Source organism: Hibiscus syriacus, unplaced genomic scaffold (genome assembly GCF_006381635.1).
Source record: "Hibiscus syriacus cultivar Baekdansim isolate YM2019G1 unplaced genomic scaffold, ASM638163v2 tig00110187_pilon, whole genome shotgun sequence".
Lineage (NCBI taxonomy): Eukaryota > Viridiplantae > Streptophyta > Magnoliopsida > Malvales > Malvaceae > Hibiscus > Hibiscus syriacus.
In genome coordinates this window covers 1,408,196-1,552,374 of record NW_024062618.1, presented here as the reverse complement: position 1 = coordinate 1,552,374, position 144,179 = coordinate 1,408,196, and the positions used below count along the sequence as shown (strand labels likewise).

At 35.6% G+C, this 144,179-nt stretch overlaps 11 protein-coding genes, 2 non-coding genes and 14 pseudogenes across 15 annotated transcripts in view; 14 read left to right on the top strand and 13 right to left on the bottom strand.

Annotated features, from left to right (window-relative positions):
• The window catches only part of LOC120217626, a 1,299-nt gene extending 365 nt beyond the window's left edge, over positions 1–934 (top strand). Inside the window, exon 2 of the mRNA XM_039214704.1 lies at positions 1–934. This exon is cut by the window's left edge and continues 74 nt beyond it. Coding sequence (XP_039070635.1) covers positions 1–826 — 826 coding nt within the window. The 3' untranslated portion in view covers positions 827–934.
• A 337-nt stretch (positions 935–1,271) lies between these two features.
• LOC120217623 lies at positions 1,272–2,475 on the top strand (annotated as a pseudogene).
• A 585-nt stretch (positions 2,476–3,060) lies between these two features.
• Positions 3,061–4,005, bottom strand: LOC120217635 (annotated as a pseudogene).
• Positions 4,006–6,555: 2,550 nt separating this feature from the next.
• Positions 6,556–7,464, top strand: LOC120217633 (annotated as a pseudogene).
• Positions 7,465–8,203: 739 nt separating this feature from the next.
• LOC120217630 (transcription factor ILR3-like) lies at positions 8,204–10,060 on the top strand. The gene is made up of 5 exons (XM_039214708.1): positions 8,204–8,517; positions 8,893–8,955; positions 9,159–9,236; positions 9,314–9,476; positions 9,622–10,060. Exons 1-5 carry the CDS (start codon positions 8,336–8,338, stop codon positions 9,886–9,888), a joined length of 753 nt encoding a protein of 250 aa, XP_039070639.1. The 5' UTR covers positions 8,204–8,335; the 3' UTR covers positions 9,889–10,060.
• A 1,889-nt stretch (positions 10,061–11,949) lies between these two features.
• LOC120217629 lies at positions 11,950–12,962 on the top strand (annotated as a pseudogene).
• A 1,306-nt stretch (positions 12,963–14,268) lies between these two features.
• LOC120217371 lies at positions 14,269–16,637 on the bottom strand (annotated as a pseudogene).
• Positions 16,638–18,081: 1,444 nt separating this feature from the next.
• On the bottom strand, positions 18,082–19,340 carry LOC120217370 (cysteine-rich receptor-like protein kinase 10). Its single transcript, XM_039214499.1, has 4 exons — positions 19,154–19,340; positions 18,832–19,069; positions 18,589–18,739; positions 18,082–18,510 (listed from the first exon to the last, which is right to left on the bottom strand). Exons 1-4 carry the CDS (start codon positions 19,338–19,340, stop codon positions 18,424–18,426), a joined length of 663 nt encoding a protein of 220 aa, XP_039070430.1. The 3' UTR covers positions 18,082–18,423.
• A 5,605-nt stretch (positions 19,341–24,945) lies between these two features.
• Positions 24,946–29,883, bottom strand: LOC120217368 (cysteine-rich receptor-like protein kinase 29). The gene is made up of 4 exons (XM_039214498.1): positions 29,837–29,883; positions 29,370–29,657; positions 28,911–29,220; positions 24,946–25,005 (listed from the first exon to the last, which is right to left on the bottom strand). The coding sequence occupies exons 1-4, from the start codon at positions 29,881–29,883 to the stop codon at positions 24,946–24,948; spliced, it is 705 nt and encodes a 234-aa protein (XP_039070429.1).
• A 2,211-nt stretch (positions 29,884–32,094) lies between these two features.
• On the top strand, positions 32,095–34,534 carry LOC120217367 (annotated as a pseudogene).
• An 821-nt stretch (positions 34,535–35,355) lies between these two features.
• Positions 35,356–38,582, bottom strand: LOC120217621 (annotated as a pseudogene).
• A 918-nt stretch (positions 38,583–39,500) lies between these two features.
• Positions 39,501–42,139, top strand: LOC120217634 (annotated as a pseudogene).
• Positions 42,140–48,948: 6,809 nt separating this feature from the next.
• LOC120217622 (cysteine-rich receptor-like protein kinase 10) lies at positions 48,949–56,858 on the bottom strand. Its single transcript, XM_039214703.1, has 9 exons — positions 56,844–56,858; positions 53,148–53,154; positions 50,613–51,438; positions 50,400–50,537; positions 50,205–50,326; positions 49,897–50,107; positions 49,591–49,828; positions 49,357–49,507; positions 48,949–49,274 (listed from the first exon to the last, which is right to left on the bottom strand). The coding sequence occupies exons 3-9, from the start codon at positions 51,418–51,420 to the stop codon at positions 48,966–48,968; spliced, it is 1,977 nt and encodes a 658-aa protein (XP_039070634.1). The 5' UTR covers positions 51,421–51,438; positions 53,148–53,154; positions 56,844–56,858; the 3' UTR covers positions 48,949–48,965.
• Positions 56,859–68,520: 11,662 nt separating this feature from the next.
• On the bottom strand, positions 68,521–75,004 carry LOC120217366 (annotated as a pseudogene).
• A 1,225-nt stretch (positions 75,005–76,229) lies between these two features.
• Positions 76,230–77,432, bottom strand: LOC120217624 (annotated as a pseudogene).
• A 374-nt stretch (positions 77,433–77,806) lies between these two features.
• On the bottom strand, positions 77,807–79,936 carry LOC120217365 (annotated as a pseudogene).
• Positions 79,937–81,359: 1,423 nt separating this feature from the next.
• LOC120217628 (probable UDP-3-O-acylglucosamine N-acyltransferase 2, mitochondrial) lies at positions 81,360–84,632 on the top strand. Of its 2 annotated transcripts, XM_039214705.1 has the most exons (11): positions 81,360–81,588; positions 81,704–81,914; positions 82,026–82,102; positions 82,286–82,335; positions 82,790–82,854; positions 82,960–83,011; positions 83,087–83,157; positions 83,316–83,382; positions 83,597–83,668; positions 83,804–83,908; positions 84,516–84,632. In XM_039214705.1, exons 1-10 carry the CDS (start codon positions 81,453–81,455, stop codon positions 83,870–83,872), a joined length of 870 nt encoding a protein of 289 aa, XP_039070636.1. In that variant the 5' UTR covers positions 81,360–81,452; the 3' UTR covers positions 83,873–83,908; positions 84,516–84,632. The 2 variants fall into 2 exon arrangements, with proteins under 2 accessions (XP_039070636.1, XP_039070637.1); XM_039214706.1 differs by lacking the exon at positions 84,516–84,632 and having other exon boundaries at positions 81,361–81,588; positions 81,713–81,914; positions 83,804–84,212.
• LOC120217631 lies at positions 84,551–85,316 on the bottom strand (annotated as a pseudogene).
• Positions 85,317–86,347: 1,031 nt separating this feature from the next.
• Positions 86,348–87,048, bottom strand: LOC120217632 (NDR1/HIN1-like protein 26). Its single transcript, XM_039214709.1, has one exon. It carries the CDS (start codon positions 87,027–87,029, stop codon positions 86,355–86,357), a length of 675 nt encoding a protein of 224 aa, XP_039070640.1. The 5' UTR covers positions 87,030–87,048; the 3' UTR covers positions 86,348–86,354.
• Positions 87,049–105,028: 17,980 nt separating this feature from the next.
• LOC120217619 lies at positions 105,029–107,015 on the top strand. Its single transcript, XM_039214698.1, has 5 exons — positions 105,029–105,354; positions 105,551–105,739; positions 105,893–105,965; positions 106,188–106,398; positions 106,504–107,015. The coding sequence occupies exons 1-5, from the start codon at positions 105,325–105,327 to the stop codon at positions 106,586–106,588; spliced, it is 588 nt and encodes a 195-aa protein (XP_039070629.1). The 5' UTR covers positions 105,029–105,324; the 3' UTR covers positions 106,589–107,015.
• A 1,556-nt stretch (positions 107,016–108,571) lies between these two features.
• Positions 108,572–110,379, bottom strand: LOC120217618 (probable pyruvate, phosphate dikinase regulatory protein, chloroplastic). The gene is made up of 3 exons (XM_039214697.1): positions 109,918–110,379; positions 109,136–109,775; positions 108,572–108,934 (listed from the first exon to the last, which is right to left on the bottom strand). Exons 1-3 carry the CDS (start codon positions 110,341–110,343, stop codon positions 108,831–108,833), a joined length of 1,170 nt encoding a protein of 389 aa, XP_039070628.1. The 5' UTR covers positions 110,344–110,379; the 3' UTR covers positions 108,572–108,830.
• Positions 110,380–110,454: 75 nt separating this feature from the next.
• Positions 110,455–110,528, bottom strand: TRNAV-CAC. The gene has a single exon. It is a non-coding gene; the product is annotated as a tRNA-Val (tRNA).
• Positions 110,529–115,076: 4,548 nt separating this feature from the next.
• Positions 115,077–116,162, top strand: LOC120217616 (polyubiquitin 11). 2 transcript variants are annotated; one of them, XM_039214696.1, is made up of 2 exons: positions 115,080–115,190; positions 115,419–116,162. In XM_039214696.1, the coding sequence occupies exons 1-2, from the start codon at positions 115,143–115,145 to the stop codon at positions 116,058–116,060; spliced, it is 690 nt and encodes a 229-aa protein (XP_039070627.1). In that variant the 5' UTR covers positions 115,080–115,142; the 3' UTR covers positions 116,061–116,162. The 2 variants fall into 2 exon arrangements, with proteins under 2 accessions (XP_039070626.1, XP_039070627.1); XM_039214695.1 differs by having other exon boundaries at positions 115,077–116,162.
• Positions 116,163–121,798: 5,636 nt separating this feature from the next.
• Positions 121,799–121,878, top strand: TRNAL-UAG. The gene has a single exon. It is a non-coding gene; the product is annotated as a tRNA-Leu (tRNA).
• A 137-nt stretch (positions 121,879–122,015) lies between these two features.
• On the top strand, positions 122,016–123,158 carry LOC120217615 (annotated as a pseudogene).
• Positions 123,159–124,370: 1,212 nt separating this feature from the next.
• On the top strand, positions 124,371–128,786 carry LOC120217364 (CRIB domain-containing protein RIC10-like). The gene is made up of 3 exons (XM_039214497.1): positions 124,371–124,428; positions 128,317–128,414; positions 128,514–128,786. The coding sequence occupies exons 1-3, from the start codon at positions 124,371–124,373 to the stop codon at positions 128,784–128,786; spliced, it is 429 nt and encodes a 142-aa protein (XP_039070428.1).
• Positions 128,787–133,391: 4,605 nt separating this feature from the next.
• LOC120217792 lies at positions 133,392–141,520 on the top strand (annotated as a pseudogene).
• Positions 141,521–144,179: the final 2,659 nt, after the last annotated feature.

The window sequence follows — 144,179 nt, the reverse complement described above, 5'->3', positions numbered from 1 at the left end:
TTTCAGTGAGCCTAACTATGTTGAGTATGCTCTAAACCCTTACGGTGACGATTATGGTACGATAAAGACTCGGTTTATCGTATCATATTCCGTCTCTGAGTTCAACGAGCCTGCATTTGATGAGTACGATCCGACGCCTTACGGCGGTGGATATGATCCTGTTGCAACATATGGCAAACCTCTGCCCCCTTCCGAGAAAATATGTTATCCGCGTTCATCATCACAGGATCCGAATGATCAAGCCTTGAACAATTTTTCCCATCCGTCGATCGAGTCACCGAATGCGAAAGGAGTCTATAAACCTGTAGAAAAACCTAGCAACGGAAGCAAAGCAGCAGCAACAACGGTCGAAGATCAAGAGCAGCAAACACAGGGCGGTATGGAAGATGTTAATCTGGATTCTAGCGGCAAGCCTATCGAGTCGAACCGAGTTGAAGAAAGTAAGGAAGATTATCCCGACGTTCACTCTAATGGTAGTGAATATGAGAAGAGGGTGTCTCAAATTCCTCCAGGGTATGGCTTAGAAGCAATGGACCTTTGTGAAACTTTGTTTGGTCACTGGCCCTGCTTGGATCGAGCAAAGAGAGAGAACGATTATTATCGAAACCGTTACGGTCCTCATGGTGTTTGCGGTAAATGGAGCGATGAAAACTGTCTGTGGGAGGAGACCGCCGATTATCTTTTCGGTAATTCGTATCCTTACGGAGAACAATGGAGCTACGGAGGTGTTTACGAGAATCCGATCTTCAATTACGAAAGGCATTACGAGGGACAACTTGTGTCAAGGCAGATGGAGTATCAAGAGGAATATTCATGGTTGAATTAGTTCTTTCTTTTAGCACAAAGATGGTACAAGTAAATAAAGCTGTAAGGGAAGTTATAGCTGTATGAACAATTTTATCTGCAAATAAGTTGTTTTCCTTTGTGGTTCTCATTAGATCCATTATCTACAATAGGATGCTAATTTTAGTTGTTTGTAGTTGTTCCTGAAGATTAAAATTGTTGTTATATATCACATTATAATTTTCATTAAATCAGTTTTTAAATCTAATGGAAAGTATTAAAATAAAAATAAAATTAATGTTAGATGTGAATTTAAAAAATAATTAGATGATCAAAATAAAAACATAAAAATAAATGGATGACCGAATTAATAATTTATCCTATAAAATATATTAATTTCATGTAAAATGCCAGCAATAAGAACCAAAAAGCGCTTAAACCTCCCTCTAAGGCCGTACTAAGTACTAACAACTGCTGGCGACCTTAAACCTCTAAAAATGTCATCTTTAACTCGCGTCCTCCGCCGCACCTTCTCCACAACACCAACGCCACGGCCAGACAACGTTCGAAAAGCCGCTGCTGAACTCCAAAAAGAACGCGACCTCAAGCGTCTCGTTGAAAAATTCAAAAAATCCTCCGAGTACAGTCGCTTCCGCTCACGAAGCGGCATCTATGAAAATATTGTTCGCCGCCTTGCTTCAGCTGGACGCATCGAATGGATCGAAGAAATCCTCTAAGATCAAAAGAAATACGAAGACATTTCGAAAGAAGGCTTTGCTACTAGATTAATCCGATAGTATGTGAGATCAGGCATGTTTGAGCAAGTTTACAAGGTGTTTGATGAAATGCCGAATAGAGGGTTGTTGTCTTTCAATGCTCTTATGGGAGCTTGCGTGAATGCCAGAAAGCTTGATAAGGTTGATGTGTTTTTAAAGGAGTTGCCGGAGAAGTTGTCAATTAAGCCAGATTTGATTTCTTATAATACGGTTATTAAGGCTTTATGTGAGATGGGTTCTTTGGATTCTGCTAGATTGATGCTCTATGAGATGGAGAAGAAGGGTGTGCAGCCGGATGTGATTACTTTTAACATGCTTATATATGATTTTTTTTCAAGAATGGAAGGTTTGATGATGGGGAGAAATATGGGGTAAAATGTTGGAGAAAAAATGTAGAGCCTGATATTAGGAGTTATAATGCGAAGTTACTCGGATTTGCAGCCGAAAAGAGAATGAAAGAGACGGCTAACTTGGTTGAAGAAATGAGGAGTAATGGAGTTAAACTGGATGTGTTTACTCTCAATTATATGATTAGAAGGTTTCTTAATGATTGAAAGTTGGAAGAAGCTAAAGAGTGGTTTAGTCAAATCGGGAAAAATGACTGTGTACCGGACAAACTGACATTTTCGATATTGATCCCATTCGTTTGTGAGAAGAGCGATTTTACTTTTGCCATTGAGCTGTGCAAGGAGATTCTTGATAGGAAAAAATTGGTTGGTGCTGCATTGTTGCAGCGAGTGGTGGATGACTTGGTTGAAGCCTCCAAGATTGAAGATGCAAAGGAACTCCTGAAGCTTGCCAACACAAATAGTTACTGTCGCTATAAGCTGAATATGCCCGCAGAGTAGTGGCAGGTTTTACCAATGCTATTTTGTTTTATCATTTTCGTTAATTGAATCTGGACGAGTATCTTAAAGCAAGTAATTTTTTACCAATTGCAGTCAGAACTATTTTCATGGTAGTGGTGGAGATGATATTTATCTGTTTTTCTTATCAGTGATTAAGATTTCTATGATATACTTTATGTTTTCTTATTTATCATCCGCTATAACCTTCAGCTTTTGGTATGAATTAAATCTTGAAATTGAAACTTTGATAATCATCTCTGTTATGCAGTTGGTATTTCATATTAGCTCTGTTCTGTGATCATTCTGCTTTTTATCTGTGCAATCTCAATATGAAATCGGAGAAACTGGAAAATAGCATTAACCCTTTACATATTTTGCGTTACTTGAACTTGAGTGATACTTGGTAGTTCTTCTCCCGTGCCTATTAACTGATGAGTTTATGAATGATGGCTGGTTTACTAATAAAGCTAGGTGTGTCTTGCTTACTATTAAAGCTTAAATTGATTGACTATTCCTCTTCCATCTTTTAACTTGAAGCTAATATCTTTTAATAGAGTTGACAGTGACCTGAATGTGCTTCAACAATCAGACAACAGAGTTTTTAATTTCGTTAATAGATAGAGGTTCCCTTCAGATAGCATGGAAATGAAAGTGTCTCTAGAAACGATGAACAAGGTTATCTTACATCAAAATACAATTCAACATTCTCTTAGCCAAGCTTTGCAAGAACTTCGTTCAAACTAGATACAGTCTCAGCATAATACTTCTCTGCTTCAGGGGTGCTCTTGATCTTGGCTGCATGGTCAAGCTGCAAGGAAAAAAATAAAATTCCACGTCAGAAGTACATGATAGTTTAGCATATTAAATGATGCAAGCAATTATGCAGCAAAACCAGAAGGAAAAACTTCGAAACTTACATTGTCAATGGTATTGAAGAGTTTCTTAGTAAGTTCCTTGAGAGTTTTCTTCTCATATTTGGGCTTGGAATCAATGACGGTGTTGAGGCCATAGCGGAGATACTCCGCCTTGAGACGGAGATCGTTCATGACACAAGGCCAGGCTTTTTTGTCGATCAAGCTCTTGACACCCACAATGTCCTTGGCTGACTTCTTTGCTCTCTGTGCTGCCTGAGCTGGAGCAAGTGGTTGGAGGAAGAACCTGCTTTTGTATGGCAGATTAAGGTCTCTTGGCTCATCCGAGTTCAGAGTTCCAGCTGCCAAAATTCTGATTTGGTCATCAAATTACTGAATTTGAACATGCTTAAAATCTGTACAAATTGAAAAGGATCAATGACTTACGTAAGCCACCAGAAGGTGGGGGAGGTGGTCCAACCTTGATGCTTCTTGCATCGGCAAGCACAGCTTTTGAACAAAGGAGCCAGTGACCAAACCAGCAGCAACAAGACCTAGCATGGCTCTGCGTCCGGTCTCTGGTTCAGCCGGTGCCCGATGGGCTCTGACAGTGAAACCAGGTCTACCCACAGCCACTCGGTTGTTGCTAGCAATGTTCAAGCGGGTTTGCCCACTGAATTGAAGGCTGCCTTCCAGGACAGCCTGTGAAGAGCCACTGAAACCAATCATCGCCATTGCCTGTCCCATCACCACAACCCGAGTTTTTTTCCCCAATCTGAATGAGCCAAGTGTAGATTTGATGGTGTCGTTGAGTCTTTTTTCCTCAATTTTTTCTTTTATTTACTTTGATGTAGATTGGTCCGGTTTGAGACACCTTATCTGCAATTTTCCACTTTGGATAATTGGATGTGGTCTTCACCATTTGTTCTCAGACATATGGGCATTAGACGTGTTGGATTGCGCTCAATGGTGACCTGGTCCTGTTCTGACACGTGGACTCTGCAAAACAGAATTGTCTTTTTCATAAGTTTTTTTTATTTTTATTACACGTGGCAGTTTAGGATTCAACCACGCCTTTTTTAACAGTAATGATAATGAAATAAACTGAGAGACAAAATAATGGTATAGAGGATATACGGGTCAAACTGAAAATCTGTATATAGTGCAGGGAGAACAGATATATTAAGCCTAAAATTAGTCCAGACAAAATGAGCCAAATCATCCGCAGATAGAATGAGTTGAGGCGTAATGTTTTTTTAAAGTATCCATATTCGAGTAGTTATTTTTTAAGATATAAGAGTATGTGTTATTATTAAGCTAAGAAAAATGTTAAATAATTATTACTTTATAATAATCTTAATGTTTTCATTTAAAAAAATCATTATTATTTAATCAATTAAGTGATTTTAATGATTAAAAGGAGTATTATTTTTTTTAAGATTTTGAATTCGAGTCGTTGTAGTTATACTGTTAAAAAGTTTCTTTAGGAATTTAAACTATAATGTTTATTGTTTAAAATAAATGTTTTTGTAACGATTATCTAAATTTGATTTAATTTATTTATAATATTAAAAATTAATTTCTTAATTTTATTTAAAAAACCTTAATATCCAATCTCGTTAAATAAGCTAATTATGGATAAAATAAGGCTTAGCTTGTTTTCAATGTGCAACATCTTCAAACCTTTTATGTCTGCGCCGTGCAGACCACGCCAGACATTAGGCTTCGCAGACCGTTTGTTTTTTAGAAGACAGAAGCTCTTCAAACGTCTGCGCGAGCTCTTCTTGGTGCAGACATGGTTTTATGTCTTCAAAGGTCTACGAGAAAATTAAAATCATTTAAATCTATTTTAAAATTTATTTTAAAATATAGATTTATTTATTTTAAAATATGAAAAATTTTATTTTAAAATATGAAAAATTTTATTTTAAAATATAAAAAATTTTATTTTAAAATATAGATTGATTTATTTTAAAATATGGATTGATTTATTTTTAAATATGGATTGATTTATTTTAAAATATGGATTGATTTATTTTAAAATATGAATTTATTTATTTTAAAATATATATTGATTTATTTTAAAATATAGATTGATTTATTTTAAAATATTTATTATTGTACTTGTATGGATTATTTAAATTTCAGTATTATAAAACTAAAATTATTTAAATTTCAATATTGCAAAACTCTTTTAAGTTTAAAAAATCAGTGTATTTATATTTCAGTTTATTTTAGCAGTCTGCAACCGTTAAAAACAAACAGTATTCTTCTTGCATACTGCAGACTTTTGTCCACCTCTTCTGCTGTAAATGTCTGCAGATGTAGTCCGCAGACTGCAGACCTTTTACCTCTTCAAAAACAAATACCACCTAAATTTTTCCTTTGAGCGTTGTATGATAGAAAGAGAAGAACGTTATCCATGGGCGCACACAGTTTCGAAGTCTTTGGAATGTTCTGCTGTTGAGTTGTTGTAAAATCAAGTCTTTCTTGTTCCTTTGCCCATCTCCCATTGTTCTTCAATAGCAGGAATTCCTATGAGATTGTGAACACAAAACGAAACCAAATTGTATACCAATTAAATCAGTTCACAAGGAACACAGATCAGACAATAATTTTTTAAAGAGAATAAATAGAATTATTTGAGGGATAATTATTTGATAAATAATAAATTTAAAGACCAGTTATTTTTTATCTCAAAATTATCAAGATGATGAAAAGTTCTATAAAAACTAAATCAATAAAAAAATAGGATAAACTACATATTTAATACTCCAATTGTCACTTTTGTTCCGTTTTGATTATCCAATTATTTTTTGTCTAATACTCATACTTAATGTTACATTTTCAATTTCATTTTGGTCATCAATTAGTAAAAAATCAACGATGATGCTAACATGTCACAGTAAGATAATATCAAATCATAATTAAAAAAATTAAAAAAAATATCGTGTCAATAATTCTATTATTTTTTTAACGATTGATGACAAAAATAAAACTAAAATATAACGTTAATTTAAAAAATAATATTAAATGACCAAAATGTAGTAAAAATGATGGTTAAAATACTAAACAAAACATAACGTTGATTTAAAAAAAAATAATTAAATGATCAAAATGTAGCAAAAATGATAATTAAAATATTATTGTTTATCCTAAGAAAAGCAGTATATAGCGTAATTCCAAAGTCTTGTTCTGTAATTTCGTTCGAGATTCTTCTATCAATTTTGATCAAGATAAGGTTCAAAGATGTGGGCCTTTCGAACATTAAAATAAATAAAAACAGGTGTGCATTTCAGTCTAAATTCCAAAGCAACATTCCTGTTGTTGCAAGCAAAAGAAAAGCAATACATTAAACAAGATTATTGTCCGAGGAAGAAAGAGATGGAGGAGGCACAACATGATCAGCAAAACAAGTCTCGAGTTGTGAACATCGACTCCGTTCAATCCTGGGATTTCTATTTCAACCAAGCTACAAATCAAGGCTGCCCTGTAAGGTCTTCAAATTTTCATTCTAAAAACCTTTTACCAGTGTTGTTTGATCCTTGTTCATTCCTGTTTTGGTTGCTTTAGATTGTTGTACACTTCACTGCTTCATGGTGTATGCCTTCGGTGGCCATGAACCCTTTCTTTGAAGAACTGGCCTCAACGTTCCAACATGTTCTGTTCCTCACTGTCGATGTTGATGATGTTAAGGTAAGAATCTCGTTGTTTCTTGTTCCTTCTTGACATTCTGATGCATATTGCAGGTTTCATCTTCTCTGTCTGCTGTATAACTTTCTTGATGGTTAATTGTTTGTTATTTACTATGAACATGACTTGGATACTGTTTGTGAATGGAAACTTTAGGAGGTAGCAAAGAAGATGGAGATAAAGGCCATGCCGACGTTTTTGTTGATGAGGGAAGGTACCGTAGTCGACAAGTTCGTCGGTGCGAATCCGGAAGAGATGAAGAAAGGATTGATGGGTTTGTGCAATCCATTCGTGTAGATGCTGCATAGTATCAGTGCTTGTGATCTTATACATCATTGAACATGTAAACCTTATGTTGTTGTTCTGGTGATTGTCTATTGTCTTGTAAAAAAGGGTGTCTTTGAAGCACATATGTTGTTTTGGTGACTGCGTTCACAGTTGAAATTGTTGCACTGTTCCGTCATGTTGATTTGTTGTATTTGTTCCTCAATCTTCATCTTGTTGACAATTCTAATCATGTGTTATACTTCCACAGTAAATTATTCTCCAATATATTTTTGCTGTCACTCTTTCACATGAAAATTTGAGATAATTGTATCGTTTTTTACTTGGTTATCATTTCTCATTAAGTCGAGTTTATAAATAATTTTTCTAATCATTATTCGCTTCGCTCTTCGCTCTTTTATTTTTTATCATAAGATTAGCTTTTTTTTTCCGAAATCTTTTGTTCTTATTTGACGTGTTAGTATTCTGATTTTTTCTGATAAACATTTGATAAGATTAATTTTTCAGATATGTTATTCGTCTTCAGAAATGATACCTTTTTACTGTTTAAATATTTGAACAAACATTCTAAATTTCTTAAAACTAAAACCTTCTCAAAAAAATCCTTAATTTTTTAAATTTAATTCTATTAATTTTAACTGAATTTTTTAAAAATCAATCTTAGACAAAGAAATAAAAATGAAATAAAAATGTTTTGAAATCGAAGTTATAGCATAAGAAAAGAATCGAAGTTAGATTTGTAGAAAAAAGAATCCAATTCCCGAAACAGTGTTCATATGTCACTCTTGCGAAGCGGAATGGCCTTGGCCTGGTCTTTTTTTTTTGCGTGTGGTGAAGGAAGTGGAATGGAAAAAGAATTACCTTAAGATGGAGAACAAAAACAAAGAAGGGTGGACTTTCTCTCTCAATTCCCCACCCCAAATCCAATGAATATATTATTCTCCACTTTTCCCCCCACCATCACAAGCTTCCCATCCAAAACCAACCAAATTCACTCGTTTCATATCTCCCTCTTCTATTCGATTCTCTCTTTCTTTCTCCATTTCTGCTCCAACCCATTCTTCCACTACCTTGACTTAACCCAGTCCTTGCTGGGGATATGATATCCCGGCAGCAACCGAACGGGGCGGACCTGGTTTCCTCGGAAAACCTCAACGCATGGATGTTTGATGATTATGGTTTGTTAGACGGCATTACAGTGCCTGGTGGTGATCTTCCTTCACTTCATCCTTCTGCCCCTATCTGGTCATCTAATTCCCTCACTTGCTCTAATCCTCTCAGGTTCCTCTCTTCTCATTTTCTTTCTTTTTAATTGATTCCTTCTGAAATTTCGAGTGACATTATCATATTAGTTGTACATTTCACGCAATTTCCAATAGGTTTCAGACTTTGGGTTCTCTAAAAAAATGAAAGTTTTATGCTTCATTTTAGTGCATTAGGTTTAGAGAGTAATTGCTTTCGTTTTTTAGTTATATTTACAAGTTGGTTTAGCGTTATTTAGTTTGAAATTATGTTTTGCGATGGATTTGGGCGATAAGCTTAGTGGCTGGCAAGCTGCCATGGCCCAGTTAGTTGCTCCCTCAAGCTCGGATGTTGTTGATTTCTTATTCTACTATGAACACGCTCATTAATCTTTTTTTCTTCTTGATACTGCAGTGCAGAATTTAATGAATCATTTGGGAATTCCAATAATCTTATCGAACCAGGCTCCCGAAAACGGTATATAGCTACTTGAGGGTTTATCATTTTATTGTATTTGCTTGCTTTGTTTGCCTATTGCAGATTCTACTTTAGCTTCTTCGGTTGTCACCATCTTATTGTATCTTTAAGTTTGGGTCGGTTTCAGTCTGGTTGTGCTTCGATTTGTTGCTCGGTTTCATACGGGGTTTCGCTTAGTAATCTATTCGGCATTCTTATCACAGGGTGAGGTCTGGAACATGTAGTGCAACTGCCTCCAAAGCTTGCAGGGAAAAGATGAGAAGGGATAGGTTAAATGACAGGCATGTTTTGATATACTGATTTCCTTCCCTCCAATCGATGTTTCCTTCTCTGATAGTTGCATTTTCACTATCTCTAGGTTCCTGGAATTGGGTTCTATCCTAGATCCAGGAAGGCCTCCCAAAGTAGACAAGGCTCTTATATTGGTTGATGCTGTTCAAATGGTTACGCACTTACGGGATGAAGCCCTGAAATTGAAGGAGTCAAATGAGAGTCTGCAGGAGAAGATTAATGAGCTAAAAGTGAGCTCAGATTCACTGTTTATTTGTTACACGTTTCATTCGTTAGTACACATGGACAAGTAATGCAAGTGAAAATTTTCATTTGATCCATTACTATCGCTTAAGTTTCAATGATGTGCATGCTGAGACGAGATTTGTTTTGTAGGCTCAAAAAAATGAACTCCGGGATGAGAAACAGAGGCTGAAGGCCGAGAAAGAGAATCTTGAGCGGCAAGTCAAGGCCATGAGTTCTCATCCAGGATTCCTATCCCATCCTGCTGCCATTCCAACTCAATTTACTACCCAAGGCCAAGTTGTTGGTGGGAAGCCGGTTCCCTATGTTGGTTATCCCGGAGTTTCCATGTGGCAGTTCTTGCCTCCTGCCGCTTTCGATACATCACAGGATCATGTTCTCCGCCCTCCGGTTGCATAAGTTGGAAGGCTGAGCTGTTGTTGACGTATTTCGTCAGCATAAAGAAGCAATTATGTTTATCATTTATCTGTTATTGACAGATGTTGGAATCTGGGTGTGCTGCTAACAGTTGGAAAAAACCATTGATTCATAGCATCCTGGAGTTAAGGTGCTTGTGTTATTTTTACCAGGAATTATAAGTAAAAGCAGACTATTTATTGAAATTTCTATTGCCTTCCCTTGAACATATGGTCCTCACATGGAGTAAAGAAGCATCGGAAACTTGGCACTTTATTATATAGTGCACATGTTACTATCTAATTAAAGATTAAATTTATTTAATTGAATTAAAATAAAGATTAAATTGATAGAAGGTGTAGATATTGAGGATCAAATGCATATTTATTTTAATTTTTTTGAAGTCGCATCATCTCATCCGTTAAATGTTAATGATAAGTAGTTTGATTGTTAACATTAAATAGTTAGGGGATAAATATCAATAATCAAAATAAAAAGTGACCAGAGTTGATTGTTAACGATTAAATAGTTAGCTGGTCTAATTGACAAAATTAAAATATCAATAATCAAAATAAAAAGAGACAATAGTTAAGTGATCATAGGTATAATTTACCCTAATATTTATATAATCAAATGTAGCATTAAATATATTAATCTGAAAAATGATTAGACTAAATTCCTAAACATATTTAGAGCATATTTTAACCCTCTTGGTTACAAATAAGTTGACAAAATTGGTTTCAAAAAGGTTGTTTGAAATCCCATATAGCTCCGAGGTGAGTGGTCCTCGTAAACATCAAGAGCCCCAAAGCTTGTCATCGAATGTTTTTCCTCGTGAATTCATCCAACAATTTTAGTAATAAAATAGAGGATTATTATTTTTAGAAATTTTGAATTCGAGCAATTATATTTGTAGGTTTATAAATAAAAAAAAACTAAACATATATTATTTTATAACTATTACACTATTAAAAATATTGTTTTTCACATGTGTTTCCCGAACCACCTCTTGATCTTTAAGTCAAAAAGTCAACAAAAATGAGGTAGTTTTGATGTGCGACAGTCTAATTTAAGGTTAAAATACAGAGATTTTGAGGAACAATTGAAAATGTGATAAAAATTATAACATTTATTAGGTTGAGTGAAACTTAAAATGTTACATTTTTACTAACATTTTTTGTTGAACCTAAAATGTTACGAAAAATATAACATTTTCAGTTCAACAGTAAATGTTAGAAAAAAAGATAATATTTTAAGTTACACCCAACCTAAAATATTATAATTTTTATCACACTTTCAGTTATATCTTAAGTTGTCGTTTTTAATTTTAAATTAAATTACGCTCCCTTAAACTCCCCTAAAAAAAATGGGACCAAAGCTGATGGCATTTTTATACCTAAACAAGAGGGACCCTCTCGACTTAAAATGCCAAATCCCACCATGAGTGGTCCATGAACTGCTTATCTCAGACCATTAATCAAGGACAATAAAAAATTGTTAAAGATCACAATCAGGGACAAAGTGGAAAAACAACAATGTCACTTTCAGTTCAGGCTAATCAGTGTAGAGAATGCTTAGAATCAAAGGACTAAAATCAATTTCTTTTATGTCCAACTTGATCTTTATGCCTCAAATGCACCTACATCAACACCATGTATTGATTGCCTTGTTTGACTTCAAATGTGCATTGGATTCTCCCAAAATAAAAAAGTACTCATTTAGTTCAATCAACTTGGAATCATTTGTTCTTATCCAAACTTTTGCTTCTTTAATGCCTTTTAGAGATTTAACTTGTAAATGTAATTTTTTTAATAGTATGTGGTGATTATAAGATAATATCTGTTCAAAATCTTATTTCTTGATAATGCAGACACATCTTATAAACACAACTGTTCGAACCAGAGAGCTCTGGAGAAAAAAACATTCTTTTTTACCACAGGTCATACTCAATTAAATGGTACTGGTTGCAGTTGACTGGCTGAGAAATGATTGTTGCAAGCTCAAGAGTTGACCTTTATAACAAAACAAAGAACAAATAAGTTTTTTCCATCATTGTTTCAGACTAATTCAAGATTATTTGAAAAGAAATGGCTCATTTGATCCATCTCTTAGCCATTTCCATCGGGCAACAGAGATGTAAGTGAGTTGTTGAATTCAGAAATGGTGCAAACTTCCGTTGTATTTTTAGTTTTCATGTTGTCACTTGCCATATGCCATGCTGATAGGAATCTGAATTCTGCTTTGCAGTGTTCGGGTGCTGATAATTATACATCGGAAAGTTCATTCAGGGTCAATCTCGACAACCTTCTCGGTTTGCTTACCGAAAAAGGGGCTTCGAGTAATGGATTCTTGAAAACCGCCGTAGGAAGGAAATCAGGGAAGATTTACGGTCTTATGCAATGCAGAGGGGACGTTTCTGCAGAAAACTGTGCTAATTGTACGAGAGAATCCGTTGCGGTAGCTTGCGTGATTGCTCCAAGAGCAAAACGGTTCTGGTTTGGTTAACATGGTGCTTCCTCCGCTATTCGGACGAGCATTTCTTCGGTGTCTGGGATCAATCTTCCACATCAATAGTCAATGAAACCAATTTTGATAACACATCCGTCATCTCAAGAGGGCTGGCCTTCATGAGTGAAGTCGCAGTAACGACGCCGGAGCAGCCTTTGATGTTTTACACTGCGGTGTTGGATGCAGGCCGATTCGGGAAGCGGTACGGCATGGCTCAGTGCACCAGAGACATTAGTAGAACCGACTGCAACAGGTGCTTGGATACTCAGCTAATGACATTCAGAACCACAATTGGGAATAAGAGAGGATGGGAGGTTTACGGGTCCAGTTGTAGTATGTGGTACCATGATTACCAGTTCTATTCGAACTTTTCCATCACTGCAAACGACGGTAAGTCCCGATCGCATTCAATCATTATTCGTTGCAGATCTCCACTGCATAATACAAATGAAATTGAACCATTTATGTAATGCTCAAACAGGTGCAAGGAGATTGTCCTTGCATGGAGTTGGAACTGGCATAACGATGGCAGTCCTATTGTTTGTATTTGTTCCATAATCATTCATTGAGTCCAAAACCAAAACCAAGTTCTGAAGCAGAAGGGTTCAGTAATAGTGATTTTCTGGTGCTTTTTTGTTCTATGCCCTTGCAGATCAGATAGTTGCAACTCCTGAGTGGTGAGTCGCTACAAAGTTGTTGATCATTGATAGTTTTCTCAGTCACTTCCAGTTCGTTAATGTTTAATGTTGCTTGGTAAAGTTACCAAATCTATACTTTATCTGTCATCTTTGTCAGCACCCGGATATTTTCATGTTGTTATCAGCATACACATTGTCCATGTTGAGTTTAACCTTAAAAAAAAAAGCATTTCTTGACAAAAACAGATTCTGAAAACTGGGGAAAGTACTTTTACCATTATAGCAATTATGCACTTACATCATAAAAATGGGTAAACTACTGGTTTAGTACCTAAACTATTACTTTTGTTCCATTTTGATACAAAAACTTATTAATCATACCTAACTTATAATTTAAGTTTCATTTTAGTATCCTTTCATTAAAAATTTAACGGTAATGTTGATGTGTCACCATAAGGATGTCATGTCATCATTGAAAAAAATAAAAAATACTATGTCAGCAGTTCTATTAATTTTTTGAAGGCGGGATACGAAATTGAAATCTAAACTAAACGTTAAGAATATTTTAAAAAATAAAGTTTAAATACCAAAACAAAATAAAAATAATCGTTTATGTATTAAACATGTAGTTTACCCTATAAAAATAAATGTAAAATACACCCATGACTATTTAATTATGAGATTATAATTTGATTGTACTTCTTTTAATTTTATCAATTAAATCATTTAGTTATTTGAATAATATTAATCAAGTCATTTGTTATTAAAATTTGATAGAGTAGTTGATGTGACAGTTAACAAATTTGATGTAATTATACAGTTGGTCCTTAATACTTACACATTCTATCAATTTAATTCTAATTTTAATTTAATAAATTTAATATTTCAATCAAATGATAACATATGTAATTAGTGATATGTATCACCATCTGACTAAATTAAATATTTTCAATAACTAAACCAACTAAAATTGAAATTATTGAAATATTCTCCTTTAAATGATAAAGTAAGTCCTTTCTACTTGTCATTTCTCATAATTTTTATTAAAATTATTATAACAAATAGTTTTAATTTTAAATTATCAAACCCATTTAAAATATCAATTCACTAGAATCACTAATTATCAATTCACTAGAATGACTAATTATCAATTAGTTGGTTTAGTCTAAACGAGTCGTTCAATTGGTGTAGTTTTAGGTAGAAAATTTGGGCTTAGAATAACTCAAATTAAAAGTACTCAAAAGTTTTCTTGAACACAGAGTAATCCAATGTGTACGCATCTCGTCATTTCCGATCTTGAGGAAATCCTCAAAGCCGAATCTATCTGATTCACCGTTGTCCCTTCCCTCCAGTTTTTCCAAGACTGCAGCAAATTTTCAATTTTATAAATCTGATCACCAAGTTTAAAAATTATTTCAATATATATACTTACATAGCTCAGAAGATCTTCCATGTTATCTCTATCGTTGAAACAATTGTTTCTACGCCCGGCGACGATTTCCAAAATCAATACTCCGAAGCTAAAGACGTCGGACTTGACGGAAAATTGTCCGTACATTGCGTATTCCGGCGCCATGTAACCACTGCAGATAAACAATAAGAACAATTGGTTAGAATCATATATATCGTTTATCATGTAGAAAATGTTAGTACTTTAGGAACTTACTAGGTTCCCACAATTCTACTTGTGTTGCCCTGGGTTTCATCCATGGTAAACAATCTTGCCATGCCGAAATCTGCAATTTTTGGATTCATATCTGCTTCTAGAAGAACATTACTAGCTTTGAGGTCACGATGAATGATTCGAAGTCGAGAATCTTCATGAAGATAAAGTAGTCCCCGAGCGATTCCTCCTATGATTTTGTATCGTGTTTCCCAATCCAATTGTTCCCTCATTTTGGGATCTGGATATATAAAATTAAGATATATCAGACATGCTCACTTATATGGTAAATGAATTCAAGTTTAAATGCATACATACTGAATATGAATCGATCGAGGCTTGCATTATGTACAAATTCATAGACAAGAAGTCTTTCGGTTCTTTGGAGGCTAAAACCAAGCAGCCGGACTAAGTTCCGGTGCTGAAGTTTGGCTACCAGGATGACTTCATTCTTGAATTCCAGGTCTCCTTGTCCGGATTCCCTGGATAATCTTTTCACAGCTATGTCTTGTCCAGAGGAAAGCCTACCCTGAAAATATCGAATCGACAAGATAATATCTTTTCAGAATTTTTTTTAATCTATTGATAACGCACACACAATCTGCGGAATGTCAGTGCTTTATTTCATATGTATGACATTTGGTTTACCACCTTGACCAAGCTTATTCTCATCAGAAAAGTTATTTGTTGCAATCTTAATGGTGTCAAAATCAAATTGCAAAGACTCTGGGTTGATAATTTCTTCGTCCACAGCTGCCGTAGGAGCAAGTAATTATTAATGAATAAATGTAGAACTAGTCAAAACATAGCTAAATGCTTTCCCAGACTTGCATGAAGTTAGAAATTTCAACTCTTAATCTTACTTTCAACAATATCCTTCTTCTTCCTAGCTCTTAGAAAGAAGTAGAGGAAGACCATAATTATCGCGACGCCGGTAATCGGAACTACGACGGCTATTATAATTCGAGACTTGTTATTATCTGCAAAAAAAAGCAGGATTAATTTCCTACGAGGAAAGGTTGAATATTTGAATCCAAGCTTAGATGTCTTACTGTTGGAATTTGATGTGGTTTCATTGGTTGGTTCATTGTAGAAACGTTGCATCTCGAACCTCACGAAACAGCTCGGCAAAATCACCCGGCCTCCCCATCTTTTACCGCAACAATCTGGGATTATCGGCAAAGCTGTCTCCAAGCAGGTGGTGCACTCTTCCTGGGACAAATCAGGGGTGCACTGCTCAAGTGCATATATTGGCTGCAAAACCGGATCTATTACATTCCCTGTTGCAAACTTGCTAAGAGAGCCACCCGATGAGGCCCTATTCATAAGATCAACCAGCAAATTGTTCAAGGCTTGATTAAAACTGTCCGGATCCGTAACATTCAAAGAATTAGACACCTGATGACGACGCTACGGTCCAGAACACCGACGATGGAACGATTCGAATAACGCAACATACAAAAATCATACCAAATGATTGCTTCCTTCCTGTTGGGACAAGCACTTGTGATCTCAGTCATGGCATTATTGATACAACTAAGGCAAACATCAGGCCGAACATCGCCTAGACAGAGTGCGATCACGTTAACGGTATCGAGATCTCGGCCGACGGACAGATTGTAGAAACCGTAATCATTCGCAGTGATTGAGGAGAAAGAAGAGAGGAGGGTGTTGAGGTTTGCCTCGTTGGTACTACCGGCGGTGAAGTTTCCTCTATCTGAACAACTTGAAGCCGTCGGATTAGTGTTCTGGGCAGTACCGAAGGTGAAAACAAAGATGAGAACTAACAGGAAAAGCAGTGCTGATGAACCAATCTCCATGGTTTCAATCTAATAGCTATGGAAATCCTGTGAAAAAGGATTCTGGGTCATCGAAGTATTTATAAATGACTACGTAGACGTGTTGGTCCAAAATTTATAATTTATCTGAGCTGAATACGTCAAATAGTCAACGTTTCGGGCTTATAATAAATTAATTTGTACGTAGGTTTAGTTGATGTGTGTCATTAATATGATACCATTTGTTAACAAATATAATTATTTTATTTATAATTTTAAATTTATTTATTCATTAATGATGTATTTGTATATGATAACAAAATTAGTATACGATACCAAATGCATTTTTTTAACCTCTTTAAAAAGTTTAGATTATTAGCGGTGAGGAGGGGATACTATTATAAATTTTTAACAAAAGTTAATTCTATTATAAATATTTAAATTTTTGATTGATTTCATTTCATTTCAAATTATAATTTTTATTTTAAATTAATTTTAAACTTTTAAATCTTTTAATTTCATCCCTAAGTTCTTCCAAATATATATTTAATTTCAATCATAGTTTAACTAATTTTTTAAATATAAAATAATATAGCTTGACCTAACAATTTTATTAATACAGAATGTGATTTGCATATACCCATAGATTAGGATGAAATTAAAATATTGAGAATTTGGGGACTGATTTAAAATAAGAGTTATAGTTTGAAGATAAAATTAGAATATTCAAAAGTTTGAAGACTAAGCTAGGATGTAAGTCATAGTGTTGGGGATAAAATTAAAATATCCAACAATTTAAAGTCTAATTTAAAATGAGTGTCATTGTTTGGGGGTAGGGATGAGCAAAAATCGACTCGACTCGAAAAATTGATCTTTCCGACTCGACTCAAAAAACTGATTTTTTCAACTCAACTCGAAAAAACTTTAAGTTCAAATTGAGTTGTAAAAATCTTCAAGTTCAAATCGAGTTGTAAAAAACTTCAAGTTCAAATCGAGTTGTAAAATACAACTTGAATAACTCGAATTTTTAATAACTAGTGAAATAATTTTCAAGTTTGAGTTAAGTCCCTCGACTCTGTATGATATATGTATATCACATATGAAAAAAATATGAAGAAATATATATGTATTGTATATGGTTATAAAAAATATTTAAATTAAAATAAAATAATATCATAATATTATAAATATTTGTAATTAAATTTAAATAAAAATTCAAAAATTTGATTCAACTCGACTTGACTTGAAAAAAATTTTAATTCAACTTTGAGTTATAAAATACGGTCGTCAACTTGAATAACTTGAAAAATTTTTACTCAACTCGACTTAACTCCAAAGAGCGTTGATTCGTAGTTTGGGGGCATATAAAATATATAATTAACTCTAAAAACTAATAACGGTAGAATTGAAATCTCATTGTGCTTTTCCTAATATACAATACTTCTGAATTTGGTTTATATTAAATATATTATTGTGTCGTTGAATATAGTCAAATACTTCCAAATTTGAAGAAATCAAATTGAGACCAACTCTCCAAATTATTTTATTTTTTACTATTTCTAAAGCAGTATGCGTACAGGAATTTCTAAACAAAAAAAAGTCAACTGCATGCGTAGAAAGTTGAAAAAGGTGGATAAAAGAAAACATTATTCTAAATTTCTCACAATTAAGGTTTGACCACGAAGATGGAAGTTAATTCTGCAAACACTATCGAGGATACAGATCAGTAATGGAAGCTTCATTCTTGGACAATGGCAGCTCTTCACTTTTAGATTGGTACGATTCGGACACCATCGAAGATGACATGTCCGATCCGATGTCGGAGTGCATGAAAAAGCTGGTTGGGAAGGCATTGGGAGGTGACTGGAAAACTATTAAGCATCAGAATGACTGTAGCCATGGTTGGTCTATCGGCTACGTTTTCTTGAACACATAGCAATCCGATGTGAATTCACCTCATCATTTCATTCCTCGAACCGTCTCTCAGTGTCGGATCGAGTAGATCCATTGCCGTCCCTTGTCTCCAATGTTTCCATGCCTGCAACAAGTATGAATTTCGATGAGCTCCGGATTCGAGTTTTTGACACCTGCTATAGCTTTAGATGATCATACTTACAGAGCTTATTAGGTCCTCCACGGTTTCACCATTTCGGAAACAATTGTTTTTCTGACCACTTACGATTTCCAGAACTATCACACCAAAACTGAAAACGTCTGATTTTACCGAGAATTGGCCGCGCATGGCGTATTCGGGTGCCATGTATCCACTACATGTGAACATTCCGAATGTCATTCTCGAATTCGATGAACATTTCGATTGTATAGAGATTCAATATACGAAGGAAGTTTTTATTCTTACTAGGTTCCCACAACTCTGCTGGTGTTGCCTTGCGTTTCGTCCCGTACAAACAGCCTTGCCATTCCGAAATCTGCAATCTTCGGAATCATCTCTGCATCTAACAGAACATTGCTCGCTTTAAGATCCCGGTGAATTATCCTCAGTCGAGAATCTTCGTGAAGGTAAAGGAGGCCACGAGCGACGCCTCCGATGATTTTGTATCGACGCTCCCAATCCAACTGCGCTCGCTTGACTCGATCTATATATGTTAGACGGTAACACACAAGTCTCAGAACAATCTACACATATGTATATATTCGACGTAGTAGGACGAAATCGGTACCGAATAAGAAATGATCAAGGCTTGTGTTGGGCACAAACTCATAAACGAGAAGCCTTTCATGTCCTTCCAAGCAGAATCCAAGGAGCCTAACCAAATTTCGGTGTTGAAGCTTGGCCACTAACAGGACTTCATTCTTAAATTCCAACTCTCCTTCGTTTGATAGTCTTTTGACAGCAACCCAAATCATTAAAAACCCAATTAATAATTGTATATAATTAATTTAATTAACGAATTAACCGAAATTAAATTTTAAATTTTAAATATTATATATAACATATGGGCTCAACCCAAATCATTAAAAACCCAATTAATAATTTAAGATCCAATAACTTTTAAACTTAAATCAATATTAATTAATTAAAAAATTATATAAATTTTTTATTTTATAATTATATATTATTTAAATTAATTGTAAACTGTTTTTTAATTAAAAAATATTAAATATATTATATATAACATATGGGCTAAGCCCAAACCATTTAAAACCTAATTAATAATTTAAGATCCAATAACTTTTAAAATTAAATCAATATTAATTAATTAAAAAATTTATCTAAAATTTTTATTTTATAATTATTTATTATTTAAATTAATTATAAACTTTTTTTGAATTAAAAAATATTAATTTTATATAAATTAGAAAATTAAAAAAAAAATCGGTTAATTCGAAATTAACCGAATTAACCGAAATTTATTCGGTTCGGTTAATATGTTCGAAAAAAAATTCGGTTCGGTTAACGGTTAAAGAAAAAAAAAGTTTGGTTAATTCGGTTATGGTTAATTCGGTTCGGTCGGCCACCGTTTTAACCGAATGAACACCCCTAACGCGTGATATAGGCGATTTGACCAAACTGACACCCTTTAATCGAATATCTCCCTTTTTAGCACCGTTTGTTCTATATTTCTCGAAGTGACATCCTTTCGACTGAGGTGGCGAAAGATGCATCCCCGGGGACGCGCTTTACCTGGTTTACGCTGAGTTGGATGTCACGTGTGAAAAGCGCATCCCCGGTATTTTTTTAATAATACATTTATTTTGCTGATTCAGTTGCCATGCGGTATTTTTTTAATAATAAAAATTTTATTTTTATTGTTATTATAAATTAATAATATATTATGTAAATTGTTTCAGTTATAATTTAATAATTATCGAATGTATTTTTTTAATGTGTGTTAAAGGTGGAGTGTATTATCTACATTAATCGGATAAAACAACAGATGAAAACTAGTTTTTATTTTATTTTAGTTATATGAAAAATGTATAAATTATTATATTACACGTATGGTTATATTATTATTTTTTATTTTGATTATCGATCTATTAATTTGATCACTTAATTATTTAAATATTATCAATATAGTCATCTGTTATTATTATTTAACCAAAATATTGATGCATAAGTTAATAAAATTAGTATAATTACACATTTAATCTGTTATTATTATTATACATTGAGAAATTATATAAAATGCAATTACATTTAAATATTAGAAACAAAAACATTCATTTAAATAGAATATTATGTTACATAAGGGTTAACGATTATGTGATGATAATAGAGTTTGACATTTTTTTCTATTGTATCCGATGTTTCTACAATGCCCACATCGTTTTTTTTCTGTTGACTTCTCCCGAATATCCATATCACAATGTATTCTAGTAGATTTTGGACGACCTGAGTCTCTCAATAGCAATGGATCTGGTACAATTGTAAGCCAAGTTTGAATCTGATATGGGTCTCTTTCGTTCCTATGGCGAAAACTCAAATTCATATACCTTGAATACTTGTGAAAGTTGGTATACGGGATCAACATAATTTTTGTAGTCCAAATACGAATGTGAGCAAGCTGCAATGACATGAGAGCATGGATATTTGAGTGCTGGAAAGAAACCACAATCGCACCACCTCTCATGCAGATTAACTCTGAAAGAGTTAGCTTCAATCCCTTGCAACGGACGTGGCATTTCGGTTACACGAAACAATTCACGGGTGCGAGAAAATTTTTTAACCAACATCCCATTTGATGCAGCCACTTTTTTCTGTAAATCAGCTACTAGTCTTGGGTGGTAAATATGACCGTTTTGCATCCAAGTAAGAGCTTGTCCACTGAGCTTTGCAAAGAGTTGACCCAAACGAAAATAAGTCGTTTTGACCAATGTCGTGGCTGGTAAATGACACGCCCCATTTAAGGTTGAATTTATTGCTTCAGTCAAGTTTGTTGTCATATGACCATAGCGATACCCCCGTCATACGCATTTGTCCACATTTCTTTGTTGATGTTCACAATGTACTCGCACCCCTTCTTATTTTTGCCAAACAACTCTTGTAGCATCGACTCAAACCTTTGAAGTAAGAGTTCGTAACCTAAGCCATTAGGAATATGTAATAGTTAATATGAAGTATAAATAAGTAATACGAAAAAAATAGAAAAATTGGGGAAAAGTAACATACCCATCCGCATGACTAATTGACGTTCATCGTTCTTCTTGTATTTTCTGTAATAGTTTGCAGCAATATGACGGACACAATAACGATGTTGAACATGTGAAGGTCTATACATTATACCCAAAGAGTCCATTGCTGCTTTTATCCCGGCTCCTCGGTCTGAAATAATGCATACTCGTTCCCTGGTGACAACATGTAAACGTAAATTTTTAAGGAAAAAAGCCCAAGACTCAGTGTCTTCTCCTTGAACGAGGGCAAACGCAACAGGAAGAATATTGCGGTTTCCATCTTGGACCACAGCCAATAATAAAACTTACTTGTATTTCCTATACAAAAAAGTACCATCAATTTGGACAATTGGTTTATAGTACTTGATTGCATTAATACACTGAGGGTAAGTCCAAAAAACACGATAGAATTGGCAGCGATCACGAACCACTCGATCATTCACGTAATGATGTTGAGTTTCGAACTCAACAATTGTCCCGGGATTGAGTCTTTGCACAACATGAAACCAACTGGGCAGCTCGTTGTAAGATGAATCCCATTCGCCATGAAGTTTGCAAATGGCATTCTGTTTTGCCAACCAAGCTTTTTTATATGAGACGGTGTACCCATATTGTGACTGTATAGCAGAAATCAACACTGCAACAGCTATATGAGAGCTTTGCTTCATAATAGGCATGATTGCTTGGCAAATAATGTTGGAGTCCAAGTTGGGATGATCCTGGTTTATACCTCTTGCAAACACGTATGAGGACCGTTGTATCTGGTTAGTTCCCATAAGTTATTCTTTCTCTTCCTCTTTGATACACTAACCATCCATTGACATCCGTTGTCACGTTGGACGTAGTAGCAGACATATTTCTCTGTGTTAGATCGATCAACTCGGGACTGAACTGAGTTACAAATATTGTAACTCTTTATTGCCATCATTGCTTCCTCCTTCGATGCGAACTCCATTCCAATATGTAAATCACCGTCATTAACTGTTGATTGAAGTCCATAGTTGCCAACATCAGGAAGATCTGGAAATTCGGGCTCATACATTGCATCATAATCAGCCCCATACATATGTGCAGGAAGTTTGGCTGGTGTTGTATTTATCGGAACGTCATCCTCGTTATCATCAGAATGTACGTTAAACTGTGGTGAGTCAGTTCAACGAATAATCCCATTTCAGCACCATCTGCACCTGGCTCCCGAAGAGGTTCTTCTGGTGGAGATGATGGTTCCTCCGATAATCTAATGTTGAGGTCAAATAAGTTCCCGCTTGTGTGTCCTCCTCTTGAACTTGAGGTCATTGTATCATGTGAGATGTGAATAGACTGTCGTCTCGTTGACATTTCCATATGTAAATCGAAAACATTGGTAGATGAATGTCTACCCCTTGAAGTAGAAGAGATGTTGCCATATGGATTATTGGTGAAACCACGTGGGTTGAGATCATAAGCAGTTGCAGATGAATGCCTTCCTACTGAACTTGATGGCATGTCATCTGGTGTTGGATCCACCATTAATGATGTGAAATCATTACAGATCAGTTGTGTCGGGCTATCAACTTGATCAGCTTGATATACAATGCCAAAGTGAGAGGAATATGGAAGACTACGAGAAGCACAAACCTCAATAAAAGACGATACATTTCAATAAGAGATTGTGAACTTCTCATATGAGTATCAACCATCATAGAAACATCATCATCGTTTGAAAGCTGAAATGATGTATACGTGAGCGGAAAAAGTTCAGTAGGAAATCTGTACTGAAGTGAAGATAGTCTTCTCCGGCCTGCTACAAATCTTTAACGAAATTTTTGTGATTAACTCCTCAAGAGTGATGTTTCTCTTCAAGGTTAAGGGGATATAATGATCTGACTCAAAAACAACCCTCTCTTCAGCTTGTTTAATTTCTCCATCATACAAAATAATAACATAAAAATGACTCATTTTCAGAGAATAGAGGATTGAGATTTTTGAGAAATTTAGAGTTTGAGAATTTTAAAGCTTGTGAACTGAAGTTTGTTTTGAAAGTTTATAATACGTTGCATCTAATAGTGTCTATAACCGGGGTACTATTCATGTGAAGGCGCGTTCTCGGGGGCGCGCCTTCCATTATTTTGTCAGAGAATATGTTATCATTACCCTATTATGTCACTTATGTCCCTCGGGAACTATTCATGTCAATACTTATTATTCCTTAGAGGACCGTGAAGGCACATTCCCGGGGGGGGGGCGCCTTCCATTATTTTGTCAGAGAATATGTTATTATTACCCTATTATGTCACTTATGTCCCCCGGGAACTATTCATGTCAATACCTATTATTCTTTAGGGGACCGTGAAGGCGCGTTCCCGGGGGCGCGCCTTCCATTATTTTGTCAGAGAATATGTTATCATTACCCTATTATGTCACTTATGTCCCCCATGAACTATTCATGTCAATACCTATTATTCCTTAGGGGATCGTGAAGGCGCGTTCCTGGGGAACTATAGATGGATGGTGAAATCAGGTAAATTATAACCAAAATTTAACTTCTTTTGGAAGTTCAACAAGTTAAGGATAAAATTATATATATAGATAAATTTAAGTTCATAACTTAAATTAAAATGTTATGTGAAGTTTGAATAAATTAGATAAAATGTTATGGATAAATTGAATAAATGTGAAGTGATAAGTTTATTGTGACATTGAAATTGTATGGAATGAGCATCGACATGTTTTTACGAATAAATGTGAAGTGATAAGTTGATTTTAATGTATACGTTTTAATATATATGTTAATGATAAAATCATATGTATGGATAAATTTAATTTCAATTTAAGTACTGTGAACTATAATTGGAATATAACTTTTAATTTCGAATACAATTGGAATATTAACTTGAATTTAATGTTAAATTTCGAATACTATAATTTATATTTTAAATTTAAATTTCGAATAATATTATTTGTATTTTAATTTTAAATTTCGAATACTATAATTTGTTAAAAACATTTATTAAACATTTAATGTTAAATTTAAATAAAAAAACATTAAAATATTGATAGTAACAACCATGAAACATTTAAATAACATAACCAAATTACATAAATTTATGAAATATAACTATTTAAAGAACATTAAAATACAACTGGATCACCGATGTCGTCTTCTCGAATGAGTTCCACATGGTGGTGGTTGTCTATTTCGCGGAGGATTTCTTCGTGAAACTTGTTCTTCAGTCTCCTCATCTTCACTATCATCATCATCGGCATTTTCTTCATTTGGCGTAGATGACGCTGAAGGGGCTGTATAAAATAACGACCCTGGAGGAGTGCTATTAACCATCCCACCACTCCCCGGGAACTATGAAAACTGTGGAAACATTGGCATCAATGTCTGTGATCCATATGGAGATTGAGGTGTCTGAGGAGAAGCACCACCAGCCAAATAAGATGCATATGAACTATATGTTGGATCATTAAACATAGCCGTATATGCACCTCCATATGGTATAAAACCCTGCGGTCTAGGCATGTAGCCTGGCGGGCTAGGAATGAACCCTGCGGGCTAGGAATGTAACCTTGCGGAGATGACATATGAACTGGTGGGCTTGGCATATACCCCTGAGGAGATGGCATTGAAGTGGAGGGATGGGCATGTACCATTGTGGCATCGGTGGATAAGGATGTTGTGGTGGGACTGATGCAGAACCAATAACACCTTCTCTCCGTCCATGCGTCAGAGGATGATGATATTGAGATGGTTGACGTATTTCTCGGCGCCTAGGAATGCTAACCCCTCGTGCTTACGCCGAAAGTAGAAACAACTTCCATTTTCATTAAACCAGTACATATAGTTATCCGTAACCATATGACCAGTTTCAGCGTAATATTGTCGAGGGGCCAACTGTGCATACTGGTTCTCCCAAAGAGCAATCCAATCTTTGTGTCTCACCACCCAGTTAACATCTTTCTTTCCTCTTCTATATATGTTATGCACGTCGTCTAAATTCCTAGGTGCTCCAGGAATATATTGCGTACAACCATACTACGGAGCACACAATCAACTAGATGCCACTCAATAATAGCATAACATATAAGAGGTATAACTGATATCCAAACCTCTAATGACCCACCAAGGTGGAGTGGGATGCAAGCCTTCACTTCATCGCTCGCATAAGGTATCCATTGAAACTGAAATATAAATATACAATTCAAATAAATAAAATATTCTAATTATATCTAGCATTTTAAATTAAAATATTAATATTTAAACAGGTGTAAAAATATACCTCAGACCCAGCTTTTGTATCAATAAGTAGACGAATTTCCTCTAACCCAATAGGTATACTTCTATGGTTCTTTCTTTTCATCGACCACCTATGAAATATAATATAAACTAAATATCACCCTATTTAATTAAAAATATTTAAATCAAAATTTAGTTCGATAATTACCTTAACAATAAGGGGAATATGTATAGTTCATTCATGATCGGACATAAGAAAGGTATGCAGAACCACGCCCATGATTGCAGAAGCAGGAGACATCCACCGATAGCAGTTTTCTTATAATTCGTCGCCCGACACATTTCTCTAAAGAGAAATGCCAAAACTGCAGCACCCCAACTATATCTTCCAGCTTCATCAAAATCGATCAGATGCCGCAACCACATACAATGCACCTGGTTGCGAAATTTGTCGGGCATCAATATTCTTCCAATTATTCGTAGAATATATGCCCGGCACATGCCTTTGCTTGATCATCTGAAGCATTTTCATTTAAAACCTCAAAATTAGCTTTCAACCAAGATAAAGTTATTCTACCTCCATTAAATTCTGGCGGACTGCCAATCACCATCCGCCATACCACACATCATATTTCTATCGACGGGAAGCCCCAAATGCATAGAGACATCCTCTAATGTAATTGTAGCCTCTCCACATGGAAGGTGAAAAGTGTGTGTCGCGAGCATCCACCTCTCAATCAATGCAGAAATTAGGACATGTTCGAGTTTGCAACCGCCAATGATTGTTGTAATATATCCGAACCCGGCAGAAACCAAAAATGGCAAAATATGTTCCGGTGTCGGTATACGTGAATTTTTAATAAATCTCTAAAATACGATCAATATCCTAAATAATATGCATTATAAAAAATTAAAATTAATATAAATTCATAATAAATTTAAATTAAACATAACAATAAATATTAACATTAATTATAAAAAAATATTATCATATCGCTAAAATATCTGGAGATATGGTCAGCATCCAATCGCAACAGTATTTCACTTTCCATTATAACTGTAGACAAAAAATAATAATTAGCACAAAAAATAATTAATTAATAAATTTAAATAAATAATAATTATATAAATATTATTTTAATAAAAAATAATATTTATATAATTATATTAATATAAAATATAATAATTATTTAAAAAAATAACTGAAAAATAAATTTATTACCACTAATAAGAAATTTAAAATTCAAAGATTTAGAGAATTTGAGTTATACAAGAAAGGAGAAGAAGATTTTGGTGTGAAGAATGAAGGGGGTTGAGGGGGTTTATATAAGGGAGGAGGAGGGATAGTTAGGGAAAAATCGGATGGGCATTTAAGACATTTAATGAAAGGCGCGTCCCCGGGGATGCACCTTTCACACGTGGCAACTGAATCAGCAAATAAAGGTAAAGGGCGTCCCCGGGGATGCGCCTTTCACACGTGACATCAAACTCAGCGTAAAATCAGGTAAAACGCATCCCCGGGATGCACCTTTCGCCACCTCAGCCGAAAGGTTACCACTTCGGGAAATATAGAACAAACAGTGCTAAAAAGTGAGATATTCGATTAAAGGGTGTCAGTTTGATCAAATCGCCATGATATAGCTCAACTTTTTTTTGAAGAAAATCAATCAATCAAACATTCATTAATCAAACATTCATTGGTCACTCTGACAGAAACGTGTATCTATGATCATTGTGCCATTGGCACTTGCTTTAACCAAAAAAATGGGATATTATCAAAATTACCCCTTAATATCTACTAAAATTATCATTTCGGCACTTGTCATCTTTTTTTTTGGAACATTTTGACTCCTAATATTTTATTTTAAAGCAAAAAGACCCCTCTATGAATGGAAATTGTTAGTTAACACACGATTATAATTTCAAAATAGGGGTTTTTATCCTAAAATGAAACATTGGCCAAAATACTATAGAAAAAAGTGTAATGGTTAAAGTGGCTATTTTGTCAAATGTTAGGGTCTTTTTATCTTAAAGTGAAATATTATTAGTCAAAAATCAAAATGACCCCAAAAAATAATGATCAAAATGATATTTTCGTAAACATTGAGAACTAATTTTGATATTATGTTAAATTAAATAAATGGGCCAAATAAGTTAGAAGCATGACGAAATCATAAGTTTTTTTTATTGTAAAAGAAAGTTAAATTGATGTGTATCTGACTTGAATTCAAGAACACTTTTATTTCTCTCTTTCCGTGATTTTTTTTAAGAAAAAGAAAAGTCAAGGCCTAACTAAAGATGAAGATAAGATTAAATATTTTTGGGAAAGAGAGTGCCAAAGTCGCAAACTAGTTTTATAGTCCCTTTAATAATTGAGTATAGTAGACAAAGGAGACTAACGTATATTTTTTCTTAGGTCTAATGACACTTTTATCCTTTAAATTTCTGAAAAATTCATTTTAATCCTTAAATTATTTTTTCTCTTTTGGTCCTCAAACTTCTTTGTCAAATTGAACCAATTGATTGAAAAAAAAAGTATAGATCCATCAAACGGACGTCAATTATTTTGTCAATTTATCAATATTCAAATCAATTATATGATCCTTCAGTACTAAAAATAAAATTCTAAAAATTTATTTAAAAGTAATAAATATATAAGAAGTAAGATATTAAAGAACTGTGAAAATATATATTCAATTCTTAAAAATATGAAAAATAAAAAAAATAAAAGAAATGAAAAACTATAAGATTTATTTTTAAAAATTATTATTTTTCAAGTCACTTATATGACACAAGTAACACATGACACGTTATGATTTAAGAGTTAAATTTATTTTAATTTATTAAAATTAGAATCAAATGTGTAATACAAATTTTTTTAACTTTTACGTTATCTTTTCCATTAAATGTTGACGATTAATAGTTTGATTAGCATCAATTAAATGATTAGATGACCTAATTTATAAAATCAAAACATCGAGAGATAAATAGTTAGATGATCAATGATATAATTTATCCTAATATTAATCCTCTTTTAAATTTAAATTTAAATTTAAATGTAAATGGAGGAGACACTTTACCTCTAGTAGTAGAGGGGGAGGAGGAGGAGGAGGAGGAGTCGCAGGGGGCGGAGTTGACGGTAGCGGAATTGGAGTCTGATAAAATTGGTCAGACTCATACCTCAAGAAACAACTTGGTCTAAGAATTCGGCATCCCCTTCTTCCTAAGCAACAACTTCCAATCCCATTCTTAGCCACACTTAAACAATCGCCACATTGTTGCTCGGCCAAATCCGGACTGAACTGTACCAGAGCGTATACTCTTTGAAACAAGCCTACAGTCGAGTTATCCGCCGCATACTTCCGGAGAGGACCCGCCGAGGCGGCTCGGCTGCTCAGGTAATTCAACAAGTTATCCAATGCCGCATTGAATTGATCAGCATTCGTCACTCCTGCGTGTTATATAGACAAGAGCCGGGAGTTGTTTCCATTTCTCCAAATATGTCTCGGTTGGAGTAGCGCAGCGTACAAAACTCAGACCATCCGACCACCTCCTTGTACAACGGACATTGTTGCCCGAGTTGGGATATGGTTTCGTTTAGACAAGTGTTGCAATCGTTTTGGTTTCTGTCTCCCCTGCAGAGTGCAATCGCGTTAACACGGTTGGAGTTCTGACCAGCCGACAGATTATAGAAGCCATAGTTGAAATCTGTTTGAGAAGTGAGCTGAGAGAAGATGGTGTTGAGGTTGGCCTGGTAGGTGCTGTTTGCAGTGTAGTTACCGGCTGTGTTCACACAACGGGATTGGAAGAAGGGATCGGCTCCAAGGCTGAGATTAGCAACGAATAACGGGAGAATAGAATAAAAAAGGAACAGCAGTCTTGACTCTTGAAGAACCCATATAGACCCAACCAAATTGATTCATCTAAGACGTTTTTCACTCTAATTATTTGAAGGAAAAATGGGTATGGATCCTTCTCCTTTCTCAAGTTATACTAGCCACCAAACTAGACCTTTAGGTAATGATCATCAAATACTGGGTGCTGGGTATCCATCTTCTTTTCCAAGTTGTATTAGCCATCAAATCAGATTATTATTTTTTTCAATAAAAAGCTAAAGGTAATGGAAAATGATATTTTTTGTGGGAAGTGAAATTATTGTTATTTTATCAGGAGATGGTCAAAGGGGATGAAGTGGTTGATGACCACTAGCAAAGAAATGAAATTTCTTAAAGGGATTCGCAGTTCACACGCTATGACTACAATCAATGGAACATTCAGAACTTAATGATATAAGAACGAGTAATTGATTGAGATGGGAGTGCTGGGTATGAATATAATAAAACAACTATATTTATTTATAATTTCTTCTGAAAATGTAATGGCGTGTTAAAATCATTCACAGTGGCAGGTCAAACAAGGTTTAAAAAAAATTTTACGCATGAATTTATTTATAGGGATTACTTTTAATTATAAACGCGTAGATGAAGGCTGCATATGAATACTGTTCAATTATGTATTTATTTGTTTATTTATTTATACATGCATTATATTTTATCTTTATTTTTTAATTTTTTAACTGTCATAGATTTTCCACGGAAACTGCTCTCAACTTAGCTTTAGGAGCAGTCTATTACCCTACCTCCTCTTACCCAATTGTATATGGGATTAGGACTTTATTGTTGTTGTTGTAATAAGTTGAATAGTCCATGAATGGCTCGAAATTGACTCAGCTAATGTTTGATTAAGACATTAACGAAGCAAGTTGAATAAAATTTAATTCGATTTAATAAATTCATAGGTAATTCGTTAATTTGTTAAAAGTTACTTTAAAAAAATTCATTAAAAAAGTGTAATTAATAATTATTAATATGCTAAATAATAAGAAAGATTTCAAATTATTAATTACTCATTATTAATTCACTAAATTATACACATTGTTAAAAGATAAGGTAAAACTTTTAGCGAATTTAACGAGTAATGAGTCGAGTAACAAGTAATATATTGAGTAATATTTTTTTAACAAGTATGAATCGAATAAAAATATATTAAACTTAACGAGTAACGAGTCAAGTCAATAATAAATTTTTTATGAATCTAACACTACTCAATTTGTGATCCAACTAGCTCTATAAGCACCCTAAAAGCTTCTGAATAATTATGAAAATTAGATAATTCTATTCCCATAAATAATAAGATAATAGAGAGATAGAATAGTAGGTTGCCCCAACATTAGATTTAGCGCATACACGTGCGGCAGTCCTTCTGAATAATTATGAAGATGTTCCTTTTAGGTAAATGTACACTCATAAACTTTTCAACAAAACAATGGGAGATTTTCTTTCATTTGTGTTTATCTTCGTGTACCGTCAATACCGGGGAATCCAAGCAGTTGATTGAAAGGAGACTGGCTCATTAAAGTTTGACTGTAAGCTATAAAGTTTAAAATAGTAGCGAATTCAGAAAAAAAAAATTATAAGCTAGTCTAATATAAATAAAAATAAAAATATTATTTAAAAAATTTCATATGTATTTTTATATTTAAAAATATAATAACAATTATATACATAGATATATTTGGAATAAATCTAGAAAAAACATATTAATTGGACCAATATAATTTTCTTAACATAATTTATACATATTTTTTATTTCGGGTAAACTAACTATTTGGTGTGTGATCTATTACTTAATTTATGTTTTGGTCTCTCAACTATTAGTTTTTCAAAATCATACATAACCTTACGTTTTGGTTATGTTTTGATCTCCTACCATTAAAAAATTAACAATGATGCTAACATGACATTTTTAATTATTTTTCAATCATAACGTGATATTATCTTATGATGGCAACTCAACATCACCGTTAATTTTTTTAAAGACGAGTAACCAAAACAGAACAAAAACGTAACATTAAGTATGATATAAAATAAATAATAGTTGAGTGATTAAAACATAAACTAAATAATAAGTGAGTGGCTACTTCAGTAATTTACCCTTTTGGGCACGAGGTAGGCCTGGGAGAGTTAAATTCTTAAAGTCAATAAAACAGTTTAACTCGATAAAACTTTTCTTATGTAATTTTTTTATTAATATTGGATAAATACGTTCGAAAAACCTTCCTTATGTTATGTTAGTTGGAAAAAACGAAAAAGGTAGAAATTAAGACACCGGTCCTCGCCCGGAGAATAACATGATGTCTGAATGTAGAAAACAGTTATCTTGGAAAAGACGGGAACTGAGGGGAAGCTAGCACAGAATCCCACAATGCTTGTCAACATTTTGGTTTTTCATGTATGTCAAATGATCTTAGCCATGGGTCTTACCACTGCCCAAATTTGCTATGAAACTGGGAACTTCACAACAGATAGTACGTACGGTAGAAATCGTGACCTCCTTCTTGCTTCTCTCTCGATCAATGTCTCAAAAAATGGAGGTTTCTTCAGTGGCAGCATTGGCCAAGACCCCAACAAAGTATATGCTCTGGGGCTTTGCAGAGGGGACGCTTCTGATCAAGTTTGTTCCGACCGTATCGAATCAGCGACTCGAGGCATCTTAGCCGAGTGTCACAGCCAAAAGGAAGCCATTTCATGGGGACCGGGGAATCCACCATGTATAGTACGCTATACGAATCGCTCTATCGTTGGAACCCTGGAGCTAGATCCAACCAACATAGGCTGTAATGACAACAATATAGACTCAAATTTAACACATTTTGATGAGGTTTGGGGGAATTTAACTGATAGTTTGGAGAGGAAAGCTTCCATGGGCTCGTTTGCAACCGAGGAAACGGATTTCACCAACCTTCGGAGGATATATTCGCTCATGCAGTGTACACCGGCTCTATCTCAGAGGGACTGCTCCAACTGCCTGCGAGTCTGTGTGGATGACTATCGAAGACGTTGCCACGGGAGGCAGGGAGGATTCGTCCATAAGCCTAACTGTTTCTTCAGATGGGATTTGTATCCCTTTTACGAATCTTCAGCTGAGGCCCCAGTCCGGTCTCTACCACCTCCTCCACGTTCTACTGATACAATAGCAAAGAAAGGTACACTGGACCTCTAATAATGGTCACATTTCCTATAAATGATTATGTTGCTGGCTTTTGCAGATAAAGGAAGCGCCACTTCTCGAACAGCTATATTCATCGTTGTTTCAATTGCTACTTTAACAGCATTCGTGACTCTTACTTGCATCATGCTTTTAAAGATAAGGAAGAAGACGAGGAGCGGGACGAAAAGTAAGTGACCATACCATTTCACTTTTGTTTCCAGGTACATATATGGTCACCAATTCAGTTTCTGATGTTGCAGATGAACACGTCAGCAACAGAATGCCATTTGACTTCAGCAGACAGTCATTGCAACTCGACTTCAGCACTATCAAAGAAGCAACAATGGACTTCTCCAACAATAATAAGCTCGGACAAGGTGGATTCGGTACTGTTTACAAGGTAATCAGATACTGCAATGGAAGAATAAGTCACATCGCATAGGAATAGATTCATATTTTTCCTGTTTGTTGCCTAAGGGAACACTTCCTGACGGACAAGAAGTCGCTGTAAAGAGGCTGTCTAGAAACTCTGAACAAGGAGAATCCGAATTTAAGAATGAAGTCATATTAATGGCAAGGCTTCAGCATAGGAATTTGGTTAGGCTTATAGGTTTTGCATACAGGGAGAGGAAAGGCTTCTTGTCTATGAGTTTCTGCCTGCATCAAGCCTTAACAACTTTATATTCCGTATGATACCATTTCTTTGCTGTTAACATTGTTTTACCATAAAGTGAGTTGTTTTACATTTTTCTTTTAAATTTGTAGATCCAACCAAGCGTTTGTTGTTGAATTGGGAGCTCAGATACACAATCATAGGTGGCATCGCTCGAGGGATTCACTATCTTCATGAAGATTCTCGACTACGAATCATTCATAGAGACTTAAAAGCCGATAACATTCTATTGGACGCAGAGATGAATCCTAAAATTTCAGATTTTGGAATGGCAAAGTTGTTCAATTTGGATCAAACTCATACCGATACAAGCAGAATTGTGGGAACATTGTAAGTCTCCTCTCAAATGCCATGGTAAGCATTAAATATTCAACTGTCACTGAAATCTACTTTGCATCTTATCGTTTACAGTGGTTACATGGCTCCAGAATATGTAAAACAGGGGCATTTCTCAGTCAAATCCGATGTATATAGCTTCGGCGTGTTGGTTCTGGAAATCATCACTGGTGAAAAAATCAGTCACTTCTTCCATGAGGAAACAGGGAGTCTTCCAACTTATGTAAGGCAAATTCAACAATTTACACCATTTGGGGAAGAAAAAAAATGGTAATATTATCCTGTTTTCTGGGAATTCTGAACGGTGTTAAGCTATGTAATTTGCAGGTATGGGAAAACTGGAAGAAAGGGTCAAGTTTGAATGTAATAGATAGTAATCTGAAGGGTGGTTCAAGAAGAGAAATGCTGAAATGTATCCACCTGGGGTTGCTATGCGTTCAAGAAGATATTGGTAGCAGACCAAGTATGGGTTCGGTTGTTGTTACTCTCAGTCGATGCACTTATTCTCTTCCGGAGCCCACCAAGCCTGGATTCTGCCTGAACTCTTCTCCGGTATCGGGCAACACAGATTCCGATGATTCCAAAACCCGAACCATCCAATTTACCCGAAATGAGGTTTCAAATTCGGACATGGTTCCTCGATAAGGTTTGAAGATTTAGATGTGTGTTATTAAACTTATTCTAATTAACACCAGCCAGTCATCCTATTGTATCACACTTCGCCAATTTCGGACACAACAATTATTTGATACAACATAAATAAATACATGAAAATGGAATTATAAGTGTGTGACAAATGTACAAACATGTTTACATCAGTATAATAGAAATATTAATATATCAAAACTTATAGTTGTATGGTATGGTTGTATGTACAAGTGTATCAAAATCATAAGAACAAAATCGATAATATAGTTTGAAAGAAAAATAGTAGTTCATTTTGATATATGTCTTCGAATTGAGTATCGATACTCATTAGTTAGTATCGATAAAAAGTGTAATTTTTTTGTTGTCTAATGCCTGATTGTTTCATAAATTGAATGAAGGCTCATATAGTCGACGTGATGCGATTTAATCCTTGTTTATGTGTTAACTAGATTATTTGAAATATAATTTAGAATTAAGCCCCCGAAATGGTTATTTCTTGTTCCGTTCTCTGGATGTATCACATCCGGACCTGTAATCGACTGAACTGAACCAGGTATGTTTTAGACCTTGGGTTTGTCTCACACCAAGCATGTGCCAAGTTCTTATTGGTTAAAAGCTCACCAAGTAAATAAAATTAGAATATTTACGAAAATTAGTAGCATTCAAGTCCGTAACATACTGAAATAATTATTAAAAACATGTTGATTATACACACTAAATACATCATGTTTTTTTAGCCAATTATATGCCACTATTTTGTTCAAAAGTTGCAGTACATTTTAGGAACGTTCATTCAGCCAAAATGAACAACTCAACAATTATTCAGGAACTATCATATCCTTGAAGTACTGAAGACAAAGGATGATACAATGACTAATCAATCACCGAGGTGACATATTCGAAATCGTAACCTCATTAACAGAACAGATTCAATCGCTTGAATTGGGTTAAATTGGTTCTGCAACACTACGTCTAACGTAAAATGCAGGTTCTGCTGTTAGAGGAAGCGTTATGCTGTAGTTTCCTAACATGTCAACCGCAGTTGACATAGTTGGTCTGTTTACCGGATCTGCTTGCACGCACAGTAGGCCAATATGGATTCATTTAAGCACCTCAGTGGGCGCTTGGTGGATGGATGGTTTGGTCTGAATTTCTAGACAATCGTACAGAAAACAAAAAAGTACAGAAAATATGCAATGCAAGTACTTATTCGAACTTCATCGAGGATCTAGTTCAGAAATAGAAGCCTCATTGACAGAGTCTTGGGTGGCTTCTCTTACAGATAGATTAAAGAGTGGCAATGAATCGGACATTGTTGCTGTCTCCGTTTTGGTATTCACAGAAAATGCAGGTCTCGATGGAACTGGAAGAGACATGGAATGGCTACTAAGCATGAGAACCACAGAGGCCATGGTCGGTCTAGAAGCAATATTTTCTTGAACACAAAGTAACCCGAGATGGATACATCTCATTATTTCGCTTCTCGAGCCATCCCTCAGAATGGGATCAACAAATTCCAAAGCAGTCCCTTCATTCCAGTTTCTCCATGCCTGCAAATGTTTGAGGTTATGTACTTACATTTTCTTTTAGCAAAATCTAATCCACAATATATACCATGACCACAGTATGGAGAGCTTACATGGGTTAGCAGAGACTCTCCCGCTTCGTTGGAGAAGCTATTTATTTTGTGGCCACTAATGATTTCTAAAACCAACACTCCAAAGGCATAAACATCAGATTTAACTGAATACTGACCATGCCATGCATACTCTGGAGCCATGTATCCACTGCATGCAAATACATTTTAATGAATAAATGAATTTGAAGGGTAGGCTAATGCCTGGGATATTTGAGTTTTGGATATCACAATATACAAGTGTAACAAATAACATATAAAATCTCATCATTCTTAATACATACAAGGTCCCAACGATTTTGCTTGTATCAGCTCGAGTTTGATCAAGCACAAACAATTTCGCCATTCCAAAATCTGAGATCTTAGGATTCATCTCTTCATCCAACAATATGTTGGCTGCTTTCAAGTCACGATGGATGATTCGGTATTGGGAATCTTCATGAAGATAAAGAAGTCCTTTGGCTGTTCCCTCTATAATTTTGCACCTCTTGTTCCAGTTTAGTAGTAGTTGCCTTACTGGATCTGCAAAATTCGTATAATTATAGGACTAAAATGCGTATTCAGAATCTAAAATATTTCTACACGTATGATTAGTCATGAGCAATGGAATAGTAATAACCAGAGAAATTCAATAGGTGTAGTTTAAAAGGATTGAAATGGTACCGAATATAAAGTTGTCAAGGCTTGAGTTGGGCAGAAACTCATAGATTAGAACCCTTTCCTTTTTTTCCAAGCTAAAACCAAGAAGCTTAACCAAATTCCTGTGTTGAAGCTTCGCCAATAGCATGACTTCGTTCTTGAATTCTTGTGTTCCTTGTCCCGAATTTTCAGACAGCCTCTTTACAGCTATCTCTCGTCCATCTTCAAGCTTACCCTGATAGAATTTGGAACAAAGAACAATGATGGAAAACACCAACTATTATTTCCTAGCATTCACTGTCACATATTCATTATGTCTTTTTTTATTCTTTGAGATGATGGAAATTTTCATGCACCAAATCTTAAATTACCTTATAAACAGGACCAAATCCACCTCTTCCAAGCATGTTTGCATCGGAGAAGTTTTCTGTTGCAACTCTCACTGCATTAAAGTCAATTTGCAACGATTCGTCATGAGCCTTGTTATCTGTAGGGTAACAAAGAATCATTTATGTTACTTATAACAAATGGAAAGGAGAGCAAAACTAACCACACCATGCTTAAACATTGCAAAGGGTCGATTAATTGTGAAGCATCTTTTGTTGTAACACTAACAGGAAAACAAAAGAAAATCAATGACTTACTTTGATCATCCTGTTTCTTTTTCTTGATCCTCTTGCGGAGAACAACTCCAAGTATGACAAGCACTGCGACGAAGATGACACTTGGAACAATTATAATGACTAGTGTTCGAGATGAACTGCCTCCCCCTTCTGTACAAGCAAGAACTTTGTAAGTACCTTTAGACAAGATACCTATTTTCATGTGCATCAATTTATTCCCGAAATTAACATGCATCTAGCAGACCACTACTTACCTTTTCTGATTTCGGGGTCCACTGACCGTGGCGGCGGACTGGCAGGTGAGGGTGGAGGAGACAAAGAAGGTGCCGTAGTAGAAGCATTGGGTGTATAGAAGGGATACAAATCCCAACGGAAATAACAGTTAGGCCTCCGAACATAACCTCCTTGCTTCCCATGGCAACAGTTTTCATAGTAACTTGCGGATTGCCTTAGGCAGGAGTCACAATCCTGCTCCGATATATCTGGAGTGCACTGCATTAGTGCATATCTTTCGGAATACCGTAACATCTGCTTCCCCAGTTGCATACTTGAGACTAGAAGAGCCATCGGAAGCTTTCCTCACCACACTGTCTATCAAACTCTCCCAAACCGTATCAAATTGTGTTAAGTTTGATGTGATGTCGCCCGTGTTATAGCCTGCCTCTACTGGATCTAGATCCAGGGTTCCATAAAACGAGCGATTTGCATAGCGTACAAGACATAAGAGGTCACTTCCCCATGAAATGGCTTCTTTCTGGCTGGGACAACTAGCTATGAGATCGTTGATTGTGCCATTGAGACATCTATAACAACGGTCTGAAGAGTCTCCTTCTATGCACATACCAAGAGCGTAAACTTTGTCGGAGTTCTGGCCAATGGTGGCATTGAAGAATCCATCGTTTGCAGAGACATTAGGTGGGAGTGAAGCGAGAACAAGGTCCCGGTTTTTACCGTATGTGCTATTTGCGGTAAAATTACCAGTGTCATAGCATCTTGGGGCAGCGGCAACAAGACTGATGCCCATAAGCATAAAGGAGAGAATTGAAGAAAGAGCTTTAAGTTTAACCCACATTTTTGCAATGATTTGAAAGAACAAAAAAGGAGTGTTAACTTTTGCAGAGACGGAAGGTTTTGTTTGCTTGATTTGAGTTGGAGAGAGTCGAGAGCGCCATTAAAGATAAAGTCGTTGGCTTGTAAAAGTCTATCCAAAGACGAAACTTAAAGACTTTAATCCCTTAGTCTCACCTTTATGAGTGAGACAGGTGTGGTTAGTTGAGAAATCCATGGTATTGCAAGAGATACTTCCATGTTTCTTCCCATATTTTTGTAACCAAGCTAAAAATTTTGGGATATTTTGTTTGCTTGAGTTGGGATATTTTGTTTGCTTGAGTTGGAGAAAGAGTCAAGAGCGCCCATTAAAGAAAAAGTTTTAAGCTTTGAAAAGTCGATCCAAACTTTGATCATTAGTTCCTCAGTCTCACCTTTGTAGGTCACTTTTATTTTTATGTTGTCTACTTTTGATCATCAAAATTAAAAAAATATATATGTTTCAGTTAATTAAATTATCGATTTATTATAATTTAATCATAAAATCATTAACGTGACGTTAGTAATGACTTATTTTTAGTTTAATTCCTATATAAAAGAAAATATCATCTCAGTCCCTTATGTTTATTTCATTCATTAAACTTATTCAAATAACTCCAGCCAGCCATTAATATCATTAAACACAATCATGCTATTAAATATATATATATATATATATATTAGGTATGAAACAAGTTATCTCAATAATAAAAAGATAAAAATTAATTTTAAAAATTTTAAGTTCAAATATTATAAACTGTTTCAAATTTTATTATCAAATTTTAGAATAGATAACGGAGTTCACACGTTTGACTGAGGAATAAAAGACCTGAGGTTCAGCTTTTTAACAGCTCAAGACTTTTGCTTTAATGGGTGCTCTTTACATGCAGAGGAACAAAATATCTCCCAGCTCTACCAAGAAAAATCTGGAATAAAAGTTCACTTTTCCTTTTTACTTTTTGGTTTCTGTTTCTTCACATTATAGAATCTCCATATGTGGATTAAACTTGAAGCTCTTTCTTCAATCCTCTCTTATCTGCTTATTGGCATCAGTCTTGTGGACGCTAACCTGAGATGCTATGACTCTGGTAATTTTACCGTTAATAGTACATATGCCAAAAACCGGGACCTTATTCTCGCTTCTCTTCTACCTAATGTCTCTGCAAAAGATGGTTTCTTTACTGACAGTGTTGGCCAAAACTCCGGCAAAGATTACGCTCTTGGTATGTGCAGAGGCGACTCTACTCCAAATGGTTGTTATACATGTCTCAATTCCTCAATCCACGACCTCATAGCTAGCTGTCCCTACCAGAAAGAAGCCCTTTCATGGGGAGGCGACCCCCCATGTATTGCACGTTATGCAGATCGTCCCTTCTTCGGAATCCTCGACCTAGAACCGACCGACGCAGGCTATAATACGGGCGACATCACATCGAACTTAACAGAATTCGATAGTCTGGGAGAGTTTGATGGACAGTGTGGCGAGAAAGGCTTCCAACGGCTCTTCTGCTCTTAAGTATGCAACCGGGGAAGCTTATTTTGAAGTATTCCAAAAGATATATGCACTAATGCAGTGCACTCCGGATTTATCAGATAAGGATTGTGATTCCTGCCTAAGGCATTCCGTTGCTCATTATGAAAGCTGTTGTCATGGGAAGCAGGGAGGTTATGTTCAGAAGCCTAATTGTTGGTTCAGATGGGATTTGTATCCCTTCTATGTCTCAAATGCCTCTACTACTGCCCGGACTCTGTCTCCTCCACCCTCACCTGCAAGTCCTCCACCGCCGCAGTCGGTGAACTCCACAATCACAAAAGGTAATTTCAGATCTTTTCGACGACATGGTGGTTTCAGGAAGAAATTGATGTAAATGAGAAGTTCTTGCATGTGCAGGGGAAGGGGGCGTTTCATCTCAAACGCTAGTCATTGTAGTTGATCCAATTGTCATTTTTGGAGCAGTGATTGTCATACTTGCAGCTGCTTTTCTCCTTAAGAGGATCAAGAAAACCAAGCAGGATGATCAAAGTAAGTTGACCATAAAAAAGATACTTCACGAAACACTGCAAGTGTTTTCCTCTCTGTCATTCGTTATAACTTAATTGAATCCATGTTAACCTGCAGATAACAAGTCCCGTGTGGAATCTTTGCAATTCGACTTTAATGCTGTAAGAGTTGCAACAGAAAACTTCGCGGATGCAAACATGCTTGGACGAGGTGGATTTGGTTCAGTTTATAAGGTAATTTAAGATTTAGAGTATGAAAAATCCCATCATATTACAGATAAAAAAAGGCAGAAAATGTTTGAATATATGAAAGTGGAGCCTTAGTACTATTGCCTCCAGTTTTTCCATCACTGTTCTTTGTTCCAAACTCTATACTATCAGGGCAAGCTTGATGATGGACGAAAAGTAGCTATAAAGAGGCTGTCTGGAAATTCGGCACAAGGAGAGTAAGAATTCAAGAATGAAGTCATGTTATTGGCGAAGCTTCAACACAGGAATTTGGTTAGGCTTCATGGTTTTAGCTTGGAACAAAAAGAAAGGGTTCTCATCTATGAGTTTCTGCCTAACTCAAGCCTTGACAACTTTATATTCGGTTCCGGAATTTCCAACTTTATATTCGGTTCCGGAATTTCCAACTACGTCTATTGAATTTCTCTGGTTATTACTAATCACACGAGTCCTATAACTTGGTGCATTTTGCAGATCCAGTAAAGCGATTACAACTGAACTGGGAGAAGAGGTACAAAATTATAGAGGGAATAGCAAAGGGATTTCTTTATCTTCACGAAGATTCTCGGTACCGAATCATCCATCGGGACTTAAAAGCAGCCAACATATTGTTGGATGAAGAGATGAATCCTAAAATCTCAGATTTCGGAATGGCAAAATTGTTTACTGTCGATCAAACTCGATCTGATGCAAGCAAAATCGTTGGGACCTTGTAAGTATTAGGAACAATCTAATTTTATATGTTACTTGCTACACTTGTTTAAGTTGTGAGACCAAAAACTAAAGATCAAATGTATTTGTGTGCAGTGGATACATGGCTCCAGAGTATGCATGGCATGGACAATATTCAGTTAAATCTGATGTTTATGCCTTTGGAGTGTTGGTTTTAGAAATCATTAGTGGTAAAAAAATCAGTAGCTTCTCCAACGAAGCGGGAGAGTCTCTTCTAATCCATGTAAACTACATACCTTGTTTGTCATAAAACTGGAATAGAATTTGCTAAAAGTCAATGTAAGTTCATATTCTCGAACATTTGCAGGCATGGAGAAACTGGAATGAAGGGGCTGCTTTGGAAGTTGTAGATCCAATTCTGAGGGATGGCTCGAGAAGCGAAATAATGAGATGTATCCATCTCGGGTTGCTTTGTGTTCAAGAAAACATTGTTTATAGACCGACCATGGCCTCTGTGGTTCTCATGCTTAGTAGCTATTCCATGTCTCTTCCAGTTCCATCGAGACCTGCATTTTCTATGAATACCAACACGGAGACGGCAACAATGTTCGAGTCATTTTCACTCTCTAATCAATCTGAAAGAGAAGCCATACAAGCCTCTGTCAATGAGGCTTCAATTTCTGAACTAGATCCTCGATAAAGTTTACCCTGATTGAACACCATAGGCATTGCTCATGTTCTTTAGTTTTTGCACTGGATTTCCATCAGCGGCCATCGCTAGATCATCGTCGTCCTTAACCTCCACAGACAGTTGAAGCAACTCTTCTTTGTGTGTCTCTTGATTCTTAATAAGTCCATCCATGTAACCTTACATTGAACTTTTTGTTGGTTTTTCATCAGTTGATGGTGCATCCTTTGTCTCAAATGCTATTTAAAAGAAATCCTCTACTGGTTCGATTGACTACACACGTCAAACAAATCATGCGATGAATGAAACAAAAAGAACAAGCTCCAGATAAGTCCATACAATCAAGATAACAGATCTCAAGGGAGTTTTCTAACATCTTACAGACACATCAGGCATATTATTCCATGTACAAGAACCAAGGTCCCATGCTTGATTTGAGATACAACGTTCCGGCTGCCATATTTTTACTCACTACTCAATCATCGCCAAGAAAGATTGCTATGGTGATACGAGCATAGAATGGATAAATCAATGCATTTTGATCGCATTATTATAGTTGTTTTTTTAGTTTAAAACATCAACATACCTGTGACGAATTTTTTGATAAGATCCTAATATTTTTGGGTCGAGACGTTTAAAACAAAAGTATACTAAAAGTTGGTTGACAAATTGTATTGTTATCGTGGATTTAGTATCAGGTGCCTAAAATGAATAATTTCTCTAACGAAAGTGATTAAATTGAGAGAATAGCGGAAGTAGTTGGGTTTCATTCAAATAATTATAAATATAAGGGAAAATCAGAAAATGCATGGACCCACTTATTTATGGAGGGTAGAAAAAGTTACTAATACAAATAAAGCGTGGCCTAGGGATTGGTTAAGGACGTACAAAGACTCAGACTACAAAGTCTTAGTCAATGATGTATTATTTCGTTTTATTTCTATTTTTCCAATGTTCTTACCATAATAAATACTCTTGTTTTCTTATTGTCATAAATGTTAGGTCCTAAGCGTAAAGACGGAATATTAAATGGTTGAAAAACTTTAAAAATATTTGAACTAAAAGATGTAAGGGCCAGATTTAAATTATTAAACTAATAAAAACAATTAGGAGAGACCATCTCCAATTTCGATTCAATCTGTCCCTATTTCCAACCAATATTACTTGAATACTACTTTTAAAAAGTTTGACTTTTTATTAATATTAGTAATTTCTGTTTGGAGTTCTCTCAATTATAGTGAATATATACATATCCTTGAATCTAAACTTTCTAAAAAGAATAACACACCCTTTAATCACTAATATTTTTTTGGGATAATTTGCTTGCCATTGATTACCCAAAAGAGAGCAGTAAAAATTATTACCAAACAAAATATAAGAGTATGAGGTTTAGGGTGGATTTTAACCACTAATGTTAGGTGATTATATTCAAGATTTGAACTTTCAAACACTCTTACAAGCGTAGTGCTTGAACCTAAGACTTTCAAAAATAACAATCATTTCTTTAACCATTAAAATTATTTGGTTTGTGCATGAAATGAATCGATTTAAATTATAATAAATATAAAAAATGACAATTCATTAATAATAGTTTGATATATAAAAATATAAATTTAAATATTTTTATGTAATTAATATAAACTGTTGGTTAAAATAAAAAAATTCTCTCTCAAAATTATTCTTTTTTCTTACAATAATATACTATATTTAAATATTTTTAAGAACTCATTGAGTGACATTAGCGATTAAAGGGAGTGTTGGTCTCCATAGAGATCTTATATTCGAGTATGTGCATTGTCATTAATTAAGAAAGATTCTTAATTGATACTACCATATAATCATCTTTATACTATTCAAAATAAATAATTTTAAGTAATTAATATGTCCTGGATTATAAATCATGCTTGCACAATTAATGATGTTAACAAGTTATATTTAATTATTACACTCTTATTTTCTTTTATGTATTTAAGCAAAAATTATTTGTAAAAATTACTTTGAATATATAGTATATTTTAGATATTTGAATTATATATGAAGATAATTATTACATATCCATAATAAATAAATAAAATTTATATTCTCAATATAAATATTATAAAAATATATTATTTTATATTTAATGTGTTATTTTTATATAACAATTTATATGAACATTAATCAATTAAAAACAATTAATATTATAATTTAGACTAGTTTAACAACCGTTTAAAAATAAGAGTAAACTATACTCATAGTCGTAATCATTGAACTGATCAGATTTTATTTTGGTCTTTGATGTTTTAATTGTGTCAATCACATCACTTAATCGTTTAAATGTTGTTAATCAAACCATGTCTTTAATATTTAATGAAAAAAACTAATGTTACAGTTAAAAATGATATAATTACACATTTAACATTTATTATTTATACATTTAATATTTATTAAACCAAGCACCTGAATGATTAAAAGATTTATTGTTATCTATTGAGATCGCATATTTGAGATCAAATATACAGAGATATAAAATTTCATTGTCAAATGATTAAAATCTTTAAAAAAATATTATCTTATAATCATCCCAGATTTATTAAGAAAATATTTATTTATTCACATTTCATTATTTTATTCAATAAATTTTAATTGAAATGGTTTGCAATTTCACACGCAATTTCATGTTCAGCTCCATTCCCACATAAATCTTTATAATCCCTCAATGTCAGAAACTTGACGCTTACATCAGACAATTCTATACCTCAAAGTTTTTGTCTTTGCTCTTTAGCCATGGCTGCCATTTTGTTACCTCTTCTTCTTCTGTTTATCATATCAACAGCGGTAGCCCAGTCAAGGAGTTCCAATATAAGCCTAGGCGCTTCTCTAACACCCACAACCGATCCCGTATGGCTATCCCCTTCTGGCCTGTACGCCTTTGGGTTTTATCAACAATCTAAGGGCTATGCTATTGGAATTTTTCTCGCCGGAATTCCCCAGAAAACTGTGGTTTGGACAGCCAACCGAGATGACCCTCCCGTTCCAAGAACCGCTAGTTTGCTTCTTACGACCGATGGAAGGTTTGTTCTGAGATCAACACCGGAAGATGAAACATTCATTGTCGATTCCACTGAAACAATCGCCGCTGCTTCGATGCTTGATTCTGGGAATTTTGTTCTATACAATTCTACCCAAGGAAAGATTTGGGAGAGCTTTGAACACCCCACCACCACCATTCTACCGGGCCAACGACTCTCAGCTGGGCAACAACTGTTCTCCAGCATCTCTGAAACCGATCAGTCGACGGGGATATTTCGTCTTGCCATGCTAGACAATGGAAACCTTGTGCAATATCCTGCGGTTCCATATCCCAACACTGATGGAATATGGTATTCATATGGGGCGTCTGATACATTTGGTGCAGGAGATAATGTGAGCTTGAATCTCGACAATGATGGTCGTCTGTACTTGCTCAACTCAACGGGCGTTGTAAAGACTTTATCTGAAGGAGGACGTGAAACCAGGGAAACACTCTATCTGATGAAACTTGATACGGATGGTATCTACCGAATCTATTCTTACAAGTTGAATCAGAATGGAAATCGATCAATTATATACGAATCTTCTTTAAATAAGTGTGATCCCAAGGGTTTATGTGGCCTTAATGCCTATTGTTTTAGCACTGAACGAGGAGCTGAATGTAAATGCCCACCAGGATTCAGTCCAATATTTAAAGAAGACAATTCCAGTGGTGGCTGTGAAAGGAATTTCCCAATGCAAAGCTGCAGGAGCAATGATCGGAGAAATCGATACACCATGCAGCGGCTTGCTCAAACGGAATGGGAAAACGCTACGTATTCTGAATCATCTTTATCAACCGTGGAAGACTGTGAAGCTGCGTGTCTAGAAGATTGTATGTGTGAAGCAGCCATGTTTAAAAACAGAATGTGCAGTAAACAAAGGCTGCCTCTGAGATTTGGGACATGGATAGCTTCTGAACAAAACATTGCTTTGATTAAGGTAGCCGTAGGTCTAAATTCACCCACTGGACCAGGCAAGCAAAATTCTCACACAGTAATCTTAATCATTGGTCTTTCATTGATTGGCTTTGCAGTTTTGTTACTAATTTGTGGGCCATTGTTTCTTAAACATCATGTTTTCAAATACAAAAGGGTCACAGTCACTACTGATAATAGTAGCATAAAATTGTGTGACAATGTTGCTCCTATATCATTTACCTTGGTGGAAATAGACCGTATGACTAACAGTTTCGAGGAAGAAATCGGAAAAGGATCATTCGGGACAGTTTACAAAGGAACGACTTCGGATGGTCTCACGGTTGTTGCAGTGAAGAGATTGGAAAACGTATCATCTCAAGGGGAACGAGAGTTCCAAACCGAGATGAGAACAATCGGGAGAACTCATCATCGAAATTTAGTTAGATTAATTGGTTACTGCCAGGAAGGATCCAACAGGTTGTTGGTATACGAGTACATGGTCAATGGATCTCTTGCAGATGTACTTTTTACACCTGAAAAACGACCTTGTTGGAATCAAAGAGTCGAAATTGCTCGGAACATAGCCAGTGGTCTCCTCTATCTTCATGAAGAGTGTGAAACGCAGATTATCCATTGCGACATCAAACCTCAAAACATACTAATGGATGAACAAGGACGAGCAAAGATATCTGATTTCGGATTGGCCAAGCTGCTAAATCCAGACCAAACCAAAACCTTGACAGACATTAGAGGAACCAGAGGCTATGTTGCACCAGAGTGGCACAGGAAACTACCGGTTACAGTCAAAGCAGATGTTTACAGCTTTGGGGTGGTTCTATTGGAGATCATATGTTGCCGACGGGGTGTGAATTGGGACCTTGTTGAGGAAGAAGCTGTCCTCGAAGAATGGGTCTACCGTTGTTTTCAAACTGGGGAGCTACGGAAACTGTTAGTGGGTGATGAAGTGGTAGAAGAGAAACAACTGGAAAGGATGGTGAGGGTGGGACTATGGTGTGTACTGGATGAGCCAACACTCCGTCCATCAATGAAGAAAGTTCTGCTCATGTTGGAAGGGACCGTCGACATACCAGTACCTCCCAGTCCAACTTCTTTTCTAGCTGCCATTTAATTTATGTTTTCTGTATTGCGTCCCTTTATGCTTTTCTGTTTGTTTCTGGTGTTCTTTTATCTTTTGCTTTTACCTTGTGGATGTTCAACTAGTGATATATCTATCTTTATATATGTTAGTTTTAATTACATATGTTATGAACGTGTATTCATCAAATTATTATATTAAACAAATTCAACAAAATCATAGTCTTGATCATACCCTTGGCCCATACCAACAAATGTATTAAACAATTCAACTCTCACCGTAATCAAGTTGTTCTAAAAAGATCTATTTTGAAAATTAAAATTATTTTAAGACTAGAATGAACAGGGACGAAACTAAAACCAAATATTCGGAGATGTAAAATATTAAAGTTCAAAATAATAATAACTTATTATATATTTAATCTAAAAAATTGATGTAGATAAAAGCCTATTTCTACTTAAATTTAAACTAATGACCTAAAATGCTTGTAAATAAAAAACGAGAAGAAAAAACACCTCACTCTCTATATAGTTTCATCAGTGAGAATAAAAAACAATATTTTTTTTTAAAATTCATTAATTAGTTGAATGATTAAGAATATTCATATTATTTTATCTTTATAAATTTAAATTTTAATATTTACTTTAAAAATATAACATCCCCACTCAGGGTCGGAGTTCAGATAGAACCTAAAGGGGCCCAAATCCTATTAAAAATTTAGTATATTCGATATAATTTTAGTCTAATATTATTTTGATTCATGTAAAAATATATGAAATTATTAAATATTTAATTGAATATGGGCCTAACTAAAGAATGATAACCTTATGTTCTCAAAATTTTGGTTTAATAATAATTTAAGTCATTGTAAGTTTAAATATTAGACAAATTAGGTGTTGTCTTGTAAATTTTGAGTTTTTTATATATAAATTACTATCTGTACAAAGATTTTCAATCATTTGACAATGAACGCTCATACTCATACATACGCAATGCTCAAACTCGGGACCTAAAGGATAACAACAATCCATTAATCACTAAGATAGCTTGGTTCTTGTTGAATTTTGAGTATAAATACATAATAAACTATTTTATTTTTATTAAATAATTTAATATTTAGACCTCTGTTAATATTTAATATTGGCTTTGACCTATATTCGCTTAATGAAAATATCTTTTCAATTATATTTTAGAGGAAAACCATGGCTCGCGTCCAAACATGTGTTATAAAGGAAGCTATATAATCGGGCCCTACTCATGGAGGGAACAACATGAACTATAGTTTAAGGTCTACTTTCCACCTTCGTAAATTTACAAATTATTTCAGTTACTATCTCTTATTGATTTAGTTATATTTAAAGTATTTTATTAATAAAACAATAAAAGAAACATATTTGATAAAATTTAATCAAGTTTTTATGATTTATTAATAAAATATTAAATTAATAAAATATATTTTATTTTATAAGAGTTCATTTATTGAATTTTCACTCATAACATTAAAAATATCTGACGTAGCTATAATATAATCACGGTTCAAGCAATGAAATAAACACCAAGCTAGGGAAGGTAAGTATTAGAGTAACTGCACGAATTAAATTATTTCGGTGGTTAAAGAGATTATTGTTGTTCATAGAAATTTTAAGTTAAAAATATCAGTGTCTACAGAAATATTTAAACATTTATTATCAAATTATTTAAAATCTTTAAAATGTATATTATCTTGTGACATAAAACACTCGCAAGCATAATCCTTGGTTGCAAGGAAGAAAGGAAGGGGATTCGAGTTCATCGAGGCTCTAATTCAGTTATCGACACTTCATTGTTAGACAGTTCTCCAAGCCCCATTGCTTCTTGAGGACTCAACTCATTTCTTGTGCAAAGGAAGGATGCCGGTTTCTGAGGTTGCGGCAACGAAACCGAGTAGCTGTCGAGCATGAGAATGACGGTTGTCATCATCGGCCTTTTACTCGGATCTTCTTGAACACACAATAAGCCTACATGGATACATCTAGCCACTTCATTTCTTGAATAGTTTGTTCTTAGATTGGGATCCATCATTTCCAATGGAGCTCCAGTCCTCCAGTGATTCCAACACTGCAACAATTTGCTAACAAGGTCACATTTTTTGCGTTCGACGAAATGAAAGAAAGGTCGATGAACAAATAGATGTACTCACGTAGCTTATGAGGTCTTCAGCACCCTCTGAATCATAAAAGGAACTATTCGTTTTGCCACTTATAATCTCTAGTATTAAGACCCCAAAGCTAAAAACATCAGATTTCATTGAAAAGTGTCCCTGCATTGCATATTCTGGTGCCATATAACCACTACAAACAAGTAACAGACCGATTAAAAACATCAGATTTCAGGGAAAGGGAAACATCAAAACACAGGATTGTTTCAGACTTACTATGTCCCAACAATTCTTCTTGTGTTTGTTTCAGTTTGATCCACACCAAAAATCCTTGCCATGCCAAAATCTGAAATCTTGGCATTCATATCCTCATCCAGCAAAATGTTGCTGGTTTTAAGATCTCGATGGATGATCCGGAGCTGAGAATCTTCATGAAGATAAAGAAGCCCTCTACAGATTCCTTGAATAATTTTGTAACGTCCTGACCAGTCCAAATTTCCTCGTCTTTCAGGGTCTGCAAAAACCGATCAGCATAGTCATTTCATTAAACAAATGAATGAAAGACAGAGCAAATGAGCATACCAAATAGAAAATAATCGAGGCTTTTGTTCGGTACAAATTCATAAACCAGTAACTTTTCTTCTCCATCCAAGCAAAACCCCAGCAGTCTAACAAGATTCCTGTGTTGAAGCTTACTTAACAGGGCCAATTCATTCTTGAATTCTTTTGTTCCTTGATTAGAGCTCTTAGATAACCTCTTCACTGCTATTTCTCGTCCATTACATAGTTTCCCCTGGAATTACATATAAAACAAAAACTATTTATATTTCTTTACTTTTCTCCCTTCAAATTCTGCAATTTCAATAGCTCAAAAGGCTTCAAAGATATACCTTGTAGACCTCACCGAATCCGCCTTCACCGATTTTGTTATCGGAAGAGAAATTGTTTACTGCAGCTTCGATTGTGCTTAGATCAAATTGCAAGGATTCTAAACCTTCGACATCCTCGACAACTATATAATTAAAGGGAACTTTCCATTACAATACTGCACTGTCAAAACATATGAAGAACTTGAGACCGTTTACCATTTTCTTCAGGTACTGCATTGTATTTCTTTCTTGCCTTCTTTCTCAGCACAAGTAGGCCTAACGCCAATAGCACCGAAGACGTAACTACCGGACCAACAATCGCGACGATAATCGGCAAAGACTTCTTTCTCCCCCCTGAACATAAAACATATCAGTACTTGAACTGATATTGTGGCTGGGACTATGTATTTAGTATATATACAAACGCACCTTGTTTAGTAGAGTTCGGCGAGGAAGGTGGAGGAAGCAATAAAGCGGCCGAGCTGTTACGGCGGAAGAAGGGAGACATATCGAATCTGATATTACAGCTCGGAAGCAAAACTGTTCCACCTTGTCTCCCATCACAGCACATCGGAATAGAAGCAATGGCACTTTGTAAGCACCGAAAGCAAAGTGCATTAGCTAAGTCCGGAGTGCACTGCACTAAGCTGTACAGTGTTTGGAATCCGGTAAAATTCGCTTCACCGGTTGCGAACTTTTTCCCCGACTGGTCATCATACGCCACACGGTTCATCAAGCTCTTCATTAGGCTCGATAACAACTGATTAAAACCATCTTTGTCGCCCTGGATGCTTTTGGAACTGCTAATATCCATCCCGGGTACTTCACGGATGATGGAAAAAATGTTTTGATCAGAGTACCGCACAGTACACTCATCGTACCAAATGACACCCACTTTTTCCGTAACACACCGTCGAGCTATATCGTTGCTGGCCATTGCGATGCATTTTCGACAAAGGTCAGCCGATACGTCGCCACGGCAAAGAAAGGTACCGTAGACCAAGTTGGGGTCTCGGCCTGCTGTTGTATTGTAAAATCCATTTTTACTGCTGTTGGTATGTGAAGAAAGAGAGGATAAAAGGGCTTTCATATTGGCTTGGTAGGTGCTGTTGGGCTTGAAGGAAGTAGCATTATCACAGAAATGAGATGTGTATGTTGGTGCTGCTTCGCCATGTCTGGTAAAGCAAAGGAATATGAAGAGAAACACGAAAACTATGTTGGCGTAAAGGGAAGCCATATCAGGTGAACTTTGAACTCCAAAAACTTCTCTTCACTCTTACCAACAAATACATCCAAACAAATGTGAACTCCAGAAACTCACATGCGAAGACGATTTTTTGTGTCATAGAAGGGGCCAGGACGCAAGAGTGGAGTGCCAGAACCAGAAACGTCTAATTTACAAGAGACGTGTCATGTTCGGATTTAAAATTTTATGTTAATAGAATTTAATATATTATTAAAAAATATTAAAATTATATATAAGTTTAAAAATTTGAAAGAAAATTTGTCCCATCAACCCTTCAATCCATAGATTAATTAAAGATTAAAGTTCCGGGGGTTGTAAAGTCAAGACTCAATGAGGACTAAGCATCGTTTGAATTGTCTAACTTGTGGAAAATAAGGGAAAATCCGAAAATGCTTGGATCTATTTAGGGATGGAGAGATTTTATATAGAGAAAATCATTTCAGTAACTAAAAATATCTTATAATATACGATTTTAACTATTTTTTTTGAATTTGTGAAAATGACCAACAAATTCGCAATGCGATCTCAACTTCGCAACGATAATATGTAGATAGCAACGCGATTTTCCAAAATCGCAAACCGAATATGTAGATCGCAACGCGATTTTCCAAAATCGCAACACAGAAGTTAAATTCGCAACACGGAATTTCAAATTCGCAAAGCGAATTTATTTTTCATAACACAAGTTTCCTTTTCGCAACAAGATTTTCTAAATCGCAACTCGATTTTCAAATTTGCAACACGAATTTTAATTTCGCAACAACTTTTATTTTCGTAACACAAATGTTTTGGGTATATAAACTACGCAGCAGCAGCAACTCATAACATAAATCCCTAAATCGCAACTCATTCCATCTCCATCTATCACTCTCTCCGACGACATCCGTTCTAATATCCAAAGACATTCTTCCCCATCTCAATTTTTTTTTTACATAATTTTATTTCTATATAATTTTTCAATGATTTCTCTCCCAAATTATCAACTATCAACTTAATAAAGGTATGTTTTTCTCAAAGTTAGTGATGATATCTAGTTTATAGCTCATTTGTTTAGTAAATTAATTTACAATTTGTAGAATGAAATCATCTAATGTTGATGGAGGATCATGGGAGAATGTTCATGGTGTTTTACAATATATGCCTTTACCCATGAATCTTCAACTAAAAATGTCATTAAAAAAGTTAACTTATGAAATTCTTATGTTACGTGTTGCAAAGAAATTGAATTTAGAGCCTCTAAGTGGATTTAGGCTATCTTATAAGAGAAAAGGTAAAGTTTATTTGTTAACCGACAATGAAGATGTTGAACGATTCATTGCTTACATTAGTGTTTCGCAAGATGATGTTACATTGTATGTTGTTGAACCTAGAAGTAGTGAAGTTGGGTCACTAGCGGGTAGTAATCAACTAAGTGCTTCAACCCCTGTTTATGGTACTCACAATGTATAACGTTGTTATCAACCTCAAAATTTAATTATTCCACCACAATTTCATCACCAAGAAAATTTTGTTTCACCACATTTCCAATATCAAACACAATCTCAAAACCCACAACCTTTCCCTAATCCAAATCCCAATCAACTTTCAGCACCAAATTTTGGTTTTCGTATTGACCAGTTAGACGATGATGAGCCAACAGAAAAAATTGTGAGTACTAGTCAGTATTCGAAATTTGATCTTGGTCAATACCCGGACTTTGATCTTGGTCAATACCCGGACTTTGATCTTGGTCAATACTCGGATTTTGATGATGTTTCATAAGAAGAAACAAACCCTGCGTGTAATGATTTTGATATTGGGCAATACCCGAAGTTTGATGATGAAACAGCTGCTGCCTCCAAAGATGTTGTTGATGATAATGAGGAGGAAGTTACGACTGTGAATGAACATGTTGAACATCCATTCTGTAATTCATATAACCCTAAAGAAGAAAAATAAAAAGTCCCCGGAGAAAAGAAAAAGAAGAAAATGCCACGGGAGTATAACTAGAATATGCCAGAATTACTTTAGATACCGGAAGAAGAGTTGGTAAAGATAGCAGTTGATTGTTATACAAAAGTTATTCGTATCAAGAAAGATGACTGTTTTGATACAAAGGAAGACTTAAAGATAGCTTTGTATATGAAATGTGTGGAAGATGGCTATCAACTAAAAGTTAACAAATCAAGCAAAGATCATTTCGAAACAAAGTGTATGATTGACAAAAACTGTATGTGGCGTATGATTGTAAAGAGGATAAAAGATTGTGAAATGTTTCAAGTTAGGACTTTTATTGATAAACATACATGTTCAAGAACCCAAGTTTTTCACCATAGATAGGCAAACAAAAAGGTGTTGGGTGGTTTTCTGGCTGAGTTAATGTTTTTGAATGGAAGGGTATATCAGAGACATGAAATTATGACTGACATGAATGCTCGGTTCAAGATTAGTATCTCATATTCTCAAGCTTGGAGAGCTAAATGTTATGCCTTGGAATTGTTGAGGGGGTCGCCAGAAGCATCGTTTGCCCAACTGCCGGATTATTGTCACAATTTAAAGCTAAAAAATCCTGGGTCGGTAACTCATATCAAAACAGATAGAGATTGACGCTTTGAGTTGTTGTTTATCTCCACTAGTGTTGCGGTTAGTAAATCAATATAATTTTGTTGACTCATTTTTGTTAGTTACATGCATTTCACATTTAAATGATTATATTTCTTGTGTATATTATTTTGTAGATTCGTTCGTTTATTACTTGCATGCGCCCAATTATTATAGTTGATGGAGCACATTTGAAAGGTCGATACCTTGAAGTAAACTTATTAGCAGTAGCCATAGATGCTAACAATGGGATATTGCCAATAGCTTATGGGGTTGGCAAATCTGAAACCTCTGATTCATGGACATGGTTTATGAGGCATCTTAGGGATTGCATAGGTTCTATTAGCAATCTGACAATCATATCCGATAGGGCAAACTCAATTGACAACGTTGTTAGAAGGTGTTTCCCAGATGCTTTTCATAGACTTTGTGGTGTTCATTTGTACATAAATCTAAAATAAAGGTTTGCTGGTATAAAAAATCACAAATGGACATACTGGAAGGCTGTAAAAGCTTATCGGGAAGTGAATTCTAATAAACATATAAATTGTTTAAGACGTGTTTTGCCTTAATGTGCTCAAACACTAAAGATGTCGGGTTTGAAAGATGGTCAAGAGTACATCAACTTGGAGCAAGGTATGGTTTCATGACGTCTAATAGTGCAGAATCAATCAACGCTCTAAGTCGTCATTCCCGAAAATTACCCATTACTATGTTAATGGAGTTTTTTCGAGCCTCTATTCAACAGTGGTACTACAAGAAAAGAAACCATGCAGGTATTATTTCTTTAAATTCGTAACTTATCATATTTAATTTAAATATTTTACTAAGTATTATTTATTTAAATTTACAGAAACATTAGAATGTCGTGTTACACCATGGACTGAAAAAAGATAACGAAACGTGTTGTGATGTCAACGTCATGGAGAGTTAAACCATGTTCAAACACTTTGTTTGAAGTATTGGATAATAACTTAAATGGGCTTGTCGATCTAAATGCAAAGACGTGTAGTTGTATGAAATGGCAAACATCTGGTTATCCGTGTGGCCATGTTATAAAAGTTGCTCTTCATCTAAACCAAGATGATTCAAGCGCATACGCTATGGATTGCTACACTACAGAAGTATATCGACATACTTATGTCGAGATTGTCTACCCTATTCCACATCCTTCTGAGTGGGACATACCAGATGACTTACAAACAGTTTTGCCACCAGTCATGGACATCAGGCTACCTTGCTGACCAAAAAATCACGATCGTATACCGTCTAAGGGTGAAGAGAAGAGGATATCAACATGTAGTCGGTGCAAGGAAAGTGGTCATATAAGGTTGACCTGTGGATCACCAGTTCCATCACAATCATCTTTTCCTCTAGCAAAATATGGATCCTCATCAAAATCCAAAGCTCATATGGTGCCAAGCAAAAGGAAATCAAAATCGCAATCAAAATTAAAATCCTAATCACAACCGACTTTACATTTTGGGACTTATTAACTTAGGTGATTTTTAAATGCAAACGTTGTATTATATGTATTTTATGTGTGAATGCATACATTTTCCATTAGACATGCATTAGTAACTTGAGTTTGAACATTGATATGATCTGTTCAGTTGTTATCACTTATCAGATTGTTGTCTGTTATCTTTTTGAAGGTGTTTTCCTTGAATTCGCAACGCGAAAGTCAAATTCGCGAAGGTGTTTAATTTCACTCTGCATTATGTTAAAGTCAAAAAAGACCAGAATGTACACTTTCGCAATGCAAAAGTCAAAATTGCAATGCGAAAATCAAACTCGCAACGTGAAAGTCAAAATCGCAATGTGAATTTGACTTTCGCGTTGCGAAAGTGTACCTTCTGATCTTTTTTGCCTTCAACATAATGCAGAGTGAAATTAAACAACAAATCAATTAAACAAAAAAACAATTCTTATTTACACTTAACAGATTGTTGTTTGTTATCTTTTTTAATGTGTTTTCCTTGAATTCGAAACGCGAAAATCAAATTCGCGTTGCGATTGTTGAGAAAGTCAAAATCGCAACGCGAATTTGACTTTCGCGTTGCGATTTTGAATTTCACGTTGCGAAAGTGTACCTTAAACATGTCTTTTTTGCCTTCAAAATAATACAGATTGAAATTTTCTTAAACAACAAATCAACTTTTACAAATCAATTAATTAAACAAGCAAAAAACAATTCTTATTTACACATCTAAAAAAAACAAATAAACTGCACATTTAACCCCAGACAACTGGTTGTTTATGCACAAATACATCAATTTCACGCAGCTCATTTCAAGATCAGGATTAACCTGCAGAAACCAAACATTTGCTCAAACAACACTTTCTACATATCTAAAACCAACAAATAGCAAATTATTGAATTCTAGGTACTTAACCAAACATTTTCAAACCAACAAAGAGTATATATGTTAACAATACTTGCTCAAACTTACCATTGTTTATGCACACTTTCAGCAGGCGGATGCAGGTAGGTAACGTCTCGCATATATCGCTCTAGCCATAAAATGCTGAAACCACAACCCTACTGTACCTCTATCTCTATATATGGGAGGTGGAAACTGTTTACTTCCTATCGTCAAACGTTCCAAGCACATGCATATAAGAGGACCACAATCCCCTCTGGCTCCCTCTGTTTGTTGTGGCGCTGTCTCGTATCTGATCATTGTAACTTTGAACTTTTTTGGCTTATTGTTTCCCGATTTAGTCCAATAATCAAGTGCATCCAAGTATTTAGCCAAATGAGCACTACATCACTTACAAATAATATATCTCAAATCAGACAATGGTATGTAATTCAACATGATGTCATATACAATCGTCTTCAGGGATGGGAGATGAAGCTCGATGAGAAGCCAATGACGACGTTCCATAACAGGGATAAACACCTGCAATCATAAATAATAATTCAATTGCGCACATCAAATAAAATTTATGAACACATTTAAATATTCAAAAATAAATTTAACCTTAGCGACCTCCCACCACGTAGGATAAAGTTTAGCTTTTCCATTACCCAATACATATGAAGCGTCTCTCTGATCCTTCAAGTGAGCTACATGAAAAGACGAAGACATAATAGTCCATCGCATATTTTTTATTTTCTTCAATTTCCTTATTATCAGAAGATGTGACACTCATGAATCAATATACTGTTTTATAAAAAAAATACATATATTAGTGAATTTAATAAATAAATTTTAAAAAAAATCAATCAAAATGCAATATAAGAAGAATATAAGACTTACCCCCCATTCTAAATAGCAATTGTCTTCAACCCCTAATAACACACCCCACTAAGACTGATCAAGAAAAAAATGCATATCATCGTCGAGTTTGCATATGTCAGCGCCGCTCATATAGATAAAAATCAATTGCAGTCTTAGCCCAAAGGGTATTATCCATAATTGTGTCCGATAGTGTTCTCCTCTCAACTTCAGATACCGGAATGGTACTGACCGGTAACTCATACGAAAGCCAACTCTCATCCATCATGTCGGGCACGTGAGGGGGTTTATTAATATGTCGACATATTATGCCATGTGAATCGGGCTCTTGAACGGTGGGAGGAACCTCTTGAACGATGACAGTGGCCTCTTGAACGGTGGGAGGGGCCTCTTGAAGGATGATAGTGGCCTCTTGAACGATAGGAAAGGCCTCTTGAACGATGACAGGTGAATCGGGCTTCTTCTTACGGAGTCTTGGCACTATTGGGGTGAACGGAGACGTAATGACACTTGCACGACGTCTGATGCGTGAACCCAGTCGTGCAAGAAAAACCCAACGTAAAGCATCTACCTTATCGGGCCACTAAAAATAAATTAATACATAAATCAGTAAATAAACAAATAAATAATGCCGAAAAAAGGTTATTTGCATTTTTAGTATAGTATTAAACAAACTTACCTAATTGCGTAGAGTATGAACCTCATTCTGCAACGATGCAACAATCTCACGTAGAGCGGCTACCTCATCACGTAAAGTAGATACCTCACCACGTAAAACACCATTGTCATCGCGTAAAACCTCTACCTCACCACGTAAAGACCGTACCTCATCACGCCATGCACAATTGTCGTCACGTAAAGTACTGACCTCCTCACGCAAAGCATTGACCTCATCACTTAACTCCCCTAACTCATCCCATGGAGGTGGAGAACAGGGAGATAAATGTCGTGGTATCTTTTCCGGTCGCTTATCATGAGGTGATGGTGGAGAAGAGACTCGATGATGTGATGGAATAGGTGATAGCTCTCGTTGTGGAGGTAATGGCTCTGGTGTCGAGCTGTAGAATCGGCTCGATCGAGTGATGGCTCTCGAAGTGGGGGGTGCTCATCATCCGTGCCATCAAAAAAACGCTTACTAGCTTGCCACCAATCAGTGGCAAGCTCAGCCTCTGTGGGTGTCAGCCTCTGTATTGGATAGTTGACCTCCTAACAATATAAAAGCTCAAACAAAGTTAAACGTCTACTAGTAATAAGTTGTTTATATATGGTAGTATTTGTGTTAACTTACATCATTCATCGTCGTATATGATAGTAACTCTTCCTAATCCAACAGTCGGATCCTCATCCAGGAAATAGCCCTAGGAATATCATTTGAATTTTTGATTGCATATGTCCGCATGCTGGGAAAAGCCTCAAATATCCAAATCTACAAACAATATAATACACAAATATTAGTAATTGTTAAATAATTAATTATACTTTTGGAAACATTATATAGAAATTCTTACCTTAAAGGCCCAAATAAAGCCTGCCAAAGTGTATTTGGAACCATGGCCATGCAAACTTTTTCGGTCCTCAAAGGCAGACGACAACTTTTTCCAGGTAGCTTTCCATAGATATGAACCCCACGGAAACACGTTCTATACATTTAGGTCCTCTACCAATAATATTAGGTCATCAGAAATAGGTTGTATGGCCTCTTTGCATAAAAATCTGGCATGCAAAAGTAATAAAAGGCATACTCGGACAACATCGAGGTCATCCATCCGAGTAAAACCATCTTTAAGAAGTAATCTTTTCAAGTCGTCGACGTGTAAACTGGGTTTCGCCTTTGCCAGCTCAGGAAAAACCAGAGATAACCATGATGGGTGAGTGATATGACTAGTGTACCGACCTACTTCATCCTGTCCGAAGCGTAGACCAGTGATTAAGCAAAACTCCTCCCGCCCAAAACAAGTATACGCCGGTGGAAAATGAAACCATATCTCTTCATCACCACGTTGTATCCTCTCGGGTAGATCGTTAGTCATGGTCTGAAGAAACAAATGAGTCAACATAGCATCTCCACCTGGATGTTGTACTTTCAACCATGGCCCGAAGCAAGTATCCTCAAACAATTTTCTTTGTACAAGTGTAAGTGTCGACGTAATTGTAGTGGCTAGGCTTAATTTATTCCTTAAAGTCAATGAAGCCGAAAAAAAATTTCTAACAAAAACAATAAACATACCAAGTTAGATATACCAAAAACTACAAATTATACACTATAAACATACATGATATTAAACAGTGAAAACAAAGCCAAATATGTTTCAAACTAGCATGGTATTCACCCAAGTCATTATTCTATCATAGTGAACAAAATGCATCAGATAACATTCTAGAAGTAAGCACTTATATAAACATTTAAAAGGATAACATATAGGTTTAGTGCAGGTTCAAGGACAACATAAAGAGTAATAATTTATTCTTGAAACTTAAATTCGCAACACTGTGAAGTTAGTATTTGTCTTTGTTTTTTGGTTGAAGTAATGCAATTCATTCAAGTTTCAATTTGCAGAAGAATAGTAGTTTCTGAAACTTAAAATCGCAACGCAAAAATGAAAATCGCAACGCAAATTTCATTTTCGCAACGTTGCGATTTTCATTTTTGTGTTGCGAATTTAAGTTTCAAAAAATATTCTTCTGCAAATTGAAACTTGAATGAATTGCATTACTTCAACCAAAAGACAAAACAAAGGCAAATACTAATTTTACAGGGTTAAAGACAAAATAAAGACAAAAACCAAATAAATTTACTAAGCAATCTAAGTGAAATGGTTAATCTATTATTGAAATTACCAGTAAATTTATCAATTTAAATATGAAAAATCTAATAATAAAACAAAAATTTCAAAATAAAAATAATTAAAAAAACTAACCCTCGGTGGTTGATTTTTCATTTGTGGTCGTGAATGGTTGTGAGGGTGGCTCTGATAGATAGAGATAGAGGGGGCTCGCCGGATATGTGGACGGATTTCGTCGGAGACGGGGACGGATGTCGCCGTAGAGAGTGAGAGATGGAGATGAGACTGAGTCGTGATTTAGGGTTTTAGGTTATGATTTGCGATTATACTGTTTACATTTGTGTTGCGAAATTAATATTGTGTTTTGAATTCGAAAATAAAATTCGCGTTGCGAAAATAAATGCGCTTTGCGAATTTGACTTCTGTGTTGTGATTTACAAATTCGCGTTGCGATTTACCTATTCGTGTTGTGAATTTGGAAAATCATGTTGCGATTTTGGAACATGTGTTGCGAAATTGGAGTTTGCGTTTCGAATTTGTTGGTCATTTTCGCAAATCCAAAAAAAAGTTTGTTAAAATCGAATATTATAAGGCATTTTCGGTCACTGAAGTTATTTTTTCTTTTATATAAGGGTAAATTTAGGGATGAATTTGTAAAATTTTAAAAATAAAAAAAATTATTAACAAAAAAATATTTTTTAAAGACAACCGTCTCCTTTTACCTCTCGTACATCGTTAGACACACTTATTTTATGAAGTGTAATAGAGACGGAAGAAGGATTGGGGAAAATTCCAATACGATTAGTGTCATGCTCAGATTGGCAAAGGATATACAAACAGAGGTGGAATAATCCGCACTGGTGGAGCCACATTAATTTCACAAATCCACTCAACATCAGTCGTTTACTCAAAATCTTTTTGAAGGAAAACTACCCAGCTGGTCGCCCAATTTTTTAGGTATTTTTATTTTGATCACCGTTGTTAGAGAAATAATTCATTTTAATCACCTAAACGTATATCACAAGCATAAATCAAGCCTATACCACAAGGTGTCCACCATGTTCCCAAGCTTGCCATACACTACCCAAATCCCTCCCCACCCATAAACCAAAATATAACTAACATGTTTGATTTTAAGTCTTCCTATAAAATATACTATTGGGGAAAACGGGTTATTTCCCACACGAACGTAGTTTTAAAATTAACCTAAAATGTCAAGATTAAAACCACCAAAGGTTGCACAATGAATAAACCTGTCAAACTATTAAATATTGAAACACAATGGAAAAGAACCGAATAAAAACAGTAAAGGAGAGAACACACCAAATTTACGAGGTTCAACGAGAATATCGTCTACTCCTCGGGCACCACACCGGATGATAACTTCACTATATCGCCAATATTACAACAAATGGAATTCTTTAGAATTCCCAAAGTGGAAGAATGAAGAATACAAGAGGAAGAGAGAACTTGTTTTTGGGATGATTTCTAATGGAAATACTTAGGCATATTTATAGTTGAGTTTTAAGAACAATATGTTCAAAGTTTGGCCACCTACCAAAGAATTTTCCAATGTGTACAAGTTAGCCACCAAATATGAAATTCACATGTTCAAAGTTTGGCCACCAACCAAGATGAAATTTCCAACTTGTCAACTTAATTTCTAGACAAATCTAACAAATCTCCACCTTGGCTTGAAATTACCAAGCCTACTCAACTTCTTCAACTTCCCAAATTTGTAGTGCCTCTAATTACGCTCACAAGCGCCGCACACCCGAAGGTGTTCATACTTTCAGGATGTTAATTAAGTTCAAACAATGATTGAACTTGATTACTGTTACCACCTTGGTCATCATATCTGCAGGATTTTCTGATGTCGCAATTTTCTGAAGTAGAGTCTTTCATTCTTCAAAGATCTCCCGTACAAAGTGATACCTCACGTCGATATGCTTAGTCCTTGAATGGTAGACTTGATTTTTCGCTAAGTGAATAGCACTCTGACTGTCACAATAGGTACTAATGTGACTTTGAACAACTCCCAAGTCTTCCATCAACCCGTTAAGCCAAATTGCTTCCTTTACAGCCTCTGAAACTGCCATGTATTCTGCCTCTGTAGTAGACAAGGTCATCGTAGATTGCAATGTAGACTTCCAACTTACTGGGGCTTTAGCAAGAGTAAACAAATACCAAATAGTTGACCGACGCTTATCTAAATCACCAGCATAATCGGAATCAACATATCCAACCACACACTGACAAAGTGTTTCATCCTGTTCAAAAACTAAACCAACATCCACGGTTTGTTGGAGATACCGTAGAATCCATTTCACAGCTTGCCAATGTCCTTCTCCAGGATCATGCATGTACCTGCTCACAACTCCAACTGCTTGTGAAATGTCAGGACGCGTACACACCATTGCATACATCAAGCTCCCAACTGCATTAGCATATGGAAATTTTGCCATATACACTCGTTCTTCGTTAGTTTTAGGAGATAATTGAGAACTAAGTTTCAAATGAGAAGACAATGGGATACTTACATGTTTGGTATTTTCATTCATGCCAAAACATTGTAATACCTTTCTCAGATATTGTTTCTGTATTAAACAAAGCTTCCCTCTCTGTCTATCTCTGCTTATCTCCATACCAAGAATCTTCTTGGCCTCACCTAGATCTTTCATCTCAAACTCTTGATTCAACTAAGCCTTCAATTTGTATATCTCCTTTTGACTCTTCGAAGCGATCAACATATCGTCAACGTACAAGAGAAGATAAATGAAAGATCCATCTTTGAGCTTTTGCAAATATACACAATGATCATATTTGCTTCTAGTATACTTTTGCCTCCTAATAAAGCTATCAAATCGCTTGTACCACTGCCTCAGAGATTGCTTCAATCCATATAGCGCTTTGTTCAGCTTACAAACCCATTTCTCACAACCATCATCTTTGTATCCTTCTGGTTGAGTCATATAGATCTCCTCTTCTAAATCACCGTGCAAGAAAGTTGTCTTTACATCAAGTTGAGTTAGCTCCAAATTCAACTGTGCTGCCAAGGCCAACAATATTCTAATAGAGGAATGCTTCACAACAGGGGAAAATACTTCATTGTAGTCGATTCCTTCCTTTTGAGCGTAGCCTTTAGCTACCAACCGTGCCTTGTAGTGAACATCTTTCTTGCTATGAGATCCATCTTTCTTTACAAATACCCACTTGCATCCAATGACTCTTTTACCTTTCGGTAATTGTGCCAGTTTCCAAGTGTTGTTCTTTTGGAGAGATTGCATTTCTTTATCCATGGAACTTTTCCACTTATCACTTTCCAAGTTTTGTATTGCTTCTTGGTAAGTAATAGGGATATCATCATCAACAACTGGAAGAGCATAGGCCACCATATCAACAAATCGAGCAGGTCTACGAATTTCTCTCCTTGGCCTTGTAACTGCAAGTGGTTCTGGTATCTCCAATGATTCTTGGGTTTGAACCTCTTCATATTTTGATTCTTTTATTGGAGTTGAAGAATCAGCTGCATCAACTTCTGGGATTATCGTCTGCTGAAACTCCACCTGTTTTGGAGTATGCTCCACCTGCTGCGGAGTACTACTTGTCTGGACAGCTTCACTTGTTACATTCTTTACTAGGGCAGATTCATCAAAGGTAACATCTCTGCTACAAATTATCTTATTGGTGTCTAAACACCAAAGGCGGAATCCCTTCACTCTATGGGTTATTCCCATAAAGAGAGCATTCTTTGCTCTCGGATCAAGCTTGGATTCCTTCACATGATAATAAGCAGTGGATCCAAATACATGTAAGGAATCATAATCAGTAGCAGGTTTTCCAGGCCATACCTCCAATGGTGTTTTTCCTCATATCGCTGATGACGGCAGACGATTGATGAGATGACCAGCATATGTCACAGCCTCAGCCCAAAATGCCTTGCCTAACCCAGTATTAGACAACATACATCGAACTTTCTCCAATAGTGTTCGATTTATACGCTCTGCTACCCCATTCTGTTGTGGTGTATGTCTAACAGTGAAGTGTCGAACAATACCATACTCATGGAAAACGTCAAAGAATGAGTCACTTTTATATTCCCCTCCATTGTCCGTCCTAAGACGTTTGATCTTTCTACCAATCTGGTTCTCGATCATATTTTTCCATTTCAGGAAAATTTGAAGCACTTCATCTTTAGACTTCATCGGATACACTCAAACTCTTCTAGAAAAGTCATCTACAAAAGTTACAAAATAATGGTTTCCTCCCAAAGACGATGTTTTTGAAGGACCCCATACATCTGAGTGAATATAATCTACAATACCTTTTGTATTATATATAGTGGTATCAAACTTCACTCTCTTCTGCTTTCCCATAACACAATGCTCGCAAAAGTTCAATTTGCAAGCCTTTGCACCTTTCAACAATCCTTTATTTGCCAGAATTTGCAAGGATTTCTCTCTAGCATATCCCAACCGCATATGCCACAACTGGGTTGCGTCCAAATCATCACCTCTGGAAGCTGCTGCAACTGCTCCAATAATTGTACTACCTTGGTAGTAATACAAATTATTTTTCCTGATGCCCTTCATCATCACAAGTGTGCCATATGTGACTTTTAAAACTCCATCTTTCATAGTGACTACTGAGCCTTTGGATTCCAAGGCTCCCAACGATATGAGATTTTTCTTCAAACTGGGCACGTATCGGACATCCGTCAGAACTCTGGTTGATCCATCTTGATTCTTCAATCGAATTGAACCTATCACAACAGTTTTACAGTCATTGTCATTGCACATATAAACAACTCCTTCATTTAGTTCCACTAAATCGGAGAACCACTCCCGATTAGGGGACATATGATATGTGCAACCCGAATCTAATATCCACTCATCGGAATGGAATGTTGTTGATGAAGCAACCAATGATATGTCAGAGTCATGTGCATCATGCTCTGTAACACATGCATCTGAAACAGCTTTTCCTTTCTTCTTCAGCTTCGAACAATCTTTATTCCAATGGCCTTTCTCATGACAAAAGGCACGTTCATCTTTTCCCAGTCTGGACTTCGACTTTGATCTCCCTCTCCACTTTGGCTTTTGATTTTTCGAGCGACCTCTTGCCACCATGGCCTCCGCTGCTTCATACTTGCTCTCCTTCTTGGTTTTCTTCCCGAGTTCATAACTATACAAAGCAACAGTTACATCTTTAAGGGTAACATTATCCTTACCATGAAGTAACGTTGTCTCAAGGTGCTCAAATTCATCTGTAAGAGATGACAACAAAATCAAAGCCAAATCTTCATCTTTGAAGGTTTCATCCATACCTAATAAGTCTTCCACTAGCTCATTGAACGCAGTGATGTGTTCATTCACACTGGTACCTGGTTGATAATCAAATCTGAACAATCTTTTCTTCATGTGGAGACGATTCTGAGAGCTTTTCTTTAGGAATTTTTCCTCCAAAGCTTTCCACATCTTACTTGCAGATGTCTCGTTCTTGTAGCCATACTTCTGCTCCCTGTAAAGACAAGATCGAATCGTGCTGCACGTCAAACGATTAATTATTCCCCATTCTTTCTCATCCATTTATTCGGGCTTTTCTTCCTCAATAGCGATGTCTAGACCTTGTTGGAATAAAGCATCTAACACCTCGCCTTGCCACATGCCAAAATGACCAGATCCATCAAACAACTCCACCGAGAAATTTACATTTGACATCACCCTCCTCACCGGTCCAGATGAAGAGCTTGATGTCTCAACTGATCCGTATTTTGGCATTTTAATTATAACGAACAATATTCAATATCACGAATTGTATCTTTTTAGCAACGGAACCACCAGGATAACCTCAACCGAAGCTCTGATATCAATTGTTGGGGAAAACATGTTATTTCCCACACGAACGTAGTTTTAAAATTGACCTAAAATGTCAAGATTAAAACCACCAAAGGTTGCACAACGGATAAACCTGTCAAACTATTGAATATTAAAACACAATGGAAAAGAACCGAATAAAAACAATAAAGGAGAGAATACGCCAAATTTACGAGGTTCAATGAGAATATCGTCTACTCCTCGGGCACCACACCGGATGATAACTTCACTATATCGCCACTATTACAACAAATGGAATTCTTTAGAATTCCCAAAGTGGGAGAATGAAGAATACAAGAGGAATAGAGAACTTGTGTTTGGGATGATTTCTAATGGAAATACTTAGGCCTATTTATAGTTGAGTTTTAAGAATAATATGTTCAAAGTTTGGCCACCTACCAAGGAATTTTCCAATGTGTACAAGTTAGCCACCAAATATGAAATTCATTAGCCACCAAATATGAAATTTACATGTTCAAAGTTTGGCCACCAACCAATATGAAATTTCCAACTTGTCAACTTAATTTCTAGACAAATCTAACATATACAAACAACAATATCAATCGCACTAAATAAATTTGATTCCAAAATCTCTTGCATGACGAGATTGCTTTATGCAGAAGTTATACCAATACAATTTTGTTTTTTAGTTTGATTACATTGATTGTGATTTTTTTTTTATATAAATTACAATGTTTAAACTCTCCATAGAAGATAATTCCGCAGCAGCGCTGTTTTTGTGGTGTAATTTGTTTTTGGAAACCAGTTATTGGGCAGAGGATTAAATTTCTGCAGGCATTCTTTTTCCTCTGAAAGAGCCGTTCATTATTATCATGAGACGTGTAGTGTAGGTACCATTTGTCGTGGAGAGTTGAAGTCTGGGGCTATGGGATTAATGGTAAAGAAACATTGATTGTGAATTTGACAGTAACTGAAACGACAGGGGGTTGACCCTGAAGCCCAGTCAAGCAGCAACTTTTGATTTTTTTGTGTGGAAAACAAGGAGCTAACTTTGTAGAAGGTTACTGAAACAACAGGTGGTTGAGACGACAAGCAAGTCAACAAGTAGCAACTTCATGGAAGAGGACAAGACTCAAGACGGAGTACCAAAATATACAATTTAGAAAGTATATGTCATGTTGGTATTGGTTAAGGTAAGATGTCCATGCTTAAAGTCAAACCTCGTGGAAAATGCATCAACCCACTGCCTTTATGGAGTGTGGAAAAATTTGCCAAATACAAATAAAGTGTCGCCTAGGGATTGGTTAAGTACGTACAAAGACTCAAGTCTACAAAGTCTTAAGTCAATGATGTTTTATTTCTATTTTCCAATGTTCTTATCATAATAAATATTGTTGTTTTTCTCCTTATCATAACGTTAGGTCCTAAGTGCCTTTCACCCACTAGTCAAGATTGAATATTAAAGGGTAGAAAAACTTTAAAAATATTTGGACTAAAACGGTAAATTTGCTGAGATAATATAGTGGGACAATGAATTTATTTATATAGAATGATGGAGAAATTATTTTTTTCAGTAGAGAAAATGCTACAATATTAATTGGAAATCGTCTGAATCATTTGACGTATTTTGAAAGACGTCTTAAAGACACGACGACGACTTCTTGCATTAGCTTCGTGATTGTTTTTTCCGTCTTCTTAAGCTTCATTAACGGCACCAACATTAGTTCTTGTGCCTTCTGCTCCAACAAATGTAACCAAGATCTTTGAAAAAGTCAGTTCACCATCTCTGACCAACTCCTGAAGGACACCAACAACGACATCACCATTTTCACACCCAAAGCCATGGACGGAGGTTGGGAAGACATCGTCTTTCGTGCTTCTTCATGAAGACATCGTACGGTCCATGCGTCTTTCCTGATCGACTGTAGAGAACACTGTACTTAAGATAATAAAGTCTCGTGATCCTTATTTGGAGTTGTTTTTTTTTCAAATTCATTATTTGAATGATTTAGCCAGAACTAAAAAATATAAAGCTCAAATTTTAATTTACCTAGTTTTTAAATTATTAAATTAATAAAAAAATACATAAATTCATATAATGTATGTTAATTATATTAAACATGTTGTTAATAAATTAATATATATTTATTATTTAATGGGTTTTTTTTATTCGAATTATACGAAACAAATATATAGATTCTTAGATAAAGAGGCCAATTTGATAATACTTTTAGAAAGTGAAATGGAAAATGATTTTTAAAAGTAATTTGAAAAATGTTAATGGGTTGTTTTGTTTAAAAATTGAATGTTTAAATTACTATAAAAAAAATTAAATAGATAAAATATTTATGTTAGAATGACAAGCGAATAATTTACTCAAAAGTACTTTTAGAAAAGTTTTAACTTTTCAAATCAAATTGAAAAGTTAAAAAGTTATTCATTTGATATATTTCTAGTCTCAAAAGCAATTTTTACCTAAAACACTTTCGAAAAGCATTCTCAAAGGAAGGATCAGAACAGCTTCATAGCCATAGTTCTTCCAAATTATTTGATAGTTTTGTATAATATTACATCTCATTACAACTTAGAAATTTTATGAGGAAAATGTAGCTAACAAGCTTTCATGCATTCATGCATATACATATACTGCATGCTCTTATTGGTTTTTGTAATTTCAGTTTTCAACCCTTGTGCCTTAACTATCGAGGTAACATATCAGAAATGGAAGCTTCATTCACGGTTGGAACTGATTTCCTCGGACTGGACCAATCCGACACCGGAAAATTCGAGTCACCGCTAGGGATAAGGAAAGACGCCGGATGTTGAGGTGCTTGAAGAGTAACAGAGAAACTGTTAAGCATGAGGACTATAGCTGCCATTGAAGGTTCAGGGCAGGATCTTCTTGAACGCATAGCAAGCTGATGTGAATGCATCGAATGGCTCATTTCTAGAATAAGAACTCCCCAAACTCGGATCTACAACTCCAATGGCATTCCACTATTCCAGTGTTTCCAAACCTGAAAGTAGGAAACGGATTGATAAATGTTCCAGCAGATTCACGGTTAATGTATAGATTTATAGTAAATCATTTGTTATGTTGGTCATGTACTCACATAGCTTAAGAGGTCATCGTTTTCATCTGATTGATGGAAATTGCTATTTTCTTTCGGTGATAATCTCCAGGACTATCACTCCAAAGCTGTAAACATCAGATTTAATGGAAAACTGACCATGCATTGATATTCTGGAGGATATACCACTGCAATCCAACAATTAATTATGTAAGTTCATCAATAAAAATCACCAATTAATGCTAAATAAAAAGATTTAATCTTACTATGTTCCAACAACTCTACTAGTGTTGCCTTGAGATTGATCAACCCCAAGAATTCTTGCCATGCCGAAATCTGAAATTTTGGGATTCATGTCCCGGTCCAGCAAAATGTTGCTGGTTTTAAGATCACGGTGAACAATTTTAAGCCTAGAATCCTCATGAAGATAAAGAATTCCTCGAGCTATGCCTCCGACGATGGCGTATCGCTTTGTCCAGTCCAGATCCCCTCGTTTTTCAGGGTCTGTAGGATACATAAAAAAAACAGTACATCGGAGTTTACTTATTTGAAACAAATTTCAATGTTAGGGACCAAAAGAGCATACCGAACAGAAAACAGTCCAGGCTCTTGTTGGGAACAAATTCGTAGACCAGTAGTTTTTCAGCTCCTTCCAAGCAAAATCCCAATATCCTCACAAGATTTCTATGTTGAAGCTTGGCTACCAAGGCAACTTCATTCTTGTATTCTTCTGCACCTTGGCTGGAACTCACTGCTAGCCTTTTCACAGCTATTTGTTGTCCATTGGGGAGTTTGCCCTTGTAAACCGGGCCGAATCCGCCTTCTCCTAGCTTGTTATCGACCGAGAACTTGTTTGTGGCAGCTTCAATCGTGCTGAAATCGAATTCCAAGGACTCCATTGTCGTAATTTCATTTCCTGCAATTTGTATAAACAGAACAAGTTCTTCATATTAGCCTTTTGTATGAACCCATGGAATGAAATGACTAATTAAAGATACAACTCGGTCTTACCATTTTCTTGTTCCACAGCATCGTACTTCTTCAATTTCCTAGTAAGAAGACAGATCAATCCCCTGCAAAGATCACAACAGAGACGGAAAGGGGACTACAATGGCGATATAGTTGTTGATGACATCTTGTTTTCCCTGCAGCATAACAACCAATGAATCAGGCATACTATAATTAATGATCATTCCGTTAGAAACTTCACCGTTCTACCTTTTGGTTGCTGTGCTGGAGGGGAATGAAGAACTGGTTCCCGGTTCGGTGAAGGTGACGGCGGTGGTTTCGCTGTGATCCGGTAAAAAGGGTACAATTCGTATCTGACGTTACAGCTCGGAAACACGGACTCTGCCCCCTTGTTACCTCACAGCAACTTGGAAGATAAGCGATAGCTGTCTGCAGGCAGACTTTACAATCGGACACAGATAAATCCAGTGTGCACTGAGCAAGCGTATAGAGCGTTTGAAACGACGTAAAATTAACTTCTTTGGTTGCATACTTTTTTCCCAACTGATCACCATTAGCAGCCCATGTGGCTATCTCATTCATCGTGTTCCCGAGCAACTTCATGAACCGGTCCGGTTGCGAAACGTTCCCCGTATTCAGCAGCTCCAAAGTAGGTTCCGTCTCCAATACAGAGAAGAAGGAACGGTCGGAGTAACGTAACGTACACTCGTCGTAGTAAACTAAAGCCGTCTTCCTGTTGGGGCAAGTTGAAGCATCTTCCTTGAATCCGGTCGGCCGTGTTGAATTGGATTGAAAAGATGAAAGGAGGAAATTGAGGTTTCGATGATACGGGCTGTTCCGAGTGTAAGTGGTTGTGTTTGAACCGCAGTCATTGTCTAAGAAAACAACTGCTGCTTCACTGCTCAGACTCAGCATTAGGCAAAGAAAGGTGTAAAATAAAAGGTTCCTGTAGATAACAAAGGACACCATTGTTGATGATCGGCTCTTGCCGTTTGTAGTGCTCGATAGGGGTTTATATAAAATTTACTTATTTTTAAAATAATTTATATTATAATTATTCCCCGCATCCATATTCTGCCAAGGATTTTCATGTTTTTGGTTGAGGACTTTCTTAGATTTAAAAGGTTTAATGTGTTTATTTAAAAATTCGAATGATGGTGAGTATTTTTTGATACGACAAACAATATATTTTAGAATTAATATTTTCAGAACATCGTTTAAAGAGATTGAAGTATTAGAATAATAAATCTTTAAATGAATTTTTAAAATTTTTGAATAAGTTTATGGAATATACTATATTTATTTTTAATATATTCATATTATTTTAAAACTATATTTTAGTTATTTATTGTGTTTACGTTAGTCTGAAATTTTCATGTCCATCTAACAAGTAACATCAAATATTTGTCACATTTTGATTTGTCTGCATGTTGAAAATTTTTTTTATACCATATTTATATTATTTATATATAGTGTTTTAGTTTTTATATTAAAGTCTATCCTTTTTTTAAAATTAAAATTTTTGGTATACTTTAAACCCTAAAAGAATTATTAAAAATATAATTATTAGAAAGATAATTACACCCTTTTATAATTATGTAGTTTAATTTTTTTTTTAATTATTTTTAACTAACAATATATAATTAAATATGATTTAATGTTTTTAATTATATTTAATATAATAATATTATTAAGTATATTAATATTTATATATTACATACATAAATATAAATAATTACATTCATATTTAATTATTAAATCTTCTGTGTGAAAAGAGGAATAAAACAAGGTAAGCAAGCAATTATCACCATGGAGAAAAGACTGCACGTTGACCCATTAAATGCAGAAGACTTAAATTTTCTAACCCAAAATCGGGAGAAACGCAAAGAGACAAGGACGTGTAATGTGCTCATATAGAACGGTTCCAAGAAGACATGATGCGTTTAAGGGTAATGCTAAGTTATAGTATTCTTTATTTTGCAAATATAAAATGAGTCGGGTTTTATAAAGAGTGATGTTGGTAATATTTAGATTTAAGGTGAATTTTTTATTCGAACAAAGATAATTTTTTTATATATGTATATCATATTTGACTGAAATTTTGAATATAAGTTTTTATCCGTTGAATTTTTAAGTTAAATAAAACTTCTTTGATTATGAGTCAAATCAAGTTCGAGTGAAAAAATATATATCCCATTTCAAATTAAATTGGTAAAAAATTCAACCCAACTTGACGTGTTACCATTCCTAAGAATATGATTTGTAAATTTCATTTAATTAAAATAAACACAACGTTAGATATTGAAGTTCGAAGGATTTTCATGAAGATTTCAAATGGCTCAATTATATTTGATAATTTGCATGGTATTGATGAAGATGATGCATAACTTTTAATTTCCATGATGATCGCCCATTACAAAATAACCTACACATACACATACATTTATCGGATTTATCGAGGGCATAACTTGGTAATGGATGTCTCGTTAACTGTGGCGGCGGCTGCTAACGTTGAAACGGTACTCGTCGATTGATCATAATTTGCATGGTATTGATGAAGATGATGCATAACTTTTAATTTCCATGATGATCGCCCATTACAAATAACCTACACATACACATACATTTATCGGATTTATCGAGGGCATAACTTGGTAATGGATGTCTCGTTAACTGTGGCGGCGGCTGCTAACGTTGAAACGGTACTCGTCGATTGATCAGATTTATAATCTGCGATCGGAAGCGTCCCCTCTGTTATGGTGCCGAAAAAGAACGCTATTCGTTGAGGTAACGGTAGACTAACCGATGAACTGCTAAGCATGATAACAACTCTCGCCATTGTGGGCCTCGCTTCCGGATTTTCTTGAAGACACAGCAAGCCAATGTGAATGCACCTAACGACTTCATTGCTTACGTATGATTCACGTAAGGTCGAATCCATCAATTCTATCAGTGTCCCATTTTTCCAATGTCTCCATGCTTGCAAACAACAACGAGTTAAAAGGTTTCCGAACACACATTTATTCGAAATCGAATGCGAATGTCGGATACAGATATGGTCGAATTTCAGCTAGGACTTATATAAGTTTGAAGGTTTTCGGCATTTGCAGAGTGACAGAAACTTGTATTTCTTTTGCCACTTACAATTTCCAGTATCAAAATACCGAAACTAAATACATCGGACTTGTCGGAGAATCGTCCATGGATTGCATATTCTGGAGGCATATAACCACTAAAATATAGCAGCGTCAGGAATGAAGCTATAATTTAGTAAAAGGAAAATATGAACTGCTTGGAACTTACTATGTGCCGACAATTCTCTTGGTATGTTGTAGGCTTTTATTTTCCCCGATGAGCTTCGCCATGCCGAAATCCGAAATCTTCGGGGTCATGTCCACGTCTAATAAGATATTTCCGGCTTTAAGATCTCGATGTATGATTTTTAAACGAGAATCCGAATGAAGGTACAAAAGCCCTCGAGCAATCCCTTTAATGATCTTGTATCGTTGGGACCAATCTAATTGTCTTTGCTTTTCGGGATCTGAAATGAACAACAGTTGTTTATCATGATCAATTCTTTTGGTGAAAATTAAGAGCATATATACTTGAAAGGACCAAACCAAATATGAAATGATCAAGGCTTCTGTTGGGCACAAACTCATAGATAAGCATCCTCTCTTTCCTGTGTAAACAATACACTAATAGCTTCACAAGATTCCGATGCTGGAGTTTGGCTACCAACACTACTTCGGTCTGAAACTCTTCGGCACCTTGATCGGAGCTCGTTGATAGTCTCTTCACAGCTATTTCTTGTCCATCAGGAAACATACCCTAATCAAACACAATGATTACTTATGACACAATCAAACCTTGGAGCTCTAAGTCTGAACTCTTTTGATTTTCCTCACCTTATATACACTGCCAAATCCACCAGCACCGATCTTATTAGCTTCGGCGAAGTTGTCCGTCGCAGCTTTGATGATACTCAGATCAAATTGCAGAGATTGCATAGCCCTGGCTTTCATTCCATCTACACATGATTGTATATACTTAAACCCACTTAATTTATATGATCATATTATGTATTTAGATCATTCTGGGTTACCTTTTCTGTTTCTTAATGCGATTAGTTTCTTGCTTGTGCATGAAAAACTGGACAAAGCCAAGAACCCCACTGCTGGAACAACAATTTTAATCACCGTCTGTGATGACATGGACATCCCCTTTTTATGAAACTGACCTGGAGGAAGCGGAAGAGGCTGTTCAGGCGGCGAGGCCAGTGGCGGAGCTGCTTTGCTTTTGTTACTTACAATGTTATAGAAAGGGGCGGTCTGATATTGCGCTGTGCAGCTCGGTCGCATAGCGAATCCTGATGCGTTTCCATTGGTAACAATTAGCAAGTGTGCAACAGCATCCTGTAGGCATTTGTAGCAATCTTTACTGGAAATATCAGGTGTGCACTGAGCCAGGGTATAAAGGGTTTGGAACTCGGTGAAAGTTGCTTCCTCTGTAGCAAACTTTTTAGTATAATTCGAAGCTCGAGTTGTAACGTTCTTCATCACTGTTGTCACCAGCCGGTCAAAGCGGTCCGATTCCATGCCAAAATTATCAGCATACCACTTATCTACACGAGGCTTTTTCAGCCATGGAGGAAAAGATTGACTCGTTCGAGTAACGCAGCTTACACTTTTCATACCAAACTATAGCCCAAGTTTTGTTAGGACAAAGACGAGGCACTTCAGCAGCGGCAAGGTAGATGCAGTCACCGCAATTTTCCGGATGGACATCACCACGGCAGAGATAGAGACCGTAAACCATGTAAGGCTCTTGTCCCGCCGTGGTGTTGAAGAATCCGTCGTGCTCCTCCGTGGCGTTGGTTGAGAGGTAAGAGAAGAGGCGGTCGATGTTTGCGGCGTTTCCGGTCAAAAGGGTTGCATTGGAGCAGTAGTGGTACCATAATTCTGGTTCCGCCAAACTGGCGAAGCTAAAGATCGAAAGAAACAAAGCCACGAAACAGATTTTGGAGAAGGAATCAGCCATCATCAATAACAAGTGATTTTAAATCTATTTCACCCTCTTAATTTATTAAACTATGAGATTAAGTCAAATATAAAAAGTCTAGCCATGCTTGATACTTCTGCAAGAATTATAGGCATCTAGCACAATAAATTTAAGGGTAAAGTACATAAATGATCCCCAGATTATAATAAGTTATTTGTTGAGTCCTCCGACTATTAAAAGTTATAAAATGGTCATCTGATTATAGTGCATTGCTTTATTGAGTCTCTAAAATATTAAAAGTTACAAAATGATCACTCAACTATTCATATTTTCCAAATTCGTCATTTTAGTAAAAACAAATTGAAGGTCGTCTAAGTTGGACGTTAACCTATTAACTAGGATAGAATAAAATATGATCACATAATCATTTGAATTGTATAATCATTTAAGATTCTAGGATTAGATGTTATCATATCTCGACCGTTAGGTTAACCTTCGACTCAGGCAACCGTAAATTTTTCAACATAAAAAGATAAGTTTGAAACATATGAATAGTCGAGTGACCATTTTGTAATTTTTAATAGTCGATGAACTCAACAAAGCATCATTATATAGTCATGGAACTAATTTGTAACTTTTAAAAGTTGAGAGACTTAACAAAACAATGTCATATAATTGAAGGATCATTTGTGTACTTTATCCTATATTTAATTGGATGATTGAGATTAAAACATTATATTCATCTAAGGTTTATATTTTTATATAAAATTAATAAATTTTGTACTGTTTAAATGAAATCCTATCCTATACATGTATATATACATTTATATTTGAGTTTAGATTCACCTATACGATTTAAAAATTTTACACATTTTTTGAATGTTAGATTATTTGAATTTAATAATTTAAGATTAAAATTTTTAAATTAAAAAAATTATTTTAACTATGAAAAAGGACGTGTGAAATTTAAAAATTTCATAAAAAGTATCCATGAATCTATGATAAGCAGCTTGGTGTGGGCAATTCTTCATTATCATGATATGATGTGGGCTTTAAGCGTTATATTGATAATGTAAAACAAAGGTTCAGCTTCTTGGTGCGGTGGGCCGTCTTTCATTACTTATCTTCTCAATTGTTTTACTTCTAAATTTATTTAAAAATTTCCTTAATAATCTCTGTTCAAGTTCTATTTCCGAATCACTTGAATTTGTTTTTCTTTAATTTAAATCAAATATTTTTTAAAAAATAAAATCCAATTTTGGTTGTGCTTACATGTAATCCAAAAATTTCACTCCAAAGATGGCCTTTGGTCACATATTTCTTTATTTAGACCATATCCTGAAAATCATCAAATCAAGCATCCACAATCTCCACTGTTTCAGCAGCAGCAAGAACAAACTCTGGTTGCACTCTTTCAGCTTCACTCAAGGTCCCATCAATGGCGTTTGGCTGCCCCAATGCCTTCAAAGCCAAGTGTGGTGCTTTCTGCCCTGATATCATCATTGCTCCGAATGGTGGTCCCTGCAAAACAAAACCCAGGAATTTCATTATAAAACATCAGTAACTCAGATAAAAAAAAAGTAAAAATGGAGGATTTTTATTTACCATTCTTGGAGCACCATCAATCTCTGCAACTTCCATTCCAGTTACAATCATGCCAGGCACAATTTCCCTTGTAAGCCTAACGATTGCATCTTCTGCAGTGTTCATGTCCAGTGCCTTCATTCCAGGGACGCTGTCCATCATCCCTATGCTCTTCAATCTCTTCACACCTGTTGCTCCAAATGGTCCATCGTGTCCACAAGAACTGGCCACAATCTTTTGACTCCATCACGTTCGGATCCATACAAGACTGAGTGTCGTGGTTCATCGACGCCAAAGCCCAGTTCGTCACCACGCAGGCAACTCGGTTTCCTTTCACTATCAAATCCTCGGCAGCCACGGCATTGAACAGCTTCACGTTCGGCCTTGCCAACAGCTTGCTCATGATTGTCGACGTGAACAAAGATGCGTGCTTTATGACGACGTAGTCTTCTTGTACGTCGTATTGGATGCCGAGCTCGTCGAGGAACCTGTGAGCCGGTTTGCGAACTACCTTGGATGAAAACAGTTGGCAGCCTAGCCATGCGCCTCCTCCGGGGCTAACGGATTGTTCAATTATGGCGACACGGATGTCGGGGCTTTTGCTGATCTCGTATGCACACGAGAGGCCAGCGGAACCGGCACCAACGATGATAACATCTGTGTCGGCGTAGGTGATCATGTCCATCATGTAGCGGCGTGCATTTCGCGTGAAACGGTGGATTCTTTGATGGGTTGGAATTTAAAGGATTGTAAGTCATAAGGAGTGGAGATGGACATGGAAATGGTGGAGTTTTGCGAGGAGGATTTAATCGGTGTGAAGCTAGATGGAATTGGAGTGCCATGGAAGGATGATTTGTGTTCGAGGAAAGATGGTTTGGAGCTTGAGGACAGTGAGTTGAGAGCCGTTTCCATGGCTGTCATCGATCTTTCAGGTACGTTTAGTGTGGTAATGAAGGGGATGATGATGGTGGGGAGTGATGAATGCCCACTTACGGTAATTAAGCTTTTTTTCTGAATAGAGATTGATGAAAATATCTGAACTGATGCATTGGCCATTGAGGCTTGATCAAAATGTCTGCTAGAAAAATATCTCAAAAGTGTTGATGAGGATTGAATTTGAATGGTTCACAATCAATGGTTTCATTTTCATTGTTGCTATGTCACATACTTTCCATTGCATACAATATCCCTTCTAAAAGTTGATTACTAGTGCTAAGTTCCTGTCAAATGAAGTTACCATTACAGGCATAAACCTTTACGTAAAGAAAAGATACAAATTTCCTGCATCACCCGACTTCGGGCGTCAATCATCTCAGTGCAATGCTCGAAATTGATAAACTGTTTGCGGAACAACTTCGAGTGAATCTTTGATGATGCTCCGCAAATCTTCCCGAAGAGAAGGCAGGCTGTTGTGGTTGGCTTAGTGTCACGGTTTCACCTTTTAACATAACCATAACAGATGACATTGTAGGCCTGTCACATGCATCTTGTTGAACGCACAACAGTCCGATATGTATGAATCTTAAGAATGCTTCCGGCGATACATCAGTGAGTAACGGATCCATCAACTCCAAAGCATTCCCTTCGTTCCATAGATGCCATGCTTGCATCACGATTCGAAGTGACTAACGGTATATAGTAAATCGAAGAGAAAAGCAAGTAAGCTGGTTAAAAACAGTTACATATGCAACGAGGGTCGATTTATGAAACCCTGCATTCCTTTTGCCTGTAATAACTCAAGCGAGAGTACTCCAAAGCTGAAAACATCAGACTTATTCGAGTACAATCCCTCCATGGCATACTCTGGAGCCATATATCCACTACAAAAAAAAAAAAACCCAGATTTGAGTATGGTTCAGAAAGAATATTTAGCAGATCATCAGACAATGTTCTTTTGCCTTACTAAGTTCCAACTATTCATGCTGTATTAGCTTCGCTATCTGCGCCTGCAAAGATTCTCGCCATTCCAAAATTCGAGATTTTCGGGTTCATATCAAAATCGAGCAACACGTTGCTAGCCTTTAGGTCCCGATGTATGATCCTCAGCCGTGAATCCTCGTGTAGATAAATAATTACCCTTGCAATTCCATAAATAATGTTCAGACGCTTGCTCCAATCGAGTTGTGCACGTTTCTTCGGATCTGATGCAAAAAAAAAAAAAAAAACAAGTATCAAGCAAACACATTCGAGTCATTTTTAGATTCAAGGGATTAAAAAATAAACTCAAAGCAAATTTAGAGTTTAAGAACATACCAAAGAGGATAACATCAAGGCTGCTGTTGGGCATGAATTCATAAACAAGCAACTTTTCCTGCTGGTACACACAAAAACCCAGAAGCCTGACAAGGTTTTTATGTTGAAGTTTCAAAATCAGTAGGACTTCATTTGTGAACTCCAAGGCACCTTGTTCAGAGAAGCTTGAAAGCCTTTTGACAGCAACTTCCTTTCCATCAGCAAGTACACCCTAAAAAACAATCCGTTTTATTTTAAATTGCAGAATAGGCAAAATATATTGCAGATTTGTTGATTTGGGTATCAATATTACCTTGTAAACAGGTCCAAAACCACCTTGTCCGAGCATGTTCGAATCCGAGAAGTTATTGGTAGCTGAGTGTATAGTTGCCAAATCAATATAAGAATCATTTGCTTTTAACTCATCTAACCCTTCAAAATACTGATCCTGGACACCTGGGTTCTCATGGTCGCCATTATTGTGTTGTAGAACATGATTTCTAACGATTTCGTCCTTCCCTGGGACATCAAAACAAAGAGCAAAAACTTCAGCTTCTAATTAAAGGCCTTAAAAACCATGAAGATTTTAGAGAACTTGTTGCTATGATTACCTTTTCGAGTTCCTTTCTTCGTTACACCGCAGTATACAATGGAAGCCGTCAGCACTACCAGTAAAAATGCTGATCCAATTGTAATAACTACAATCACCCATACTTTCTTTCCATTTCCTCCGCCTGCATTCGAAGCGAAGAATTGTGTGTCACTTTCATGGAACTGTATCAGTTTCATGGAATTTCAATGAAACTGCATACCTCTTGTTGAACTTGTAGGTTTCGTAAAAGGCATGCGACTAAGCAATCGTGCCCCACGAGAACCGTAGCACTGTGATGAAACGTCTTTTATGGCAGCTACTAGGCATGTGTTACATTCGTCGGGGGATAAGTCTAAGGTGCACTGCACCAGAGCGTACGTCGACAGTATACGGTTCATCAGCTTGTTCTCCACAATAGCTTGAAACTTTACAGGTTCGGAGATATTAATTACATTGTCTTTGCCGATGTTGTCTTCAACGTTCAACCGACGGAGAAAGTTAACATTCGAGTAACGCAATTGTCAAACTTCCTCCCATACGACCGCTTCCGTTTTGTTCCCACAAAGACTCATTATAGCCTGCTACGCCCCTGAGATGCAGTTATGGCACTCATCGGCTTTAACGTAGTCAAGGCACATGAACTGACCGTAAACTGTATCGGATTCGTTCTCTTAGGAGAGATTGTAGTATTTGGAGACCGAAGCGTTTGAGGTCAGTGAATCCAGGAGATTTTGCAGACTATTCTGAAATGAACTATTATTATCGGTACTGTTTGAACAAAGTGGATAGGGAGGATAAGCAAGAACAAGATTATGAAGACCGAACAGAAAAGAACAAAGCAGAAGCGAATGAAGGGTTTGTCTGAAACTCGTTGAATGTTCCATATCTTGTCTAAATTCCCAGTTTCTTCTGCTGAACTGCAAGAATGGCTCTACTGCAGTTTTACCCTACAAGCAAACCTTAAAAATTACTCGTGACAGGGAGTTATTTGCTGTGCAATTTCAGGGAAGAACTTTCAAGGGAAATCACCAGATCGGGTTTACTAGTAAACTATGTTGAAGTCCAACGTAAATGACTATGACAGAAAATAACTAAAAATGGTTTATCGTACTGTTTACGATGGGGGCATGTTGATGCAGAAGTCAACTCAAGACGCGGTGGTTACTGTGTTTGTGAAAAAACGAAGCCACAGAATGTTGGTACAAGTTTTGGGGATTTGGCAGAAAAACAAGAGACTGGTAAAGATTATCCACAATCGACGAAGTTTCCGGTAAGGTGGATTTTCAGACTTTCAGTTCTTCGGCATTTTTAAAGCTGAATTAATCAGCGGGCCGAGTGTTGACGGATATCAACCGCTACATCTCCTGCATTATCTTTGTTAACAAGCAAGTGGAGAATTTCAAGAGGTGAAATACAAGATGACTTTACTTTTATCATTTTAAAAAATATATATTATTTCATTTGTTCCAAAAATTGTATCATATAAAGGAAAATTGAAAACTTTAATTAAATAATTAAGAAAAACAAAAAAAATATATAAATAAATATACTCAATGATAATAATAAATACAATTAAGTAAATATATAATAATAGAATATGACAACATGTTAAAAGTTTACGTTATTATAATTATTTTATTATCCCACTGGTATTGATGATAAAGAAATTGTTGATATTTTTTGAGGTTTCGAGTTTAAACACTGGCAATGCCATGGATACGAGCGATGAATATTAAATGGTTGAGAGTTTTCTTTGAGTATATATTACTTTGTACTTATCCGAAATTAATAAGAATTTTTTTTATAGATATGAGATCAACAGTTATAAAATTGAACAGAAATGAGTGAATGAACCGAATTTTAAAAAAAATAAAAATATTTAATTTCACAAAAATAAAGAATACAGGCTAAATTTAAAATTTTGAAATACTATAAGAACTCTAACATATTTAAACCAAAAATATAAGCCTATTTCAAAGTTTTGAAGATTAGACAAAACTGGGGTTAAGGGTTCATCTCCATTGTAGGCTGTAGCTTTTGCCAAAATCCAAGGAAAAGAAACCTCACCGTCTCTCTTCTCCATCTCTCCAATAAACTGTCACAGTAACTGAAACTTTCACCTGGTCGTTATGGCAGTTACTCTGAAAAGAGTATCCCCCATTGCTCCTTTCGTTTTCAGGAGCTTTCCTCGTTTTGGAACTCTCTATAATTTCTCCGAATCCTCAACTACCCAATCCACATTCTCTACAAGCCATGTGAACTCCGGTCAGTTTCTATAGCATCTCACCTGTTTGATAAAATGTCTCAACGACATATTACTCAAAATACTTGCCGGTTAACTTCGCTCTTTCTTCATCTTCTTTTTTTTTTGTCAAGACAGAAACCGGAGTTGAGGCTGATGATGCCCAGGATTTTTTGCTATGGCAAAATGGAGGTGGCCGTTTTCATAAATCAGCTTCTATTGATCCAACTGCGGTTATTGAGTTCGGGGCCATTGTTCATCCGAAATCCGTGTTGGGTTCAAATGCTCGTGTTGGGTCAGGGACTGTCGTTGGACCTTGTGTTACCATCGGTCAATTTACAAAGATTGGGTAAATCTTTTGATATGCAGACATCCCACGCTGTGAAACTTCCATTTTTTGCTTATATTTTGTGTTTAGGGCCTCCTTTTTTAACAGTTTGTTTTATTGAGCTTTCTTCAGGTATAATGCTGCACTGAGTAACTGCGCTGTAGGTGATTCATGTGTAATCCATAATGGAGTTTGCATCGGCCAAGATGGTAAGGCCATCTTCTTCTGAGCTTGAAAGTTATAAAAGACATGGGATTTATTATACTTTTGATGGTTAATCCACTATCAAAATGTTAACATATATCCAGTTACATCCCTGCCCGTGTGATAGGATTATTAATATGTAATTTTATACCGGAGTTGAATTGTTTGTCTGATTTTATCATTTGCAGGATTTGGGTTTTTTGTCAATGAGGATGGAAACATGGTCAAGAAGCCTCAAGTTGGTGTTTATTGGACTTTAATAACTACAACATTCACAAACTTGAAAAATACATCAATAACATGATACTATTTTTAATACCCTAAATAATTAACAATGGACTAAACATGTTAATAGAAAGCTGTAATAAACCTGAAACATATATACATAACATAGAAAACTGTTATAAACCTGAAACATATATACAATCTATTAACTGTTAGGATAGTTTAATTTGTCTCTTATGCTGTTTTAGGACCTTCTTTGTTTGTGTATTGAGCACTAAGAGGCCAAACTTTAGGAAACACTTTATAATTGACATTTCTTATGTTATTGAATTCATTCTTACTGATATAGAAAAGAATTCATGCCTGTTAGCCACTGGAAATTATCAAAAGTGGATTTCAGATACTTTATTTAGATTTGTTGAAAATGTATTTTGGTATACTATTTTTTTTCATCTGTTTTTCCTCAGATGCTAAATGTTAGGATAGGGAACCATGTGGATATTGGAGCTAACACATGCATTGATCGGGGCAGGCTAGTTATCTATTTGAATCTGAATGTTTTCCCCTCCTAACTAGTTTCTGCATTTCTGAGCAGACAGATGTTTAACAAAAGTATATCACCTATTTGGCTCTGCAGTTGGAGAGACACAGTAATAGGAGATCACTCAAAGATAGATAACTTGGTTCAGGTGGGTATTTTTTCTTCCTGGCTGGCCATGTTGATAGGAATGCTCATGGTATAATCTTACCAAATGCCTTTGCAGATTGGACATAATGTAGTTATTGGGAAAAGTTGCATGTTTTGTGGACAGGTCGGCATAGCAGGTTCAGTGATGTATGTTATTGTTATCCATTTAGTTTTTCTTTCTTCTTTCCCTGTTTCCCTTCAAGTTTCTCATGTGTAGTTGAGTGTATTCATGTCATGCATGTGAACATGATGAAATTTTCAATTTTTCTTGGAGTTCTGATCATATTTTGTTTCTCCTGCCACAGGATAGGAGACTACGTAGTTCTAGGGGGGAGAGCAGCAGTTCGTGATCATGTCTCTATTGTATCAAAGGTATTTACTTGATGTTAAGAAGAAAAAAAGAATTTTTGCATAAAATTGTTGAGAGGCCTTGGTGAAATTCAGACTTGTCTACTTGCTCAGATGTCTTGCTTATTGTATGTTTTTCCCTTGTTGATTTGGTTATTTTCCATCGGCACAGCAGAGGAGTCAAAGTTATGAATAATTCCAAGAAATGTATGTTTCTAACTGAAGTTGGCCGTTGCAGGTCAGAGTAGCTGCTAATAGCTGTGTCACTAAGGACATCAGAGAGGCTGGGGACTACGGTGGCTTCCCTTCTGTAAGGATACTTCTACATTCTCAATAACTCTGATCTGTTATCAGGGTGGAACTGTAGATTAAACGCTCATCAGCCAATTTAGTTTCTTGCAAGGTTGACACAGAAAGAGGCCTAAACATATTCATCACTTTGCAGGTTCCTATTCATGTTTGGCGAAGACAAATAGCTATTCAGAGACGGAATTCAGAAAAGGGGGAATCCTGAGGTTTATTAACAGCTTAGTTCATACAGTTATATATGGTACTTGTCTCCCTAATAAGTTTTACCCTTTTTTCCTTCTTTGAAACTAATTTGGAGAGAGGGAGATAGAATGCTAACTGTATGATTTCTCCTTGACCATGACCACAACTTCAATTCTTTGATTTCTTAGACTTGGTTTTGGTAATGTCAACTGCTTTATTTCCTCGTATGACTAAAGGATTTTGCAATTTTAAGTCAGATTTTGGTCGAAAGGTTGATTATGTTCATCTATGATATGGAAAGGTTTGTTTGTATTTTATTTTTGCTGTTGTGTCAATGAAAGTAGTAACCTCATTAAGCATTGTAACTTTTTTCTGTTCTAATAAACTACTCCGGTATATTGATCTTCTCAATTAGTGTATCATATTATCACATGAAATATTTTGTCTGTTTCGGAGGAAAGATAGGTATAAGAATTTTGCAATGTTTCTTTTGGAATAAACAAAGAAGTTTATATATGAGATTGAAGGTTTGGTACTTGTAATAGAAAAGAATAATATCGTTTTATTTGCATGCCTACATTTGATGGTTACATTTAAACACTTGAATTCATCAACATAAAAAAAATATTTTTTCTTTGTATCCGGGAACTCATTGATATATACAGAACCAAGGAGGAAAGAAGAAAGTGACATACATAAAGAAAACCATGGCAAGGTGTTAAAAAGACTTCAGAGAAATCTGGTAGCCCTTAGTTTCAACCTTTTTGATGCATGCCGAAGTTTAACTTTCTTCTTGTTGTTGGATATCTTGCCATCTTTACCTATCGGTATATTTCCTTCCCTGTGTGATCCATGGTGCTTACTCTTTATGCCCCATGTCTTATATCTGATTTTAGTTGATTAATCGACTCTTAATTCAGCTGTGACATTCTGTATTTTGCTGCGAAGAGCTGTCCACAGGGGGGTGTCAACATTGACATGGTTGAGCACTCGAAAATTCCTATACTTTGATAAAATGACGGGATAGTGTTGTTCCCTACCGTATCCACCCCATGATAAAAGACTAGGAAGAATCATAGTAGTAAATACCTGAGTTTTTTTTTTTGGATTATCGAAGGGATGATCCCATGATTGGATGCATTAGTATCGTTTGACGAAGGGATGGAGAAGTTCATGATCGTATAATTGGGACTTCTGGGACGCAACGCTAGCCATAGACAAAGAGCAAGAAGGCCAATAATCTGAAGAATCCAAAAGGTAACGCTTTTGGTTTCGCACATTATTGTTTGAGAATGGAAAACAAAACAGAGGTTTCCACAGGAATTGATTGGTAATGGAATTTGGTTAATGACAGGGTGTAGGGAAATAGTGGTTTGAGTGAGAATAAAGTTAAAGCTTAAGTCTTTCATTCGTCCAAGGATGTAAGTTTAAGGTAGAAAGTTGAGAAGATACGAACTGTATCCTTTCCTTTTTAGCGAGCGACTTTGCTTTATGTGACATGTAAGGTTCAGAGGACTAATTTTTGCACGACAGTTTACCTCTTGACTTGAAGCTTTCTTTCTTAAGAATAAATCTAGATTCACCAATTAAGCCTTCTGTTCGCATCTTTAGTTTTGTAACTTATATAAGGCCGTGAGTTAAATCGTACGTGAGTACATAATATCGTCGATTTATGGTGAGTTCTTGGGTCGGGTTTGGTTTTTGGCCTATCTGAACTCGAGATAAAAAATTAAACTCTTCCAATATACATATAGATAAAATAATGACGTAATTGAAAAAAATAATAATATACAGATTAGTATTATTGTAATTATCTTAAATATATAAATAATAATTATAATATTATATTAGGTCGGGTGAAAGCTTTTTGCACTCTAAACTCTCACCCTCGACCTCATACCTTCAGAAAATTTGACTCGACTCGAACCTGGGTTTTTTAAAAAGTCAACCTAGTATATTTTAGTTGAATCAAAATCCATAAGAATCGGATCAATTGTCCATCCCTAAGTTAAGACAAAGCTTAAGCTATAAAGTTTTTACTTCATTCAAATCCAATTTAAGCTTGAATGGTTTAAAATTATGTATCATAAGACAAAATGGTACAAATTAATCAATTTAAAAAAATCAACCCAATATATTTGAATTGAATCAAAATCCATAAGATTCGGATCAATTATTCATCCCTAAGTCTAGACAAAGCTTTAAGCTGCAAAGTTTTACTCCATTCACATCCTATTTAAGCTTGAATGGTTTAAAATTATGTATCATAAGACATAATGGTACAAATTAATCAAATCAAACAGGAATGATTATATAATATGCAAAATTACACAACACATTTTCTCATTTTTTACTGTTAATTTCATCTATATATTTTTATTATCCAACTATTATAAATATATATAAACTAAAAGAGTTTTACATAGTGTAATAGGATATATATATATATATATATATATATATATATATATATATATATATATATATATATATATACGCAATAATCAACTGAAATAAACGGGACATCTCTTGTTCTTCCAAGCGGGCAAGATCGTTCCATCTCGACCAACTGCAACATCACAGTTAACATGCATCCTATGATGTTTACTCCTCCATGTAGAAACCTTAAATCTAATGACTGACGTTATATCTAAACGAAAAACCACCGTCCCTTTCTGCCTATCGTTCATAAACTCCTCCCATCGCTTGCTGTTCACCGTAAGCGTGGCCGCCCCGAACGTACGGTCCACAACTGTAGTCGTCTTCGGTTTCTGGAAGAACGGATCCATCAATGGAGCTGACCCAATTCGTTGATCTCTGTAAAAAACCGAGCCGACCATGGAGTCGTAATAGATTCCTATGTGTTGGTTGGAGTTCCTGACAGTGACATTGAACGTTATTTCAGCATTCTCAAACCCTGTGGGTTGAGCCAAACCAGGAACGGTAAACTCCACCATATGAAACCTCGGACGATGGGGGCGTAAAGTAAGCCACAAAATGAAGAAATCAATGCCAACAACTAAAACAAGACCTAAAAATATGGCGCACACTGTTTTGGTGACCCTAGCTGTGCAGCTTTCACGAACCCGTTCGGCGTAGTACCGAGCAGTGCGCTGTCGTTTCATGGGTTGGGAGTCATGATCGGTGCGTCGGAGCGGTAACCTGTCGGAACTGGACATTGTGTTTTTAGAAAGTAGACAAGGTTTCGGAACCGAGGTAGATTGTGGTTGTAGGAAGGGTGTTTATGTGGTCTAAAGGTGGCGGGGAAGACAAGGGAATGTTAAAGCATTCTGCATGTCTAAGAAAGGAATATTGCCACTGATTAATTAATCAGTAGGTTTCCTTTCTGTCAATGGCTCCATTCTCATAGATGATAATTTCCTTATCGTACATCCATTCTACAACATCCATCAACTTTATGATGGACAATTCCTAATAATTTCTCTAAAAACTTTATTTTGCTTCTTTTTTTTCATGACTACTTTCTTTTTCCATTCTACAAAATTTCCTAATAATTTCTCTCAAAACTTTCCCTTCATTGTTTTTCCCCCTTTCATTTCAAATAAAAATTTCTCATCGAACATGGTGAATGTACAGTGACTTGAAGTAATTTAAAGCGACACTCATCGGTCATTTCAATGATACTCATATTTTGAGAGTTTTTTAATCGTAATTTCACAATAATCTTAAAAAATCTTTATTATCAACAATAAAGCAAACCAAACTCGATTAGTTTTAAATAGTTAATGGTACTTTGAAATTTACTTTAAGAGATATGTGGGTTTCGATTGTCGAAATATTCAATTTGGATTATTTTTATGAAATTTTTTATTGTTTTGATATCTTGGAAAACATGACAAAGGAAAAAAGAGATAGCTACCCAATTCAGAAAGGGCTTGGAAACCAAGCCCCAGTCTCGATTCCTAGAGCTTCAGCTAACCGATCGGATTACCTCCAATTTTTAAGCTTCAATAAGGTAAGCTCCCAATCAAATTCCCCATGGGTATTCTGTTTGCTTCAATAAGGTTTGCTTCTATTTGTTTCTCCAAGCGATAGTGTCAGTGCAGCAGGCGGAATCTTTCGAGATCAAAATGGACATTTTATCTAGGATTCAACAAGCATCTCGGGGTCTCTTCCGTGCTTCAATCCGGGCTTTGAGGAGTCTACCAAGGTTTAAAGTTAACATGAGAGCGATCCCCTCAATTTAATTTACTCCATTCGTAAGTATTATGATTCGAAATCTTAATCATCTTTAAATGATTTAATACTTCATTCTACTAGATCAGCTGATCATTAGTTAATATTTCATATTTTAAGTATTAATAAGAATTAAAGCATGAAAAGCAGTATACTTAAGAATCAATTCATGCATTAGGCTTCAATGTAACAAATAATTATAGAGAAAATAACCTCAGTGACCAAAAATCCCATATAATATATGATTTTAACCAACTTTTTCCGGATTTGCCAAAATGACCAACAAAATCGCAATGCGATCGCTAATTCGCAACGCGATCTCCATTATCGCAAATTCGCGTTGCATTTTCGCAACGCGATTATTTCTATCGCAATGCGATTTTCCAATTTCGCATTGCGATTTTCCCAATTCGCAATGCGAATAAGTATTGCAAAGCGTATTTTATTTTCAAATTTCAAACACGAATATTAATATATTGGAACACTGAACCGTTCACAGTATATCCCGTAATAGCAACTCATAACCTAAAACCTAAAATCACAACTCAGTCCCATCTCCATCTCTCACTCTCTCACCCATCTCCGACGAAATCCGTCTCCATTTCCGGCGAAATCCGTCTATCTCCATCTCTCAGAGCCACCCTCACAATCAGAAATGGAAAATCAACCAAATCAACCACCGAGGGTTAGTTTTTTTAATTATTTTCTTTTTGAAATTTTTGCATTATTATTAGGTTTTTCATATTGAAATTGATTATAAGTTTACTGGTAATTTCAATAATAGATTAACCATTTCACTTAGATTTCTTATTAAATCAACCGAGAATCGCAACGCGAAATGAAAATCTCAACGCGATTTTAGTTTCGCGTTGCGATTCTCTCGTTGCGATAGTCAAATTCGCGTTGCGATAGTCATTTTCGTGTTGCGATTTTCATTTTCAGAAACTATTCTTCTTCTGCAAATTGAAACTTGAATGAATTGCATTACTTCAACAAAAAAACAAAGACAAATACGAAATTCACAGTGTTGCAAATTTAAGTTTGAAGAATAAACTACTACTCTTTATGTTTATTATTGTTTTTGGTATATCTTCATAGTGTAGTTTTTGGTATATCTAATTTAGTATGTTTATTGTTTTTGTAGAACTTTTATTCAGCTCAATTGACCTTGAGAAATAAAGTCAGCCTGGCCAAAACAATTGCGTCGAAGCTTTCACCTGCACAAAGAAAAATGTTTGAGGATACATGCTTCGGGCCATGGCTGAAAGTACAACATCCTGGTGGAGATGCGATGTTGACACACCTGTTTCTTCAAACCATGACTAGCGATGTACCAGAGACTATACAACGTCGTGATGAAGAGATATGGTTTGATTTTCCACCGGCGTATACGTGTTTTGGGCGGGAGGAGTTTTGCTTAATCACCGGTCTACGCTTCGGACACGATGATGTAGGTCGGTACACTAGACACATTACCCACCCATCATGGCTATCCCGGGTTTTTCCTGAGCTGGAGAGGCCGAGTCTACACGTAGAAGACCTGACAAGATTGTTGAATAAGAAAGACGATTTTACTCGGATGGATGACGTCGACGTTGTCCGAGTATGCCTTCTAATTCTTTTGCATGCCGGCTTTTTAGGCAGAGAGGCCAGACAACCTATTCCAAATGATCTAATCAAATTGGTAGAAGACCTAAATGCGTGGAACCTGTTTCCGTGGGGCTCGTATTTATGGAAAGCTACATGGAATAAGTTATCGTCTGCCTTGGATGATCGAAAAAGTTTGCATGGCGATGGTTCCAAATACACTTTGACAGGCTTTATTTGGGCCTTTAAGGTAAGAATTTTTATATGATGTTTCCAAAATTATAAGTAATTATTTAACGGCGATGGTTCCAAATACACTTTGACAGGCTTTATTTGGCCTTTAAGGTAAGAATTTTTATATGATGTTTCCAAAATTATAAGTAATTATTTCAACAATAATGTTTGTATTATATTGTTTGTAGATTTGGATTTGAGGCCTTTCCCGCCATGAAGACATAGCAATAAAAACTTCAAATGATATTTCCAGGGCTATTTCCTGGAAGAGGAAACGGACCTTGCAATGGGAAGTTTACTACGGTATACGACAATAAATAATGTAAGTTAACATAATACTACCATATGTTTATAAACAAGTTATTACTAGTACACGTTTAACTTTGTTTGAGCTTTTATATTGTTAGGAGGCCAACACTCCTCTACAGAGGCTGACACCCACGGAAGCTGAGCTTGCCACTGATTGGTGGCAAGCTAGTAAGCGTTTTTTTTGATGGAACGGTTGATGAGCAGCCTCCACTTCGGGAGCCATCACCTCGCCCAGAGCTATCACCTCACCCAGAGCCATCATCTGATCGACCCGCTATCACCTCCACAACGACAGCCATCACCTATTTTGTCACATCATCGAGCCTCTTCTCCACCATTACCGCAAGATAGCGACCGGCAAAGATGCCACGACGTTTATCTCCCTGTTCTCCACCTCCACCTCAACGGGATGAGTTAGGGGAGTTACGTGATGAGGTCAATGCCTTGCGTGAGGAGGTCGGTACTTTACGCAAAGACGATGGTGCATGGCGTGTTGAGGTGTCTACATTACGCGGTGAGGTAGCCGCTCTACGTGAGATGGTAGCATCGTTGCAGAATGAGGTTCATACTCTAGCGAGGTAAGTTTAAGATTTTTCATACTCGTAATTCATTCGGTTGCTGCCAATACTGCTAAACTGTTTTTGGAAGTAATGCAATCCATTCAAGTTTCAATTTGCAGAAGAAGAATAGTTTACTTTTGCAACACGAAAATGACTATCGCAACGCGAAAATGGCATCGCAAAATGAAAATGCAACGCAATCGAATGCAAATGAAACCGCAACGACAAAATCGCAACGCGAAATGAAAATCGCAATGCGAGTTGTGTTTCGCGTTGCGATTTTGTCGTTGCGATTTCATTTCGCATTGCGATTTTGTCGTTGCGATTTTCATTTCGCATTGCGATAGCCATTTCCGTGTTGCGATAGTCATTTTCGCGTTGCGATTTTAAGTTTCGTGTTGCGAAAGTAAACTATTCTTCTTCTGGAATGTTTATATATGTTGTACTTTTAAATGTTTATATAAGTGCTTACTTCTGGAATGTTATCTGAGAATTTTGTGAACTATGATAGAATAATGACTTGGGTGAATACAATGCTAGTTTGAAACATATTTGTCTTTGTTTAATATCATGTATGTTTATTTACTGATTTATGTATTAATTTTTTTTTAGCGGCCCGATAAGGTGGATGCTTTACGTCGGGTTTTCCTTGCACGACGGAGTTCACGCATCAGACGGCGTGGACGTGCTATTACGTCTCCGTTCACCCCAATGGTGCGAAGACTCCGCAAGAAGAAGCCCGACTCACCGGTCATCCCTCAAGAGTCCCCTCCAATCGTTCAAGAGGCCCCTATCCTCCCTCAAGATTCCCCTCCACCGTTCAAGAGGCCACTGTCATCGTTGAAGAGGTCCCTCCCACCATTCCAGAGCCCGATTCACATGGGGTAATATATCGAAGTATTGAGAAACCCCCACCGGTTCTGGACATGATGGATTAGAGTTGGCTCTCGTATGAGTTACCGGCTAGTACCCTTCCGGTATCTGAAGTGGAGAGGAGACAACTACCGGAAACAATTGTGGATAATACCCTTTGGGCTAAGACCGCAGTTGATTTTTATCTACATGAGCGGAGCCAAGGGTGTTACACTGACATCAGCAAACTCAATGATGAAATGTTTTTGTTGCTTGATCGGTCTTGGTGGGGTGTACTATTAGGGGTTGAAGACAGTGGCTATTTGGATGGGAGGTAAGTCTTAATTTGTCTTATATGATTTTGATTAATTTGTTTAAAAATTAATGTAATTCATAATATGTATTTTTTTGTAAAACAGCATATCGATGCGTGGGTGTCACGTCTACTAATAATAAGGAAGATTAGGAAAAATAAAAATAATTCGCTATATACAATAATGCCGGCGGCTTTTCACGCAGTTCACTTGAAGAATCAACGAGATGAATCATTTTTGTTGGGCAATGGACAAGCTAAACTTATCCTGCATGGTGGGAGGTCGATAGGTTAGTGTTTATTTTTTAAATTTTTTAAAGGTGTTCATAATAAGTGCGCAAATAAATGAATATTACTTATGATTGCAGGTGTTTATCCCTTTTGGAACGTCATCACTGGCTTCTCGTCCAACTTCAGCTCCCATCCTTGAAGATAATAGTGTATGACAGCATGATCAATTACATATCACTGTCTGATTTGAGAGATATTTTCAAGGGATGGAGCTCTCATTTGGCTAATTCTTGGATGGATTAATTATTGGACTCATTCTGGACACAAGAAAAGAAGTTCAATGTCACAGTTGTCAGAGACGAGACCGCGCACAACAATCGCCGGGAGCCAGAGGGGATTGTGGTCCTCTCGTATGCCTTTGCTTGGCGCGTTTGACGACGGGAAGCACAGAGTTTTTTACCTCCCACCGATAGAGATAGAGCTGCAGTAGGCTTGTGGTTTCGGCATTATATGGTAGAGCAATATATTCGAGACGCTGCCTACCTGCATCCGCGTTATGAAAGTGTCCATTGTTAATTGGTAAGTCAAATGCATGTTTTGTTAACATATATACTCCTTTTGGTTTGAAAATGTTTGGTTAAGTACCTAGAATTCAATAATTTGCTGTTTGTAGGTTTTAGATGTGTAGAAGTCTTGTTTGAGCAAATGTTTGGTTTCTGCAGGTTAATCCTTAAGTGAGCTGCGTGAATGGATGTACGGGGTCACAAAGTTGTTGATTCATTGATTCAATAATTGATGAAGAAATAAGAATTATATTATTCTTTTATTGTTTAATATATTTGTAAAAGATGATTTGTAAATGTTGATTTGTTTAATTGATGTGTACATAATTCTTATTTGTGTTGAAATGTAATAGTTGATTTGTTGATTTTCAATCTGCATTATGTTGAAGGCAAAACAGACTATCGCAACACGAAACTGACTATCTCAACGAGAGAATCGCAATGCGAAATGAAAATCGCAATGCGAAATGAAAATCGCAACGAGAAAATCGCAATGTGATTTTCATTTCGCATTGCGATTTTCTCGTTGCGATAGCCATTTCGCGTTGCGATAGCCATTTTCGCGTTGCGATAGTCAAATGAATGTCTAATAAGTGATAACAACTGAACAGATCATAGCAATGTTCAAACTCAAGTTACTAATACATGCCTAACTGAAATGTAAAAGTGCACACATAAAATACACATAATGTAAGTTTTGTTAACATATATACTCCTTTTGGTTTGAAAATGTTTGGTTAAGTACCTAGAATTCAATAATTGTTAAAAGTTTATGCATGTTAATCCTTAAGTGAGCTGCGTGAAATGGATGTACGGGTGCAAAAATGATTCGTGAAATGCAGTTTTCTTATTATTATTTTTTGATTGTTTAATTGATTTGTAAAAAATGATTTGTAAATGTTCATTTGTTTAATTGTTGTGTACATAATTCTTATTTGTGCTTGTTTAATTGCTTGAAATGTAATAGTTGATTTGTTGATTTTCAATCTGTATTATGTTGAAGGCAAAACAGACTGTCGCAACGATTTTAATTTTCGCTTTGCGATTCCCTCGTTACGATTTTCATTTCGCATTGTGATTCTCTCGTTGCCTTTTTCATTTCGCATTGCGATTCTATCGTTGCAATTTGCATTTCGCATTGCGATGGTCAAATGATTGCCTTTCGCAACGCGATTCTGACTTTCGCAACGAGATAATACAAAATCGCAATATGAGTTTCAAAGTTCGCAACAGGTTTTAGTTTTGCAAGCCAAATTTTTTGTGTATATATCTACGCAGCAGCAACAACTCATTCCATCTCCATCTATCACTCTCTTCGGCGACATCCGTTCCTATATCCAACGACATCCTTCCCCATCCGGCAACAGGTCTTAGTTTCGCATCTCGTTTGTTTTGTAAATTAATTTAAAACCATGAAATCATCTAATGTTGATCATGTTTGGATAGATTTGTGTTTTGGAGGGTCATGGGAGAATGTTCATGGTGTTTTACAATATATGCCTTTACCCATGAATATTCAACTAAAACTGTCATTAAAGAAGTTAACTTATGAAACTCTAATGTTACGTGTTCCAAAGAAATTGAATTTAGAGCCCCTAAGTGGATTTAGGCTATCTTATCAGAGAAATGGTAAAGTTTATTTGTTAACCGACAATGAAGATGTTGAACGATTCATTGCTTACATTAATGTTTCAAGTGATGATGTTACATTGTATGTTGTTGAACCTAGAAGTAGTATTGTTGGGTCAGTACGGGTAGTAATCAACTAAGTGGGTCTCAAAACCCACAACCTCTAATCCAAATCCAAATCAACAGCACCAAATTCCGGTTTTCGTATTGACCAATTAGACGATGATGAGCCAAGAGAAAAAATTGTGAGTACTAGTCAGTATTCGAAATTTGATCTTGGTCAATACCCGGACTTTGATATTGGTCAATACACGGATTTTGATGATGTTTCAGAAGAAGAAACAGACCCTGCGTGTAATGATTTTGATATTGGTCAATACCGATTTTGATGATGAAACACCGTTGCCGAGGAAGATGTTGTTGATGATAATGAGGAGGAAGTTACGACTGTGAATGAACATGTTGAACATCCATTCTGTAATTCATATAATCCTGAAGAGAAAAGAAGAAGAAAAAGTCCCCGAAGAAAAGAAAATGCCACGGGAGTATAACTGGAATATGCCAGAATTACTTCAGCTACCGAAGAAGAGTTGGCAAAGAAAGCAGTTGATTGTTACAAAAGTTATTCGTATCAAGAAAGGTGATTTTTTGATACAAAGGAAGACTTGAAGATAGCTTTGTATACGAATGTGTGGAAGATGGCTATCAACTAAAAGTTAACAAATCAGCAAGATCGTTTCGAAACAAGGTGTATGATTGACAAAACTGTACGTGGCGTATGATTGCAAAAGAGGATAAAAGATTGCGCAATGTTTCAAGTTAGGACTTTTATTGATAAACATACATGTTCAAGAACCCAAGTTTTTCCTCACCATAGACAGGCAAACAAAAAGGTGTTGGGTGGTTTTCTGGCTGAGTTAATGTTTTTGAATGGCATGGTATATCGGGGATATGAAATTATGACTGATATGAATGCTCGGTTTAAGATTAGTATATCATATTCTCAAGCTTGGAGAGCCAAATGTTATGCCTTGGAATTATTGAGGGGGTCGCCAGAAGCATCGTTTGCCCAACTGTCGGCTTATTGTCACAATTTAAAGCTGAAAAATCCTGGGTCGGTAACTCATATCAAAATAGATAGAGATGGACGCTTTGAGTTGCTGTTTATCGCCATTGGTGCTGCGGTTAGTAAATCAATATAATTCTGTTGACTCATTTTTGTTAGTTACATTACATGCATTTCACATTTAAATGATTATATTTCTTGTGTATATTATTTTGTAGATTCGTTCATTTATTACTTGCATGCGCCCAGTTATTATAGTTGACGGGGCATATTTGAAAGGTCGATACCTTGGAGTAAACTTATTAGCAGTAGCCATGGATGCTAACAATGGGATATTGCCAATAGCTTACGGGGTTGGCAAATCTGAAACCTCTGATTCATAGACATGGTTTATGGGGCATCTTAGGGATTGCATAGGTCATATTAGCAATCTGACAATCATATCCGATAGGGCAAACTCAATTGACAACGCTGTTAGAAGGTGTTTCCCAGATGCTTTTCATGGACTTTGTGGTGTTCATTTGTATAGAAATCTAAAATCAAGGTCTGCTGGTATAAAAAATCACAAATGGACATATTGGAAGGCTGTAAAAGCTTATCGGGAAGTGGATTTTAATAATCATATAAACTATTTAAGACGTGTTTTGCCTCAGTGTGCTCAAACACTAGAAGATGTCGGGTTTGAAAGATGGTTAAGAGTACATCAACTTGGAGCAAGATATGGTTTCATGACGTCTAATAGTGCAAAATCAATCAACGCTCTAATTCGTCATTCCCGGAAATTACCCATTACTATGTTAATGGAGTTTTTTCGAGCCTCTATTCAACAGTGGTACTACAAGAAAAGAAACCATGCATGTATTATTTCTTTAAATAACAGTGGTACTACAAGAAAAGAAACCATGCATGTATTATTTCTTTAAATCGTAACTTATCATATATTTTACTAAGTATTATTTATTTAAATTTACAGGAACATTGGAACATCGTGTTACCATGGACAGAAAAAAAGATAACGAAGGTGTTGTGAAGTCAACGTCATGGAGAGTTGAACCATGTTCAACACTTTGTTTGAAGTACTGGATAATAACTTAAATGGGCTTGTCGATCTAAATGCAAAGACGTGTAGTTGTATAAAATGGCAAAACAATCTGGTTATCCGTGTGGCCAGGTTATAAAAGTTTCTCTTCATCTAAACCAAGATGATTCAAGCGCATACGCTATAGATTGCTACACTACAGAAGTATCGACAGACTTGTGGCGAGATTGTCTACCCTATTCCACATCCTTCTGAGTGGGACATACCAGATGACTTAAAAACAGTTTTGCCACAGCATGGACAGAAGGCTACCGGCCGACCAAAAGTCACGATCGTATTACCGTCTAAGGGTGAAGAGAAGAAGAGATCGACATGTAGTCGGTTGCAAGGAAAGTGGTCATACAAGGTTGACATGTGGACACCAGTGCCATCACAATCATCGTTTCCTCTACCAAAATATGGATCTCATCAAAATCCAAAGCTCATATGGTGTCAAGAAAAAGGCAATCAAAATCGCAATCATCTTTAAAATCCCAATCACAACTGGCTTCACCTTTTGGGAATGTTAACTTAGGTGATTTTTAAAATGCAAAGTTGTATTATGTAGATTTGATGTGTGAACTTTTAACATTTTCAGTTAGGCATTAGTAACTTGAGTTGAAAATTGCTATGATATGTTCAGTTGTATCACTTCTAATCATTGACCATCGCAATGCGAAATGAAAATCGCAACGAGATAATCGCAATGCGAAATGAAAATCGCAACGAGAGAATCGCAATGCGAAATGAAAATCGCAACGAGGGAATCGCAAAGCGAAAATTAAAATCGCAAAGCGATTTAGTTTCGCGTTGCGAGTCAGTTTCGTGTTGCGACAGTCTGTTTTGCCTTCAACATAATACAGATTGAAAATCAACAAATTGACTATTACATTTCAATCAATTAAACAAGCACAAATAAGAATTATGTACACATCAATTAAACAAATGAACATTTACAAATCATTTTTTACAAATCAATTAAACAATCAAAAATAAGCAATAATTCTTATTTCTCATCTAATATTGAATCAACTTTTGCAGCCATACATCATTTTCACGCAGCTCACTTCTGAGATTAACCTGCATAAACCAAACATTTGCTCAAACAACACTTTCTACACATCTAAAACCTACAAACAACAAATTATTGAATTCTAGATACTTAACCAAACATTTTCAAGCCACCATCCTATAAACTTACCAATTGTTTATGGACATTTTTATAACGCGGATGCAGGTAGGCAGCGTCGCGTATATATCGATCTAGCCATATAATGCCGAAACCACAAGCCTACTGCAGCTCTATCTCTATCGGTTGGAGGTAGATACTTTATACTTCCTGTGATCAAACGATCCAACGCCAAGCATACGAGAGGACCACAATCCCCTCTGGGTCCTTTCGTTTGTGTGGTGCAGTCTCGTCTCTGCTAACTGTAATATTGAGCTACTTTGGTTCTTGTTTCCAGACGAGTCCAATAATTATCGCATCCAAGAATTTAGCCAAATGAGAGCTCCACCCTTAATAATATCTCTTAAATCAGCCAATGATATGTAATTTATCATGTTGTCATATACTATTGCCTTAAGGGATGGGAGCTGAAGCTCGACGAGAAGCCAATGTTTACGTTCCAAAATAGGGATAAACACATGCAATTATAAGTAATAATTCATTCATTTGCGCACTTATTTATGAATACCTTTAAACTCAATCTAAAATAAATACTAACCTTATCGACCTCCCACCATGCAGGATAAAGTTTAGCTTGTACATTACCCAAAGCAAATGATTCATCTCGTTGATTCTTCAAGTGAACGGCGTTAAAAGACGTCGGCATAATTGTATATCGTGTATTTTTTTTATTTTCCTTAAGTTTCCTAATTATTAGAAGACGTGACACCCACGCATCGATATGCTGTTTTACAAAAAAAGACATATATTAGTAACTCACATAAATTTTAAAAAAAAAATCAAATTAAAATATAAGAAAAATATAAGACTTACCCCTCCATCAAAATAGCCATTGTCTTCGACCCCTAATAATACGCCCCATCAAGACCAATCAAGTAACAAATAGATATCATCGTTGAGCTTGCATATGTCAGTGAAACACCCCTGGCTCCGCTCATGTAGATAAAAATCAACTGCGGTCTTAGCCCAAAGGGTGTTATCCAGAATTGTGTCCGGTAGTTGTCTCATCTCCACTTCAGATACCGGTATGGTACTGGCCGGTAACTCATACGAGAGCCAACTTGAATCCATCATGTCCGGCACGTCAGAGGGTTTCTCAAGAATCCTACATATGACGCCATGTGAATCGAGCTCTTGAATGGTGGGAGGGACCTCTTCAACGATGACAGTGGCCTCTTGAACGGTGGGAGGGGACTCTCAAGGAATGATAGGGGCCTCTTCAACGATAGGAGTGGACTCTTGAGGGATGACAGGCGAGTCGGGCTTCTTATTGCGGTGTCTTCGCACTATTGGGGTGTTTGGAGACTTAATAGCACGTGCACGCCGTCTGATGCGTGAACTCTGTCGTGCAATAAAAACTTGACGTAAAGCATCCACCTTATCGGTCCGCTAAATAATTAAATACAAATATCAGTAAATAAACAGACATGATATTTCGCACTATTGGGGTGTTTGGAGACTTAATAGCACGTGCACGCCGTCTGATGCGTGAACTCTGTCGTGCAATAAAAACTTGACGTAAAGCATCCACCTTATCGGTCCGCTAAATAATTAAATACAAATATCAGTAAATAAACAGACATGATATTTAAACAGTGAAAACAAAGACAAATATGTTTCAAACTTGCATTGAATTCACCCAAGTCATTATTCTATCATAGTTCAAATTTGCAGAAGAAGAATAGTTTCAATTGGCAGCAAACGAACAAATTTACTTTCAACCAAAAGACAAAACAAAGACAAATATTAACTTCACAGTGTTAAAGAATATACAGTTTAGCAGAATTAGCAGCAACCGAACAAATTTACTAAGCAATCTAAGTGAAATGGTTAATCTAAGTGAAATTACGAGTAAATTTATCATCAAGTTAAATATGGAAAATCTTAAACTTACCTCGTTGCGTAGAGTATAAACCTCATTCTGCAACGATACTACCATCTCACGTAGAGCGGCAACCTCACCACGTAAGTAGACACTCCACACGCCATGCACCATCGTATCGCGTAGAGTACCGATCTCCTCACGCAAGGCGTTGACCTCATCACGTAACTCCCTTGACTCATCCCGTGGAGGTGGAGAACAGGGAGATAGAAGTCGTGGCATCTTTTTCGGTCGCCTATCATGAGGTGATGGTGGAGAAGAGGCTCGATGATGTGACGGGATAGGTGATGGCTCTCGTTGTAGAGGTGTATAGTCGGGTCGATCAGGTGATGGCTCTGGGTGAGGTGATGGCTCTCGAAGTGGAGGAAGTGGAGGCTGCTCATCATTCGTGCCATCTGGCAAGCTCAGCCTCCGTGGGTGTCAGTCTCATTAATGGAGTGTTGGCCTCCTAAAAATATAAAAACTAAAACAAAGTTAAACGTCTACTATTAATAACTTGTTTATATATGATAGTATTTGTGTTAACTTACATTATTTATTGTCGCATATGGTATTAAGTCTTCCCAATCCAACAGACGTTTCCTCTTCCAGGAAATAGCCCTAGGAATATCATCTGAGGATTTTAATGCATATGTCCGCATGCTGGGGAAAACCTCAAATATCCAAATCTACAAACAATATAATAACAAACATTAGTAATTGTTAAATAATTAATTATAATTTTGAAAACATTATATAGAAATTCTTACCTTAAAGGCCCAAACAAAGCCTGACAAAGTGTATTTCGACCCATCACCCCGCAAACTTTTGCGGTCATTAAAGGCAGACGACAACTTAGTCCAGGTAGCTTTCCATATATACGAACCCCACGGAAATAGATTCCATGCATTTAGGTCCTCTACCAATAATATTAGCTCCTGAGGAATAGGTTGTCTGGCCTCTCTACCTAAAAAGTCGGCATACAAAAGTAGTAGAAGGCATACTCGGACAACATCGACGTCATTCATCTGAGTAAAACCATCTTTTTTATTAAACAATTTCTTCATGTCGTCGACGTGTAAGTTCGGCTTCTCTATTGACTCATCAGGAAAAACCCTGGATAACAATGATGGGCGGGTGATATGACGAATGTACCGGCCTACATCATCGTGTCCGAATCGTAGACCAATGATTAAGCAGAACTCCTTCCACCCAAAACAAGTATACGCCGGTGGAAAATGAAACCATATCTCTTCCTCACCACGTTGTATACTGTCGGGTAGATCGCTAGTCATGGTCTGAAGCCACAAATGGGTCAAATTAGCATCTCCACCCGGATGCTGTACTCTCAGCCATGGCCCGAAGCAGGTTTCCTCAAACAATTTTCTTTGTGCAGGTGAAAGCTTCGAAGCAATTGTAGTGGCTAGGCTAACTTTATTCCTTAATGTCAATGAAGCCGAAAAAAAATTCTACAAAAACAATAAACATACCAAGTTAGATATACCAAAAACTACACTGTGAAGATATACCAAAAAACAATAAACATATATAGTAGTTTATTCTTGAAACTAAAATTTGCAACACTGTTTTGTCTTTTGGTTGAAATGAAAATCGCAACGCGAAATGAGAATCGCAACGAGATAATCGCAATGCGATTTTCATTTCGCGTCGCGATTATCTCGTTGCGATTTTCATTTCGCGTTGCGATTTTCATTCTCTCGTTGCGATAGTCATTTCTGCATTGCGATTTTCATTATCGAAACTATTCTTCTTCTGCATTACTTCAACCAAAAGACAAAACAAAGACAAATACTAACTTCACAAGGTTAAATACTAAACAGTTTAGCAGTATTGGCAGCAATAGAATGAATTTAATAAGAAATCTAAGTGAAATGGTTAATCTATTATTGAAATTACCAGTAAACTTATAATCAATTTCAATATGAAAAAACCTAATAATAATGCAAAAAATTCAAAAAGAAAATAATTAAAAAAACTAACCCTCGGTGGTTGATTTGGTTGATTTTCCATTTCTGATTGTGAGGGTGGCTCTGAGAGATGGAGATAGACGGATTTCGTCGGAAATGGGGACGAATTTCGTCGGAGATGGGTGAGAGAGTGAGAGATGGAGATGGGACTGAGTTGTGATTTTAGGTTTTAGGTTATGAGTTGCTATTACGGGATATACTGTGAACGGTTCAGTGTTCCAATATATTAATATTTGTGTTTGGAATTTGAAAATAAAATACGGTTTGCAATCCTAATGGCGCTTTGAAAATCGCATTGCGATTATGTATTATCTCGTTGCGAAAGTTAGTATCTAGTCGCGAAAGTAAGTATCGCGTTGCGAAAGTCAGTATCGCATTGCGATTTTGTATTATCGCGTTGCGATAGTCAGTATCGCATTGCGATTTTCCAAATTCGCATTGTGATTTACTTATTCGCATTGCGAATTGGGAAAATCGCAATGCGAAATTGGAAAATCGCAATGCGAAATTGGAAAATCGCATTGCGATAGAAATAATCGCGTTGCGATAGAAATAATCGCGTTGCGAAAATGCAACGCGAATTTGCGATAATGGAGATTGCGTTGCGAATTAGCGATCGCATTGCGATTTTGTTGGTCATTTTGGCAAATCCGGAAAAAATTAGTTAAAATCGTATATTATATGAGATTTTTGGTCACTGAGGTTATTTTCTCATAATTATAAATGAAGCGGTAAAAGAGTTATATATAGATTTATTAGTCAAGTATTAAATTTTCTAATTTCATATGTATGAGATTTTACAATTTTATACTTTTATAAAAATTAATATAAATCTTTAAAAAGAATTATTGAATTATGAAATTATGTGTACGTTTAGGGATGAATATTTGACATGTATTTAATGAGTTCCGACTTGATTTGAATTTAGGTCCGGTCTGAGTTTTTTAAAGGGATAAGGTCGGGTTCGGATTTAAGGTGAAAAAAATTCAACTCAACTCGAGATAATATTATAATTATCCTTTATATATTTATGGATAATTACAATAATATTTTTATGTATTTTTTTTCCTGATTAAATCCTTATTCTACCTAATAAAAATGAATTTATATTTTTATATCAAATCGGATCAAATCGAGTATAACTTTTTACCATAAAAATTGAGTCAAATTTCATATCGAGTGGAATTCTTCTAAATTAGGGTCACTAGATAAAAGGAGTTTAATTTTAAGACCAGATTCGGATAGATAAAAAATTCAATTCGACTAGACCCTACTAATCACCCCTATGTACATTAGAGGACAAAATCCCCAAGACAAGCTTCTTTGATTCTAAGCTGCCTGTTGCTGGGGAAAGGTCTGCAAATACCGCTGCCTGTTGCTGGGGAAAGGTCTGCAAATACCGCTGCCTGTCCCTATAAAATAGAAACCCTAAGGCGGTAGAGTCCTTTCAATTTTCACCCCCACGAGCGAACTGCACATTTAATACTTGTTCTTACAAGATAACTTCGTAGTTGAATCTCCAAATCAGTCAGTCCAAATTATTACTTCTTCTAGCCATTATGTGGTCCTTCAAATGAACATAATTTTTTTTTTTCACAAAAATCTTATGATCGATGTGTAATAAAGAAACCAAAATTGCCGAAATCATCATATAATGGAAAGGGACTGCTACTTAGAACCATTAATGCCTCTGTTATTTGGGATTATTAATAAATGTTGATGATAAAAAATGAATTATTTAAGATAAAACTACTCGTTGATGGGTACAATTATACAGTTATATTATTGGGTAGTGCCAAGTACATGCGCCATCGCTACAAACATTGCCTCCACCCCCACAACTATATTCATTTCATTAGTATGGATGAATATAAAATAATATATATTCAAAGTTTGTTAATTATTTCACATTTAATGTTTATATTTCAGTATATATGTTGCTCGAACACATAACTTCAAATAATAACAATAATTCATTAATCACCAACATCGTTTAGTTTGTGCCACAACTATATTTATAAAACAATTTTAGTTTGTTTATTTAAGTACATTTGAACCCATTAGGTGATCTCAATAGTTAAAAGAAATATTATTCGCCCAGTAGTTGCGTCTGTAGAATGTGTAGGTGTTGTGAATGGTTAAAAAATTCTCAATTGATGCTATCTTATAATCACGTCAGACTATTCAAATAAAAAGTTATTTGTATATTTTTAAAATTTAATCTCAATTTAAATTTATTTGATATTTTATCGGTTAGAATTAGTTGACTTATTTTGAAAATTTTAATGCTTTTTTTTATTTAAGATTATATCTAATATATAATATAGTTTTAGATGAACAAATCATTATTTTATGTTATAAGAACTAATGAAGAAACATATATTGTTGAATGATGGAGAAAGATCAACATATATGGGTAATTCTCTTTATATATAGTTAGTTGGAAAATGTTAATTAAACATAATTTGGTGGGATCATTTAAATAAATAAATAAATTTTAAGTTATTATCACTAATCATGCATGTAATTACTACGATTCTCACTATTTCCTCATGTAATTATTATGATTCTCACTATACATCCCAAATTATAACCCTCATTCTAAATTAGTCTCTAAACTTTTTTTAATTTCATCTCTAAATTATGACTTACATTCTAAATTTATCCTTAAACATTCCAAATTCATCCACAAACTTTGATACTCATTCCAAATTAGTCTCCAAAGGTTTAAATGTTCCAATAATGTTCCCTAAATCATTCAAAACTTTGGGCATGAAATTAAAGAATTCGCAAGTTTAGGGGCAATATAGAATGAAGATCATAGATTGGGATAAATTTTGAATGTTCAAAAGTTTGATGACCAATTCAGAATGAAAGTCATAGATTAAGGATGAAATTAGATTATTCAAAAATTTAGAGACCAGTTTAAAACAAGGATCATAGTTTGAAGGCATATAATATAATTAACGTAATCATTTTCAATTTAAATAGGAATAATTGCTTGATTTATTGCAAAGATAATTATTTATTATAATAATAAATTTAAAGACTTATAATAAAAAAAAATCATTTATTGAATGTTTTTATGATATTTAAATAAAGAAAAGACATCCACATACATCGATTTAAATTAAATCTCTCTATAAAATTTTTATTATTAATATTTTAACAATTCATTAAATTTATTCATATAATTTTTATTTTTTTTAATAATTTAGAATGATTATTGGAGATGAATATTCGATGAGTTGAGTTAAAAAATTTATAATTGGTCAAACTTATAAGTTTTATTTCATATTATAACTCAAACCTTATTTAAATTTTTTTCGAATCGAATTTTACTCACACTTAATTATTATAAGATAGTATAATCACTCGATGAACAATATTTACTTTTACCACTAATATCATTTAATAATCTTTTATTACATTTTAATAATAATAAAAGAAAAACTCCAAGGAACTATGCAACGTTGTTATAAAGTCGGTTCATTTCACCAGTCCGGTGTACAAACAAAAGGAGTCGCCTTTCTTCTGCAACTGTCCTCACTTCCTTTCGAATGCTGTTTTCTTTTCCTTTACTTAAAAAATTCTTGTTTCTAATTCACGAGATTTCTTTGATTTCAAGAGTAGTTTTGGTATTAGAAAATCTCTTTGTTTGTAACCAAGTGGTTTGATTGAGACTGCCTCACTGGATTAGCAGTTGCTGGCTCTGGAATACTCTTATAATCCCCCCACTTCTTCCTTCTGGGTCTTCCTTTATTGTTTTTTTTTTCTCCTTTTTTTCCGTTAATCTTCCCCTCACTTTCCCGAGAAAATGATAGACATGAAGGGAAATCAAAAGTTGGTAAGTATGATCGCTCTGCTTTTCTTAAAAAAAAATTCGTGTAATAACTGTTTAATTGGTTTCTACCATCATCTATCCATCTATTTCCAATATTCTAACATAATTCCTTAAGTTTTTTTCTTCTTATTTTCAAGGTAACCGTTGTCCTGTTCTGATTTTGTCTTTCTCTGACTGTGTCTGGTTGTGTTCTTCATAGGATTTGGCATCTTCCTACGAGGATAGTATGTCGGAAGAGAAGATATCCACTCAAAAGATTTCAGTTTTGGATCATACTAATGGATTCCAATACACAACTACGGACAAATCCGATAGCTTTGTTATCGACATGGAAAGTCTCTCTCATGGAGGATTCAATAAAGAAATCAACCCAAATCCAAGAATTACAGTAAGTTTCTTTTCTAGGATAATTCGAAACATAATGTATTTTGTAATGACACGTGTTTACATCTCAAAAACCCAGTTTCATTCATGTTTGAAAATTCCAATATTATCACAAATATCCTTTTTTTTCTGTTTGGTTGACAAGAAAATTTTGCAGAGAAACCTTTCACGAAAAGGGTCTCAACGAGATAACAAGACTACTGCTCCCAGTCTCAGCTCTTCGCCTAAAGGTACAAACTTTTTTCTTCAGAATTGCATTCTAAATTTTCCCAGAAGAAAATTCCAGAAAAATTAATTAGTTTGGCTTAAATTTTCTGTTTGATGCACTTGTCTTGGATGCGATCTTTTTGCCTGGACTGTTTGAAATTTCAGTGTAAAATACCTGTTAGTATGCATTGATTTTATATCCAAGATTGAGCACTGAATTATTGGTAATTCAACTACCCTGGTAGGGTCTTGTATGCCTGAAAAGCCCACAGTGGTGGTCGCCGGGACCACCAATCCTGCCACCAACCAACAAGTTCATCATCAGATCACCATTACAACCGGCAGTATCGCCGCAGCGACCGAAAGCAGATTTAGTCTGAAGAGAAATAGTTGCAGACGGCCTCCTCCACCATGGCTGATTGATCCCAGGAGGGTTCTCATGTTATTTTCCACATTGTAAGCTTGCAAAGCTAATTATGGTTTTTCACCTGCAAATACATAAACAATTTTCAACAAATTTGATTCAATATATCGGAGTGAATTTTTTCAATTCTTCGACAGGTCGAGCATAGGCACGGTTTTGCTGATATACTTCACCTTGTCGATGAACAAAACGAATGGAGATGAGAGTGGTTTAGATCAGTAGCTGGAAAAGATGACACACCAACACAATGCCTGATTAAAATATGTTGCAGTACAGTATAGGCATGGGAGTTCAATGCTTGACCAATAGAAATGGATGCAAGTGGTTGATTTATTAAACAAATGTCTGCTTTTGATGACCGTTAGCGAAGAACAAAATGAAACAAATTGGGCCTTGGGATGACAAAAGCTAATCAACCTGCCATTAAGATGGTTTCTTAATAAGAAATTTTGGGGATGAAGACAAGGACTTACTCCACTAAGACAAAGAGAAGGAATCTTCGCTTTTAAATTACACATATATATATATGTATGTACTACGTATGGAAGAGATGGAAAATAACATGATATCCTACTGTTTTTTGCTTTTCTTGTTTATCTTCAAAGTTGAAATAGTTGACATGGAGGATCAGAAAGATACCTTTGCTCCCTTACTTTTTCTGACAATCCAACTTTCTAAGTGCTCGTTGTTCTTTGTGGCTTTCATGTGACCGATAGCAATGGTGAGATGATGACTAAGAACCTGGGATGCACAGGCACTAAAATATTTGTATATTTGCATATCAGCATGCGCATTCTCAAGTTTCTTACCTTTTTTGGACCAAAGTTTGGGGTTTGGAGAAATAAAGAAGGGCTACCTTTGTGGCGGTTCTTTTCCAAAGGCTCGTAGGCTGGTTCCACAGCTGTCAATTAGGCCTAGCACTCATCATAGTGCTTTAAGAAAACATGTCCGTACAATTTAGCAAAAGAGAAAATGCTTCATGCGGCAGGCAAATAGGCAATGAATAAAACAGAATGATAAGCAATATGTATGCTATGACCATGAGCAAGCCAAGACTGCAAATTTCAGTCGAGAAAAGCTGCAACATACATGATACATTGTTGAATTCTTTCAGTGCTGTAAGGCCACACCTGATCCGAGAAATCAATCTTTTTTCCAGGGGATATGAAAGAATTTACTGAGAAATAGTATTGCTGAAACTGTTGCTAAATGCTTTATTGAACCTTCAAAACTTTCAAACTCAGTCATTGGCAGCAGATATAAGTATTCGTTTTGAGAAAAGTTTCCAAGCCGTTTTGGGTTCGCAACCCGCCCAGGGGACCCGAGTGTCACAACCCGCCCAGGGGACCCAGGAGGAGAGCGGTGGCAGTGCACGTGAGGAGTTATGCTGATCTGGTTCTTCCTTTCTCTAGAAGGACTTGTGTTCAACATTTGTATCCGACACATGGATACATGAGGAAATAACCTTCAAGGATCCTCCATATGCATGAAAAAACTTTAAAAAAATATTATCATACTCGTGTTAGACATAAACCTGCATACAACAATCACACATGAGTTTGAATAACATAGGCCGGGAGTGCCTAGGACTTGCATGTTTGCTTGGCCAAAAGTAAAACTAAGCTGCAAAGATACACATCAATTCTAAAATCAATGATGACCAATATTAAGAACAACATTCTCATTTACCACTGAGGCTAATCTTTTTCACTGGTTTTTAGGCTGAGCAAATGTTTGAATAAAGCAGCCACCCTTGGCCACTTCTTCACTTAATTAGGAATCTCTTACCAGTCTTTCGCAGATTATCTATAGTGTTGTACCATGAATAGATCCCATTTACCTAATGCCATTCACTTTATAAAATAGAAAATCTTTTGATATTCATCAAAACAGTAACAGTCCCTCTCGTCGGCATGAAACATTGTAAACAAAGGAATTCAAGACCAACTGGAAAATACGGATTCATGCTTCGATCTTGGATAAAACCATATACAAGTACAGTACAGACACAAAGGAATTAAATAACAATGATGAATGATTAAAGACAAGTCAGATCAAGCATTCAATGGTTCTGGCGTTAATTTCTTCAACGAAATCAAAGTTGCAGATTATACAATTCGATGATGTAGACCACCTGTAACAAATTGATAGCTGTCACTTTATTAAGAATCTTTTTATGTTCAATTGACACAAAAGAAAACTGTGTTCATACAAACTGCATACGTATATTATATGGCTGTATTGCATCAATATACACTAGTAATTAGTGAAGTTCGTAACCAGTGAAGCGTTGGTACTCTCAAGAAGGAAAACACAAACATATACATCTTAACTATATTTCATTTTCTCTCCCCTGGAATTCACAAACTGAGCTATGAAGTAATGCTCAGTAATTATGAAGCAGCAAAGTCCTCTTACTCCTGCATACCTTAAAAAGCAGATAACTTGCCATTTCATTTCTTCATCAGTAACGTTTTGATATTCGTGGCATTGAACACTTATGCTTGCGGTCATGATAGAGCCTCAATATAACAGCAGCAGTTTCTTCAATCGCTTTACCAGTAACTTCTGCACGGACGAGTAACAGTAGGTTAGCCCAAGATTCATCAGATAAACATGCCAAACATCTTAAACTTTTTAATATCAAATTTTACCATATTTTTTTAGTCCTCTTAAGTTACTAATGGTCTATAAAAATATCTCCATGTCAAAGAATCAAAACAGTTGGGATAATTTTTTTTAAAAAAGAAGCAAATTAATCATCTTTACCGATAACTGGCCAGGTAGGATTTTGAGCAAAAACTCTACGAGCAAACTCCAATTCCTCTTTCACATAATCCATCTCCGAATAGTTACTCCTTGTTTCGTCACCAAAACCCAGACTCCTAGCTCTTGCTTTTCTAATAGTTTGCAAGACAGAGGGATTAATAGTCAAACCAAAAACCTTCTCAGGGTCTACTTCGAAAAGTCCCTTTGGCAATGCCACTCCCTTCACAATAGGGACATTTGCTACTTTATATCCTTTCTGTGCTAGATAAATCGATAATGGTGTCTTCCCAGTACGAGAAACACCTGAGAGAACAATGTCAGCCTTGCATAAGTTTTGAGGTAGAGCTCCGTCATCCTGCTTGATTGTAAATTCAATCGCTTCAATCCGTCGAAAGTATTCATCCGAAAGAGGGAAGGTTCGTCCGGGCGCTCCCCGGGGAAGACCTGAAGGTGAGACACCCAAATGAGCAGCGATGGCCTCTGTAATTGGCCCCAATACATCCGTGGACGGTATACCCCACAATTTGCAAGCTTTCTTGGCAGACTCTGCCATGGAAGGATCAGCTAAAGTATAAACAAGCAATGCACCTTCCTTGGCTGCCTGTTTTATAATCTCTATCAATGGCTCAACATCATCAATCTGAACTTTGCAGATCAAATTATGGTTGAATTAATATAAATGACACTAATTTCCCAACTTTCCAAACATTAAAAAAATACGAGTTTCATCACTAATTACTACTTGTAAATAAAATTGAACTGTGTGTGAAAAAAGAACATACCCCAGAGAATAGATGGGTATTTACAGGACACCCACGGTCCACCAAGCAATGCTCGAACTGCCCTAACGCCGCGTTAACGGAGTTCTCCGCCGTCCATCCAGTTCCATCGGATACGATATAAATTGGCTTCCCCGACGCTGTTTCCTCCACCTCACGATCGCCGTCATATGTCGTTGAAGTGGGTTCAGAAGACAAGGTCTCACTGGTTCGTTGAGCCGAAGGGTTCACCTCAAGCACCATAGTCCGGTTGCTCGGTCGTTCAAGCTTCTGCCCTGACCTTAAGGCTCGTGCACGGTGCCATCTGTTGAGCTGTGGGCTACCCTTGAGTTTCCGAACTTTGGGATCGGGTTCTGGGTCGGAAACATCGGGCTTGGTCGGCGTTGCGGTGGCCCGTAGATTGAAGACGGAACAAGGACACGCAAGCATTTTCTTTTTCTAAAAAAAAAAGAAAGGAAATATGGATTGACTAAATTGGATTTTAAGAATTTGAGATATTTACTCTTATGACGCAGAACAATTAAAAAACAAAAAAATTGTTGTCTGAGCCCGGGTTCGAACGAGAGACCTCTAGTGTGTGAGACTAGCATGATAACCAGCTACACCACCCAGACAGTTGGGACCAAACTTTATTTTAATTGTTCTAATTGTTTAAAATTACATATATTATTATGAGATTTGATAATAATAAGATATAATTTTAAAACTTGTATTCATGTCGAATAATTATTTTAATATTTATTTATAAAAATATATTATATTTTTATCTTTGATTAAAATGATATATTATTTTTATATAAGTCGTTAGTTTTATTTATTATAAAGAATAAATATCTAAAATTATAATGAAGATTTACAACTATATATGTAAATTAAACATATAATTAATATATTTTATTATAACCATTAATACAAAAACTAGTTACTTGAGAACACACAAGGACCCTACAAGAAAAATTTTAAAAACATAACAAAAAAACTCGAATAAAAGATAGATACAAATAAATTTAACTGCATTAATAAATAAACCGCAAATGAAGATAAAGCTACTGAAAAATTACCGATAAACCACAAATCATAGATAAACGACATTTGAAATTATATGTAAGAGATGTGCATCTAGAGTGTAAGATTTTTTTTCTTTCAAGAACAACTTTTTTTTTATTTGGATAAAATCATCTAAAATTACATGTTATTTTAAATGAAAGTTATTAATTTTTTTGATTTGACTCAGAAAAATTAGACTTGACTTATAATTTTATAAATTTGTCTAGACTAAAAAAATCGAGTCAAATAATAAAATAAAATTCAAATAAAACGAAATTCTTAGTAATTAATAGAATGATTTTCTAATTTTGAGTTTAGTCTCTCAACTATGCATAAAATATGTATATTGCATATGAAAAAACATGATATATATATTATGGTTATAGAAATCGTTTAAATATAAACTTGAACATGTCGACTCAAATTTCATAAATTCGACTAGAAATCATTTCAAACAAACAATTATAAAATATGATTATTCAACTTAAATGACTCGAAATTTTTTGACTCGATTTAATTGAATATTTACCCTACATACAAACTCACTTTAAAAAAGTTATAATAGGCGTAGACAATTAAAATTTTAAAGTATTTAATTAATAATAATTTTTATTTGGCTTTAAAATTTGAAATTTAATTTAATCAAAACTATAAATGTATAGGACTAAAAATAGTTATTTTGCATATTTTTATAGTTGTTTGATTAATAATTAATAGAAAATATTGAATAAAGATTTGAAAAGTGGCTGATATTTTCAAGTAAAAACCCTACATAGACTGAATTTTATAAAAAAAAATATAAGAATTGTAATTTCTAAATTCGATTTGAAAGTTTGAATTAACTCAAAATATTATATTGAATCATTGGAATAGGTCGCGATCAGTATAAATCATTAAAAACAAATATCATATTATACGTTACATTTGAAATCAAATCCATTTACTATAATTTATCAAATAATTGAAACTTTCATAAATAATTATAAACTTTAATCAAATGCGGGACTTCGATTTTTAATAATAAAACTCAATATGAAAACGATATCCATACTTGTAAATTAACGTTATATAATGTAAAGAGCTTAGGTACCCATGCCGTTAGAATATATACTATAAACCAAAGTATAAACTATTTTTGGTAAAGTATATAAATAATCTTATGATATAGGATACTATTTTATTAAGTTTTTTATATATTAAAAGTTATAAAATATTTTTTTTTATTGTAAGATATTATTTTATTAAGTATCTCAATTATTAAAAATTATAAAATAGTCACCAAATTATTCATATATTACGAATTCATCCTTCCCAGTTAAAAATTAAAGGTCGTTTGAGCTAAACGTTAATCTGTTGACTAAAATATAAAATTATATTTTAATAATGTCAACTGACACCGTAGTTGCTTTTAATCATTGACATAATATTTTAAACAAAAATATTTTTTAAAATAGCTTGGGTGATTATAAAATAATATTTGTTTAAAATCTTTTTTATAACTATTGACAATATATATATATATATATATATATATATATATATATATATATATATCCAATATATACAAGAATTGTTTGAATAAAATATCTTAAAAAATAACTACTCTTTTAACAACTTAAACAACTCCATAAATTTCTTTTAAAATTCGGTGTTACAGTACAAAAACTTAACACACTAAAAGAGATAAACTCAAAGCAATCATATATTACATACATCACAAGCAATATGCAATTAGTATGACAATATTTTATCATAAAACATACTCGTGGCATAGTATAAAACTAAGATATGAGGAAATACATATAATATGAATAATATTGTTTCTATTCAGGATAAGTTCGAGAATTAGTTCGACATGCTTCTCGTTATAATAAGTAAATACATATATATTATTTTATTTTAAATGATGAATTTATAAAATTTTAAAAATAATGAATTTATAATATTTTAGTATGACAGAAACATATTATCATATAAAATATGAAAATATTTAAAATATATAATGATTTAAAATTTTCAAATGACTTTTGTCTCCGACCACCCTTTCAATAAATCCCTCATTATTATTTTAATCATACGAGTTCATAAGTGTTTATATCACATTGTTAGTATATTTATTCTTTTAAATAGTCTAAGGTGATTATAAGGTAATATTCGTTCATAATATTTATTAACCATTGATAATGCACACATCCACAGGCGTAACTATTTGAACTCAAAATCTATAAGGAAAATAATACTCTATTTAACTAAGATCACTTATTATCTTTACTATTATATATAATCAATTCACGAGACATTAAGCACATATCTAATTCATTAATTTACAATTAATTTAATATACAATCAATCCAAATTCTCCGAACATACACTTATCATACTGTGAAACATTCAATGGTATTTTTTTTAATTGAATGACAGAATTTAAAACATTAATGACTATACTCTCTCATTATATCAAAGGATTAGCATAACAACATCGAAATATGATTTAATAGATAGATTAAAAGTTTAAATTACTTTTAACATAAAAATTTTCAAGAACTTTTATTTATTTAAATAAATAAAACAAAATAAAATAAAATTTTACGTATATAATCCTATAATTTTTAAAACTATTATGATAAAATATAAAAAATTATAAATCATTTAATATCCTTTAACTGAAAACATATATAATGTTAAAACTTAAAGATTTCTAAAATATTTTTATAAAATATATTTTTAAAATTTAAATTTTATAAAATATTTTCGTAAAATATATAATAGTCGATTTCTTGTAAACAAAGTTGTGGTGCTCAACAACCCACCACCCACTACCACCAAGTCACCAACCATCAAATTCATTAATCACTTCCGAAAGAAAGTTGGAATAATTCCAAATATAGCTCCTAGGCTTCGCTTCTTTTGCCACTTTCACCCAGTGAATTGTATTAAAATTAAACAAAATAATATCATTTAATAATAATCAAAATTTATATCTCATTTTGTATGATATAATTACTTAATAATAAATATTATGCACTCATTAAGTGGTTTTAATGATAAAAAATTATTTTTTTAAAGATATTTAGATTTGAGTAACTGTATGTTTATAGAATGTTTTATCAATACTTTTTTTTAATAATTAGTATATTATAATCATCTTAAATTATTAGAAAAAATAAATATTACTTTTAAAATATATTTACAATGTTTGAGATAAAATAATATTTAATAAATTTAGTAAATAAATATTATTAATAGTTAAAATTAAAGTTTTAAAAGATGGACGTATACTTTGGGTAAAAAAAATATTTATGTGCCAGATAAAAACTATCCACTTTTGATTATTTATCTTAATATTTTTTATAATATGTAGTGATTATAAGGTTTTATTTGTTCAGAGTATTTCTTAACTATAGATAACATACACCCCTACAATATACAATTACTCAAATATAAGACTTATAAAAAGGACAACACTCTCTCTAACTACGGAAACCATTTGATGAATTTATATTTTATTTTTATTTATTAAATATCTCATTATATTATATATATGATTAAATCTTAAATGTAATTAGACTAATTGATAATGTTAATTTAACTGATGTTATAACGTTAATAGAAATAAATTAAAAAATTTATAAAAATTATTCACTACCTGATAAATAAGTTCTTATGTACTTACTATTTTTTAATTACAACAAATAATTTTCATTCTTAATTAAACGTATTTAAAAAGTTATTTCACTTTAATTTATAATTATTGAATCTTTTCAACGTGCTATCAATATTTGATTAAAAATGGATCAAAATGTTAAAATAATAACCTTTAGAGACTAAATTTGTCATTATACTAAAAAATAATTCCTGTGGGCGACAACGGCAATGACAAGTTGACAACTAGGGGGCTAGGGGCCCTTTAATTCCAACGGGACGGTTTCCGTCAGGTAACGACGCTCACCGAACACTGTTAAAACGGAAAGACTAACGGCATCGAGTCGCTTTATTCTGTCAATCGTCATTACCCAATCCTACGCCTATTGGTCTTAGTTATCTCACTCTATCTTACGTGTCTAAATGTTATTGGTTGGAGAGGTCAGGAGATTTCCTATAAATTAATCCCTCAATCCCCTTGTTTTCTCACCACAAAAATAATTATATTTTCTCGTTGATTTTCTCTTCAGCCAAACAAGATGCAGATCTTCGTTAAGACCCTGACCGGCAAGACAATCACCCTCGAGGTCGAGAGCTCCGACACCATTGATAACGTCAAGGCGAAGATCCAAGACAAGGAAGGGATCCCTCCAGACCAACAACGTCTCATCTTCGCCGGAAAACAGCTCGAGGACGGCCGTACCTTGGCCGACTACAACATCCAGAAGGAGTCAACCCTCCACCTCGTCCTCCGTCTTCGTGGAGGCATGCAAATCTTCGTGAAAACCCTGACCGGCAAGACAATCACCCTAGAGGTCGAGAGCTCCGACACCATTGACAACGTCAAGGCCAAGATCCAAGACAAGGAAGGGATCCCACCAGACCAGCAGAGGCTCATCTTCGCCGGGAAGCAACTCGAGGACGGCCGCACCTTGGCGGACTACAACATCCAGAAGGAGTCGACCCTCCACCTCGTCCTCCGTCTTCGTGGAGGCATGCAAATCTTCGTGAAAACCCTGACCGGAAAAACCATCACCTTGGAAGTCGAGAGCTCCGACACCATCGACAACGTCAAGGCCAAAATCCAAGACAAGGAAGGTATCCCACCGGACCAGCAGAGGCTCATCTTCGCCGGGAAGCAACTTGAGGACGGTCGAACTTTGGCCGACTACAACATCCAAAAGGAGTCGACCCTTCATTTGGTTTTGAGGCTTCGTGGCGGGATGCAGATCTTCGTCAAGACTTTGACTGGGAAAACCATTACTCTGGAGGTGGAGAGTTCTGATACGATTGATAATGTCAAGGCGAAGATTCAGGACAAAGAAGGGATTCCCCCAGATCAGCAGAGGTTGATTTTTGCTGGGAAACAATTGGAAGATGGAAGGACTTTGGCTGATTACAATATTCAGAAGGAATCAACTCTTCATCTTGTCTTGCGTCTTCGTGGTGGTTTCTAAGCTCTCTATGAATATGGGTTTCTGGAATTTATGTCAATGATTATGATTCCTGGCTCTGTTGAAGCCTTATAAATAAACTTATGTCTTATCTTTAATGATATCTATCTTATATTATGATTTCAAGTAAATAAAAATTCTATATTTACCTAAATTTTGTTGCATCGTCTTCGATTAATCTTCTCTTTTGTTCCTCTCCTGTATGCTTGTGTTGTGTACTGTGATGTTGATTCAGTTCAATTTTTTGCATAGTTTCTAAAAGATATGAGCTTCTGATAGAATCTTTAGCTATTTCTATTAGTTTCTTATAGAATCGAACATCAAAGGATTAAACATTTTCTGGGTTTACCTTTCTTGTTTTGTTCCTATGTTCATCAAACACCCAACTATTGGACTCCTACCAAAATCTTAGTCAGGCCGTTTCAATCATGTTTGTTTTCTCTGATTTGAAGATTCTTCGTTTGGAATTCGATCAATTAGTTGTATTCCTTTTGACATGAAAGATTAACAAGTGAATGTTTAAGCTTCCACCATTAGTTCTTGTATAATCTAGGATAAAAATGCAACTTGTAGTTCCAATGGTCAATATCCTATTTCTTATGTAATCCGCCATAATTCCTCCTTGTAAGCTACCACTTGTCTCTTCTCTAATTATTTTCCTTCAACACAAGAGAAAAATGAAATGTTCCTGGTTCAACGAGGAGATGATTTTTTATTCTCTTGATTTTTATTCTCTTGATGTATCTTGAATCTTGATGTCATTGGACAGCTATCCTATCAACAGTTCAGAAAAATTAATGTGTTACCAGAAGAATCAGATATTCAATCACTTTTTTATTCTTCATTTCATTTATTCATGTAAATTTGTTTCTTCTATTTTTGGGTTGCTTTCTTCCTTTTCCAGCCAATAGAATCACCAAATTTTAGCTAAATGTATCATTAGGAGCTGGATATTGAGAACCCCTTATCTGTGTCAGGTAACAGGTATTCATAGAACTTCCTGTGGTCTAGAGAAATTCTCTCAAAATATAACAACATAAAGTGGCTACATCATTTTCTTTAATTGAAAGCGGCGTCAAACTGCAGAGTTAATAATGAAGTGATCTAGTGTAACAACCCGAAAAAAAATAATAATTTAAATCGATGTAATTTGATGAAATTTGAGGATTAAATTAAAAATTTTCAAAACTTGTAGGCAATATTAAAAGTGAAGGAAATTTAGGGACCAAGTTCTGAATTACTTCTTTTAGTGTCGGCAGGAAATTTGATATATACGTATGTATGATTTTCTGTTTTCAAAACAGAAAACAATTGTGAAATTCCTCCTCCCGCACTCTACTTCAAAGCCTGATTCCAACGCCGTCCGACCTCCGACCGTCAAATTGAAACTACCATCGTGTTCATCTTCGACCCGTGAACAAAACCCAGTAAATCAATTATAGCGAAACGCTGCCAAACGACGTGAATTTCGAGTCAAAGTCTCCCATCGTGTTCCTTGTGTCGTTTCGAGTCCGCCGGTGTCAACCTTGGTCTCCGTCGACGGCTGCGCGTGAGGAGGTGGAGCAGTCAAAGATTCGGCCGAGTTGAAATCGAGCTCTCCATCGTTCAAAAATTTGAACCGATCTTTGTAAGTATCTCGAAATCGCTCAAAATAAATTTTAGAAAATTTTTCGTAATTTTTAGACCCCCGGAGGAGGCCTCACGCACCGCCACAGGGAGAGTGAGTGGCTGAAAACCGGTTTGACCGGTTTCGATCGGTTCGAACAGGGTTGACCGGTCTGACCCGACCCAACCGCCGACCCGACCGTTGACCGTTGACTTCCTTTGACCAAAACTTAAAATGGTTTTGACTGACCATTAAACGACCGTTAATCTTTTCCGAGTATACCTATTCTGATAGTTTTCGACGTCCCGAATCCGTTTCCGAAGTCCGTTTCATCAAATTCGAGCCCGAAGGCCTCCAAATCGACGGTCAAAGTGGTTGACTTTGACTTTGACCAAGAATTTAAATTTTCGAAAAGACATACTTTATGTTTTTCGACATCCTGATTCCGATTCCGCAATCCGTTTGGCCAAAGTCAAACCCGAAATCCTCCAAATTGATAGTCAAACCCTGAAAATACTTATATACTTAAGAATTTTAGTTTTGAACAATTAAGTAAGATTTAGAGCTGATAAATTATTATTATTTGAAGGTACAAGAGACTCTCCGGATCGTTCGACAGCTCGACCCAGCTCTTCTAGATCAATTAAACCACGTGTGCCAGTATTCACCCGTAAAACCCGTAAATTTTATGATTTTAGAGATTTATTTATGTTACCCATAAGTAATATAGTGTTATTATAAAATAGGTTCGAAAACTGTAGCAGAGCGTGGTGAAACTAGCAATCAGTAGATCTACTATTTGAACCTATTATCGAGGTGTGTTCCCTAATTATTACTGAACTGTTTTATTGGTTTTAATATGAGGTACACTGAGTTCTTTGGTTACTGTTTTATTGATGCACCAATTTAATGTGATGATTTATGGAATTTGTGTCACGGTGCAATTGAACTTTTGGATTGAATTACAATAGTATAGCTCTTATCAAGCTAATAAACAGAATGGGCCTAATGTGACTCTTGTGGCCCCAAGATACATTAGGTTGGCTTCCCTTGTTGTGTGCTTAGGGTAAACTATATGGAATTGGACTTACGGGCTTAAGGATATAAGCTATAAAACTTATCCTTAGGTTGACTTTCTTTTTGCTGTGTGCTTAGAGTAAGCTATATGGAAAATAGTTTTGGAAATTACTGATGGTGTACAAGAAAAGAGTTTAAACTATGATTTTCAAAAGTTAAACTCTTTTATGAATTTATGAGATTTACTGGACTATGATTTGTTTAATGTACCTATTGTGATTTTAAGGTAATATTGGGACACACTGAGCCTAGCTCACCTTTCGAAAATGTTTTTCCCCCTTGCAGATACTGTTGGTTAGATACATCGGTTCGAGCACTTGGTGGATTAACATATCTCTTGAAGTATATCTGATTGTAACGTTTTATTTTCCTAGTTGACTTTATTTTGGTGACATGGACCTTATTTTAAAGTATCGTATTTTATGATGATGACACTTTTGCTATTACTATTCGGTTTATTGTGATTTTGATTTTGAAGATCTGTTTTAAATTAATTTATTACTTATTGGTATTATATTTACAAGTTGGGTTTTGATGGTATAATTTATTTCATGACATTTATAATGTGATTTTACATTGATTGAATAACGGTTTCAGAAAATGTCTTTAAGAATCATAATGTGATCCACTAGACTTAGTCGAAACGCATAGGCCGGGTCTAGGGGGTTACATCTACAATAAGGTGTTTAGTGTTCAGGGTTTAAAGTTTATGTCCCATATATCCCTTGCAATAAGCAAGAGGACATTAGAAGGTGCAGAATCAAGCAGAAAAACTCGAGCAGAGAAACTCGATAGTGATCAAGTGTTGGCATCTTCGGTAGGCGATCAGCCACCATATTGCATTCACGTTGGATCCAGATGAACTCCGTAACCCAAGCAAGATTGCGCATAGAGGAAATGGTTTTCACCAGAGGGTGGGGACTAGAGGTTGCATGCAGATCAAGGATTAATTTAACAGCTAAGGCACTATCGGTACTTGTCTAATCCTACTTTCTCTCATATCAAAATCAATCTATCCTCATCAGGTACTTATCTCTTTGAGATTTTACTAGTTTATTTTTCGATGTCAATCTAAAGTCATCAACTATTGTGAAGAACATCCGTGCCCTGTCAATTTTCAGTAGCCTGCTGCATTTGTAGATGGCTTTTCATAATAGATGTTTTATATTTTCCATAGTTAGTAATTTTATGGTGTTTGTAGTGTTGCTTGCCTGCAAGAAAAGGAACCTGGTGATTATAAAATCAGAATAGGATAACGGATCTTTAAAGATACGGATAATTCCCTGGAGAATTAGTAATCCTATTATTGTACAGTAGTAAGGTTGGCCATTGTTGATTGCTTGTGATGATTTTACATGCTTGTATTCGTTTGGGACCCTGTTATAATTGTGCCTCCAGCTTCCGTTTTTGCAGCTTGCTGTGTTGTTAGTTCCTTTCAAGATCCAGCAACCAAGGTTTCATGTCTGATCTTGAAGTCCAAATTGTTGTCACTTTTGGTATATCCATAATAATTGCTTCTCCCATTAATTAGAACTACTCTGGCGAAAATTGATAGGATGTTTAAATGTCGTATCACTTTTGTGCAGATCCATTCACGGATGCCACCGGTGAAAACTCGAATACATACATATATGTATACAACTTATCTCCTTTTGTTGCTTCAATGTCGAGCCTCAACCATTTACGATATTGTGATCACAGGTTATTCAACTTCAAGGTGACCAGAGAAAGAACATGTCGATGTTCCTCGTTCAGGTAACTCTAGCCGACCGTACCCAGTGTAGTTCATACGAGTTCAGCATATGTATCTATATGTACATATGTATTAAAGTGCTAGATTTTCTAAATTTTGGGGTTTTGCAAAACAGGCTGCAATTGCAAAGAAGGAATACATAAAAATTCATGGTTTTTAAGCAGCTGAAAGCAGTGTAGCAGATTGATCTTTGTGTAGTACACCATTGTAGCTAAAACTAACTGCTACAATTACAACTGAACTGATAATATCAGTGTATTTGGTGTTTGTAAATCAACTTGTTCTTGTTTACACTCTCCACCTTGCATTTGGTGGGTAAATATATGCCAGATGTTTGTAATTCTGGAAGATGATACAAAAATTTCTCACTTGATGATCGATCCTAGTCCCAAGGACTTGATGAACACTCGCCGGGCAATTTTAGAAATCGTTCATAATCCTTGTGATAATCATAAATGACAAGGTTTCTCTTAACCCAAGCCTGATCCATATTCTGGGAATGAGATAGATGCCAAGCTTGTTACTGATCCCACCAGTTCATGGCAGTGGTTGGTACGAAGTCCGGGTACGGGTCTTCCCATTGACAACCCTTGATGCCGAAGTCCTTGTAAGAGGACACAAATGGGGCCTTGTTACAGCCTGTTTCTCATGGGCATCTCTGGTTGCCCATTCTCTGAACACATCTGCAACACCCTTAAACTAAATCAATGGAACACAAAAGTACAATGGTAATATATCATGTTAATGTCTATAAAATTTGTCGGGGGAAAAAAAGCATACATAGTAAGCTGTTACAACACCGGCGGATTCACCTTCGACCGGCTTCATTTCCATGCTAAACCAACCGAATCTGTATCTTTGCTTGGTTTGAAACTCGCACCCTATACAAGCACAGACAGAAACAGATTAAGATCATGGTAGATTTGAAGCAAGTTTTAGAACCAGAAACAAATGTTTTCAGGCAATCAAATTGTATTACCAGTTACAACTCCATCTTCATCACCCATAACTTTCTTTTACCACATGCAAGATCATGTCTATGATCATACCGTACATATAGATGAATGTGAAGTAAATCAACAAAAACTATAACTTAATTGATTCATGCAACCAAATCTTTAACATCATTTACGTCTGTGTTTAAATTTCAGAATCGACAAGCCTTTGTAAACAAAAACAAGTTTAACTACAAATTGAAACAATCCTTGTTTTGTTCTACCGTGAGTAATGGGAAGAAGGCAGCAAAAGCAGAGGTCATGTGATCTAAACGAAAAATAAATTTATTTTACAAGAATGGTCATCCCTGACAGTTTGGCCGAGTGGTCTAAGGCGCCAGATTTAGGCTCTGGTCCGAAAGGGCGTGGGTTCAAATCCCACAGCTGTCAGTAAGACTTTTGAAATCTGGTATATTGAGATCAAACGACGTCGTTTTACCCGAACTCAAGGTCAAGGAAGTCAACTAGTCAACGTCTTCTTGTCCAGTCTGAAAACAAACTCAAGCTCTTTCTAGCCAAATCCACAATCCCAAAGCCAAGCAATGGTGATCTCTTCAACCCCCACTTATCTCTTTTTCCTTTCCCTTGTTCTCTTCCTTTCAATTCCCACTGCCGAATCAGAATCGGAATCGGAACTCGTAGCCGATCTCCTCGCCCTTCAGTCCGAATCCAAATCGGGAGTCAGAACTCCATCTCCTCGAACTCCGCCGAGAGTTCGCCCTTGTCGCCTCTTCCTTCATCACCAACCACAACAACTCCAACACTAAACTCTTCTTCGCCGACATCGAGTTCCGCGAATCCCAATCCTCTTTCCACCTCTTCGGCGTCAACTCCCTCCCCCACATCCGCCTCGTCGGCCCCAACGCCAAATCTTTTAAGGATGACTCCGAGCAGATGGACCAGGGCGATTTCTCTCGATTGTCTGAGTCTATGTCCGAGTTCGTCGAGTCGAGAACTAAACTAACCGTGGGTCCCCTCCATCGTCCTCCCATTCTTTCGAAAACGCAAATGGGTCTCATCCTTGTACTTTTGTTGATCTCTACTCCGTTCGTCGCTAAAAACATCTTCGCCGGGCAAACGTTCTTACACGATCCCAAGATTTGGCTTTCCGGCGCCGTTTTTGTTTATTTTTTCAGTGTTTCAGGTGCAATGCATAATATAATTAGGAAAATGCCGATGTTTCTGGTGGATAGGAACGACTCGAATAAAATTATTTTCTTTTACCAAGGATCGGGGATGCAGCTCGGAGCGGAAGGGTTCTCCGTGGGTTTTCTATATACAATTGTGGGATTGTTGCTTGCTTTCGTCACACATTTGCTTGTTTATGTTAAGAACGCGAAAGCCAAGCGTGTGGTGATGCTTTTTGCGATTTTTGTTTCCTTTTGGGCGGTGCAGAAAGTGATTTTCTTGGACAATTGGAAGACTGGATATGAGATTCTTGGATTCTGGCCTACCAGTTGGAGCTAAAGGCAATTTCTTTTTTGTTTCCTATGGTGCTATAATTCGAACTACGGTTTCAATAATTGCAGAATTTAGTTGATAATTTGATATCAATTTTAGATGTTTAGATGTATAACTCTGCGAAAGGTTTTGCTTACAGAACGTTACATTGTTAAAAGCTCACATCTTTCCATGAAAAAAATACATTAGCTATAAGATTTTCTGATGTTGATCATAGTGTTCCATCGAGTTCTCTCTGTTATTTTTGTGCTGCACATGGTTTCTAATTTTCTTAGCGATTCTTTGTTTTATCTGTTTAGGTTTGATCTTTATTGTTAGCCGTGTGATGTCGGTTCTCTCAGTGTATGCATGAAAGCTTATGCTTATCAGGTATAGTCTTTATGAAGGATTAGATTTGCTGCCCTTATCTATTTATACAATCTGTTTACTTGTAAGATTGGAAAATATCTTGTAGGATTTCATATTTTAAGCTACAAAGTAGCCATGTGGACTATGAGAGGCATAGTTAAGGTTTGTAAAGGTTAATTGTATCGTAGGTTCGTTTACTTTATAACTATGCCCTTTTGACATTCTCTGCTGAATCTGGGTTTTACATATTGAAGGCCCTTTGGATGAGTATCAGGACTAACATCTGTTTGCTAGTATTGAGTTACATGATCCCCTGGACCATCCTTTAACAGCTCAATTTAGTCGGGCCTTTGACACATTTTACCTGCCCTGACTCTTCTTAGGTGTTGTTTACGGCTAAGTTTGCCGAGTTTAGCTTTATATACCAAAGTACATGGTCTGGTCATCTCAGTCACATGTGGAACGTGAGGCCTTTGATTACCAATAGCCACATTTGGAGAGGTAAACCTCTCTTTTGTGATGTCCATTCTTCCAAATGACTGCATACTAACTTTGAAGGTCTTTTTTTCTCTTCTTATGGCTTATACTCCATGTTGGGTGCAATATTCCATGGAATCAGAATGTGCCAGCAAACCGTTTAAGTGGTTTAGGTTATTTTTGATGCATAGTTTGAACACTTATTTTTGTATTAAGTCTTTTTTTTTTTACAAAAACTATTCAGTTTTAAAGTGATAAAATATTAATATTTTAGTTTAATAAGATTCAACCCTACTATCCTAATTCATAACATCACTAGATGAAAACAATAAACCAGTGTACATATCCCACAACAAATAATCGTTCACGAATCTTGTGGTTTCTTAATCAAAACTAACAAAGTTACCGCCATTCCCTCTTCCTTCTTATATCATCTCTCTACAACCCTCTCTTCATCAAACTTCATCTTTCCTTTCTCTTTTCTCTTCCCTTGCTTCTCAAGAAAAAAACAATCCACCCCTTTCTCTATTTGATTAAAAGTTACCTTGTTCGCATGCTTTCTCGATCATTCATCAAAAGTGACAGCAAATTACACCATGTCTGGCAAGATCAAAGGCATCTACAAAGGTTTCAAGTCCATTTCCCACATCTTTGGTAATACTCTTTTTTTTTTCTCTCTTTAAACATACAACAAATATGAAATGTATTGTATTTGAACACTACATCAAAATATGTTTTTTGCGGCCTTTTTTTAGTTATATAGCGGTTTTTTTAAGCGTCGCTAAAAACCCTTATCGCGTAAAAGCAAAAGCTGCAAAAAGCACAGTTGAAACGAACACCGCAAAAGTTTGCGGCGTTTGTGAACGTCAAACGCTGCTAAAAGTTATGATTTTTAGCGGCATTTTTTTACAAACAACGCTAAAGGTTATGATCTTTAGCGGTTTTAAGAAAACAACACTATTTATATTTTCTTTAGTGGCGTTTGTTCCTAAAAATGCCGCTAAATGTTCTTACATATAGTGATGTTTGTGAACGTAAAACGCCGATACTGACTATATATTTAGTGGCGTTTTATTATACAAATGCCACTAATTAGAACTGATTTTTCAAATGATGTTTTATGCTCTTTTATTTCCAAAATTTAAAATTTCAACCTGTAGCATTATCCAACAAACTTGAAATTCATAATAATAAATCATAGTTTACATTAAAGTGAAATATAATGTAGTTCAACATTGTTAGCTAGAATAAACAAAACATATATCTAAAATAACACCAAAGATCCAACACCTCTCGATTAATCATTATTTGTTTATTCCTCCTCTTGAGAAGCTCGAACAATCCGCAATTCACTTAATTTTCTCTTGGGCATAATATCTGCAACAAACAAACAACAATTTTAGTGAAAATATTACTATTAATGAATATATTGAATGGCAACATGTTATAAGTTATAATATTATAAATAAATCAATTAAGATATAAAATCTTACTATATAAATTCTCCTTGCCATCCGTTTCTGATTTCTCATAGAGCACTTGTCTAGACTATTTTTCAGAGAGTCGGCCTCTTCAGCTACTTGTTCAACTTTTCTGTTTGCCAAATATAAATAACCTCAAGGTGTAAGACAATAAAACTAATATGATTTACAATAACATCGGGCATGGTAATCGAAAATCATCAAATCAGCTCTACCTCTTTTCAAATTTCACCAAAGCAAGGCACACCTCTTAACCAAGTAAAGAAAAATTCTAACAATGCATGTTTTGACATGTTTTTAACCAGTATGTGGTAAGCAGTTGTGACTTGTGAGTGACATTAGGTATAGAGTCAACATATTTTCCGGTTTGTGGTAACCAGATTGCACTGATGGGACCAAAGTTGAGAAATATATATACGTACACACACACACACATTTTCCAGATTTTTAGGTCATTACTAGCTTAGAAGGAATAATCAGTCGGTGTTGCTCAATTATTAAGGAATAACGAGTCAGTGTTGCTCAATTTGTTCCTATTCCCTTCAGTTTACTCGCTTGGTCAGTTTACAAATACAAAATATAAGCCACTTCTAACTCACATTTGTTTCTATGCGGATTACAAAAGTTCAAACATACCAGGAAAGCTTTTTTTCTTGGCAGTTGGCACAGAGTAATAGTGGTCATGTCCATGACAGAGATCTTTAGAAGTCACCTCATGATAAGCTACTTATCATGAAGACGAGCATTTGGAGTACACCTAGGATCATCATCGTAAACCCCGTCACCATTTGTGGCTTTCAGTACAACCCCTGCATTGACTGGGCCAAAAAATAGAACATTAATTTTATTTCAAACAATAGCATTATGTTGGCATTAACAGAAACAATAGCGTTATATTGACATTAACAGAAGCTTTACTGAAAAAACAAAAGTTGAACAAAATCCCATTTTAGATCTGTTAACACTATTTCAACAAAATTCATTTGTGCAACAAGACTTATATATAGTACAGTTCAATAGTGTCAGTGGCCTTGGATATATTTCATCCTACGTCAATATACCTTCTGGAAAGGGGTGTAAACGGGCAGTGTTGCTCAGTAGCTTCGGGTTTGGCTACAAAAAATTAAACGGGCAGTATTGTTCAATTCAAGTGTAAACGGGCAGTGTTGCTCTAAAACACTCCGTAACTAAAATTAAACTTTCATTAATAAATAGTTCTATGAAACAATGAGGAAATAAACGATCATCGCCAATCAATTATCCAAGACCTAAATCTTTCGAAGATTAAAGGCATTATTGGATCAAATTGAGAAAATAAAGCTAAATAATAAAATCAAATACGGAGAAATGCAAGGAAGAAAATAGCAAAAACACTAGAATATTCATAAACTAGCAAATTATGATGTTGTGATATAAGGTGTTAAATTTACTTCGTTGCGTTTCTATTTTAGAATACAAATGATAATCGAATACTTTGATTAGGGTTGACATTTGTGACATTCCTAGTTCTTAGTGAGCAAGGAAAAATACTCCACATGGGAGCGAAACTTTTATTTTATTACTTGAAACAAGACATGCTAATATTTAGATTAAGAAAGTTGACTCTCATTCAAATGTTTCCTTCTATTGCTTTTTCGTTTCTTGCTTTGACGGTCATGAGTTGTACACTTAATAGCAATAACGCTGACCTTACTCCTCATGATCTTGAGGCAAAATGTACTCTGAGGAAACAGAGGTAAGACAAAGGGAATTCTCCAATCAACCGAATATAGCACAAACAATGGCTCACAGGGATGGAATTTGATTGAGCATCAAGAGTCCATCCATCCATCCAAGCACTCCACTCTTTGAATGTCTCCCACAAATCACCTAGCACGAAATACGGCTGAAATTCTCCGTCACATGTCCTTCACCCTCTTATCGTCCTCTGCCACATCCATATTCAAATATCAATCTCTTTTTTGAAAAATAAAATAAATATACTCAATCTCCAAAAATATATCGCAAATTACACTATAAATAGATTATTTACACAGTTACACAGTCTTCAAGTGATTTTCAGTTTCACTACTCAATAAACAGTCAAACACTCAAATTAAAACATCATATATCTTACTTCAAATTAGAACTCACTCGAAATCTACAACGGAAACTAGCTTAAACCAAACAAACGCAAAAACAATTAAAAAAATTAACAAAAGTATCTTATCATTTTGAGATTGAATGAACCTTAGAGAGATAAAGTGCGGGGACGGAAGGAATGACCGAGTCCAAAAACTGCTCCAAATTACTAAAAGGAGAGATGACCGGCTCTGAAACAGGAACCAAAACCGGTTTACGATGGTCAGTTGAAGCAACACCTTTCTCCGGCTCCCGGTCCACATTAGATTGGGTGACCGTAACGTCGCTTTGAGCCCTCTGTAACTTTGTAGGTAAACTATAAACGGCGGAAACCGGAAAGAAAAGAAGATGAAAAAGGGCTAGGGGTTTTAGGAGATTAAAACTCAAACTTTGCGGTGTTTTCAATTTCAAACGCCACTAATGTGATACCAATTGCAACATTTTATCAAAAACGCCACTAAACGTTAACTCTATTGCGGCGTTTATGAGAACAAACACCACTAATGCACGCTATAATTACGACGTTTATTACACAAACGCCACTACAACACGTCATATTTTTGGCGGCATTCGTCAAAAAAGCCACAATATATGTACCCTTTTGTGGTGTTTGTCGAAAAAAACCACTAAAGTACTAGGTTTTAGCGGCGTTTGTCTAAAAACGTCAAGATATATGTACCCTATTGCGGCGTTTGTTTAAAAGCGCCACTAAAGAACTATTTTGTTGCGGTGTTTGTTTAGAAATTCCACTAAAGTAAGATTCTCTAGCGTCGCTTGTTTAAAAACAACACTAAAGTACTATCTTAGCGGCGTTTGTCAAATAAACGCCACTAAAGTATGATTTTTAGTGGCGTTTGTTGAAAAACGCCGTGACTAACGCCGTTATATACCTATTTTCCTGTAGTGGAACATGTTTTTTCTGGGTTGGTTTTGATTGTAGCCGTGAAGGAGCGAGAAATGGAAATTGGGAACCCCACAGATATTAAACATGTGGCACACATTGGTTGTGATCACTCTTCCACCATTGCTCCCAGTTGGGTATGTTCAACATTTTGATTCAAAAACCACAATTTGTGTAGACCAAACTGTGTTGTGTCCATCTCTTAATTGTTAAACTTGGCCTGGATTTGTATACAGATGAATGAATTCAAGACTGGTCCCGGTGAAACAACAAAATCAACCGGGAAAACCAGAGTTTCTCATCCTACAACTCTTTCAACACCCTCCTCTCATCAATCAATGGAGTCTAAAGCAACCATAGAGATGAAGAGAAACCGGTCTTGCATGGATCTTCCCAATGTTACGATGAAACGAAAAAGAAGAAAGAAGAGCACTTCCATTGCCGAGTCTTCTTCCACGAAATCTCAACGACGATTATCGAAGACGAATGCAACATCCTTGGAAATATAGACATCATCATGCATGATTACTTCTTATTAATATATTTAAGATATTCATGAAGAACAAAGAAACTTGGAATTAATTTCAATAAAACTTGTATAAATTAGAGTTACTATGTAATTTAAAAATATATCTGAACCTGAAATCAAATTCGAAGGATGCGAGACTTGTCTACATGAAACAGAAGGTAGCTGGTTTTATGCAAGAAAGTTGTATTTCATTTGGTTGGTAAACTTATACTAATTCGGATGATTGGATTCCGATTAAGCTTGTAAAGGAATCTAATTATTTTATGGATGAAAATAATAAATTTCTTTGATATTTAAGTATCTTATTCTTTATTTATTAATTTATAAATATATATATATATATATATATATAATTTAAGATATTTTAAAAGAATCAAATTTCATATTGTTTTAAAAGAAATCATGAAAGTTTTGTTTACAAGTCATTATTTAATTTATACGAGTTAAGTTGAAGTGTTAAACTCGTGTCGTATGCATACGAATCGAGTCAAATTTTTATATAATACTTTTATTTTATTGATTTTGTAAAAGAATCCGAGAATAGTAAATGATTTCATTGATCACTTTTGTTATTGTAAAAGAAAAAACCGTAGCGAATGTCGATAATTATGTCAAAGTTGTTATCAGTTACCTGTAATTTTGTTAAAATCATTCTTATTTGTCGATCATAATAAAAACTTTTTTATTTCCCTAATTAATTCAACCCCATTCCCAAATCTCTATTGTTAGAATATTTCAACCTGAGGATGCATTGAACATGATCTCTGTTTCCAGCTTTAACTATCTAAATGAAATTAAAGTGAAAATTTCCTTGCCCTGCTTAAGCTGGTAAAACTGTTATTGTAGTAAAATTTCCCTTCGCCCCCCTTTACTTTGGATACTTTTTCTGTTAGTCCCAAATATTCTAAATATTTCTAATTAATAGTTATAAAACTACATTTTAACCTTAGTAAGAATTTATTATTCAGTCCCCATCTCTAGATAAACTTTCCTAACTTCACCTAATTTAGAAGATATTTTTGCCCCAAAAAGTGTAGGGCTGACTTAAAGTCAAGCAGTACACACCACCCGTACTTGAAAGAGTGGATGAAAATAGATCATTTTAAACAGAACAAATACTTACCAAAACTTGCCTCCATTCCCGAAACACATTATGGGAAAACAGTACTAATTGGGCAAGGCAGCCTCATAATTCTCACTCCCTTCGAAATTCGACAAAACATCTCATAATAAGTCCCTTCAAAGATTCAATTAAACTCGTATTTGTCACGTAACATACGATGATTATACATTGAAACATGTTCAATGTAGCATGCATTCCTCAACTCGAAACATTCCAACGGTAATAGCGACAACTTCTCCGTTTTCGGTTTATAGCATCAATTCGGTTTCGAGATTTCAAATCGAGAACTTCTTTTAGCCAGTACATAAAACATAGTTGTTGATTCATCAAAATAGTTGTCATTGGTAATAAAGGAAGTTGGTGTGTTTCTTTCAGTAATCTTTATGAAACCTATACTCGAGCATTGATTGAAGTATGGTGTGCACATTTATTTGGACTCAATTATATCGTTCAACCTCCAGAACTGGTCCATTTATATACGATCGAAGATATGTGATTAGGACATTGATGATCTGATTACGGGACCAAACTCTTAGCCAAAGTGAGCTCTGGTGAAGCTAATCAATATTTTCAAGTGATCTTCGATTCTAGAATCAGTGACTGTTGCCAAGTACTTTTTACAGTTATTTCTCAATATCCATTTAGCTTAAATATGAGTGGAAATGAATCGAGTTTGAATAAATAAAATTATGTTTTTATTTATTTATTTTAGAAGATGTACATGTTCGTTTAAATTTTCAATATTATATTTTTGCTCGTTTATTTATTTTTTAAGGTGTTCGTTTGTTTAGTGTTTGCAAACATGTTTGTTTAATGTTTAAAAACATATTTGTTTGATGTTTGACAACTAACACTCTCCTTTTTAGTCTTTTATTTGCAAGCCGGAAAAAATGATGAAATTACCTCACTAGTCATTAAGTTAATTAGGCTTCACAATTTGAACTTCAAAGTTCACTTTACGTTCAATTTATTTCGTATTTTTCACCAATATTTAAAATAAAACAAAGGAAAAAGAGAACCGAGTAAACGAGCCAATATATAAGCTTATAAATGAGTCGATAAACAAGCTTGTTCGTAAACATAAACGAGCAGAACATAATTATATTTTGTGTTCGTTTGTTTATTAAATGAATATAAAAAATTTATTCGTACTCATTTTTTAGCTTAATAAATAAATATAAACAAATGATATACCAACGGTTAATAAAATGTTATGTTTATTTACTCCCCTTCTTGTAAAGCTTACATAATGGGTAAAGAAAGCAATTAACTAAACCTTTCCAAGAATAACATCAAAACTATGCATACTTAAGACAAATAATTATTACATTGTCATGTAAAAAACATATACTTAATTGTGAACCCTTCTAAGTTATCATAATTTGGTATTTAAAAGTTTAAAATCAATTGTATGCTAGATAAAGATGATTATAGTCTTAAAAGTAGAAAAATTAATATCATTTATATTAATAACTTCTATGAAATTTTAAAATTATATATAATTATCCTATTATTTATTCATATATTATCATAGTGTCCAAAACTTTCTTACAATATTTTAAAAAATAAAAAAAATTATAATTAATGATATAATTTTATTTTTAAGTTAACCTAATATATTTTAATAAAACTAATTATCTTTATTCTTACAATGAATTTGAACTTTATTGTAATTCACATATAATAATTGTTTTATCACATGATTCTTTTATCACACCATTGATTTTTCTAAAATAATTATTGTAATGGAAGAGAGAGGATACAAAATATAGAATATATAAATCAATTAAGTTACTTCACTGATAAAAAGTGTTGTTTTTTATAGAAAATTTGAATTTGAGTACATGTGGGTGTGCATTATCGATGACTAAAAAAGATTTTAAATAAATGTTTTATTATAATCAGTTAAAGTATTCAATAAAATATATAATATTATACTTTTCTTCGAGAATCATTTTAAAGTTCATGTCTAATAAAAAATATTAGAAAAAGTATGGAAGTTAATATATGTTACAATATAGTGTGGTAGCTAATATTAAAGAACTATCCAAACAAAATTAAAGCAAAACCTATGGAAAATGACAATAATTTAGTGTTTTTTGAGCTGTTGGTTTTTCCTTTCATTGTCGTAATTAATGTATACATATATATGTCTAAGGAAGAGACAGGACTGAATTTTGTTTTAAAATTATGAGATTTGCACCATAGATTTTGGTAGGCCAAGCCAATGTAATGGATGCATACGTATGCATGTATCGACATTATTATACATATATAATGCTTCTGAAATCTGCAAATGCAGAACAGTCTGTACTTTTCAGACTCATCCTGTACTCTTCAGACTCAGCCTGTACTCTTCAGACTCAGCCTGTATAAACTGTATATATATATATGCATGGTTATTAGAAAAAAAACCTATGGATATTGAAGCTGGGGTGAAAACCTTGTTGAAAGCTTTGGAAAGTAAATTTAAACAAAGGGAAGGGAAGATGCTTTTTTCTATATCACTAATAATTAAAGCTCTCACCCACCACTAATGCTCTGCAATTAACTCCTTGGCTGCCACATCCTCTCCAGCTGCTTCATCAATTCTCTTCATTTTTCTTCTCTACCATTGTCCTCTCTCTTGGTAGTAGGTTTCTGCCAAAAACCACCGTGGCCGTGGGATTTTTCCAGTGACCCCAAACTCTTAAAGACCCTCCTTTTTCATTAATCTTTCTCAACAAATGCTCAAAAGGGTTTCCTTTGTTGACAACATTTTCCCCCATTCTCTCTTTCATATAGCATTTGGTTATATAATATTCTGCTAACTTAAAGAGAGCGTACAAAATCAGTGTTTAGACATTTCAAATCAACCCTAATAAGGAATCCGAATCCTAGAATCTAACAAGCAAGAAGGGAGACAGATATCTGCAACTTGTACGGCTGCTGGTGGTTAGGGTTTCAAAAGTCATCGGTTGTCTATGTTTCCCAACATGATGTTTCCAATGACCGACTCGCCATTGCATTTAAGACAAGAAGGTGGTTGCTCTATGCTCTCAGTCGTCTTCTCCAATAATCTTTAAGGTAATTTTTTTTGCTGCTCTTTTCTCCTAGTTTCTTTCACTTCGTCCATGGGGATAGAAAGAATAGCCTGATTTAAGAAATCAATGGTTTTTTTTAGGGTTTGACTATTAGGTTATTTGAAGAAAGATCCTTCTCTGGATAAGCGAATTTTGGTATATGGATTACAGCTCCATGGTTTACTTGCTATTTTTTTTTTTAAAGTTTGTACCTTCCATTATTAAGCACCGGTTTTGACTTTGTTTATCTTCCTTCTAGACCTTTTTTATACTTTGTTCTTAGTTGTTTTGTTTTCTTCTTCTACCTTTATTATTCCTTTTCGCTGTTCTACTGTTTTTTTTCCTCCCGTTATTTTACTCATCTTGTCTTGGCAGAACTCATAAGCTGAAGCTCCATAGGCTATATTTGAGCATTTCGTTAGCATGTTTAGCCCCAACTTATTCGAGAGTTCCCATATGTTCGACATGACTCATAAGAATTCTGAGAGTGAACTAATGGGGAATATCAGGGATGATGATTATGAGATCATATCTGGTACTGAAGCTATGGATGCTCCCTCGGGTGATGATCAAGATCCTAACCAACGCCCCAGAAAGAAGCGTTATCATCGTCATACTCAGCGTCAAATCGAGCAGATGGAAGCGTAAGTCTTTTTTTTTTTTTTTTGCCATTGTTCATCTTTACAGAATGAATTATTTTTGTAATTTTGAGACTTTGTTGCTCAGATTCTTTAAGGAGTGCCCTCACCCCGATGATAAGCGAAGGAAAGAGCTTAGCCGCGAGCTAGGGTTAGAGCCTCTACAAGTCAAGTTTTGGTTCCAAAACAAGCGCACCCAAATGAAGGTAGATATCCTCATATCCATGTCTACGTACTCTGTAGTAAGATTTCCTATCCTAGCTTAACTGCTGGATTTTATCTTCATTAACAGGCCCAGCATGAACGCCATGAAAATGCTATATTGAAGGCTGAGAATGAAAAGCTCCGTGCTGAGAACAATAGGTACAAGGAAGCTCTCAGCAATGCTACATGCCCCAGCTGTGGAGGCCCAGCTGCTCTTGGAGAGATGTCATTTGATGAGAAGCATTTGAGAATAGAAAATGCTCGGCTAAGGGAAGAGGTATCTGAAAAATGCTACACACCAACACTCTTCTTCTTTTTATTAACTTATTAGGTTTCTTTGTTCTTCTATTACAGATTGATAGGATATCTGGAATAGCAGCTAAATATGTTGGCAAGTCTTTACCTTCCTTTACTCACCTTTCTTCTCACTTACATTCACGCTCTGTTGATCTTGGAGCTAGCAATTTTGGGACACAATCAGGATTCGTAGGGGAAATGAACCGCGGTGGTGATCTTCTAAGGTCTGTCTCTGGACCTACAGAAGCGGATAAGCCTATGATTGTTGAGCTTGCTGTTGCTGCAATGGAGGAACTAATCCGATTGGCTCAATCTGGGGAACCATTGTGGTTTCCTGGGGATAATTCTACAGACGTGTTGAATGAAGATGAATACTTAAGAACTTTCCCTAGGGGACTTGGATCAAAACCCTTGGGGTTGAGGTCTGAAGCTTCAAGGGAATCTGCAGTCGTCATTATGAATCATGTCAACCTAGTTGAGATTCTCATGGACGTGGTACGATTTCCTTTCCAAATTTGGGTCCGTTATACAAAATTAGATGATCCACCCCACTTATTAAAATCATTGATTTTCAGAACCAATGGTCAAGTGTGTTCTGTGGTATTGTTTCAAGGGCTATGACTCTAGAAGTGCTATCAACTGGTGTTGCAGGAAACTATAATGGAGCTTTGCAAGTGGTAATGAGCACTTCGATTCGTTTTTTTTCCCGATTCGGCCTTAAGATTAACATCTTCCATTTTCAGATGACGGCCGAGTTTCAAGTTCCTTCACCACTTGTACCAACTCGGGAAAATTACTTCGTGAGGTACTGTAAGCAGCATATTGACGGAACTGTTGGAAATAAAACGCTCACACAAACAACTTTTATTGAAACTCAAACAAATATTACAAGAGTACTCTCACTCAAAAACAAGAACTACAACTCACTCTTATAAGACTTTGCTTCTTCACTCACTTAGAAGCTCTTAATTTTTCTTGATGCTTAAAACTAAAATGGGAAGGGGTATTTATACTACTCAAGAACAATCCTACACCACACAAATTCAACAAATATCTAACTCTCACCTAACTAAATTGATGTAAGCAATGACATCATTAATTAAATGATGTAAGCAATGACATCTTTAATTAAATGATGTAAGTAATGACATCAATTTAGTTTGGGTTTGGGTTTAGGCTCCCATAATGGATCAAGTTTATGATCCAACACCCTCCCGTAAACTTGATCTCGTGACCCCTAGTAGGTTCCTTAATCTTAAGAAGTCTTCGCTGGTCAGTGGCTTGGTAAAAATATCAGCAACTTGATCTTGTGACTTCACATATTCAACTTCCACATCTTTTCTTGCAACACACTCCCTTATATAGTGGTAGCGAATATCAATGTGCTTGCTTCGATCATGGAATACTGGATTCTTCGCTAAGGCAATGGCTGACTTGTTGTCGACACAAACCTTGGTAGGCTCTTCTTGTATCAAACCAATCTCCTTCAATAGATTTCTAAGCCAAATTGCATGACAAACACATGAGGTGCAGCAACATATTCCGCTTCACAAGTGGATAATGTGACAATCGGTTGTTTCTTTGATCCATGTGAATGCAATATCTCCCATGAAAAATAATCCAGTAGTGCTCCTTCGATTATCTATGTCTCCACCCCAATCACTGTCGCTATATCCAACAAGCTTGTAATCATTAGAAACTGAATAGAACAAGCCAAAGTCAATTGTACCTTTCAGATAGCGAAGAATTCTCTTTGCAGCTTTAAAATGGGTGGTTGTTGGGGATTCCATGTAACGACTAACCAATCCAACTGCTGAAGAATATCGGGTCTCGTGCAAGTTAGATAGCGTAGACTTCCTACCAAACTTTTGAAGAATGTTGGATCTACACACTTTCGCCTTCTTCATGTTTGGTCATCTTGATCCCGTATTCTGCCGGTGTGCTTATTGGCTTACAGTTCTCCATCTTGAACTTCTTCAATATCTCCTTTGCATAGCTTTCCTGTGAAATGAAAATTCCATCATTTTGTTGCTTAACTTCAATGCCAAGGTAGTACGCCATGAGCCCCATGTCTGTCATCTCGAATTCTTCATCATCACATCCTTGAATTCATTAAACACTTGGGTTGCTTCCATGCTCGTAGGGACATTTGTTGAAACCATTCTCTTGGAAGTACTTGTCGATTCGGCTATTCCATGCCCTTGGTGCTTGTTTTAGCCCGTAAAGAGCCTTCTTCAACTTCAACACCTTGTCTTCATGCCCTTTGACTTCATAGCCTGATGGTTGCTGAATGTAAAGTTCCTCTTCAAGACTCCATTTAGGAAGGCGGACTTTACATCCATCTGTTGTATCTTCCACTTGTTTTGAGCTGCCAAAGAAATGATTAGTCTGATAGTCTCCAATCGAGCAACAGGAGCAAAATACCTCATCATAGTCAATTCCAGCCTTTTGACTATAGCCTTTAGCAACTAGCCTCGCCTTGTGCCTTTCAATCTCTCCTTTGGCATTTTGCTTTGTTTTGTACACCCATTTGACACCTATCGCCTTATGTCCCTTGGGAAGTGAGGTAAGTTCCCATGTGTCATTCTTCTCGATGGCCTTGATTTCTTCGTCCATCGCATCTCTCCATTTCTTTTTCTTGTACCGCTTCTTGAAAGCTCACTGGTTCACAATCGGCAAACAAACAAAATAATGTAAGATTATCTTGTCGTTCAGTTACCTCATAGAGATCTCTAAGGCTTCTTGTGCGTTGCACAACTCTTTCACTTTGACTCCCACTTGACGATGATGAAGGTGATGAGTCTCCTTGAGTGGTTGATGTTGGTGAAGTGGGTGGAGTTGCAAGCTCTTGTTGAGATTCATCTAGTTGCTCCCTCATTGTCTGCTCATCTTCTTCAAACAGAGGAAAGAAATTGAAGTCATCTGTATGAGGATTAAAATCCCATTCTCCTTCTTCGTTGAAGACCACATCTCGACTAATCACAAACTTCTTATTGTCTGGATTGTACAACTTGTAGCCCTTCGAATTAGCATCATAGCCGATGAAGATAAAACTCTCGCTTTTATCATCAAGCTTCGTTCTTCTCTCGTCTGGTACGTGAACATGAGCTATACTTCCAAAGGTTCTCAAGTGGGAAATGCCAGGCTTTCTTCCACTCCATGCCTCTTGCGGTGTCTTTCCCCATACACTTCTTGTTGGAGATCGATTTGACAAGTAGACTGCACACGATACTGCTTCCGCCCAAAATTCTTTGGGTAGTTTCTTGCTTTTGAGCATGCTTCGTGCCATGTCGAGGATTGTTCTATTCTTTCTTTCTGCCACACCATTTTGCTGGGGGGATCTAGGAACTGTCATTGGTCGACGAATTCCATTTGCTTCACAGAACTCTTGAAACTCCCTGGAAGTAAATTCTCCACCTCGATCGGATCTCATGGCTTTGATCTTTCTACCGCTTTCTCTCTCCACTGCTGCTTTGAACTTCTTGAATACTTCAAAAACTTGACTTCTGTTTCAAGAAATATACCCAGGTTTTTCTTGAAAAATCATCAATGAAGAGAAGAAAATAGTTATTGTTACGAGAACTTGGCTTGATCGGTCCACACATCGGTATGGATGAGCTCAAGTGGCTTCTTAGCTCTTGTCTCTGACTCCTTTGGAAAGCTTTTCCTGAATTGTTTCCCGACTAGACACCCTTCACAGAGTTGGTCAGGATGGTTGATGTGAGGTAGTCCTTTCACCACTCCTTAACTTGGCTTGATCGGTCCACACACATCGGTATGGATGACTCAAGTGGCTTCGTAGCTCTTGTCTCTGACTCCTTTGGAAAGCTTTTCCTGAATTGTTTCCCGCTAGACACCCTTCACAGAGTTGGTCAGGATGTTGATGTGAGGTAGTCCTTTCACCATCTCCTTCTTAGATAGCTCTAGACCTCCAAAATTGAGATGCCCAAATCGAAGATGCCAAAGCCATGATGCATCTTTGTAGCAAGCTTTCAGACACTTTGCAACATCATTTTGTATGTGATCAAGAACATTCTATTCTTTGACATCGGCACTTTAGCAATGAAGTTATTCTTATCATCTTTTATAGAAAGATTATAATTATTCATAGATATCATAACCTTTCCTCTACCAGTTGCCCTAAACTTAAAATGTTACTTTTCATATTTGGGCACATAGTAGACATTTGAAATAAATTGATGTCTCCCATCTTTCAAACGGATAAGAATGTACTCTCCCTTTCACTGCTATTGTGGAATCATCTCCAAACGAAACATTTCCACTTACTGACTCGTCTAGCTCCACAACATGTCTTTCCTTCCACACATGTGATTGCTTGCACCACTGTCAAGATACCAGGAATTTGCTTGGCCACCATCAGTTTCCTTTCGTGCTAGAAGAAGAGTTTCTTTGCCATCTGTCTTTTCCTCCCGTAATTGGCCTTCTCCTCAATTTTGTTTGTTGGGAGCTCTACATTCTGAAGCATAATGCCCAAATTTTTGACAATTATAACATCGAATTGAGATTTGTCATACTTTGAGTTTGGATTAATTCTTCCACGGCCTCGTGTTGAGCTTTCTCCTTTCTCATGTTGTTGTTGGAATTGTTATTGTTGTAATTCCAGCCTCGTCCACGACCTCGACTTCCACCTCGTCCATGGCCTCTACCTCTGCCTTGGCCACGTTGGTTTTCTATCATTGCGTTGGCTCTCATGCATATCCTTGAGTTGCAGCTTGAGGAGTTGCTCAGTAAACTCATGCTTCTTTTTGCTTCTCTTCGTATGCTTGCAATGATCCTTGGAGCTGTTCGATCTTCATTTCTTCCAAGTCTTAGTTTCTTCAATCGTCACGACGATGTGCTCAAATTTGGGATCCAACGAACGGAGTATCTTCTCTATTATCCTCACATCGTCTAACTTTTCACCATTCTTTTTAATTGATTAGAAACAGCTACTACTCTTGAGAAATACTGAAATAGACTCAGATGCTTTCATGTTTAAGGATTCGAATTCACCTCTTAATGTTTGGAGACGAACCTTCTTCACTTGCTCGGATCCTTTGTAAGAGGTTTGCAGCTTCTCCCATGCTTCCTTGCTAGAGCTTGCACTTGAAATCTTTTCAAAAACCATCATCATCTAATGCTTGATAGATGAGGTAGAGAGCCTTCTTGTCTCTCTTCTTGAATCCTTCAAGTTGTCTTTTGATCTGGTGTAAGTAGCAAAAACATCATCATCCGCAGGCTCATTATAGCCTTTCTCTATGATATCCCACACATCTTGTGATCCAAGAAGTGCCTTCATTTTGATACTCCAATTGTCGTAGTTGTTGTTGTTGAGTGTCGGAACTTGGAATGGTGCCATAACCATTTGCCATATCTCTCAATATAATGAGATTTTTGTAAAATCCGATTGCACGGATGAATCCGGAACGATGAAAAAAACTTTGGAGGGACTTGGACCTCGGTCAAGGGCTCCAACTCGGCTGAATCGGCTCAACTCGGTGAGTCAACTCGATTTTCTGGCAGCAGTCTTCCGGCGGTGCGTGGCGGTGCGTCAGAACTCAGATTGAGAAAATTCTGGCGGCGGCGTATTCCTCTCGTCGAGACCTTCGATCTTTCCAACTCGCTCTGATACCACTTTGTTGGAAATAAAACGCTCACACAAACAACTTTTATTGAAACTCAAACAAATATTACAAGAGTACTCTCACTCAAAAACAAGAACTACAACTCACTCTTATAAGACTTTGCTTCTTCACTCACTTAGAAGCTCTTAATTTTTCTTGATGCTTAAAACTAAAATGGGAAGGGGTATTTATACTACTCAAGAACAATCCTACACCACACAAATTCAACAAATATCTAACTCTCACCTAACTAAATTGATGTAAGCAATGACATCATTAATTAAATGATGTAAGCAATGACATCTTTAATTAAATGATGTAAGTAATGACATCAATTTAGTTTGGGTTTGGGTTTAGGCTCCCATAATGGATCAAGTTTATGATCCAACAGGAACTTGGGCAGTAGTTGATGTTTCCTTGGATAATTTACGCTCTAATCCTGTGACCAAGTATAGAAGAAGACCATCAGGTTGTTTGATCCAAGAATCGCCAAATGGATACTCCAAGGTAAGTTACTCTTTATTTCAACTCATATGTATGTATGTATATGTATATCATGGCTTATTTTCGTGATACTTCAGGTTATATGGGTTGAGCATGTAGAAGTGGATGATAGAGCTGTCCACAACATATACAGGCCAGTAGTTAATTCCGGTCTAGCTTTTGGAGCAAAACGTTGGGTGGCGACATTAGATCGACAGTGCGAACGTCTTGCAAGTTCAATGGCGAGTAACATTCCAGCAGGGGATCTATGCGGTAAAACAACATTTACCGTCTTGTTTTCTTACAGATACCTTGTTGAACGCAGTGCACTTCATGTGTCTCTGATGTTACCATTCCGGTTACTTATTGATCTCTGCAGTTATAACAAGTTCAGAAGGGAGGAAGAGTATGTTGAAGTTGGCAGAGAGGATGGTGACCAGCTTTTGTACCGGCGTCGGTGCTTCTACGGCCCATGCTTGGACGACTCTAGCCGCAACAGGTTCCGATGATGTACGAGTAATGACCCGAAAGAGTATGGATGATCCAGGCAGGCCTCTTGGTATTGTTCTTAGTGCTGCAACTTCCTTCTGGATCCCAGTTCCATCGAAAAGGGTATTCGATTTCCTAAGGGATGAGAACTCTCGAAGTGAGGTACATTAAGCTTCCAATGTAGAGTTAAATCACTAATTTGCAGAATATTATACTAATTTGCAGCTTTAACCTGAATTTCTAGTGGGATATCCTATCAAATGGTGGCCTAGTTCAAGAAATGGCTCACATAGCCAATGGTCGTGATCCGGGCAATTGTGTCTCTTTACTGCGAGTAAATGTAAGTTGGCAATGGCAAGTCATCCATTAAGCTAACATTTTCCATGACAGTCATCCCATTAAGCTAACATTTTCCAATTGTAAACCAATCCACAGAGTGCAAACTCTAGCCAAAGCAACATGTTGATATGAGAGACAGCTGCAGGGTCCTATGTGATATATGCCCCGGTTGATATTGTCGCGATGAACGTCGTCTTAAGAGGTGGTGACCCGGATTACGTCGCGTTTTTGCCATCCGGTTTCGCAATTCTTCCTGACGGTCGAGGACATAATAATGGAGGAGGAATTCTCGAAATTGGTTCGGGTGGCTCTCTCCTTACCGTTGCCTTCCAGATTTTAGTTGATTCAGTTCCAACTGCAAAGCTTTCCCTCGGATCAGTGGCTACCGTCAATAGCCTAATTAAATGCACAGTTGAAAGGATCAAAGCTGCCGTAATGTGCAATAGTGCTTAATAAACCAAGCATAGATCGAACATAACTTCATCCTTTCTAATATTAGATATGGTAGGAGAACTCACCATTTTGTGAACACTATTAAAATTTGTCTAATTTCTTTCCATTTCATGTGCTATTGTTGAAGCATTAGTTTGGACTCTCCACCAACAAACATTTTGTTAGATTTTGCTTTAATTCCTGTTTTTGGTTCTTTTTTTTAATTTAATGAATAGTTTAGTTGTTGCCTTTGTTTTATGCATTTATTGTTAGATAATGAGATGTTGTTGAGTATGTTGGCTCGCTTAAGAGTTTTGTTAGAAGTTAGTTGATTCAACCTAATGTTATTGTTGATCCATAATTGTTTCATTTGAAAAAGAATGAGTCTCTCTAATTTCTTTGTTATTTGGATTTTTCTATTCTTAACCTATGTCGATTACTCTTTCACATTCGTCATCACCGTCAATAATAGATGTTGTCTTTCTAACATGCTATCAAAATCAACCTAATCTTATTGTTTACTCGTATTGGTTTCATTTGAATAGGAAAACTAGTGTGTCAATTTCCAGGTTATTTGATTTTTTAACCCTAACTCACATTCATCACTCCTTTATATTAGTCGTCAATTACTTTCCACTAGTTACTGTTGATATCGTCTTTTTCAGTTGGTGTTAGAGTTACCAGCAATCTTGGCACCGTCTTCTTAGTCGACGATTGGCTTCCTTCATCATAAGTGTCATTGATGCCATCGATTGCTTCCTCTATCGTTATTGTAACACCTCAAAAAACATCAGTCTAAATTTTTTTGGATATTCGATGATAGAACATTTTTTCACGATAATTATTTGATGTTTTTAAAATTGCAAATATGAAGTTAATTTTATTAAATAAATAAGATTAAAATATATTTTCCTTGAAATTGTTTAAGGATTGAAATATGATAAACGGAAATTTTAGTGGCTAGAATGAAAGAGGAAACTTAAATGCTCAAGTGAAAATAAGAAGAAGAAAAAAGTAAATGACTAATTAACTCATACAACAATTGTTTGAAAAGGTAGAAAAAATTGGATTGATTCAATGATTTCACCAAGACATGTTATTATAATTTAGTTCGAAGTTCCTATTTTCTTCAATTTGGCTCAAAATACTAAACCCTTTTAGGTGGATTTTCTCTCGTAGCTTTGAAATTTTTTATTTTTATTTTTGATAAATTCAGAGTGCATACAAAATAATATACGTTTAAAGACTCTTACCTATTTGACAATAAACATTCATATTCTTAAATATAAGATAGTATCTATAAGATTAAATACCCAAGATAGTGTCATTCTCTTCATCCTAAAAACTTAAAATTTCAAATCTTTATTCTAGAGTTCATCATTCTAACCATCTAAATTCAAAATTAAGTATACATTTGATAAACCCTCATATCACATGGAAACAATAGAAGACGTAAGTGAATTTCAGAAAAAGCACGTGTCTATTTTAAAATCTAAATTTTTTTATATTAGTTGTTTATTTTATTAATGACACACTTTAAAGTTTTATTTTTATCTACTCCATACAAAAAAATTCAGCAATACATAAAAAATCACATTTCAACATGTATCCACGTGATATTATGGACCAAAAGTAGTTGAAATTAATGAATAGATATCCATCTACGTAATAGAACCGGTATTCTGACAAGTAAACCAATTTGATGGCAGCAGTACCATCATTTTGTTGCGTTCATGGAGGTGCTGAATTCCGAGCCTTGTCTTGTTTTTCAGCCATTGCTTCTGTACTTTTATCGCCTCATAAAGCTTGTTCAAATCAAACAAACTATTGGTTCAGCGGCAAGAAATAATGTAAATTTCAAGTCTTAATCGCATCTTTTACATTTAAATACCCCCCAAAAAAAGGTTGTAAAATAATGTACTTATTAAGTTCAAAATATGTACTTAAGAAAGAAAAGCTGCCATTGTTGCTATCAACTGCGATAAAAGCTCAGTTAATATGGTGACGAATAGTTGAGCCGGGCCCAAGAGAAGTGTAGTAGCTAGTGATATATGATGACGGTGGAGCCGATGACTGCCGGCATGGTAATCGATGTAACAAATACAAGCAGATTACTGCAGTCTGCAGCAGCCATTGATACTTTTTGTATAAAGAATGCCGGCATCGCATCAATTTTATCGGAGTCAAAATATTTAGGCTCAAGCCCATAAAAACCCGCCAGTTATTCTTCCCTCTCCACTCCAAAAAAAAAAAAAAAAAAACCTAAGCCTGAAATTAAAACCAAATCCAAACTCGGGTTCAAGTCAAAGTCTCCTCCATTTTCTCCTTTCTTCACACATCTCAATAATCATTTCTCACAAATCCCACTATTTTCATCAAATATTGTATCACTAAAAGTTCGATCAATCATCATTTTCTCAACAACCAGATTTGCTCATATTTAAACCCTCTACACAACAAACAAACTGGAAAAAAAAGTGTTGGTTGCATGATTTTTAGCGATTCCCGGTGATTATCATTTTGGAGATGTGAAAGTTCATCGAGACAAGGAGAATCACATACCCTGAAACTAGCTCGATTGGATGGCGGAAGAGTGAGATCGGAGATGAGAAACATAAAGGTCTAAAGCTAGATCTGCACGCTTTGAAGTATTTTTGGGTAAAACAAACATTAAATCTTTGT

Coding starts and splice junctions, on each gene's coding strand:
- LOC120217630 (XM_039214708.1), top strand. CDS start 8,336: ATGATATCCCGGCAGCAACCGAACGGGGCGGACCTGGTTTCCTCGGAA. Junction 8,956..9,158: donor GAACCAGGCTCCCGAAAACG/GTATATAGCTAC, acceptor TTCTTATCACAG/GGTGAGGTCTGGAACATGTA. Junction 9,477..9,621: donor AGAAGATTAATGAGCTAAAA/GTGAGCTCAGAT, acceptor TTTGTTTTGTAG/GCTCAAAAAAATGAACTCCG.
- LOC120217370 (XM_039214499.1), bottom strand. CDS start 19,340: ATGATTTGGGTTGCTGTCAAAAGACTATCAAACGAAGGAGAGTTGGAA. Junction 19,070..19,153: donor CCTTGATCATTTCTTATTCG/GTACCGATTTCG, acceptor TAACATATATAG/ATCGAGTCAAGCGAGCGCAG. Junction 18,740..18,831: donor AGCAGAGTTGTGGGAACCTA/GTAAGAATAAAA, acceptor GTTCACATGTAG/TGGATACATGGCACCCGAAT.
- LOC120217368 (XM_039214498.1), bottom strand. CDS start 29,883: ATGGATACCCAGCACCCAGTATTTGATGATCATTACCTAAAGGTCTA. Junction 29,658..29,836: donor GATCATTACCTAAAGGTCTA/GTTTGGTGGCTA, acceptor TGCTAATCTCAG/CCTTGGAGCCGATCCCTTCT. Junction 25,006..28,910: donor CTCCCCCTCTACTACTAGAG/GTAAAGTGTCTC, acceptor GCTTCTCCTCAG/ACACCTCAATCTCCATATGG.
- LOC120217622 (XM_039214703.1), bottom strand. CDS start 51,420: ATGGCTTCCCTTTACGCCAACATAGTTTTCGTGTTTCTCTTCATATTC. Junction 50,108..50,204: donor GATTCGGTGAGGTCTACAAG/GTATATCTTTGA, acceptor ATGTAATTCCAG/GGGAAACTATGTAATGGACG. Junction 49,275..49,356: donor CTGAAGACCTCATAAGCTAC/GTGAGTACATCT, acceptor AAATTGTTGCAG/TGTTGGAATCACTGGAGGAC.
- LOC120217628 (XM_039214705.1), top strand. CDS start 81,453: ATGGCAGTTACTCTGAAAAGAGTATCCCCCATTGCTCCTTTCGTTTTC. Junction 81,589..81,703: donor TACAAGCCATGTGAACTCCG/GTCAGTTTCTAT, acceptor TTGTCAAGACAG/AAACCGGAGTTGAGGCTGAT. Junction 81,915..82,025: donor GGTCAATTTACAAAGATTGG/GTAAATCTTTTG, acceptor AGCTTTCTTCAG/GTATAATGCTGCACTGAGTA.
- LOC120217632 (XM_039214709.1), bottom strand. CDS start 87,029: ATGTCCAGTTCCGACAGGTTACCGCTCCGACGCACCGATCATGACTCC.
- LOC120217619 (XM_039214698.1), top strand. CDS start 105,325: ATGATAGACATGAAGGGAAATCAAAAGTTG. Junction 105,740..105,892: donor ACCCAAATCCAAGAATTACA/GTAAGTTTCTTT, acceptor AAAATTTTGCAG/AGAAACCTTTCACGAAAAGG. Junction 106,399..106,503: donor CTCATGTTATTTTCCACATT/GTAAGCTTGCAA, acceptor ATTCTTCGACAG/GTCGAGCATAGGCACGGTTT.
- LOC120217618 (XM_039214697.1), bottom strand. CDS start 110,343: ATGCTTGCGTGTCCTTGTTCCGTCTTCAATCTACGGGCCACCGCAACG. Junction 109,776..109,917: donor ATACCCATCTATTCTCTGGG/GTATGTTCTTTT, acceptor TGCAAAGTTCAG/ATTGATGATGTTGAGCCATT. Junction 108,935..109,135: donor TCCTACCTGGCCAGTTATCG/GTAAAGATGATT, acceptor TCGTCCGTGCAG/AAGTTACTGGTAAAGCGATT.
- LOC120217616 (XM_039214695.1), top strand. CDS start 115,143: ATGCAGATCTTCGTTAAGACCCTGACCGGCAAGACAATCACCCTCGAG.
- LOC120217364 (XM_039214497.1), top strand. CDS start 124,371: ATGTCTGGCAAGATCAAAGGCATCTACAAAGGTTTCAAGTCCATTTCC. Junction 124,429..128,316: donor GTCCATTTCCCACATCTTTG/GTAATACTCTTT, acceptor TTTTGATTGTAG/CCGTGAAGGAGCGAGAAATG. Junction 128,415..128,513: donor CCACCATTGCTCCCAGTTGG/GTATGTTCAACA, acceptor ATTTGTATACAG/ATGAATGAATTCAAGACTGG.